The 144179-nt window shown below is 47.3% G+C and overlaps 1 protein-coding gene and 1 pseudogene across 3 annotated transcripts; both read right to left on the reverse strand.

The window, feature by feature from the left end:
* Positions 1–2481: 2481 nt before the first annotated feature.
* Positions 2482–3181, reverse strand: LOC129487456 (putative uncharacterized protein C8orf49; annotated as a pseudogene).
* A 1408-nt stretch (positions 3182–4589) lies between these two features.
* On the reverse strand, positions 4590–88386 carry GATA4 (GATA binding protein 4). Of its 3 annotated transcripts, none has more exons than XM_055288110.2 (7): positions 88259–88386; positions 56233–57305; positions 16075–16244; positions 14919–15044; positions 9439–9526; positions 7489–7637; positions 4590–6298 (listed from the first exon to the last, which is right to left on the reverse strand). In XM_055288110.2, exons 2-7 carry the CDS (start codon positions 56846–56848, stop codon positions 6116–6118), a joined length of 1332 nt encoding a protein of 443 aa, XP_055144085.1. In that variant the 5' UTR covers positions 56849–57305; positions 88259–88386; the 3' UTR covers positions 4590–6115. The 3 variants fall into 3 exon arrangements, with proteins under 3 accessions (XP_055144085.1, XP_055144128.1, XP_055144096.1); XM_055288153.2 differs by lacking the exon at positions 88259–88386 and adding an exon at positions 60849–60959 and having other exon boundaries at positions 16075–16241; XM_055288121.2 differs by lacking the exon at positions 88259–88386 and adding an exon at positions 60849–60959.
* Between the last annotated feature and the right edge of the window lie 55793 nt (positions 88387–144179).

The raw sequence follows: 144179 nt of genomic DNA on the forward strand, positions 1-144179 counted from the left end.
AGAAGACAAGTCTCAGAAGTCCCCATTGTGGGCACTTCCGGTCCCCTCCTTTTTTTTAAGGAGGCAGAAGCGCAGATGTCTATGGATACAGGATCCTTCCAAGTGTGTGTGTGTGGCAGTGGCCCCTCCTGGAGGCCCCAGGACCCAGAGGAACCCACAAGCCATTGAAAAACAGTCAGAAAACATCTAAGTAACCATCCGTTTAGTATCTGTCACAAGGCCACAAAGTAAACTAAATGGAACGTCTTTGCCTTAGACAGGAACCCAGCTTGGTGTATTGACTCTCTGGTACTTATTAGCAAAGATGAACAGTTATGATTTTTGTTTGTTTATTTATTTATTTATTTATTATTTTGAGATGGAGTTTCTTTCTGTCGCCCAGGCTGGAGTGCAGTGGTGGGATCTCGGCTCACTGCAGCCTCCATCTCCCAGGTTGGAAGGATTCTCCTGCCTCACCCTCCCAAGTAGCTGGGATTACAGGTGCCCGCCACCACCCCCAGCTAATTTTTGTTTTTAGTAGAGATGAGGTCTCACCACACTGGCCAGGCTTGTCTCAAACTCCTGACCTCAAATAATCCACCCGCCTCAGCCTCCTAAATTGCTGGGACTATGGGCGTGAGCCACCGTGCCAGGCTTGTTCATTTGTAAATTGAGGTATGATTTTCATACGGTTGTTTTTCATCTCTGAAAAATGAGGAAAACCCCAAATGATTAGTTAAAACTACTTCAAAACATGGGACCTGTGCTGGGTGTGGTGGCTCACACCTCTAATCCCAGCACTTTGGGAGGCCGAGGTGGGCAGATCACTTAAGCCCAGGAATTTGAGGCCAGCCTGGGCAACATAGTGAGACACTGTCTCTACTAAAAATACAAAAAAATTAGCCAAATGTGGTGATGGCACACATCTGTAGTGCCTAGCTGCTCAGGAGGCTGAGGTGGGAGGATCGCTTGAGCCTGGGAGGTGGAGGCTGCACTGAGCTATGATTGTACCACTGCACTCCAGCCTGGAGGACAGAGCAAGACTCTGTCTCAAAAATAAAAACAAAAACAAAAATGGGGCCCATGGCAGGGGTGGGAGTGGGTAAAGGGGACTCTGCCAGTGGGAAGGTTGGAAGCCACTCTGAGCAATCCCCAAGGAAATGTATACAACGGGCGACTGTGGAGGGTATCACAGAGGATTCCAGCCCCAAGTCTCCAGCAGGACCCGGGCCCCTCAGAGGCTATAGCAGCCCCTTCCAATGGAAAAGCATGTCAGGGGCACTCTGGACCCATCGCTTTGGTCAGCAGAGCCCTGGCCCCCTTAGGGTTCTGTGAGTTCAGTGTTTACCGACCACATCTATCCTCCATCCCGGCTTAAGAGTTTGAGATCATCAAGAACCCGAGAAGTAATGGATATTTTCCATTTTTATTAAGTTCTCAAGGAAAAGGAGAGAGGAGGAACGATAAATCTCAATTTATTGTTATTATTATTATTTGAGACGCAATTTCACTCTTGTTGCCCAGGCTGGACTGCAATGGCGTGATCTCGGGTCACTGCAACCTCCACCTCCTGGGTTCAAGAAATTCTTCGGCCTCAGCCTCCCAAGTAGCTGAGATTACAGGTGCCCACCACCGTGCCTGGCTAATTTTTTGTATTCTTAGTAGAGACGGGGTTTCGCTATGTTAGCCAGGCTGGTCTCTAACTCCTGACCTCAGGTGATCCCCCTGTCTCCCCTCCAAAAGTGCTGGGATTACAGGAGTGAGCCACCGCGCCCTGCCAATATTTTTTTTAACGTCTCTAATTACAACTCACTTTCAGCAAATTCGTCTTCAAGAGGCAGCACAAGAGACTATGGTATCTTGGTTGTACGCGCAGTATGCTAATATTGTCCACTAGTATTGTCCATAGTATTCAGCTGCTTCTGAATTAACTCATGTCAGCCGTTCACTTATTAGGAAGCTGCGACTGGTTCATTTGACTTGAAAAGTGATTAGAACTGGTGCATCCTGTTACAAACTGCTTATAGATCCAGTGGGGTGTGTGTGTGTGTGTGTGTGTGTGTGTGTGTGTGTGTGTCAGAGGGAAGGAGAGGGAAAGAAGTTTATCAGGCGAATAACAGCAGCCACAGCTGTAGGACGGAAGACAGTCATCCCAGAGGGAATGGAGTGAGTGTGAGGGTAAGTGCCTCATTTATCACTCATCTTGGGATGGGAGAAGCCCCCTTTTGTGTTCATCTGAAAACTCCCCAACCTGGAGCCTACGACCACGAGCATCAGTATCTCACAGACTTTTTCGATTCTTGTGTTATGGTTAACTTGGAGCACAGCCATGACATCAGTACTTTCTGCAAAACTAACCTCCGCACACACACCCCCTCCGCCCCCGGGTTTTAGCCAGAGAAGTGAGCTGGCAGTGCACAGACCAGAAAAAAGAATGGACTTTGAAAAATGAGGGCTGTTTTGCTATCCTCTTCACTTTGATGATTTTATTCTTATTTGTTCTCAAATAGCCTTTTTGCAAATGCCACTGCCACTGCTATCTGGAGGAGCAATGTAAAAGTCACACAGGAGCCAGAGCTCATAGGGCAGCACCATGTCCCTGGAGGATAAGGGACAGGGCCTCAGTGACTGAAATGAGAGCAACAGTGTGAAGTGGCAGACAGACCACAGAAGGAAATTCCTGGAGATTCCACTTCCCAAGCTAAGCCTCTCAGGGATGGCGCATGCTTGTGTTGTTACAGGTTGACAGGACATTTGTGCTCCAGCTTCAAGCAAGCAAGGCAAGGATGCAAACTGAAGAATAGGCGCCAATGTCACAAAATGATAAAACAAGCAAACTAAAACCAGAACACCCAGTCCCACTCCAAAAGAAAGAGCTTTCCGAATGGCTGTGTCCCATGCACTCGGTCAACGAGTGAGAGCTGGGAGCTCTGCAGTGCGGGGCTTGTCCTAAAACTCCCCACCCCGGCTCCATTTGGTACATATTCAGAGGTTGTAAACTTATTGTTATTATTATTATTTTGAGACAGAGTTTCGCTCTTGTTGCCCAGGCTGGAATGCAACAGCGAGATTTCGGCTCACCACAACCTCTGCCTTCTGGGTTCAAGCGATTCTCCTCCGCTTCCCAAGTAGCTGGGATTACAGGCATGCACAACCACACCCTGCTAATTTTGTATTTTTAGTAGAGATGAGGTTTCTCCATCTTGGTCAGGCTTGTCTCGAACCCCTGACCTCAGGTGATCTGCTTGCCTCAGCCTCCCAAAGCGCTGGGATTACAGGCATGAGCCACCGCATCCAGCCTAAACTTATTTTCATTACTGTTAAGCCAAATGTAATCACAGCATAATCCCAGCTAAAATTAATTTTGTTACTGCTCACCTCTTAGAGGCATGTAAGTCTAATTTTAAAGATAAATGCTCTCCTTAATTGTTAAAAGACTTGATGTGGGCTTCAAAAGGTTTTGTTTGTTGTTTGTTTCGTTGTTTGAGACAGAGTCTCGCTCTGTTACCCAAGCTGAAGTGTAAGTGGCATGAGCTCACTTCACTGCAGTCTTGACCTCCTGGGCTCAAGCGATCCTCCCACAACCTTCTAAGTAGCTGGGATCACAGGGGCGTGCCACCATACCCGGCTAATTTTCTACTTTTTTGTAGAGAAAGAGTCCCCCTGTGTTGCCCAGGCTTGTCCTCACCTCCCAGGCTCAAGCAATCCTCCTGCCTTGGCCTCCCAAAATGCTGGGATTACAGGGGTGAGCCACCGTGCCCGGCCCCACTCCACATACTTTTAAGATGACACCCCGGTGGCCTAAGGAGGTGAAGACAAATGGATAAAGGAGAGGAAGTGCCACCCTTCTCTCTCATTCTTGTGGGACATAATTTGCCCCTTAGCCTGTGTGGATCAAACCATAAAATGGCAAGAGCTCCTTGTCCTGGAGGGACACATTTTTAAGTCAGACGGGGCTAGAGAGAACGTTTTCTTCCAGGTAGATGGAATCTCATGCTCCAGACCCTGATGTCCGGAGGAGAGCTCTAAAAACGCCCTCAGATGCTTGGGAGCGGTGATCCATGCCTGTAATCCCAGCACTTTGGGAGGCCGAGGCGGGAGAATCGCTTGAGGCCAGGAGTTTAAGACCAGCCTCAGCAACAAAGCAAGATCCCATGTCTACAAAATAAAAAATTAGCTGGGCATGGTGCTGTGCACCTGTGGTACCAGCTACTCAAGAGACAGGCAGGTGGATCGCTTGAGCCAGGTAGGTCCATGATGGCACACAGCACTCCAGCCTGAGCATCAGAGCAAGACCCTGTCTCAACAAATCAATAAATACATTGAGCAACTTTTGTTGGACCACAAGGAACTTTGTTTATGGATAGGTACAACCGTCTCCTAGGAAATTAAAGCCCAGCGGTGACCCCCATCTAATGTCTCACGTTAGCAGAGCTGGTATGAGTGTCCTTTTCAGGACCCACTGCTACCTAAAGAGGGAGCCTTGGCCAATGGCCAAAAATAAAGGAAGCAGCTGTGAGTGGGTCAGTGGATCCACGGCCTCAAGATTCCCCGGAAGAGAACAGCAACAACGCTGAACCTCCCAGTGAAGACCACTAAGGGAGGAGGGAAAGAGGAATACAGATAAATTTATTAGTTAAATACTGATTTTACAGCCATTTCACCTTAAGACAATGTTAACAGGTTTGTGGGTTAGGGAAGGTATACGAGGGGGCCTTTGGAAGAAAACAATGTAAATGATGATTAAAACAGAATCTTGGTTCAAAGGTATTCTCTGCTACAGCCAGTAGGATTTTGGAGTGAGGGGCTGGGCATGTGGGGAGGCGTAGTAATGCCACAGTCAGCTACAGCTCTGCTGAGAAAGAGGAAGGAGTCTCCAGGAGCTCCAGCCTCAGGGGCGGAAACTGAGCAATGTGCAGAGGAGAAGGTGGCAGATCCCAGAGCAGCTCAGAGTCGGAGGCTCCCTCCAGGCCCCCGTGCCGTGTCTTAGCAGTTGTCTTCTTTCCATGAATTTTGTTGCGTTGTGTTTGTTTACTTTGAACTCGTGTTGCAGAATCTCTGGCTTTTTGCCTCCTGGACAAAAGACTTCTGCGGGGGCGAGGCTGCAGGTCCAGAGGGACTCTGGCTGCCATCTGACCAAGGGCCAGGAGGAGCAGACAGACAGCAGATGGGCCAGCCCTTGGGATACTCCTGCCCCCTGACCAGGACTCTATCCACTTACACTCTCCCCGGAAGGATCTCGAGGCGCGGCTGAGGGCTTGCCAGACCGGCTTGAGCAGCAGAACGTTTTGTTCTTACTCAGAACCCCTCTATGTGTGACACGGTGAATGAAGGGTCTGCAGTGAACTCGAGGGGGTGCCGTTTGGCTAAACCACCCAGCTCTTGTTTTGCCAGGGGAGAGACATGTACAAGCGGCAGGCAGAGCTGAATCGCTCAGAGCAGGAAGAGGGATTTTTCTTTTGAGAGATGTTGGAAGTGAAGGAGCAAAGGCCCGCAGCAGGGGGAAGGCACCCGGGGGAGAAGTTGCCAGCTGCATTTTGATGAGGCTGCGTCTGTGGTGGGTGAAGTGCCCCTCGAGCTCCCCAGGAAGTGTTCAGTCACTTGTATGCCACACCCCACAGTTTTGGAGTCAGATTTCGTATTGGGGATGCAGGGCGGTGCCATGCCTCAAGCAGATGGATGGGGAAATGGCCTGTCCCCAGGGGTCCATCCCATCCAGGTACATGGCAAACAGATGCCGTTATTCAGGCTGCAGCAGGGTCCCAGGGCCCCGCCCTCCGCTTGTTCTCAGATCCCCAGTGCTGGAAACACAATGCAAAACCCATGGTCTAGGCCACAGTGGTGAACGCAGGGGACAAGGACATCTTGGGAAAGAAGTCTCCAACTCACAGGAGACATGCAGTGTGCTCGTGCGGAAGGGTAGGCTCCCTCCAGTCCCACCACCATGTAAAGGCATCTGAGAAAATCCAACACCCGCTTCCCCTAACAAGATTGTCGACTTCAAGTTTCTTCCCAGTTGTTGTTCTGGAGTCATTACCAGGCAGAGGAGGCCCGCCCCTGGGAGCCCAGGGCCTCCTTCTTTGCTGTCCTCCAAGTCCCAGGTCCGTGCAGGAATTTGAGGAGGGAAGAGGGAAGATTACGCCGTGATTATGTCCCCGTGACTGTCGGCCAAGACCAGGCTGTTCCAAGAGTCCTGCTTGGAGCTGGTCTGCGGAGACTGGCTGACGGGAGATGCATAGCCTTGTGGGGAGAGCTTCAGGGCCGAGAGGACTGGGTGGATGGAGGGCCCATGGCCAGACATCGCGCTGACCGAGAATGTCTGAAAAGCAGAAAGCACACGATGAGGCCCGTGGAGACGCTCCTGAGGGCTTGGGAGGTCTAGGCTGGGGAGGGCGCCCTACTATGCAGATGTCCCCAGGATGGCTCCAGCCCTCAGGAAGGGATCAAGGAGCACTTCTCTCTGTTTCTCCTGATCCCGGTGATCTAGGCATGAAGGGTCTGGGTGATGCATCAGCTCCTTCTGAGCACAGTATACGACCAGGGCTATGACCCGGTGGCCCTGTGGATAGTGTGGTTGCCCAGAAGGCTCTGATGGTTACAGGAGACACTTTCTACCATCTTATCACCATCACATCCACTTTCCAACAGGTAAGCCGTCCACCCGGCCCAGAAGGGGCTCCTGGTGCCCCTGGTTCTGTGGGATCAGGTTTTCTCAGACAGTAAGAAGCTCATTAAGAAACGGCCTCTTTCAGTTAAGAGCAGAGACAAGATCACAGCAGGGGCTGGTCAAAGGAGGCCATGATCAAGCTTGGTGCATCCTGGTCCCGAGAGAGGGAACTGCAGAGGGGAGGAGGCAGGGAAGCCGAGGCACCATCATCCTGCGCCAGAGGGAACCTGGGCTGCCCCCGGGCGTCCCCTGACACACGTGCAGAGCTGGGCCTCATGAAAGTGGCATCTTGCTTGTGACCTCTCCACCAGCTTGCCCTCCCTGCCGTCTGCAGGGTCCAGGCCTTTCCCCATGCCAGCTTCCTCCTCCTTCCCCACCCTCTCCTGTTGAAATCTAACCTCCCTGCACGTAGGAGGCAGATTGCCTAGAGAACCCCCACTCTGCCTCCGACAGCGGAACCACGCCTCCGCTCGGCCCAGCAGGCAGTCTCATTCAGGCTGTACTTGTGTGTTGTTTTCTGCCCCCGCCACCCATGCTGCATGCCAGCCCCGGACTCCCCTCTCTGTTTCCAAAGATGGTGGCATAAAACAGCTATTAAAAAATTGTGAGTCACAGTCACGTCCACATCACCATAGCTTGATAAGATGTCCTGAAATACAGCCCGATGCAGGCCCTGAGGGCACCACGCAGCTCAAAGGCTGGGTCTTCCTAGCCCAGAGGGTAGCTCACTGCTTGCACCTGCAAGTCCTGGCTGCAAGTCCCACCCAATACTAGGCTGGCCTCTGGGACTCTGCAGTTGGCCTCCCCATGAACAGCCCTGGCGCCTCACCCATGGCGCGTACCTGGGACACGGAGCTGCCGTGCCCGTAGTGAGATGACAGGCCAGGCTCTGTCTTGATGGGACGCATCTCCTCACTGCTGCTGGTGGTGGCATTGCTGGAGTTGCTGGAAGCACCGCTGGCGGGAGGAAGGCTCTCACTGCCTGAAGGAGCTGGAATGAAGCAGAGTCAGCACACCCAAATCAGCGGCAGGGACAAATGAACAGCCGGCAGCCTGCGAGACAGCCGGGATGGGTGAGAGAGCCGGGATGGGTCCGTGCTAATGGCTTTATCTACATTTGCCGGGGAGAGCAGCAGGGGTCCTTATTAGCAGAGAGCTACAGTTCTCACAGGGATGGCTTCTTCCCCCTATGTCATCTCAAACCCTTGAGGCCACATGTGTTTCAGGATTCAAAACTTTAAAAAAAATTCTTCCTCATTCAACTTGAAGATTCAAATTTTTAAAAATCCAAATACTGTGGATTATTACAGAATACCTCCAGCAGGGCCTGAGATAATACTCTGTAATTAAATACATTAATATCTCCACAGCAAAACATGCGAATATCATACTGAATGGAGTAAACAGAGACTATCAACAGCCTCGTGTCTGTTCAAAATAGGTTTTGCTGCCAAATCTAGCTTCCTGGATTTGGGATTTTGGACTGGGGATTGTGCACCTGAACCGAATGTCTTTTCTACCTGTGATTGCTATGTGAGAGGAAATAAGGTTACCCAAGGGACATAGGGGACTCATCAGCAGTAGGGAAGCAGGAGGAGAGGTGGGAGACCACTGGTGTGAGACACTGAAAATTCCAGTAGGGAATATGCCTGCCAGAAGGGGTAAGCCATGGTTGAATGTAGAAAAGTAGAACTTTGATCATGTTCTTGGTAGTGGAAAGGGCCAATTTATCTGACTCTGTCATGCCTTAGGTTAGAAGATAAATTTTCCATCAGATCAGCCAATTCATTTTCTCTGTGACTGTAGCATTGGCCAGTAAAATCTTTAACTGGGTAGCAGTACTGTGTGAGGAATGTTTTGGTAGGGAACATAAAAGTGTTAAAGAACAGCCCTTGTTCTTTCAGAAATTTATATATAATTTAATAAATAAATATAATTTAAATTTAATAAAGTTAATAAATTTAAAAAAGAACAGCCCTCGTTCTTTTTAAATGTATTTTTTTTTTTTTTTTTTTTTTTTTTTAGAGATAGGGTCTTGCTCTGCTCTCCAGGCTGGAGTGCAGTGGCATGATCATAGGTCACTGCAGCCTCAAACTTTTGAGCAGCCCTTATTCTTAATCTAGAAATTCAGAAGGCAGAGTGGTATATTGAAGAGAACATTAACCCAGAAGCATAAAAACTTGGGTTTAATTCTCTACGCATTAACAGCTGTATGACCCTCGTTAAATCATTGTCCTCCATGAGCCTCAGTTTGCTTGTTAGTAAAATGGGGTCATAAACTGGTTCTCATGGAGTCTTACTTTCATGGAGAGAATATTTCTGAAGGCGCTTTCTGAAGCACAAAGCACTGCATGATGTTAATTATACATTGGCTTAGAGATCAATCTGTTAGGAACGTGATTAATTAGACCCTGTCCTCCTGGATCCCTGTTAGCCCAAAGAGAATTGAAAGCAACTGAGCTTTTGGGTGGCTGCAGCGCCAAAGATGAAAGGACCGAGTAAAGTTCCTCTTTCCTGCACAACTGGTCCAGCCTGAGCACTGGGTCTTTGCAGTTGGCAGTGATCAGGCCCCAGCTCGAGTTGAGCCTGCTTCGAAAGCTCCCAACACGTTCCACGGCAATTGTTACTTTTTTGCTGGGCTCTTCATCCTGTCCTGAAAGGCCGGGGATGTACGATGCTGTCACCACACCCTGGCGGCCTGGGCTGGCCTGCCTAACCCGGAAGATAGGATTCTTATGCACTCTGAGGGCTCCCGATGTATTCATATAATCACTCACAGATCTTTTCCTCACCTGCTGGCGTCTTAGATTTATTCAGGTTCTTGGGCTTCCGTTTTCTGGTTTGGATCCCCTCTTTCCGCATTGCAAGAGGCCTGGGGACCTGGAGGGTCACAAGTAAATATACAGGGTTTTCCATTTCTACATAATCTGCTACAGCATTGAAAGACGCACACCTGCTGCAAGAAAGCAACACCTAAGCAATCTCTCCACAAAGCCTGGGGCTCAGACGGGCTGCACAGGCCTCTGGAACTCAGTGAGAAAGAAATCAATTCCATTTTTGAAAAACTTATTGAGCACCTGTATGATGTGATGGGTACTTTACTACAGCCTGGAGAATAGGGAACTGAAGACACACAGTTCCTACCCTCAGAAATTCATAGACAAGTAGAAATAACCAGACTCTGGCAGGTGATGTAAAAAGACAGAGAAACACTAAACTCTGTCCTGGGGTGAGGAGTGGGAAGGAGGGGCACGTGAGGATATCAAGGAAGGCTTCAGTGGGGAGGTGACACCTGAGTTTGTAAAAGGTTTTGAGGAGACAGAGGCAGGCATTTCAGGCAGCAGAGACAGAATATTCAAAAGCCTTTATCATCCACACAAGGGCCCTGAAAACAAAAAGTGGGTGCTAGGCCAGGCACAGTGGCTCATGCCTATAATCCCAGCACTTTGGGTGGCAGAGCTGGGAGGACTGCTTGAGCCCAGGAGTTCAACACCATCCTTGGCAACATAGTGAGACCCCACCTCTACAAAAAAGTTTTAAAATTAGCTGGGCATGGTGGCGCATGCCTGTAGTCCCAGCTGCTCAGAAGGCTGAGATAGGAGGATCACTTGAACCCAGGAACTCGAGGCTCCAGCAAGCCGTGATCATGCCACTGCACGCCAGCCTGGGCGATGGAGCAAGGCCTGTCTTAAAAAGGGGCGAGGATGCGGGGGTGCTATCCATAATTGTGCTGGGAAAATTGGCCTCAACAGCAACATTCCCAGTGAGTTGAGATGTAATATCATTCTACTTATAGCAGTTCTGTACTGCACTGGGTCTGGCTGGAGCCATTGGTGCTACGATGAATGGTGGGGAGCGGTAAGAGACTATGCTAGAGACTGCCCTGTGACCAGGTTCTGAGATAAAATGTCCCTGGACAATACTTTGACCACAGTTCTGTTGGGAGGCAGGCCCCAGAGCCATTCACAGATGCCTAAGCCAGTCCTGGGGAGCAGGACTGCAGGGTGCCTTCCCCACATCTGGTTTCTCTTAGGCTGAGCCAAGTCTTTTAGCCCCTGTTCTATGCTATGCTTGTCTACCATGTGGGATTGATAAAGTCCACACCTGCAAATACAGAAAGAAAAGCAATTACTGCTTCAGAGACATGAACATCGACTGGTTAAGCGAGAAATGCACCAGCATATGTGAACTTGAACTTGCCTATTTAACTGTGGGTAGATGGGGCAGCATTTGCACCCTCCGACCCCACCATCTGCACATCTGTCTGTGACTCTACACCCAGACCCCTATTTCCCACCTTGTGGAAGGGTGTCCTCCCCCACCCCATCCCCCTAGCTATGCCTCAAATGTTCAAGCCCATTCTGGCCTCAGAAGAATCTTCCCCTCATGTTAACCTCCATTCACTTAGGTATGCCTTTTTTTTTTTTTTTCAGTTGCAGTAAAATAAAATAAATGTAACTTAAAATTTACCACTTAGCCATTTTTAAGTATATTGTTCTGTAGCGTTAAGCGCATTCACACTGTTCTGCAACCCTCACCACCATCCCCAGAACTCTTCTCATCTTGAAAACTCAAACTCCATACCCATTAAACATCACTCCTCATTCCCCCTTTCCCCAGCCCCTGACAGCCTCCATTCTACTTTCTGTCTCTATAGATTTGACATGTGGTGTCAGGGGCCAGAATTCCCTTCCTTTTCAAGGCTGAATACTATCCTACATGTATATATATCACACTTTGTTTATCCGTTCATTTCTCCAGGGACACTTGGGTTGTTTCCATCTTTCTGCAATTGTGAATCATGCTGCTATAAACAGGACTGTACAAATAGCTCTTTGAGACCCTGCCTTTAATTCTTTTGGGTATATATCCAGAAATGGTATGCTGGATCATGTGGTAACTCTATTTTTTTATTTTCTGAGAATATAATCTTTTTAATACCTATATAATATTTCCCAATAAGTTTCTTGTACCATTCCCATATTGAAGAACAATAGTTTAACCATTTTCCTTCCAAAGGTTTTTTTCCATTTTTGCTATTACAGTGATTAACAAACATCCTTGTATATATGCTTCGTACAAAGAAATATTTTCTTATGAATGTTCATAACTTTAGCCATTTGCTTGTTCATTATAACAAGAAATCATGAAAAGATACATGAGACTAAGTTAACAACAGCCCTCTCACTCCACTACCGTCAATCCTATCCCAATGAGGCAACTGGATTTAACAGCCTGTTATATATTCTTACATTAAAAAAAAATTCTCAAACGCGTGTACACATATATATCTATTGACTTGGTTTGGCTGTGTCCGCACCAAAATCTCATCTTGAATTGAAGCTCCCATAATTCCCACGTGTTGTGGGAGGGACCTGATGGGAGATAATTGAGTCACAGGGGTGGTTTCTCCCATACTGTTCTCACTGTAGTAAGTCTCATGAGAGCTGATGGTTTTATGAGGGGAAACCCCTTTTGCTTGGCTCTCATTCTCTCTTGCCTGCTGCCATGTAAGACGTGCCTTTCACCTTCTGCCATGATCGTGAGGCCTCCCCAGCAATGTGGAACTGTGAGTCCATTACGCCACTTTTTAATTTTGGGTATGTCTTTATCAGCAGTGTGAAAAGAGACTAATACACCTATAAGTGTACATTTGTGTGTGTGTTCACCCATCCACTGGTCTGTCCACCCATCCATATGTATGTGTGTTTAATGCACGTTCAACACTCATAGTATGGGGTCATGCTACATATATTTCTTTGCAATGTGCTTTTTCATTTTCTAGATCAAGACACATGGCTCTAGATTATTATTTTTAGATTTCTCCTCAATATTCCACATTTTGGGATATACCAGAATTTTTTCAACCATTCCTTTATGGGGTTTTAAGGTTGTTTCTAGTTTTTACCACCACAAACAATGCAGCAATAAATGGTTCAAAGGTCATCATGTACCGTTTTTTTTTTTTTTTTATTATTATACTTTAGGTTTTAGGGTACATGTGCACAATGTGCAGGTTTGTTACATATGTATCCATGTGCCACGTTGATTTCCTGCACCCATTAACTCGTCATTTAGCATTAGGTATATCTCCTAATGCTGTCCCTCCCCCCTCCCCCAACCCCACAACAGTCCCCAGAGTGTGATGTTCCCCTTCCTGTGTCCATGAGTTCTCATTGTTCAATTCCCACCTATGAGTGAGAACATGCAGTGTTTGGTTTTTTGTCGTTGCGATAGTTTACTGAGAATAATGTTTTCCAGTTTCATCCATGTCCCTACAAAGGATATGAACTCATCCCTTTTCATGGCTGCATAGTATTCCATGGTGTATATGTGCCACATTTTCATAATCCAGTCTATCGTTGTTGGACATTTGGGTTGGTTCCAACTCTTTGCTATTGTGAATAGTGCCGCAATAAACATACGTGTGCATGTGTCTTTATAGCAGCATGATTTATAGTCCTTTGGGTATATACCCAGTAATGGGATGGCTGGGTCAAATGGTATTTCTAGTTCTAGATCCCTGAGGAATCGCCACACTGACTTCCACAATGGTTGAACTAGGTACCGGTTATTTTTTATAGGCTAGTTTCCCAACAGTAGACCTGCCAGATATAAAGCTGTTCATGGTTTTAACCTTAAAAAACACCACTAAGTTAATAGATGCAGTAATTCAAATACAAATCAATAATATATGAGAGTATCTAATTCCCCAAATCCATAGCATCACACACTTTAATTTTTGCCAAATATATGGGCAAAATAGGGACTTCCGTGGTCATTTTCAGGTCCATTTCCCTAATTTTTAGTGAGATTCAGCATATCTGCACGTGTTTCATGGCTATCTGGGCAGCTTCTGTGAGATGTCAGTCCATATCTTTTGCCCATTTTGGGGAAGTGGGGGAAAGATCACTTGTTCTTTTCTTATTAGGCTATAAGATCTATCTGTTTCTGGTTTGGTGTGGTTTTAATTTAACCTGTATTTGGACAATTAAGACTTGCATATGTACCGTCTAAGGTACCAAGGGGGAACACAGCAAAAAGAGTGTCCTTCCAATCCCTTCTCCCCAGGACCCCACTTTTTCTCCTGGAGAAATCCAATGTACATATATATGCATACATGTGACCAGGTGACCAACCTCTACATATCCTACCAGAGGTGTTCTGTATATGTGGAAGCAACCACCTACAAATTATGTTCTTCCTCATTTATAAAAATAGTGCCATAGTAGGTAGTGTTCTGCACCTTGCCTTTTGGTTAATGGAGAATGTTTCAATAAAAATTAAAGAGCTTTGTAGAAGCTCCTTGTAATTCTGGAAATATTAACCCTTTTCCTGATACTGTGTGTATTGGTCTCTACTTTCCCTAGGTATCATTTCCAGGCACTAATAGTAAATGTTTACAAAATCAAATATCTCTAACTATTCTTATATGGCTAAAAAGTTTTAAAATCTTGTTTAAGAAATTCTCCCATCCCCAAAGTTATAGAAATACTTTCCCTTACATTTTCTTCCAGTGTTTTTATTGTCTGATTTTTTTTGTAGTATTTTATTGTCTAATATTTTTATTTTTTGCAGACAGGGTCTCACTTTGTCACTCAGGCTGGAGTGCAGTGGCACAATCAGAGCTCACTGTAGCCTCAAACTCCTGAGCTCAAGCCATCCTCCTACCCCAGCCTCCTGAGTAGCTGGGACTAGAGGCATGCGCCACCATGCCCAGCTAGTTTTTTCTTTTTTTAGTAGAGACAAAGTTTCACCATGTTGTCCAGGTTGGTCTTGAACTCCTGAGCTCATGCAATCCTCCTGCCTCAGCCTCCCAAAGTGCTGGGATTACAGGCATGAGTCATGATGCCTGGCCTTACTTTTAGTTTATTTCAAAGATGTTTTACATTTAATATCTTTAATTCACCCAAGTTTATTTTTGTTTAAGGTAGGAGGTGGAGGTCATGCTGTCCTTTTGTTTTCCAAATGAACAGCCAATTTTGTCAATACAACTTTCCTTAAGCTTCTTATACACTGAATCAAAATGTCACCTTTGTTACATATCAAGCTGCTATATATAAATACAGCCTGCTCATCTGTAAAATGGAAAATTCACTTATACAATGTGAAGGATGGAAGAAGCCAGCAAAGTAGTTGCAAGTCCCTTCCAAATCTAAGTATCTTTGTTAAGAAGGGAAAATGAATGCTAGTTCAAAGGAAGAAGACAAGGGAGGACAGAGAGTTGGACATCAGAAGGCAAGGATGCCGTGTGGGCGCAGGACCCACGTACCCCGTGGAGCTTCATGTAGAGGCCGCAGGCATTGCACACAGGCTCGCCCTCTGCGTTGCGGCGCCACAGCGTGGTGGTGGTGGTCTGGCAGTTGGCACAGGAGAGGCCCACTCGGCGGGAGGCGGACTGCAAGACAGGAAACAAACCCTTCATGTCCAAGTAAAAAAAGGTGGGCACTGCCCTTCCACCTCACGTGTGGCTGCGGAGCTGGGCCTCCCCAACGGGAGGCAGGGCTGGGCCCTAATGACCCTGCATGAGATCTCCGACCTGTGATGGCACCTAACTCTCCTGTTACCTGGGCCACTGCGAGGAGTAAATCAGAACAACGTTTCTGCTGCACGAGGAGAGCGAACGTGGGCATCAAAGACCTGGTTTCCTGTCCTAACCATCATTCCCCATCAGGCAAATAACCCAGTGAGCGCCGGGCACTGCTGGCAGGAAAGCTTCTCCTGAGAGTAGAATTGACCAGCGCTGCAGGTGCCGGGGGCAGGCGGAGAGTGAGGAATCACGCTGTCCAAATGGTATCAAAGTCTGAATGGCCCTGGGACCTCAAGAAAGGGAGGCACCAGGTTTATCCCCTCTGTTCTTCCCTCCTTAATATAGTGCAAGCTGGTTGGTGTTGATCAGAATCAAATTATATTAAAAAGGAGCAGGAAGCCAGGAGCCAAGGCCCAGGCCCAAACTCTTCCCCAGCCACAGGGCCCAACACAAGCTGCTTGCACTTCCGGGCTTTGGGATTTATCAACTATTAACCGAGGTCAGGGTAGAGAACAGCCTCTGAGGTGACCTTCCTTGCAGGGTTGGTGTGGATGGAGGAGACACTCCAGTCAACACCGGACTGGGAACCAGGAAACCTGGATTCTGGTTCCAGAGCTCCAGATGGGAGACTCAGTATCTGAGTGGCTGTGGGCAAAGCCACTAGCTTTTCTGAGCCTCGCTTTCAGTTTCTGTGTGCCGAAGAGTTTGAACTAGACAGCCTGGATCATTCTGGTGGCTCCAGCTAACTCTAAAGTTGAGAGAATTACTATGGGGCTCTCACCCACGTAATCCCCTGATCCGCACCCTCAAGTTCCAAAATTCAAAACCAGAGGATGTCCCACCAAAGCGAAAGCCCTGCAGCCAGGTGCCCAGAGGAGGCTGCGAGGCACATGCTTACCAGCCGGCGCTGGGGCTTGATGAGCGGCCGGTTGATGCCGTTCATCTTGTGGTAGAGGCCGCAGGCATTGCACAGATAGTGACCCGTCCCATCTCGCCTCCAGAGCGGGGTGGACATAGCCCCACAGTTGACACACTCTCTGCCTTCTGAGAAGTCGTCAAACATATCTACTGAGTTGCGGGGAACAGACAAGAAAAGACACAGAGGATTAATTCTTTGTTTATGCCCAGCTCTTACATTTGAGAATCTAGAGCGCGCAGCAACAGTGCTTGGAAGGAGAAGACCACCTCGGGCTGCTCTTGCTCTTCCTCACTCTGACTTCAGCCCCTGCTCCCTAATCCCAGACACTGCGAGCTCCCCTGAGCATGAGAAGGGGAAAAGTCGCAGCGATCACCCGCGTCCTGGGCTGGGAGGTGGGACACCTGCATTTCAGTCCAGATATCACATTCAGAGCCTCCAGCCCTAGGCCTCTCACCTCACACTGAGGTCCGCGCAAACCTTCTTGCTCTCTCTTTTTCCCTTTCAAAGTTAGTAAGATTACTTTTCCCTTTGCATAAATATATAATAAATATTTACCTTAGGAAAATTAGTGCCAAAATATAAAAGGAAAATCCAGATTGTCACTAATGTTTTGAGCATTTGGTTCTATTGTATCCTTTGTAAGACTGTATTTATTTTATTCTTTTATTAGAGACAGGGTCACTATGTCACCCAGGCTGGAGTACAGTGGTGCAATCATAACTCCAGCCTTGAACCCCTGAGCTCAAGCGATCCTCCAGCCTCAGCCTCCCAAAGTGCTGAGACTACATGCATGAGCCACTGTGCCCAGCCCTTTGTGAGACTTTTCTTTTCTGTCTTTGAGATGGAGTTTCACTCTTGTTGCCCAGGCTAGAGTGCAATGGTGCGATCTCAACTTACTGCTACCTCCGCCTCCCGGGTTCACGCGATTCTCCTGCCTCAGCCTCCCAAGTAGCTAGGATTACAGGCATGCGCCACCACACATGGCTAATTTTGTGCTTTTAGTAGAGACGGGGTTTCTCCATGTTGGTCAGGCTGGTCTCGAACTCCTGACCTCAAATGGTCCACCCGCCTCGGCCTCCCAAAGTACTGGGTGAGTACACCACCCAGTGGGTACTGGGTGATGTACTCACACCGGCCTTGTGAGACTTTCATATGTTGATATATATTTTTGCCAAGCTATGTAATTCTGAGTCTGTGTGGGTCTTTTGCTTAATACCAAAACATTTTCCCAATGACAAATTCTTTATAAACTCATATATCATTATTCCATCATATAAATGTGCCATCATTTAACTAGTATCATTCAGCTATTAATCTTCATCCAGTTTTGGATTCTTGTTTCATAAACACTGCTCCTTACTTAAGTCTGTGCATTTCTAGTTATTCCTTAACATACTCTCTGAGAAGTAGAATTTCTGAGTCAAAGGCACTAAATTTCTTTTTAAGTTCTTGGAATTTTCTAACTGTCCTGCAAAAAACAGCTTCATTCATTCATTTTTTCTGTTTTAATATACCTGTACGGGCTGCCATATCATAGTTGGACATTTTTCTTGCTTATTGATATATAAAATAAAGGTGCATATTATAAGCAATGGCACCTTAGAGCTGCTCATATAAGCGTAGCATCTCCCCAACTACCACAAGGCTGCCGGGGTCTGCTGCTCCCTTCACTCGCTCACCCCTGCCCCCCATCACCTTTATTGTCCATGTCTACAGAATGTTACAATTGACATATTCCACCTGTGTCCATTCTCCTCACCCTTGTGAGACAGGCTGGGCCAGTTTTCTTACTCCCGGTAGTCTATATAAAGCCTGGCTCACAACCTCCAGAAGTCTCTCTGACATCATGTTATCCTAATTTGCTGTCCCTAAACACATCTACCTTGGTCTCCAGATTCTTCCTATGCTGCTGCCAGAGGCAAGGGCAGATTCTTAAGGGGAGCTTTTATTGAGTTGGGAGGACAGGTGGTAAACAGCTCTCTTTCCAACAGGACCCAGCCCAGGAGGGGGTTAAGGTTGCTCATTTTGCTAGTTCTGTGGCCCAGCTACTTGCTCTAAGGGAATGTGGGCCAGAGAAGAGGATGGTGGGGGGCCCTCCCCCCAACTCTGGGTACACAAACAGTCATTTGCACCTGCAAACAGGTAGCTGTGTGTCCACACCAAGTAAACAGTGTGCAGGTGTAAGGGGCTATTTGCTCAGGCCAGGGAGCGGAGCACAGGCGTCACAGCAGAGGCTATTTTTACACCTGGGTCACACTGACAGCCTCCACCAAGGTCGCCTGCCCTCAGAGCCGCCCATGAGATGCGGCCACTCCCGCCCATAGCTTGCTCCCAGCTGAACCACCACAATCGACACTACTGTTGCCACCTCTACAGTCCGTGCCTGCAGGCTGTCAGCCCCGCTTCTTTCATCCAGGCCTGCCCATGAGGGGATTAAAGAGGCCAGGAATTTACAGAAGGACATTAGGCCAAGCCAACTCCACAGCAAGAGGGGGGCGTGGACAATGTTGTCATTTTGTTGGGCGTTCGCAATAAACACTAGGTGGCACTACCATCTCAAAATTGAACAAAGACACGCGGTCTAGCCTGAACTACACTTGGACAAAGAGGCCTTGTAAGATCACCTTTCCAGTTCAAACCTAGCGCAACCCTCTCATTCAGGTTTCCTTTTTTATTATATTTTGCTCTTTAGAGACCAGGCTCACTCTGTCACCCAAGCTGGAGTGCAGTGGTGCAATCATAGCTCACTGCAGCCACCAAATCCTGGCCTCAGGAGATCCTCCTGCCTCAGTCTATTTTTCTATCTTTTTTTTTCTTTTTTTTTTTGAGACAGAGTCTCACTCTGTCACCCAGGCTGGAGTGCAGTGGGCACTGCAACCTCAAGCTTCCTTAGAATCTGGGACCACAGGCACACGCTACCATCCCCAGCTAATTTTTGTAGAGACAAGGTTTCACTATGTTGCCCAGGCTGGTTTCAAATTCCTGGACTCCAGTGATCCTCCTGCCTCAGCCTCCCAAAATGCTGGGATTATAGGCATGAGCCACTGTACCCAGCCCTATTTTTCTTTATTATGAAAAAATTTAAACATATTCAGAAGTGGACAGAATATGAAAACGAACTCTTACTTAACTATCATCCAGCTTCCAATCATTTGTGGTCAATCTTGTTTTATCTATACCTCCATTCACTTTCCCCCATATTGTGTTACTGAAGAAAATCCCAGACTTCTATTATTTTTTTCATAAATATCTCAATATGTTGCTCCAACAGATAGGGTCACACTTTTAAAAATAAGCAAACTGGCTTCTCTCCTACATTCTGGTTCATTTAAGTCAGAAACATCTCATAATGTGTTCCTCTTGTTCGGAGGGGAGATTCTCTTTTCTCCTCACAATTACTGTTTTATGTGCAGGAATGGAGACTTTTTTTTTCTTTTTCCCACAATACACTGATGTAAAGAAAAACTTTTGTTGGGACAGGGTCTCACTCTGTCCCCCAGGCTGGAGTACAGTGCTGCGATCTCGGCTCACTGCAGCCTCAACCTCCTAGGCTCAAGCAATCCTCCCACCTCAGCCTCCCAAGTATCTGGGACTACAGGTGCATGCCACCATGCCTTGCTAAATTTTTTTTTTTTTTTTTTTTTTTGTATTTTTGGTAGAGACAAGCTCTCTCTGTGTTGTACAGACTGGTCTTGAACTCCTAAGCTCAAGTGATCCTCCCACCTCAGCCTTCCAAAGTGCTGGGATTATGGGCGTGAGCCACCGTGTCTACCCCAGAACTGTGCCCACCCCAGAATCTTATTAAAGGACCCAGGAATCCCTGGAGCGTCCTCTCAGCTGCTGACTCACCTCTGGCTGCCTTGAGAACCCAACACACAGGTCTGCCTCAGCAGCTCCTGCAGGCTCACGTCAAAGTTGGTTTATGCATTCAAGCAATTATTTTACTGTCCAGGTGAAGTCACTGGAGGTTGCCAAGTATGTATTTGTCACCACCAAATATTTACTGAGCATATGCTATTTAATCACTCTGATTGATGTCACAGGAGCTAGGAGGAAACCTAGGTCTCAGAATGCTAATGATCTATTTGGACAAATTGGATTTGAATATCAATAATGAGTAATAATATTACTCGGTTCGTTTTTAGAACATACCCTCAGCAGAGTGGGGGACTCATGGCAGACCCTAATTGTCTAGGGCAGAAAGTGTGGAATTCCCACCAGCATAAAAGTCCCATTGCGATAGAAGGGTCAGGGGTTACTAAAACAGCCAAAGTAAAGGCTTTGCTTCCTAAAGACATCCAATAGACAACCCGCGACACCTCCTAATCTGCAGAATTTCCACATTTCCAACCACAAAATCTTGCCATCCAACCTGCTCAGTGAAATGTTACACATATTTTTTAACAATTATTACAAAAACAAGGTAACCATAGAGGAAAATGTTAGCCCTATAATGCTAAATGACAAACACAGCACTAAGTCCCAAACTAGCACTAACATCTGGTATGAACCTCAGTAAGCACCACTTCTCATGCCTTCCTAGGAAAGGCACTGAGAGGAACTTCCCTGGGGGCAAGAGTGATTCTGAAGCCAGGGGCACAGCTGTGGCCTCTGACGCAGCCCCTCCCACCCAGTGCTGGCATCCCGGGAACTGCTCCAGCCACTTGGAAGGCATCACCCACATTTGGAGGAAAGACTTGTAATAATAGTTGTAAAGTACTTTGCAAATGAGAGGAAAAACTTACAACAATGGCTGTAAAGTGCTTTGCAAACATCAAATGAGATAACAATGATGGATTATTGTTAGGAGGCTGAAGTTGGAGGGGTCAGGAGGGAGTGGGAACCTTGGCGCTGGTTATTGGAGGAGGGGAGGACAGATAAAAGAGCTAGGAGATTGGGGAATCTGACCTTTCTTAAACCACTGGGGCTATGCTCAGAATTGTCTGTGCTCTCAGCGGTCAGATTTGAGACTGCAAGCCAGGAACCAACTGACAGCAAGGCTGACCGTGTACACTTATTCAGTCTCCAAGTTGCTTCTCATGGGAAATATTAGTTAATGATTAGTTTAGCAATGAAAAGCACAAAATAAATTATGTCCTAACTCCAAGGATGAGGATCTCACTCCTCACTTCCATCCATATCTTGCTAAAAAAAAGTTTTTTTTAAAGAGGAAACAAAGTCTGATAGTCTGATTTCTCAGACAGCCAGTGCAATATGGATATTCCTATGAGTTAAGCAAGCTACCCCCACCCTAGTGCCTGAAAGAAGAATGCAGGCCAGGAGGTTGAAGCATCCCACCCCGACTTCCCTACAAAGAACGGACGCAACCAGAGGCAAAGACTCCGACCTCTCCTCTCCTCTGACCTGCTCCATATATCTTGGGGAACCCACCCACCCCAACAAGGGGAGGCCAGTCAGGGCGGGGAGAGGGAAGGCACGGGAGGAAGAAAGGGAGAGGAATCGGAGGCCAGGGTCACGGTTCCGCTCTCCACTCCCTCCCCTGGGCACTGCTGGCTGCTGGGGAGACAGCTCAGGCCACTGCTGCCGCCCCGTCGGTGCCACAGAGCCTGGTCTGCTCTCCTGCAGATGCGCCCCTCAGACCTCCACCCGCTGGGGAGAGCTGGTGTTAAGCCCCAGCCTGTGCTGGAAGACCCTCACCCTCATGCCTGGAGGCAGAGTTGATGGGTCTCAGCTCCTTCACTGCAATGTCTGAAGCTCAAACATTTGCCATCTGTTTGTATACGCGCCCCTGTCCAAGTGCTAGACATAACAAACATGTTGGCAAAATGCATGCTAACTCCTTGCCCAAAGTTGTTTTGGTCTAGCTGGGGATGCACAACTCAAAAATAATCACTACCTTTGAGGTGACAAACTGCAGTGGGCCTGGGCCTCACACTGGTGCCCAGCCCACCACCTCCAGCTTCAGATCTTCAGCATCCTGGACGTTCAGGGAGAGACACGTCAACAGTGGAAAGGGCCCGTGCCCGGGGCAGCTGGGCAGTGCTACACAACAGGGGCCAGAGGGGGCCAAGGAGATGCAACCCAGAAGGCTTTCTTGGAAAAGGCCAGACCCCAGCCCAGACTGGGCAGGAGAGGAGGGATCTGCCCAGAAACCATTCCCTGGGAACCAAAGGGGCTTCAGAGCAAAGTCTCAGCCCCACCCAAATGTCCCTTGCTGAACCCCAGGCCCATGTCCCATCCAGAGTTCACCAGAGATGGAGCCTGGATTTCCCGACAGGCCCAGATCTGTCCTTGCGGCTGGCGCCTGGGTGTGGGGCATGAGGCCCAAACAAAGCCTGAGGTTTTCCTGGCAGCTCTTGAGCACTGGGTCTTCTGGGCTTCGTCAGGCTCGGCAGATGCCTGTGACAGGAGGCTGTCACGGGGAGGCCCACACAGCTCCAGCAGCGCTCCGGCCGGGGGATGAAATCACCTATTTTGGAAGCTCCTGCAGCTACTGAACAGAGGCGGTTACCAGTTACCGCCCACCTTGCAGAGTCACCCCACAGAGTCCAAGGCCTCTGCTTCTGACCCTTATAAAGGACAAGAACCCGGGATGCCGGCTGGCTGGAGTGACGGAATGTGACTTAGTTTTGTTTTGTTTTGTTTTTCCTAAATCACAAACAGGCAAGGGCATTGTGAAAGGAAAAAAAAAAAAAACCACCAAAAACAAGAATGGAGGGAGTGGGGAATGTAGAGAGACAGAGGAGGAAGAGGTTGAAGAACAAATGATAGAGGAAAATACAGCAGCTCATATGCAAAGAGGTTTTACAAATGACAAAGAGAAAGACGAGCTTGAAGGCTGTAACGGGCAACCACACCTGTCACTGGAGGAACTGTAGAAAGACTCAAGCCCCCGATACCCTGGGCCCCAGCGGCTCCTCCCTGGAGGTCTAAGAACTCCCAGCACCTCCGCACCTGCCTGGTCTGTGCTCACAGCAGGGTGAGCGTGGGAGGCTGGTCCAGGAGAGGATGGCAACGGAGGAAGGTTCATGCGCTTTAGAGAACAGATCCTGCCCAGGGCCATAGAGCTAATCAACAGCAGAGCTGGGATCAAACCCAGGCTGGCCAGTCAGTCTCTTAACCGCAGGCCAGCGTCCCACCAGCGCTGCCCACAGATGCCTTGGCCATCCCTGACCCCTTCCCCAGCGGCAGTAGCTGGCAGCAGATAGAAAATCAGTCTCGATTTGGCCTGCGAGCAGCAAGGGCTGTAGGAGTTCAGAGCCCAAGCATGCTCTGTTTTCCCGTCTTGTCTGATCTCAGAAACTTCCCAGCATCTCTTTCAATGCTTCTCAGCTCACCCACTTGGGAAATGCTTCCCGGCCTTCATCATTGTCAAGATTAGATTTTGAGACCTTCGAGAACCCCTACACGTGGGCCTATAATTACAGCATAAAAATTTCCCCATAAAATGCAGGATCAGTTGCTGGCTCCAGGAGAAATGTAGGATGCTTCTGAATTCAAATTTGAGCCTCTGCAATGACAATGCCATAGAGCTAGGTCCGTGAACTTGTGGACTGTTGCATTACTCTCACAGGGACTTTTTTTTTTTTTTTTTTTTTGCAATGGGGTCTTGCTCTGTAGCCCAGGCTGGAGTCCAGTAGCTCAGTCATAGCTAATTGCAGCCTCAACTTTCTGGCCCCAAGTGATCCTCCTGCCTGAACCTCCTGAGTAGCTGGGACGACAGGTGCACACCACCACACTCAGCTAATTTTTCTAGCATTTTGTAGAGATGGGGTCTCACTATGTTGCCCAGGCTAATCTTGAACTCCTGAGTTCAAGCAATCCTCCCACCTCACCCTCCCAAAGTATTGGTATTATAGGCATGAGCCACCACTTCTGACCACAGGCACTTTCTTGAAACAAATGAAACAAAAGTATTGTGGTGAATATGGCTTCATCTGCTGCATCTCGACACTAAACATGTAGACTCCCAGAAAATGGTCACCATGGCCCCTTCCCACCAGAGAACCACAGGCTGCGATATCATTTTAAAAATAGGCAAAGGGCCAGGTGTGGTGGCTCATGCCTGTAATCCCAGCACTTTGGGAGGCCAAAGCGGGTGGAACACTTGAGGTGAGGAATTCAAGGCCAGCCTGGCCAACATGGTGAAAGCCCATCTCTACTAAAAATATAAAAAGTAGGTGGGCATGTTGGTGCACGCCTGTAATTTCAGCTCGGGAGGCTGAGGCAGGAGTACTCGGGAGGCTGAGGCAGGAGAAATGCTTGAAACGAGGAGGCAGAGGTTGCAGTGAGCCATGATCATGCCACTGTACTACAGTCTGGGCGACAGAGTGAGACTCTGTCTCCAAAAAAAACAGAAAAGGAACAAAGAAAAGAAGTGAATACTGAAAGACTGCAGTGAGCTCTACATTTCTATTTGAAAACTCTCCCCAATGCCAGCATTTTGCCCCTATACCAATACATTTTTTACAAAGACTGTCTTGCCAGCTGTCACCCATAGGTGAAAGAGCTATGGAGTTTTCCTGGGGGCCTCTGTGTGGGAAGCTACGATCAGTTCCAGAGTGGAGGGACCTGGGCCTCCCAGCTGCTGTGTCTGCAGGGACCCTGCCCAGCAGTCCCCACACAGAAACCTGGGACAAGGTTCTCTTCTTTGTGCTGTCCGCCTCCCCGAGTTCATTTGGGAGCCTTGTGACCCACCATACAAAATGGGACACTTCTGAGGGGAGGGGGCATATTACTAATTATTCTGAAAGCACAGTCTTAACACCAGGGTGTGTGGCCACCGTCTGCGACCTCACTGTGAGACCTGCATCCCTGCTATGCGGATCCCTCCTCTCTGTGTCTCCCTAGTGTCCCCGCTGACAGGTAATACGGCTGACTTAGCCTCTCCCAGACAAGCCACACGCAGCATGCCAGGAAAGAGGCCAGGACACCGCACTGGGCGCTGGGTCCTGCAGCTCCCGGGGCTTCCGGCTTCAGGCTCATATACAGCCAGGGGAGCCCTGGCTGGGGATCAGCACTTGAAAATATTTGCTCCTTCCTGGCCTCTGGGGCCTGCATGCGAAGGGCGCCCCCGCCGCCGCTTCCCTGTCCACTGCCTTGTTGAGTTGGCTCGCTCTGCACATCCCCAGTACTTCTGTGGGAGGGGCTGTGAGGGTCCAGGAGCAAGCAGCAGGTGGCACAGTCTTAAAACCTGCAAGCCGGGTCTGGGCTATTTCGTGAATATTCAGAAGAGGAAACCAAGGAGCAGAGCAGGCCAGGCTAGTGGCTCATCTGAGCTCGCCTTCCACAGCACCACACTGCTCTCCGCTGGACCCCGCCACCTGCAGCACCCTGTACACAGCAGAAGCTCCGCACACGACAGAAGCTCCGCACACGACAGAAGCTCCGCACACAACAGAAGCTCTGCACACAGAGCCATCGAGTTTCAACAAACCCACTGCCTAGAGAGTCCCATGAGGTGGCTGAAATGACGATGGGACAGCATCAGTCCCAGGCAACTGAGATGCCATGTTCCTGGACACACAATATAATTCAGCTGTGAGAATTATCTATGCAGGGCCAGAAGTTTCCGTGTGTGTGTGTACACATACATGTGTGTATATATGTGTGTATGTAAAATCATATATAATGGATGTATACAGAAAATTACACTACGTTGCACTAAAAGCCAGCCCACTCTTGCTAGCAATAAAACTGCTCTAATAATTCACTGGAATAAACTTTTTTAAAAGGAAAATGTCTATTTTTCAGATGTTCCTGCCAAATACTGGAAACAACCAAAATGCCCGATGGTAGAGGAGTGAGTACAAAAACAAAGTCTCAGTAAAGCCATACTGAAATTGGAGTTGGCTTATTAAATGACAACTGGATAGACAATGTTCTTCAGATTTTCTCTTCCTGTAACATGGTTTAAGTTAGTTAAATATGCAGTTAATTAAACAAGCATCTCTGCCTAGGCATTGCAGGATTGGAGATGTTTATTTTCTTCAATTTCCTGGGATCCTCCCGGCCTGAAAGAAAAAATACGAAGTACTTTTTCCACCTTGGTCCCAGCTGCCTCCCCACCACAATGGCAGCCCCATCTGGGCTCAGGCATCACTGCCCCTCCCTTCGGGGTACAGTCCCAGCCAGGGTAGAATGTACATGAAGAGCTTGCCAGTCATGCTGTGGACAAAGTCTGGCACCCGCCCGGCTCCTCCAAGTCACTGTGTTGTGATGATGCCCCTCTCCAGGCTCCTCCCAGCTTGCCTCAGTCATTTTAGTGTGCCCTGGGGTTGGGGGATGTGGGAAAGCAGACACTCTGGGCATTTATGGGAAGTGTGACATGGTACAGCCCCACAGCCAGTGGGGAAAGCAATTTGGCAATATCTTATTAAAAGTATAAATGCATGTGTCACTTGATCCAGAAACTCCACTTCCAGGAATTTATCCTCCAGATAGACTTTTCTGTAAAATGGTTTATGTACAAGGATATTCACTATGGCATGTTTTTCCATAGCAGAGGACTGGAAAAACAACTCTTACGTTCATCAATATGGGACTGGTTAATTCAATTAAGGCATACTATGTAGCAATAAATAATGGTTTTGATGTACCGATATGGAATTCTTGCCAGTATATCCTGTGAAATATTAGAAGGCATGGACAAATACATTGATATTCTCTTACAAAAAGAAGAGGAGAAGAATCTATAAATGGATTTGTTTATATATACAATCAACATCTGTAGGAGGACAGACAAGAAACTGATCATACTGGCTGCTTCCAGGGATGTGTCTTGGTGGCTCACGGAGGTACTTCTCATTGTTTGCTGTTGTGTACCTTTTAAATACTCAACTATGGTAACGTTAATGTATTTCTTATTTGTGATAGTGATTTTTTTTTTTTTTTTGAGACAGAGTCTTGCTCTGTCACCCAGGCTGGAGGGCAGTGGCATGATCTTGGCTCACTGCAACCTCCACCTCCCAGGCTCAAGCAATTCTCCTGCCTCAGCCTCCCCAAAAACTGGGATTACAGGTATATACTACCATGCCTGGCTAATTTTTGTATTTTTAGCAGAGATGGGGTTTCACCATGTTGGTCAGGCTGGTCTTGAACTCCTGACCTTAGGTGATCCGCCAGGCTCGGGCTCCCAAAGTGCTGGGATTACAGGCGTGCGCCATCATACCTGTCCCATGATTATTTCGCATGTTAAATAAAGTACCTAAATATGTCAGGGGCTAGCATCATCACTCTTTCATGCAGTAACATTTTTAATTTAAAGCTGGGCAGGTTCCATTTTCAGATTTTTCCATAAAAGCATCTTTTCTCCCACCTTACTTTCCTACAAAAGCATCTTAATTCCCTAATGGGAAAATGGAACCCATTTCCCAAGTGGGTCCTCAGCTTTGCTGCACCCTTAAAGCTGTTGACCCGCTGTCATCTCTCACAGCACCCTAGCTCCTGTCCCAGGGAGCCACAGCCTCAGCCCCAGGGAACCCTGGACTGGCTTCCAATGCTCAGTGATATGGTCCTGGTTCCTTTTATTTATTAGGAAGATTGCAATGGAGCTTTGGCCAGAGGAGACTTAAGCTGGGCTAGTCTGGGCCGTTTGACTCTGCAACCCCAGTTAGGAGCTGGCAGGACGGAAAAGGAATATTGAATAAATTGCCAGGGCAGCTCCCTCAGGGACCGAGACAATGGGTCTGCAGGGAGAGGCTTTTCCTTCCAGGCCCATGGCCTGCCGTCAGGAGGAAACAACTTCCCCTTTGCCTCTGGAATGGCAGCAGCAGCAGCCAGCTGGGAGATTTATGGAGATATAATGTGACCTCTTTATTGCCCTGAATGCTAGGGAGGCATTTCAGGGGAGATTTACGCCTTTCAGAAGAGGGGGCGAGCAAGGGTGTAGAAATTTATACGTGAGGGCTGTTTTCCCCTCTCGGGGGTTTCTGGGGGATTACTTAATCAAACCAAGGTTAAGCTCCAATCGCCGTCACTTTACATCTTCTTCTCCTGCTAATCCACCCAGTTACCCTGCTTCCCCGAAAGCTTTTTGCATGAAACATGGAGTCTAAGCTAAGTTGCAAGGGATCTGTTTAGTTCTAAGTTTAGTTAACACAAAACAAAACAAAAAATAAAAATGAAGACCACATTACCAGGGCCAGGAAACAGTGCCCTGCAGCCATGGATCTGGGCAGCACACATTTTGCCTATATAGGCCTCAGGTCTTCTTTGTAAAAGGAAGGTGTTAGAGCAGATGACTTAGGTCCTTCCTAGTGTGAAAATAATCTAGATAATATCAGACCAAATGCTAACGCTATACTTTACTCTGCACCAGTGATTTTTCTGTCACTTTTTTTTTTAAGCTGCAGAACTCTTTCTTCAAAGAAAATCTAATCTGAGGAAGCCCAACATTAAAGACAGAGGAATGCAGTTGACTGGGTGAAAGGGTGGCTCCGCCTTCTCCCCAGCACTCCTCCAGGTCCACATCCACACACCCCGGGGTCTTGACGAAGGTCCTCCAGCCTCTAGAGGGCGCCCTGCGCTGCAGAGTTCCTGCCAAGCGCTGTTCAGGGCTCGCCTGATGCAGTGAACGGGGTCCGCCCCTGGCTTCGCTATCAGAAGCTACGAAGACCAGACTTAAAGGCAGAGGCAGGGGCAATTCCAGACGCAAGCAGAGGTGGACGCCTTGGCCAACAGTCATTTCACCTCTCTTGGTCTGGTCTCCACAACTCAAAAGTGCAGTAGTTGGAAAAGATTTCTAAGCTCCTACCTGTGAAAGCATTCAACGTGGCACTGCATTCTAATGCTCATTTATGTTTTCAGTCCCTGTCCCCTTCAATTTATGTTTAAATTATGCGATTTTTAATTGCTATAAAAATTCAAACAGGCCAGGCATGGTGGCTGTGGCCTGTAATCCCAGCCCTTTGTGAGGCCGGAGTATGGCTTGAGCTCAGGAGTTCAATACCAGCCTGGGCAACATAGTAACACCACATCTCTTAAAAAATAATAATAATTAGCTGGGCGTGGTGGCCCTCGCCTGTAGTCCCAGCTACTCCAGAGGCTGAGGTAGGAGGATCACTTGAGCCTGGGACTTCAAGCCTCCAAGCGAGTTATGATCGCACCACCACACTCCAATCTTGGTGACAAAGCAAAACCCTATCTCAAAAAAAAAAAAAAAAAAAAAAAAAAATTGTTTTTTCAAACAGTCAAACGGTACAGAAGAATGTCACATAGAAACAAAAGGTCTCAGCTAGGTGCGGTGGCTCACGCCAGTAATCCCAGCATTTTGGGAGGCCGAGGCAGGCGGATGACTTTAGGTTGGGAGTTCAAGACCAGCCTGACCAACATGGAGAAACCCCATCTCTACTAAAAATACAAAGTTAGCCACCGTGGTGGCACATGCCTGTAATCCCAGCTGCTGGGGAGGCTGAAGCAGAAGAATCGCTCAGACCCGGAAGGAGGAGGTTGCAGTGAGCCGAGACTGCACCATCGCACTCCAGCCTGGGCAATAAGAGCGAAACTCTGTCTCAAAAAAAAAAAAAAAAAGAAAAGAAACAAAAAGTCTCCACTATCACCATTATCCCATCCCCAGGGGCAGAGATGGCTAACAATTTTCCTATTTTTCCAGCTATCTTCTACTTCATTAACATTTTTATTTTTAGAATTTTTAAAATTACATAAAAACACAAAGGACACTGTAACAATTCTGTTTATTCCCCCACCATCTGCTATGCAATCACTATATTGAATTTCGTGTATATCCTTCCAGTTAATCTATATACTTCTACACACAGGGATAAATGCTCCTTTGAAGAACATAAGCATTGCTTTGCAATTTTAAAGATTTACATGAATGCTTTCTTTAAAAAATATGAAATATTTCAGTCACTGAGAAAAAAATATATAGCAAACACTCTTAAACCCACCACCAGCTTTTTCAAATCTTTGTTTTACCATATTTGCTTCAGATGTTTTTAAAGAAATACAACATTGCAGATACAGTAGATGCCTCTGTGTAACCCACAATTCCAGTCTCTTTTTTGCCCATTATGTTTCCCAGTTTTAATTATACATGTGGATGTGCTTTGTGTTGATTTACAGTTTTCCATTATATTAATAAATCACATTTTACTTGTTCATTTCTTTATGGTTATGGACTAAATGTCTGTGAATAACCCAAATTTAGATCTTGCAATCCTAACCCACATGTGATAGTATTTGGAGGTTGGGCATTTGAGAGGTGAACAGGCCATCAGATGGAGCCCTCATGAATGGGATTAGTACCCTTAGAAGAAGAGACAGAGGCTGGGTGTGGTCGCTCACTCCTGTAATCCCAGCACTTTCGGAGGCCGAGGCAGGTGGATCACCTGAGGTCAAGAGTTCGAGACCACCCTGACCAACATGGTGAAACCCCCCCCCCATCTCTACTAAAGATACAGAAATTAGCCGGGCATGGTGGTGCACGCCTGTAATCCCAGGAACTCAGGAGGCTGAGGCAGGAGAATTGCCTGAACCCAGGAGGCAGAGGTTGCAGTGAGCCAAGGTTGCGTCATTGCATTCCAGCCTGGGCAACAAGAGCAAAAGTCTGCCTCAAAAAAAAAAAAAAAGAAAAGAAAAGAAAAGACAGAATAGATATCTCCCTACACCCACCCCATGCGTGGATGCAGTGAGATGATTGTCTTCTGCAAAGCAGGCTTGGGACTCTCACCAGACACCAATCTGCCAGTGCCTTGATCTTGGACTTCCTGGCTTTCAGAACTTTGGGAAATAAGCATTGTTAAAGCCACACATTCTATGGTATTCTGTTACAGCAACCTAAACTGACTAAGACATTGATATATATTCAGATTGTTTTAAATTTTTTGCTGTAATAGCAATGCTTCATCAGGCATCCTTGTACATATCTGTTTATACACATGAGAAAGTGTATCTAGGATATAGGAGATATATTTTAGCCATGTTCAAATGTATATGTATAAAACACTTATGCTTGGTTTGGTGCTGTTTAAGCTGTTATGCTGTAACAAACAAATAGTTATTTGTTTGCTGTTCACATTACATGTCAGCTGCAAGTTGGCTGAAATTCTATATGTGTCCTCAACGGGACATGCAGGCTGAAGGCAAAACCTCTATGTGGTTCATGCCAGCCTCATGGCAGGGGGCAAAAAGTAATGACAGAACCACGTAATGGCTCTTAATACCTCTATGTGGAAGTTGCATAGTGACCTCGACTAACATGTTCTTGATCAAAGCAAGTCTCATAGCCAAGCCTGTGTCATCAGGGTGGTGGAAAAAATCCTCACCAGAAACGGGCTCCCTCAGTACGGGAAAGAACAAAGCAGTGTGCTGAACACACGTGGGATCATACCATGGATACTCCTCTGCAGCTGTTTCTGCAGGGAAGCATATCTGTTTAGACATTTTTCCATATCAGCACAGATCTACTTCTCTCTTCGAAGAGGATTTATTAGTTTTGCATTGTTAAGGCACATAACATTCACATTCTACTCCATAATTCTCACAGCTGTTTAGCTGTACATGATATTTGAAAGGATTCAAGGCTAATGCCAATCTTTTTATGCCACAGCCTCCCCATTCCTAATACCTTGGCTGCATTTCAGCAAGTAATTTTTCATTGCTACACACGACAGGGCTGCAATGAACATCACTGCTTTAGCTTCTGTGCCAGCACGTCTCTAGTTTGTTTTGATTTCTGATAAGGCAAGTTCCCCTTTCTTAAGTCTCCTTTAAAAAATTATCTTGGCTATTCTTGTACAATAACTCTTTCATAAAAATTTTATAATCAGCTGGACATGTCGTATTTAAGAAATCTTGCTGGGATGTTTTCTGAGACTGTGTTAAATTTATAGATTTGTTTGAGGGAGTTTGGAATAAAGAATGCTGCCAACTTTTCCAATCCAAGGATCTAGTATCTTTCTGCATTTATTCATGTCTTCTTTTATGCCCTTCAGTAAAGCTTTATAGCTCCCTCCATAGGGAATTTACATTTGTTTACTGAAGTTGACCAGTATTTTATCTGCAAATAATGAAAACATTGCCGCTTTCTTTCCTATCTCATTTATTTTATTAACAAGGAAATTTACTCCTGGCAACCCTAACCCACATGTGATGGTATGTGGAGGTTGGGCATTTGGGAGGTGAACAGGCAGGAGAGCTGAGAGGTATGGACCAGCTCTCGAAGTCTTTCCCTCAATGTGGTCTGGATTTATATTATATTTGGCAGTTTTCTATAGCTGGGGATATGAGTTGTCTCTTAATTTCACTGCAGATAAAAGTTTTACTTGATTTGGGGGTTCTTTTCATCTGATGTGCTGGTCTTCAGGGAGGAGAGGGAGAAAGCAAACCTTTACTCTGCTAGCCTTCGCAGGAAGTCTCCACCTCTTCTTCAGACCAAACATCCATCCTCCTCAGATTCCGTCAGCTCCTCTTCCTCTAGCCTTCAGACTCGGGTTCACCTGAGTCGACGTGTTCATGAATCTTTATGGCAATCAATCACATCTATCCTGAATTATCTATTTTATCCTTGTTTTGCAACAGCAGTTAGTTTTTTGGCGTTACTTCACTTTTTCTTCCCAACCTCTCTCTTTCTGTTTTGTTTTGTTGCTCTAGCCTCAGAATTCTTTAGCCAAGCAAATCAAACATTTACAAATCAAATATAAAGTAGATGAAAGGGAGCTTCTCTGCCATAGGGGCCCCACAGACCCTGGTCTCACCCTTCCTCCCATCTAAAGCACCTGCGCTGAAATCAGAGCTCCTGGAGCATAGTTCGATGACAAACGTCTAGTAGTTCAATCGGCCTTTTTACAAATACATTTCACTTACCTGGCAGACATCTTAGGTAGAGCATGAAGCTGCTACAAAATCTACAGTCTTTTATTACACATGGTTAATAGTTTTAATCTAATCTGATTTGCATTCCAAATAAATTTTAAAAGTGCATTCACTGCTATATTTTATGAATGTGACTTAAAATTTTAATGCAGATTATAAACATGATAGATTTGCAGATCAAAATTGGGTTAGTTGCCTATAGCACAACATTTAAAAATCACCATTTTCCACCTCCTCACCAAGGATAACCTTCTCCTTAGTGATCAGCCCTGCTGTGACAGCAGGATAACACTGAGGCCTGGGCAAAAAGCAACACTGAAGAGCCAGAAAGGCAATCTTACAGAACAAATTCTGGATGGATAGTTCTACCTAATCTTCCATTAATGCTACTTACACCTTTGGCTAAAGAAGGAAATAGAATGAAGTGTTAGGAAAAAGGTTTTCACAATTTACTTTCTACTTGCTAAGCTTGTACCATTTTTCTCTTCTTTATTTTAAATTGTGATTAAATACATATAAAATTAGCCATCTTAATCATTTTTAAGTGTACAGTTCAGTGATAGTAAATGTGTTCACACTGTTGTGAAACTAATCTCTACAAGTGTTTTCATCTTGCAAAATTGAAACTCTGCACCCATTAAACACTAACTCCCCATCCTCTTGCACCCCCTGCCCGACCCCGCCACCTGGCAACCCTCATTCTACTTTCTGTCTTCATGAATTTGACTGTTCTGGGGGCCCCACAGAAGTGGGATCATACATTATTTGTCCTTTGGTGACTGGCTTGTTTCACTTAGCATAATGTCTTCAGGATTCATCTATGTTGTAGCAGAGGAAGACTTTCTTCCTTTTTCAGGCTGAGTAATACTCCACAGTGCACACAGACTACATTTGTTTATTCATTCATCCATGAATGGACGGACACCTAGACTGCTTCCACCTTTTGGATATTGTGTCTCTCTCTTTTAATAAATAATGCGCTAATTTTTACAAGAATATAAACATTGGGAATAAATGTAACCTCAAAATACATCAATCAAATGTGGATCACTGTGGCTTTGCTGATCCACCCAGGAAACTCCTCAAGACCAGGTCTTCGTAAGACTCAGTCTTCCGGGAAGAAACTCAGAGACAGTGGTATCTGCAATATCATTCTCTTGCTGACCAAGAATGAACAGATTACAGGTAAGGAGATGAAAAACCAAAAAAGTCAGGACCGAAGGAGAAGCCTGCAGGAACAAATTGAGAGGGAAGGAAGACTGCCCGAGAAGCTCGCCCTGACAGAGCTGTCCAGGCACGCGGGCTGCACCTCAGTGAGCACTGGGCCACGTGCCCTGAAATGGGAGCTCCCAAGGCAGATGACACGAGACAAACAGAGAGGGCACTGGCCGGGGAAGTCAGGCTGACCTAGGTCCCGCCAGCTTTGGGCCTTCTGTGGCCTTGGGCAGGTCCCTGTGACCTGGGTTTCTTCTTCTGCCCATGGACATTACAGTTCCTGCCCAAAGGACAGTCGCTGGAATAAATAACAAAACAATGCCAGGACAGCAGGGAACATCCTAAGCGCTCAGTGTTTGCGGGGCCTCAATGCCACCACCAAATATCACACCTTTTCCCACAACTGCTCTGCTGACCGGGCTGGCCATGGCCTGAAGACCCAGGATCCATCCTCCTCTTTGCTGTCTGCACCTCCACCTAGTTCTTGTCCTCAGGCCCCTACATGGAGGCCAGACAAAGCTCCCAGCTCTTGATCAGAACAGTACGAATAATCACCTTTCAGTTCCCCGTTTCACATTCTATTCCGATTTTTAGTAAAATCATTAAAACATCCCCGACAGTGAGTGTTCACCTTCACTGAATCTCACAGATCATCAGAGGTAGAAGGGCCCATAGATCTAAGAGGTGTCAGGTTTCAATTCACTCATCTTCACAAGAATCGAAATCCTAGGCAAGCCCACTTGGCTCCTCTGAGATGGACACCACGTCCATGTCACTCCTGCAGTGAAGACGGCTGGATCCTGACTCCAGCCCACAAAACCACTCAGTGAGGCCAGGCACCGTAGCTTATGCCTGTAATCCCAGCACATTGGGCGGCTGAGGCAGGAGTATCACTTGAGCTCAGGAGTTCAAGACCAGCCTGGGCAACATGGCAAAACCTTATCTCCAAAAAATATAGAAGTTAGCTGGGCATGGTAGTAATTCCAGCTACTCAGGAGGCTGAAGTGTGAGGATTCCTTGAACCCTGGAGGTAAAGACTGCAGTGAGCCATGATCATGCCACTGCACTCCAGCCTGGGCAATGGAGAAAGATCTTGTCTCAAAAACAATAAAAACAACAACAACAACAAATAGTAAGTGGTAGGAATATCCAAGAATTATATATTGGGTTTAAAAACCAAAAATGCTTAACAACTAACTAATAAGTAACTCCTCCTCATTTTCCTTCCTTCTCCAAACTCACTCAGAATTGAGCAGCCACCATGGGTCAGATGCATTTCCACGCAGAAATTCACAAGGCAGCGGACTTAACACCCCTGCTTTTCAGCGAACACAATTTTACATCATGATCATTCAAGCTGGAATGATTCACTTATTTCCAGAGATTACCAGAGACCAACAGTGTGAGGGCTTTCTCAGAACACACCCTACTGAACTACACAGTCCTTCTTCCTTTCTGAGTTCAACCTAAGTAGCTTTTGCATTATTAATATTTTTTTTTGAGACAGAGTCTTGCACTGTTGCCCAGGCTGGAGTGCAGTGGCACAGCAACCTCCGCCTCCTGGGTTCAAGCGATTCTCCCGTCTCAGCCTCCCAAGTAGCTGGGATTATAGGTGCATGTCACCACACCTGGCTTATTTTTGGTATTTTTAATAGAGATGGGGTTTCACTATGTTGGCCAGGCTAGTCTTGAACTCCTGACCTCGTGATCCACCCATCTTGGCCTCCCAAAGTGATGGGATTACAGGCATGAGCCACCGTGCCCAGCTACACTTTTTCTTTTTGTTCAAACATCATTGGAGAGAGTCATCCGGTCCCAACTCCCTCAGCTAGATCTTTTCTTTCTTTTCTTGCTCTGTCGCCCAGGCTGGAGTGCAGTGGTATGATCATGGCTCACTGCAACCGGGTTCAAGTGACTCTCCTGCTTCAGCCTCCTGAGTAGTTGGGATTATAGGCACCTGCCACCACACATGGCTAATTTTTCTATTTTTAGTAGAGACAGGGTTTCACCATGTTGGCCAGGCTGGTCTCAAATTCCTGACCTCAAGTGATCCTCCCACCTCGACCTCCTGAAGTGCTGGGATTACAGGCGTGAGCCACCATGCCTGGCCCTCAGCTAGATCTTTAAACTATTCTAAAGCTATGACTATAACCCCAATTAGTCTGTGCTTGCCTCAATCTGCCCCTCTATGTGAGAGAAATTATAGACAGTAAGTTGGATATGGAGTCTATGACCTAAATGTAGATTAATACTGAGAAGGAAGGCAAATTCTCACTAATATAAAACCCCACTTAATTCAACTTGGCAGCCTCCTGTGCAATTTAACCCTTTGTGGTATTGAATCCAGGGCTGGGCACAGTGGCTCAAACCCATAATCTCAGCATTTTTGGAGGCTGAGGAAGGACGATCGCTTGAGCCCAAGAGTTGAAGGCTACAGTGAGCCATGACCATGCCACTGTACTCCAGCCTGGGCAATAGAGCAAGACCCTGCCTATACAGAAAGTAAAATGATAATTAAAAAAAAAAAATGCACACCTGTAGTCCCAGCTACTTAGAAGGCTGAGGAAGGAGGGGCGCTTGAGCCCAGAAGTTCGAGGCTACAGTGAGCTATGATCACAGCACCGCACTCCAGCCTGAACAACAGAGCAAAACCCTGTTTCGAAAATAAACGTAAAACCAAAAAGATCCTATTTTACATATTTCCTTTAATGATAATAGCTAATATTTATTAATGGTTGGCTTAAAGACTAATATTTGGCTGGGTGCAGTGGCTCACGCCTGTAACCCCAGCACTTTGGGAGGTCAAGGGCGGTGGATCACCTGACATAAGGAGTTTGAGACCCGCTTGGCCAACATGGTGAAACCCCATCTCTACTGAAAATACAAGATTAGCTGGGCGTGGTGGTGGGTGCCTGTAAACCCGGCTGCTCGGGAGGCTGAGGCAGGAGAATCGCTTGAACCTGGGAGGTGGAGGTTGCAGTGAGCTGAGATTGCACCACTGCACTCCAGCCTGGGCAACAAGTGTGAAACTCCACCTCTAAATAAATAAATAAATAAATACAGACAAACATTTATAGATACTTACTACATGCTAAGTACTATGCTTTATGAATATTATTTCTTAGCCTCTATGGAGTAGCTTCCATTCCAATTTTATGGGCATGAAAACTGGGTGACAGTATACGGGGTAAAGCTGGATTTTTTCTACTTTTTTTTTTGAGACAGACTCTCACTCTGTCACCCGGGCTAGATCATGGCTAACCGCAGTCTCCATCTCCCAGGTTCAAGTGAGCCTCCCACTGCAGCCTCCCTAGCTGGGGCCACAGACAGACACTACCATACAGGGTGAATTTTTTGTATTTTTGGTAGAGATGGGGTTTCACCACGTTACCCAGTCTGGTCTCGAACTCCTGAGCTCAAGCGATCTGCCTGCCTTGGCCTCCCAAGGTGCTGGGATTACAGGCGTGAGCCACCGCACCCAGGCTAGCCGGAATTTTAAATCAGGTGTCTGACTCCAGCTTCTTTAACCACTTACTAGACTCTACTGCCTCTCCTTATCAACTGTCAAATAAAAAGTTCGCGGTCCCCATAAGCATTATAAGCAAAATCCCTGAAAACAAAGGAAAGAAGGGTCTGGCTAATGGGCTCCCCGTTCACCAGGAACAGCTGCTTATATGGCTAGCTCTCCCCCCTTCCCAGCAGGCAGGTCCATGCTCCTCTTCCTTCTCCCCCCATCCTCTGCTTTGTCCTGGGGAAAGGGTCCCCATTATTAATGCCACTCCGGGAGATGTGTTTACACAGGGGAGGAAACTCAATATCAACATTCCCCGAAGGAAAGTGTCTTGTCACTTCTGTGAAGGTTTTCAGGCAGGGAGTCACTATCCTCCAAGACTGACAGGCACTTACCGCCTTTAAACAGGGTCTGAAGGGAGCTTGTTTCCCTGTGGCGTTTGTTATGATGAGGCTGAGAGGCATGGATGGCATGCACAGCTCTCCTGGTGCCTCAAGAGGCTCTCCAGAAAGGATCCTGGGGAATCTACTCAGAGTGAGTTGGGGGGAAAAACAGTGGTCTGAGGCACCCAAGATGGGAAAGGACAAACTAGATGAGTGAAAACTCCAGAAGTCTCTGTGAGCTGGCAGTGAAAGACTGTGAGTGATCTGCTCCAGGTCCAGAACACTGATGGAATGTGAAGATGGCGGGGGGCCTTTGGAAGCCAGGAGGGCACCATCAGGGCCCAGCAGAGCATCAAGGGATCAAGTGAGGAGGCCAGGGATGTTTACAGGCAAACACGAGGGCACACGCCTGTCCGCCTCCTCATCTCCCTTGCCTGGCTCTGGGCCTCCCAAGGCCTCCAACTGCATCAGAAGGCAGCTCTGCAGAGTTCCTCCTCCACCCCTCTGCACTGCCCCCACTCCCCTGGGGGCTCTCTCCTGCTCTCAAGGGTTCAGACTGAGGCTGGAGGATCCCACATGTGCACCACCCCTTAGCCCTCAGAGTCCAGCCACCGCCACCTGTCCCCCTGTCCCTGGGACATCTCCACCTGCACCTCTCTCTCTGCCTCAGACCCAGGAGGTCCCCGGTGTTGGCCACACCTCACTGCCCTGTTCCCGTGTTACTACCTTTGAGAACACAATGTTAGAACTTTCTGCACTCTCCTCTCACCCCCTGGCCTTCTAGGTTTGGGGCGCCTTTGCTCTCTCAATCTCCCTGGCGTCTCTCAGGGTCCTTCTCCCTGTAAAACTGGCCAGGGATCCACATGGGCTCATCCCTGGGCTTCTGTTTCTCAGGTTCCTTTTATAAGGATGGCTCCGCTCCCCCCGGGAGATGTCTCAGCAGAGCCATTCACAGAGGTCTGAATATGTGAGCCAAAGTTGCCAAATGCTTCAGGATGGATTCCAGGCTCCATCTTTCCAGTGCAGGAACACATGCATGTGTCCTGTCTGCACCAGGTCATTGTATTCCAGACTCCAAAAGGAAATGTGGCATAATTCTTGCCCTGAAAATAATTCCAGACTAGTGGAACTATAATTCAAATAAAAGGACAGCACCAGAAGGTAGAGTGAGAACAGAGGCCACAGGTTGACGCTCAGGAATTGTGCCTGGAGATGAGTGAAAAGCTGCATGCAGAGACAAGCCACACAGAGATGCAGAGGCCAGAGGCTGCCCCACCCCCGGGCCCAGGCTCCTTTCCCGCCACTGGCTTTCATGCACTTCCAAGATGCACCTTCTGCTTCCCTCTTTGAGGCCACCAGTACCAGATGGATTGCCAAGGTGCCCAGTAATAATGGCTCAGGGTCAGCACTCGCTGTGAGCCAAGGCTGCTGGGTCCACGCTCTTCCCCGCCACAACAGGCAGGCAGCAGCAAGTCTCACCTCCACAGTCAAGAGCGAGGGGCAGGAGCTTCACGAACCTTGGCCATCCCCACTAAGACCAAGACTCACCCCAGCCTGCGCAGTAAAACCCAAGCACTCTCCAGAAATACTGTAGAATTTGCTCTTCTCCCAAAGGGAAAGCAGACAAAAAGAGGCCTTCGGTTCTGCAAGTTTCCTCCCCAGCAGGGGCATCCACTTCCCAGCGTGTGCCCGGAGCTGGAGGCTTCTGAGGGTGGGGGCCAGTGCAGAATCAGATTCCCCAGCCCTTCCGTGATGCAGGGAGCTTCAACGGGACTGGGAGTGAGACAGTCTTTCATAACTTTCACAACCTACTCAAAATCTACTCAACTCCCTATTCAAAAGTTCCTCCAAACTTTCTCAACCCAGCAAATGAAGCTATTGGGAAAACATGGATCTAACTGCCTGATGGAGAGTGCGATGACCTTGGCCTGGGCCACATGACCGGATCCCATTTACTACAGGGTATCCCTCCTCCCTCATCTCTACCCCAGCCCCACAGGGACTGTGTGGACTGCGCACGAGGCTCCAAGGACAAAGCATGACTCCTTCCATGACAACACAGAAGGACAGCAAAGAATGAAAGGCGGTGAAGCAAACGCGAAGGCCACCCCTGAGTGGGCAATGTCAGGATGACCCACCCCCAGCCCGTGTACACTGCGGGCATGAGGGGCACATGGAAGATGTCTTACACGTACAGCTCTTCCCTTCACACTGTGGCTACAGGAGCTCAAGAGAAAGACGATGGCCACTGGCTCCCCCATGGCCTTCCTTCCCTATTTGGCCTGTGCCTTTCCCTCCCTCCATGTCCTCTGCCATCACCCACTCACTCCCAAGGCTGGGTTAGGCCTCTCATCGCCTCCTCTCTCAAGCCTCTGCCTTCAGCCTCCATATGGGCAATGCATTTGATACACACACACTTCAGTGTGCATGTGTCCCTAAGGTACTTACGTAATCATGCCTGCCCATGTGCCACCAGCTCACAAAGGTGATGAGGAGCCCACAGTCAAGAGCTAGAAACACTGGAGGTGAACCCAATGTCAAAAGGGAAGACAAGGCAAGCCACACAGGGCGGGTTTCAGAACTCGTACTGCTGGTGAAGTGTTGCTATTATTACTCAGAGATGTGGATGTTATGACATAAAGAAAATTGGAGATGTTGAGAATGGGATTTTTGGAAAGACTGACAGATGTACAGATGCCATGAAGGATATAAAATGGTGCAGTCTCTGGAAAACGGGATGATGGCCCCTAAAAACCACATAGCATTACCCTAGGATCCAGCAATGCCGCTTTTGGGTATATACCATAAAGAAGTAAAAGCAGGGAGTTGAAAAGATATTTGTTCACCCATGTAAACATGGCAGCATTATTCACAATGGTGAATGGGCAGACGCAACCCAATTGTCTGTGGAGGGATGAATGGATAAACAAAATACAGTATCGACCCATACAACGGAATATTATTCAGCCTTAAAAAAAAAAAGACATGCTGCATTCTGACATGCTACAAAATGGAGAAACCTTGAAGACACCGTGCCAGAGGAAATGAGCCCGGCACAAGAGAATATTGTGTCCTTCCACATAACTAAAGTAGTTACATTCAGAGAGACAGAAAGCAGAATGGGGGCTGCCTGACGCTGGGGAGAAGAGGGTACGAAGACATTATTTGATGGGTACAGAGTTTCACTTGGGAAGATGCAAGAGTTCCGGAGACTGCTGAGGGTGATGGTTGTACAACACTATGGATGTCCTTAATGCCACCCGACTGTACACTTAATAATGGCTAAAGTGGTACATTTTATCTTATGTATAGTTTAAGATAATTTTTTAAAAAGATGAATGAAGCAAGTAAAAGCCTTTTAGCCCTAAATCTGAATTGAAAGCATCAGTATGAAGACATGCTGTATTTTATCTTATCTTTGGGGTACGAGGAGTACGTATTTCCTGACTCTGCATGTTGAATGACTAACCCAATAGCAAAAAGCCCAGCTGGCAGAGCCAGCTCTGAGATTGATCTCCAAACGCCATTCCTCACTAACAGGAGCCAGGTTTCCTGGGGGAAATGGCCAAATCCAGGCCTGGCAAGAGAAAACTCATAAAAAGAGATTAGGACATTTTATAGGATGGAAAGCAAGAAACTATTAAACTAAGATTTTGTCAAAAGAGCTCAGTTTAAGCAAGTTCCCTCTAGCAAAGATAGGACAATCTGAGCATCAATCAGGATATATGGATAGAAACACATCATGCTTCTTTAAACCCATGAGGGTTTTATTTATTTATTTATTTTTACACAGGGTCTTGCTGATTGCAGTGGTTGGACCATGAGTCACTGCAGCCTCGAACTCCCAGGCTCAAGTGATCCTCCCACCTCAGCCGCCCAAGTATCTGGGACTATAGGCACATGCCACCACCCCTGCCTAATTATTATTATTATTATTTTTGTAGAAACAGGCTCTCACTATGTTGTTCATGCTGGCTTCAAACTCCTAGGTTCAAACGATCCTCCAGCCTCAGCCTCCCAAAGTGCTGGGATTACAGGCATAAGCCTCTACATTGAGCTGAACTCCATGAGTTCTTAATTATGCTGAAAACAATTTCATTTCATTGGTAATCGCTGAAGGATGCTAGAGAACTAATTTGTTCTTTTGAACAATGAAAAGTAAAGTGACTGTAGTAGGCATGTATCCTGCCTTTCCTAGACAAACTGTACCTCAAGGTAACCAACTATTCAATAAGCTAAAAATGTGCTTGTTGCTATAGAAGAATTCCAGCTAACAAATGAAGAAGGAATGATGGCATTTGAATATCACCATTAGCAACGCCTAACAAGGCAAAGGGTCTAGGCAATGAGCATCCAGGCTGCTGCCATCACAAACTTGAATCTGAGCATGCCTATTTTTCCCACCACAGACTTACATGAGCAACAGGGAACAGAGGAACATGTTCAATGTCATGAAGAGAATGCAGTCAACAAAATCCAGTCTGCAGAAGTCCTCTGGGAAAAGCCTCATTTCTTTAGCAAACAGAATGCAAGGAGAAGAAAAGGAGATGAAAGAGAAACCCATAGATTAAAAGAAACTTAAGAGGCATAACACAGGCAACGCTTAGACCTCATTTAGATCCTGATTGGAACAAGGCATTAAAGACAATTAGACAAACTGGGAAATTTGAACAGTGATTGCATATTAAATGATATTAAAGAGTGACAATTTGTTTCAGGGTGATAACATGGCACTGGGGCTGTATTTTTTTTAATAAAAGAGTCCTCGTATTTTTCAGAGATATATACAAAAGGATTTGTGGGTGAAACGACATGCTGTTTGGAATATGCTTCAAAATAACACTGTGTGGGGGAAAGTGAGTAATGTATAGATTAAACAGCTGGCCATGAATTGATATTTGTCAAAGCTGAGGGATGAATATTCTACTTTCTATTTTTATTATGTTTGAAATTTTTCACATTAAAAAACTTATTTAGGTGGGGCATGGTGGTTCACACCAGTAATCCTAGCACTTTGGGAGGCTGAGGCAGGAGGATCGCTTAAGCCCAGGAGTTAGACACCCGCGTGGGCAACAAAGTGACAGTCTGTCTCAAAAAAATGTTTTTTAATTTATTTAAAAGGCAGAAATTGAACTTAAAATTAAAGGAAGGGTGATGGATCAAAGTGAGAGAGATTCAAATGACAAAGAAAGACTGGTTAATCTGAGCCCTTCCTCTTCACCTCTACACCTCCTGGGAGGTAGATGGATCCACCCTACAGGGTCTGGCAATCCATCCTTGCATCATAGTATTGTCCCCTGTAATTATCTATATTGTAATCCTATTTGATCCCACCACCTTTAAAGAAAGTACAAGAAGAGGGCAGAATTACAAGATGCTTGACCTCCTGGGTCAGACGAACACTCCTCTTCCTTCCCAGGGCAGGGATCCAGATTTGGGGACTAAAATTGCCTTGCGTTTCGTCCCCTCTTGGCCCTCAACTTGAACTCAAACCACACAGCCGCTGTGCCCTACTGCCGAAGCACATCACATAAATCCTCCCAAACTGGCCTTTAGCGTGTGGCTTCATTTTAACCAGAGTTCCTTCTCCGATGGGAAACGGGTGACTCAGCGGGAGGCGCTTATCACCCTGCATGGGTGCAAAACAAAACCAACAGCCAGGAGCTTGCGCCTTTTTATACCATAACCAAAGCGCTATATCTGAAGTGCTGCTCGAATCCTGCTCACCTTTCCCGCCTTCTAACAGCCCTCAACGCCATGCCTCTGCTTGCATTCCTGCCTCGTGCGCTCCACTCGGGACTGCAGAACAGCCTGATTCAAGCTAAGTCCTGGGCTCAGAATGACCTTCCCATAAGCAGCAAACTCCTACTCATCCTTTAGGATTCCACAAGTCTGCCTTGCCCAGAAAGCCTGGCCTTGACTTCAGGCGCCGAGGCCAGTTTCGGTATCCTAAGGGCTCTGTAGAACCCACTTTCGCCCCCTTGTGCTTCATCCCCTGCCCTAAGAGTACACATCCACGTGTTCCCCCCACTAACAAGCTCTAAGCTGCTGGGATTCGGAGACATTTCCGTTCATTTTGTATCTTTACAGCCTGACCAGCGCCAGGCTCACAGGGAATGGGGGGAAGTATTTATTGGCTGGTGGATGGATGGAGCAAATCACGCATGTGGAGTTGGGGTGTGAAGGGACCTGATCTTCTATGAAATCTCCACCACTGCCTAGACCTGCAGACAACACTGAGTGGGTTTATTAAACGAAAAGCAAAGCCCAAGCAGCAGGAAACTCAGAGCACCTGAGGTCACTTTGCATAAGAAAAACAATGCAGCCGTAAAAAAGAACCAGATCATGTCTCTTGAGGGAACACACATGGAGCTGGAGGCTATTATCCTTAGCAAACTAATGCAGGAAAAGAAACCAACCGCATGTTCTTACATATAAGTGGGAGCTGAATGATGAGAACTTATGAACACAAAGAAGGGAACAGCAGACGCTGGTATCTAATTGAGAGTGGAGGGTGGGAGGAGAGAGATGAGTAGAAAAGATAAGCATTGGGTACTGGAGCTTAATACCTGGGTGATGAAATAAACTGTACAACAAACCCCCGTGACACGAGTTTACCTATGTAACAAACCTTCACATGCACCCCCAAATCTAAAATAAAAGATAAAAAGAAAAGATGAGTCCATCAAACCCAAGATTTCACAGAGTTGCTTAAAACGAGGCAGGCAGCCGTGGAAACCTACCTGACACAGGCAAGCATGAATTCGAGTTTGATGTCCACGCAGGCGCAGGAAGGCTTAATGTTAATGTGGCCTCTGTGGTACCAGGAAAGACGAAGTCAGCCTGAATGACTATCACGGGGCATGCCAGAAGACACTGGATTTTAAACATCTCCAAAGGGCGGTAGAGCAGTCCTTCTGACCATTGCTGTACCTGACCTGATTTCTTCACCTTACAAATGGCCACACAAGCAGAGAGAGGCACAGTGAGTCACACCGCAGGAAGAGAAGGGTCTGGGAGAGGAGCCCAGGGTTTCTCCGCACCAGACCAATGTGCTTTCACCTCCCTGCGGCTACTGGGATCTTGGGTCACCCCTTTTCAAATAGCAGATTTCAGCGCTGCAACTCCCATTCCCCAGTGAGGCCTAGTAAATCACACGTCCTGGGGGCACCTCGCTTGAAGGACCTTAATTTAAAACTTACAAATATGCTCTAGTTTTAAAGTGGCTATAAATTATATACCATAAGATTAAAAAATATGTTTTTACACCCAACTCTTCCATTCAGCTGTTATTGACAGTGCTGATCAATTTCTCACTTCTGCTTTATTTAAAAATGGCAACAGTGTTTAAGGATCCAATCTGGGTCACTAATTTTACAGAAACTGCCATCAGTGCTGAAATGACTTTAAACAGTACCTTGTATGACTACTTAATAATGTAGTTATACACACACCTGTATATGTATGTCAACTAGAAGTCAAGGATTAATGCCTAACAGTGGTTATCTTTGGATGGTAAGATTACCAATTATTTTTACATTGGTTTATGTGAGTTTTCCATTTTTCTGTAATAAATATACATTGAGTTTCATAAAAGAAGTTTCCCTGATACTATTTGAAAAAAAAAAAAATACTACGTGTTTTTCTGAAGCCATTTTTGCCTGGAAAGCATTTTCTTTTTTAAAACAAGCAGTATTTTCCTACATCTGTGCACTCCATGGGAACTACATTCTTTATTTCGGGTCAAGTTAAGTTCTCCCTAAATGCTAGGGAAAGGTTTTATTTGTTGTTTGTTTTCCCCGCCTACTCAATTTTGAGGGGCAACCTGTATTATTGCCTGTCTCTACTGGTTTGATTTATGATCTTGGAAGTCAGGTCATTCTTTTCTAGGTCAAAGAAAGAAAAAAAAAGGACTCCCCCACCTAATACCTGATAAAATATCTGAAAAGGTCATTGCAGACCTTGACGGAGACACCGTTTCAACCCAAGCTGATAAACCAACAACTAGAAAACCTTTATCAGAATAAAATGTAACTTTGCCATGTCCCAGCTCAATTGATGAACTCTTTTTTTATCTAAAATGACAGACATCATAAGATAGGAAAACCTCTAGATAAGAAACCAAATTGAGTTGTTTGAATCAGATCCGATTGTCTGCCCCTGGTTCAAACTCCCACACCTGCTCTGAATGGGTCAATGAGCGCCTCCTGGCATGGTCCCGAGGGGTTTGGAAACATTGCAAAAGTGGTGAACTTTGAGACTTCAGCGTTTATTCTGCGATTATAATTAACCTGCTCACCAGTTGCTATCGATCAGTTCTAAATGGAAGTGATAAGGTTTGACTGGATTTCCAGAAGTAGAAATGGAGATTTAAACTGGGGAGTAGAAAGGAAGATTTAAAAAATAACTTAAGGACTGATTAGAATTTAAGAAGCAAAACTGGATTTGTGATTAAGGGATCCCAAAACCCATGGCTTTGATCTGCCTGGAAGAATCTTGAGGAAGCTTAAGTACAAAGGAAAACTCCAAAATTCGAAATTCCCACCAAATTGTGGTAGTAACTTCTGGATTTTTCCTCCTCCAAAATAAAATACATCTGTAACTATTCAATGTGGGTTACGGACAGCCTCAAATTTTACTTGCAGAGGTTTTTCAATGACTTTAAACACACAGAATGGCCCACCTGTCTGGATTATACTCCTCCTTTGGAGGGAAAATATATTTTAAAACATCAGGTCAATTCTTGGGCTCCTGCAAAATGCAGAAGGCCAGAAAACCAAATTCCCATCATTCAGATAAGAAGCTTGAATATCGTGGCTCAATTCTGATTACAGAGCAGTAATAGATAAAAGCACAGGCCACCTGCCAGAAATAAGAAAACTTCCACTGATGGGCTGCTACGTTCAGTTCAGACCAACTCCACGGGGCTTTTCCTGCCTGGGGTTTAAGTCACTGTCTTGATCCATGCCCCTATTCTTATCTTTACTAAAATCATCATTATTATGCTTTTATTGTGCTTTTCTCCTCTTCCTTCTCTGCTTTTACCCCAAATATATTTGAAATCTTCAAAGAAAAGGGAAGACAGAGAGGTCAGTTACAGATTTCTCTTAGGAATGGGATTTTTGCCTGAGCCATATGGTTCTGCTCTTAAGCAGCCAACAGTTCCCCTAGAGTTAGGAGAATCCTCTCACTGGAAGGGTCTGAATCCTGGGAAGTATCTTTAATTCTCTGCACACCAAAATCCAAGGGCTAAAAAGGAAGTTTGTGCAACACTGGGATTCCTAACATTGTATTCCTCAACTGCAGAGCTTACAGTTGAGGAATGATACGGAAGGTTCCATAGGACGACATTGCTCCCGGAGAGACAATGATTGGTGGGAAGCAAACGGAAACTCAGGCAAGAAGCTACCCTGGGGAGAGGAAGCGGATGGGAGCGACAAGTCATGGAAAATCCTAAGGTTTAATAGAGTCCTTCAATCACACATAGCTTCTGGTTCTGAAGAGCTAAGTGCCCTCATATCAGATTTGGCAAATGGAAAGTGTGGGGAAAGGGGGAAAGTACAATCCTGCAGGTTGGACTTACCTGGGTTCCAAACCGGAGCTGTTTACTACCCATGGGGACCTGAGATTACAGCCTCTTTCTGGGTATCAGCTTCCTTTCCAGCAAAACAGAGATCATCATTATCTACCTCTTGGAGAAAGACTTCGAAGTCCCTGGCATCAGATGATTTCTTCATTGACAGGGATCCACCTTACTGTTCAATGGAATAACATGCAAGATACAGGCTACTCTCGCTAAAAAGTTGTTAGCCAGTATCCAAACACGAATGTACCAAAACTTATAAATGTATTTTGTATAAATTAAAACAGATTCAAGATTATTCCTATTATAACCCCATTTATATTTTCTTCCCTGTCTTCTTTAGAAGGTGACAAAAGAGTAGCTCTGGAGATAGCCATTAAATTAGTCTTAGTAACCGGTTTATGTTGTATGGTACATGGGGCCATGTCATGGTCTACCAGAGGTCAATATAGCAGAGCGATACTCCTTCCCAAGAGAGCCTTATCAGCTGGTTCTGCAGGCAGGCTAGGACAAATAAGTTCCCAAAAGACAAATAGTCTCAGATGTCAGAAAAGTTGCTTCAAGTTCTTAAAGCAGCAGCTCTCGTCGGCAAGAACTGCCCTCTTCTGGAACAAGGAAAGGAAAACTAGCATACTTCCTCTTTCTTATGCAGACACAAGCAGCAACATTTGCAACTGGCTTCAGCTCTAAATTCAGTACAACTAAATTGTCTTAAAATTTGTTTAAAAGAATCACCTTGCCCTGGAGGAAGGTAACTTGTTCTTCACACAATCCCACCACTGCAGCCGGTTAGTGGTTTTCAGGCAGGTTCTAACTCCAATATAACCTGAGGGAAAACTGCCTACCTGGAGAGGTCACCATTGCCTAGTATGTGACTGTTTGTGCCAACAATCGGGGAAGCCACAGTAGTGTGGGGCTGGGATGTCTGCCCATTGCCGATTTAGATCCACTACCAGTACTGAGACCAGGAGTAGAGATTTCCCCCTCTCAGTAAAGCAACCTCCTGTGAGATAAGCAAAATCAAAAGCCAAATACAGGATTGCCACTGAGGATGGTTTTGATCTGCCTTTAAGAATCTTGAGGAAGCTTGAGTACAAAGGAAAACCCCCAAACTTGTAAAAGAATAGGTAAAAGACAAATTTAATAAAAAACAACTTAAGCCTTAAAGCAGTTATCCTGTGCATCCATAAACACTAAATATAGAATCTTCTTAAAAAAAAAAAAAAGATGCTACTTTCAGGAAGTTGATTCATGAATATCATATATCTTTTTTTTTAAACTTAGTTTAATATGTTTTTAAAATTAGGTAATATAGGCACATCCTTCAAAATTCAAAAGGTTTCATTTGCATACCCATGTTCATAGCAGCATTATTCACAATAGCCAAGACTACTGTGAATAATAGTCTTGGCTATTATTCACAATAATTGATTACACAGTTCTCAGGATGGACACCTGAGAAGCAACTCAGGTGTCCATCCATGTATGAATGGATAAACAAAACATGGTCTACACATACAATGGAACATTATTCAGCTTTAAAAAGGAAGGAAATTCTGGCACATGCTACAACATGGATGAATCATGAAGACATTATGTTAAATGAAATTAGCCAGAAACAAAACGACAAATACTGTATGATTCTACTTGTATGAGGTACCTAGAGTGGTCAAATTCTTAAGAAAAAAATAGAATGGGGGTTACCAGGGGCTGGTGTGGAGAGGAATGGGAGTCGTATTTTAATGGGCAGAGTTTAAGTTCTAAAGATCTGATACACAGCAATGCGAATGTACTTAACACTACTGAACTGTATACTTAAAAATGGCTAAGATGATTTGAATTTTTTTTTTTTTTTTCTGAGATGGAGTCTTGCTCTGTCGCCCAGGCTGGAATGCAGTAGTGTGATCTCGGCTCACTGCAACCTCCAACTCCCGGGTTCAAGCAATTCTCCTGCCTCAGCCTCCTGAATAGCTGGGATTACAGGCACGTGCCACCATGCCCAGCTAATTTTTGTATTTTTAGTAAAGACAGGGTTTCACCACATTGGCCAGGCTGGTCTCCTGATCTCACGATCTGCCCGCCTCAGCCTCCCAAAGTGCTGGGATTACAGGTGTGAGTCACTGCACCCAGCCGATGATTTAAATTTTTACAATAAACTTAGCTTTAACTTCCCTGTATGTTAAATGTATTTTCTTGTTATTAAATGGATTAATGAAGCACAGAAATGAGTATAAAAATGATTAAGGTGGTTAAAAAATTCAAAAAGTTCCAAGGCATGCATAGCGAAAGTCCCTTTTCTACCATTATCCCTCAACTACCCGCTTTCCTCCCCACAGGCAAATCTGTGTTACAAATTTCTTGTGAGATTTTGTATTTTCAAGTGAATATAATATTTTTCTTCCTTTTTTTTAACACAAAGAGTAAAGTGCTATATACACTTCCTGCGTTTATAAATGTCTTTGTGAGGATTCCATACATTAGATAATGAACTTCATTATTTTTTGCCTACATAGCTTATGGTTTCTATGTGCCACATGCATACAAACAGTCCCCTAAGGATGCACATTTAGATTATTTCCAATTTTGTTATTACGAGCAATGCTGAAATTAATATGTGCTGGTGTATTTGTGGAACAAATCCCTAAAAGTGAAAATTCCGGAGTCAAGGCTGTCTACTTTGCAATTTTATGGCTACTACACCTAAGACTCTCCATAAAGGTCAGAGCCATTTACACTCCCACCCACAGGTATCAGAGTTCCTGTTTCCCCACACCTCAGTATGTTTGTTTTCTTAGTGCATTTAAGTAAGAAAAGAAAATGGCGAGGCATACAGAATAAAGCGTTATCTAGAACTGTCTCCCGGGCATCATTCCACCTGAGTGCTTAGAAAGTGCCTAGCAAATGTGGCCTGACCTTTTGATGGGACACAATTGGGCAAGTGACAGGGCTCACTAGAGGTAGTGACACACCCCTGGCTACCCCAACACACCTTCCTTATTTAATTCATTCTCAGCTTAGCACCACAGACCAACCCCAGCTTTGACTGACCTGCTCAGGGTGGTAACCGGAAAGTTAAACAACTTTGGTTTTCCTGAAGATCGACAAATCATTCTTCAGTCTCACAAAGTTCCCTGCACAAATGAACCGGCTTTGAAAGCCACTAGCGTACTTGATAAGCAGGTCCCAAAAGATCTAGAAAACACTTCAGGGTTTTTCACTGACCTGCACCATAAACAAACTCTGAGAACACCTTGAATGCCCCCACTCCGTCCCTAATGGGGCAAAACTTCTTTTAAATAAATTGTTTGGATAACACAGTGATATACTGTGCATGTATTTCATTGTGTTGTTATTTTTATCAACTCTAAAAATGATTCAAAATTTTTGAAATCCTTGGAGAATATCATAATTGCTTATTTCTCCATTACACAAAATAATTGTTATTCCATAGTAAAATATATTTTCCTAGCCTTTCCAGTAACACCTACCACCATATATCCGTCAAGGCATATTTACAATCTATTTCCATTTCGGTCTCCTTTTCAGCCTTAAGTACTCACAAGCATTAACTGGTACAAAAATCAGCTTCACTGAGGTGTAATGTACATGCAATAAAAGACTCCCATTTTAAGAGCACAGCTCCACAATTTTGCCATATGGAGATACATGTGTAACCACCGTAACTGGGTTCTTTAAAAGGAAACAGCTACATTCTCCGGCTAAGGCTGTTTCACAGGCACATGCAGATCCTAGCCCCTGCAAGGCAAAAACTGTCCGCAGAGATCCAGAGCTCCACCACAAGTGCTTCCAGCGCCCAGGAGTTTATGATGAAGACAAGCCATATTCCATATTGCATTTCCACACAACCGCAATCATCTAGGAGTGTTCTTGCATCTAATAGCTGCTCACCTTCAGTAACACACAGTTAAAAGGCCATGGACTTTTTTTTCTTTTTTTTTTTCTTTTCAGAAATTTGGACACAGTCATACTCCATCTTGCTTTTATCCACTCAGTGACTTCTCCAGCCTAAAAGCCCTGCTTTCCTCCAGTGGTTCCCTGAATTTTCCAGAACCCTCTTCCATCCTGCCCACCATTCCCCTAGGGCTCTCCAGTTTGCTTCTTAAAGGACTCAGGCAGCCATTCTGGGTGGCTGGACCCAGGCAGGGCAGAGTCCTGGGGCAATTACCAGCAAGATCCCTACGCAAATATTTGCTAAGTGCCCAACATGTGCCAGGCACTTAAAAATGAGTAAGACTCTGTACCTGCCCTCAGTAAGGTCACATAATTCCATTCATGCAGCCTAATTAATGATTTTAACAGTTGTTTTAGGGTCGTAGCTCAAATGGAACTTGGAGTGAATTAAAGTTCACATACATTGCAGTCAGGCCACACATTTCTTTCAACCTAAGTTCAGGGCTTTACAGAGGCCCCTGTTAACTTTTATTATTTATTATTATTCTGATTTTTGCCCTATTCAAATAACCAACATAAGAACTATGGCAAGATATTGTTAAAACTACAGCAGTTACATAGAAAAATAAAAGTGTTCTCTTATTTCTCCTCATTGAAATTAAAAACAGTTTCTGAGTTAAGGGTGAATTAGTCTGTATAGTTTTACCTATTGTGACAAATACATTATTTAAACCAAAGGCCCGGTTGCACTGTATTATTTCATGGTACTACACAACATATTAGTAAAGCAGAGTATATCCTTTCTTTTTCTTTTTCTTTTTCTTTTTCTTTTTTTGAGACAGGGTCTTTGCTCTGTTCTCCAGGTGGGAGTACAGTGGTGCGATCACAGCTCACTGTAGCCTCAACCTCCCTGACTCAAGCGATCCACCTCAGCCTCCTGAGTTGCTGGAGTTACAGGCATGCATTACCATGCCCAGCTAATTTTTTTTTTTTTTTTTTTTTTCAGAAATGCAGTCTCACTGTGTTGTCCAGGCTGCTCTCAAACTCCCGAGCTCAGGCAATCCTCCCACCTCAGCCTCCCAAAGGATGAGATTACAGGTGTGAGCCACTGCACCTGGCCTCTTTTTGTCTTTTTTTTTCCTATAAAATGGCCAATATTTCTTTTTTTAAAAAATTGCTTGTTCTTTTCCTGACAAACTCCTACTCACTCTTCAAGACCAAGTGCAGCTGGCAGCACTTAAGTGACTACTTCCAGAATCTCAGCAGAGGGAAGAACGATGCTGCTTCTCCTTTGCTCTCAGCTGCTTCTCCTCTGCTGTTTCTTCTTTGTTCTCAGCTCATTACCAAACCACAACGATGGGTAAAGCACCCATTTTCACATTGAGCGTCCAACGATCTGTGTTCAGTGGGGACTGTCCCAGGTTTACCACAAACAATCCCACATTCTGGGAAAACCCTCAGTCCTGGGCACACCAGCAAAATTGGTAACTCTACATGATAGTGAGTGGCTATTCAATAAAATAACCATCATTTATGAAGGGCCAAAGCCAAATCCTTCAAAAGTATTACCTTATTTTTCTAATTTAAGGCAACACTAAACATTGTTTTGATGATCCCATTTTACGAAAAAAGAGGTGAGACCAAGACAGGTAAGTAACTTGCCCAAGATAACACGAGCCTCCTGGAACTGAATCTAGGTTTGGCCAACTTTAAAACCCTGTGCTCCTCCCACCACACTGGCCATCTTAGGGCTCAGTGGCAACTCCTCAGAAAGCTGCGGTCAGTTCTCATCTTCCCGCCATCACTCAGGGTCAGCTAGTATGTGATGCTGGTCCTCACTAAAGCTGCCAGGCAGGTAGGAGAGCCCAGGTGATGGGAAGAACATATAAAAGGCATATTCACATGCACTGGCTTTTTCTTTTTTTTTTTTTTTTTGAGACAGGGTCTCACTCTGTCACCCAGGCTGGAGTGCAGTGGCCTCGGGCTCATGTGATCCTCCTACCTCAGCTTCCGAAGCTGGGACTACAGGCATGCCACCCTATGCCTGGCTAATTTTTAAAAATGTTTTGTAGGGATGGGGTCTCACTATGTTGCCCAGGCTGACCTCGAACTCTTGGCCTCAAATGATCCTCCTGCCTCAGCCTCCCAAAGTGCTGGGAATACAGGCATGAGCCTCCGCGCCTGGCCACATGCACTGCTTTTAATTTCAATTGCTTTTATGTAAGTGCCACCTGCATAACACGCTGAAGCTATGAATGCCAACAAGTTCAACATGCCCTGTGTTCCCTCACAGAGAGCTGCACCTCTCCGAAAACACTTGGCTGGGTGCAGAAGAGAAAAGCTACCCTCTAGGCCAGATTCAAAGGCTGTGGACTTCATAAGCTATCCGGGAAGAGCCCAGAGAAGGCAGGTGGCAGTTCTTGGCAGAGAGACGCTCAGGGAGGTCAGCTTGCCATCTGCTGACATGGGAATTTGGGAAACATCACTTCATCAGCAGCCTCTACATGGCATGGCTGACATTTTAAAATCGAATACTGTGTGCACTCAAATGGTATTTCGGTTTTTTGTTTGTTTGTTTTGAGACATACTCCCTCTGTCGCCAGGCCTGGAGTGCAGTGGAGCAATCTCGGCTCACTCCAACCTCTACCTCCCGGGTTCAAGCAATTCTCCTGCCTCAGCCTCCCAAGTAACTGGGACTATAGGCACACACCACCACACCCAGCTAATTTTTGTATTTTTAGTAGAGATGGGGTTTCACCATGTTGGCCAGGAACTCCGGACCTTGTGATCCGCCCGTCTCGGCCTCCCAAAGTGCTGGGATTACAGGCGTGAGCCACCGCGCCCGGCGGGTATTTAGTTTTTACACTGCTGGATGTAACTCATGATTTTGAACTTCTCTCTTTTCCTTAACCAAACACCAAATTCCCTCCAGGATTACCGGGGTTACAAAGCAAACTCTCCCTGTACCGGTCCTCCTTTTTTTTTTTTTTTTTTGAGACGGAGTCTTGCTCTGTCACCAGGCTGGAGTGCAGTGGCGATCTCGGCTCGCTGCAATTTCTGCCTCCCGGGTTCAAGCGATTCTCCTGCCTCAGCTTCCCCAGTAGCTGGGACTACAGGCGCGCGCCACCACGACCGGCTAATTTTTTTTTTTTTTGTATTTTAGTAGAGGCGGGGTTTCAACATGTTGGCCAGGATGGCCTCGATCTCCTGTCCCAGTCCTCCCTATTTTAAGTCAGAGGCCCCAGAGGCCCTGGAGAGGACCCCGTAAGCTCGCAAGGCCAGGGCGCCGCGCCCCGCCCCGCACTCCCGCCTGCGGGCGCCACTGTGTGGCGATGTCGCCGCGCTATCTCGCAAAGGTCGCAGCGAGGCTCGGCCGGGCCCCTCCTCCCCTGGGGGTGGCCGTCTGGCTCCCCAAGAGGGGTGAGGGGGAGGGGAACACTAAGACCTACAGACCGGGCCTCGGCGCCACTTCCAGGGTTAATCAGTTTGCCGGCGATGTGTATTTGGCTGCACCCCCGGGGACCTTCCCTGGCCACCCTGGGCCCGAGGATAATTTAAAAGGGCTTCAAAGCCTAGACCCTTCGCGGAGCCAGCCCAAGACTGGAAACCTGACAGGGGTAGCCTTTACTCTTCAAAGTGAGAACAAATGCAGAAGGATTTAGCACTTAGTAGGTGGTCAATAAACGCGAGCTTTGCTTCTCAAGCCCGGGCTTCCCCTCCCCCACAGTGTGGGCTCAATCCAAACTCACTCCTCCGTCCCTTCCCGAAATTCCAGAGGTCGTTTGCATTTTGAACTAGGGGTTGCCACTTCCCTTTCTCCCCCGGCCCGGGTTCTCAGGCCCCGTCTCAGATCCCGCTGCGTTTATTTGTGAATCAGTGGAGCCTGAGACACGTTTGCCGTCCCTCCCCGTCTGACATCCAATGGAAACACTGCATGGAACCTACCACAATGGTTATTTCCAATCTTGACCCACGCGAGAAGAGGAGGCTCCACGCGTGCAAGCGACTGCAAAGTCTCCATTTAACTCGGGCGTCATAAACAAGCCCGTTTGGGGTCCCTATGTTTCCGGACACTGACCGGGCGTGTCCGCTCCCCGGCGGCCCGCATGATGCGGCCACGCGCCCGGCCCGGTGGCTCCCGCACGGTGCCAGGGCTCCTGTTCCGCGCATCTCCCCGGCGTCTCCTTTGTCCATCCCTCCTTTGTTCTCGGTGTGAGACCCCCGACGGGAAAATCATCAGCTACCCCGAGGGATCCTCCAACTGGGCCGCCAAATGGCCCAGAAGGTCTGAGGTCCAAACCATTGTAATCAGTTCCCTGCGGAGGCCGGAGGGCAGGCGGGGAGGAAAGGGGCGCAGAAACTCAGCAATCGCCAGCAGGGGATCCCAGGCCGCTGCCCCCGGCTCTCCAGGGAGCCCGCTGTCCTCCCGCGTCACCCACATCGCAGCGCGGCCACGGTCGATGTCTGGGATGGCGGGGAGGCCGCACTCCGACCCTGACACCATCTCAGAAGAGGCCCCGGCGGGCAGGCCCGGCCCCTTCCACAGAAGCCGGTCTCCTGGGGCTGTGGTGTCGCCAGTCCCGCACTGGCTTCTGCCTTCCCTAGAACCTCGAGGTAGTCAAGCACCATCCCCAGCCCAACGAAGGCCTTCGTGGAAAAAGAAGAGGCCCTCCACAGGGCTCAAGACGGTCCCTGCCCCGGCCCTCACACGCCCCAGTCCTCGCGCTCCTACTCACCGAGATTGGGGTGTCGGGCGGCCGGGTTGGCCCGGCCGGGCAGGCTGTGCAGGACCGGGCTGTCGAAGGGGCCGGCGGAGGCGGCGGCGGCTGCGGCCCAGGACGCGCCCACGTCGGCCATGTAAGCCGGGTAGGGGCTGGAGTAGGAGCCCGCGAAGCCGGCGCGCCCGTACTGCTCGCGGCCAGCCAGGCCCGCCCCCGCTGCTCCGCCGCCACTGCTGTAGGCCGCAGCTTCCCGGGCCGCGGCAGCTGCGGCGGCGGCCGCCAGGGACCCGGTGGTCCCCGGGAAGGAGAAGCGCGGCGACACCGGCGGCGGGGTGTAGGCGGCTCCGTCGGCTCCCGCCTGGCTCCAGCCCGGGCTGCCCTGCTGGGTCCCGGGCCCCGCACCAGACGCGGCCCCACCGGAGCTGCCGCCCGAGGCGCCTCCGGACGCAGAGCCCGTGCCTCCGCCCTGGAGGTAGGACAGGCCCAGCACGGAGGAGGGCACCCGCGGTGTGGGCACGTAGACTGGCGAGGACGCGGCGCCAGCGCCGTGCATGAAGGCGCCGGGGCCGCCCGCCTCGTAGGCACCGGGGGGCGGCCCGTGGTTGGCGGCCATGGCCAGGCTCTGGTACATCGTCCCTGCGAGCTCCCGGCTTCGGGGTCCTCTCTCTCCCTCGCGGGTCAAGGAGCCACGCGGGGAGAGAAAACGACGGCAACAACAATAATATGCGTGGGAGGAAATGTCACGAAGATCAAAAATCAAAGGGGAAAAAACCAACTCGCTTAAAAATATATAGGTATTAAATCCAGCATTGAGCAAAAGGCTCTAGGCTCTTGTTTACTCCGGAAAATCTCAATTTGAATTTTTGGTGGTTCCGGAAGCTGATGCAGGAGCAGCTGAATTCACCCCAGGGCCTGGAGGTCCGGAGCACCTATTGGGGGCAGAAGACGGAGGGCAGCGTCCAGGCCTGGAGGTGGCGCACGAGCCTTCGGGTCCCCCACTTGTCACACCGAGAGGCCTCCAGGACACCCGCGGCCACGGGTGCAGAAGCTGCTAGGCTGGCTCCTTCCTCCTCGCTGCAGCCAGGGTCCTAAAGGAGGAACGACAGAAAGAGAGAGGGCGGTTCATCCCAGAGCTTTCTGAACCCACTCTCCACTTGCGTGGTTGCTTCTTCCACGCTGCAAACGAAGTCGCCACGGGGATTTTGGGGTGCGGCTCCGGAGGACGCGCGGTGCCGGGAAGCAGGGGCCTTTGTTTTGTCCAGGCGTTGGGTCAGGCGGCCCAGGCAAGCCTCGGGAGAGGCGCCCCGGGGACCAGGGGCTTCCTGGGTCTTGGGTGTGCAGTTATTGGTTGTGATCTTAGTCAATTATTTTTGTATTGCTTGTCAGGAAGGAATTTAATGTTACCTTATTCTGCAAGCATATTTTTCTAAGTCCAAAAGTTTGGGGTTAATGCAGAGTGCCTGGGACCCAAGAAATCTCTCATCTCCTCTGTTCCCCATCGCTCCCCAAGTATTACTGGCCTAGAAAGAACTTTAGATTGTCCCTGGGGGGGGGGGGGGGGGCAAGGACAAACTTTATACAAAACAACAACCTAACAAAGTTTTGTTTGTAATTAAAAAAAAAAAAAAACAGAAGTAGAGTCCAAATGTTTATAAGTTAACAACGGTGTCTGCTAAGCCTCATGAAGAGAGTTGTGAAACCCTCATCCATACACTATACCATGTGGACGTCAAATCGGACAAGTTACAGGTTTCTTGCAAATAGTTATAATTTAGACGTTTTGCAAATTGTATATGAGAACCAGAAAAGTGAGAAGAATATACAATGTCGCTCTACAGAATAACCCACTGGACAATTCTAATTCACTGGATGGGTTCTTCATATAGAATCAGAAGTCCACCCATAAGCAGAATCATAACACCAAGGTGGATGCTTGGGGAAAGAGCAGTTTGTAGAACTTGATTATATACTTCCCAGCATCCTGCGTTTTGTTATTATCAGGCAATTTTTCTGATAAAATAAGAGCTACACTTTTTTAATTACCTGCAGTCTGAATTACCTCCAGGTCCTTTTCTCTACAACTCTACTAAGCACAGGTGTCTCTCCTCATTTTACAAGAGGGAACTGAAGCACTGGAAAGTTTTGAAACTTGTCTAAGATCAAAGTACAATCAGAAGGGGTGGGGGAAGGGGATGGGATCAGTAGGGCTCCAGGGCTCCAGGGGCTTGAAGCTGTCCACCACACTCCATTTCTCTCTTTAAAAAGAGGCAACTACTCCCGACAAAGATTTATTTTTTATTTCAATAGTAGATTTACAAGAATATTAACTATGTATGAATCCAGGCTCTGACACTTATGGAATAAATACCTTTAGACAAATTACTTAGCCTCTTTGTGCCTCAGTTTCCTCATCTGCAAAATGCAAATATTAAAGGTACCTATTTTGTAGAATCATCGTGAAGCTTAGGAGTGAGGATTATAAATTAATATTTGTAAAATATTTGTAACAGGTTTTTATAAAACTGTCCTAACAGGCAAAAAGAAAGTTCTAAATAACAGTTGACTATTACTACAGATTTCTAGTATAATACAAGAAAGTACCTCAAATGTATGTACTATAATAAATGATCATCTTTATTACCGTAAAAATCTGGAAATGGAATCTTTAGTACACACTACGTAACGCTTTTCACCATTTTTGGCAACATCACTAGTAATAATAATGGAATTAATACTACTGTATTGTGTTATATAGTCACATGGTAACTCCTAAAAGCCTATTTGCTTTCAAAATATGCAATAAACTATTGGCTTGGCAAATAGTTCATTCCAGCAAGTTTGGTTAGAGAATGGATTTAAAAAAAAAATTGACCTGAGGTCACCAACTTTTCCTTTTGAAAATAAAGTTAAAGAATTATGGGTTTACCTTAATAAAAGATCCAATATTTGACTTTTAAATCAAGTAGCTGACCTGTTTCATTGCATTTTCTGGAATACTCAACTCCTGCAGTTCTTCAACATAATGTAATATTTTTTTCTCTCATAACTTTAGAAAAGAAAAGAGATTTAGAATTTTATAATTCAACTTCCAGTATACATACAGGTAGTAACTTGCAGACTTTAGAATGTAAATGCAAAAAATGTCATAAATCTAATATTTGTCTTTATCACATTCTCTGCCTTTTCAAATGGCTGATACAGTGCCTGCGCTGGATTACTAGAACAATAGAAGGTGGAGAAAATACCCCTCTATAACTTTCTGGAAAGACAAGGAATTAGCTACTCTTGGAAAACGCCTCTGGCTGGTTGCTGAAATTGAGTCTGGATCCTGCAGTTGGCGGAGAAAGCCCAGCAACTACCGAGGCTCTCCTTCTGATCATTCGTCCCAGTTCACCCCAAATTCGCAGGCCAACAGGAAATGCGCTTTCCTTTCAAGAATCAACCAACAGCCCTCTTCCGATCTATTTTTGAGAATGGGAGAATTGCAAGCGCCCAAATGTCCCCGTCCCTTTATAGGACACTCCTCGCTGGCCTGGGTTTACGCCTCCGCTCTCCGCCTGCAGCGAGGAGGACGGTCACACGAGAGCCGGCATAACCAAGCCGGCCGCAGCAGGGAAGGAGACACAGACGTGTGCGGAGCATCACCTCCACACCGCAGGCTTTCTTTAAAAGCCTGAAACCTGCTCTCGGTTGTCTTCCTTTTCTGAAAACACAGGAAAAACTTTCCCGAGGCGCTTCCCCAACCTCCGCGTTGCGGGCCGCGCTGCCCCAGGGCTTCCACCGGCCGCGGGTCCCCCACCACACTCTTTCCCCAACCAAAAGTCCCCTCCTTTCCTCAACCTGGTAGCAGTCCGCTACCCCGGCACCTCCCTCTGCCCACGGTGACCCCTGAGCCCAAAGCCAAGCGACATATCCCGGCAGATCCGGGCAGCGCCGTGGCCGGCGGAGGGAAGTCACGGCTCCGGTCCGGGCTCGGGCCCTTGGTCAGTTTCAGGTAGAAGCAGCGCGGGTAGGTGGGGTGGTGAGCTTCTAGAGGGGCATTCAGTCCCTGGACCCCAGCCCCGAGGGCGAAGAGACCGGCCAGAAAGGGCATGAACAGTTCCGCCACTCAGCAGCCTCCCAACACCTCGGAGAGCCTCCCGGGGGCCCCCGAGGCCCAGTGGCGCTGCCTGGCACTGCCACCCTGCGTCCCCGGAGTCCCTGGTGGGCGACACACCTCCGTCTACTTCCCTCCATGTGCGAGCTGCCGTGCAGCCTGTCCCGGGCCCGTCAGTCCCGGTAACTTCACACGGCCACCATCACCACCCAGGCCCCGGCCTGCGATATGCAAACAAGGGCTGGAGAATGTGCACACGGGGGCAGGGATTGAAGCGTTCAAGTTCACACGGAATGAATCCAAAGGCGCTTCCAGTATTTCTCTGTTTTGCCCCCAAGTCTTACTTTGACTTAAATAAGTTCCTAAGGCAAAGTCAAAAGCAGAGCAGGGGTTGGCCAATTTCGGTGAAGGGAGTAGCGCATGTCTCTTTTCCTCCCACTAGCTACCTCCCTACCTCCAGACAAGCAAGGGCGGAGAAGCTCCGAGTTTGGGGGACCGCGGGAAGGAGCAAAGATAGGCAAGAAAAAAGCCCTACCTGCTGGGCCTGGAGGTTCCGCGCGCGCTCCCCTGGGCGCCCCCGGAGCTGCAGCGGCGACGAAGCCTCTCGCGGCCCCTGCGCCGGCCGCCTCCGAGTCCCCAGCTCGCGGCTCGGGTCCCCGGCCCTGCGACTCGGCCCGCGGGCGCTGACTGGCCTGTGGGAGTCACGTGCAAGGGCGGGGCGGGGGTGCGCGGCCCCGGCTACACCTCCGCTGGGCGCCGGCTGCGGTGCTGTGCGGAAAGCTCCCCCAGCAGGCAAAGTCCAGCCTCTGGGGTCTCCGCGGAAAACGCCCAAGTGCTACCGCCAGGGCGCGGGGAATCACCCGCAGCCCAGCCGGAGGTAGATTGGGTTCTCTGTGGTGCCCAGGGTCAGCTTTATTAATGAGTTCCCTTTCTCCCTCCCCTCCCCCCTTCCTGTGGTCCTCATCCCGCCGCGGTGGGCGAGGGGCGGGGCCAGTAGAGAAGAAGGTGACCTCTTGGGCTCAACTCTCGATCTTGTGTGGGGCACTGGGTCACCTGGGGTGCCCGGCTTGATGCTAGTTTCTGGGCAGGGGTAGTGGGGATCTTCCCAGCCCCGGATTCCGGGGAGGTTCAGGAGACACCCAGACTGCCTCCTAAAATCAGAGCGTAGAGACCAAAGCCTCCCTTTTGCCTTCCCAAAAGCCCAGGGAGACGATCAGGAACACAGGCCTCAGCCTCAATTTTATGTATTTATGCAGTCTGCATCCCTTCCTGGCGACGCTTCCCATCTCCTGTGGCCTCCTCTCTTCTAATCTTTCCCGGTATTTTTCTGCAGCCTGCGGCCGCCGCTGCACCAATCCAAAGGACGTGGCGAGGACTGGGGAGCCCGGCGGTCCAGGGGAGCTTCTCCGTGGAGGGGGTTCTTCCAGGGAACGGGGGAGGGGAATGTGTCAGGCATGAGTTGGGAGTCGGCGTCGGGGCCTGGAGGCCCCAGCGCAGCGGGGCTGCGAGCCGGAGAGTCCCTCAGACAGGTCTAAAGGTTAATAGAGCAATCACAGGGCCCTATTACCGCGTAAAAATAACCCATCGATTACCGCAGCCTTCAGCCCCAGATAACAGCCGGCGGGTGGCTCTCACGCTTTCGGTTAAACTTTTTTTTCTTTTTTTCTTTTTTTTCCTTTCTTTCTTTCTTTTTTTTTTTTTTTTTTTTTTTTTTTTTTTTTTTTTTTTTTTTTTTTAGGCCGCGTTTTTCTCTCCAGCACAGGCTTCTCAAACTAGATTAGAGGGATGGGGGAAGGGGTCGGGATAACACCCTGCACGAAATCCGCGCTGCTCCAAAAGCAGGCTGGGGACGCCACCCGCTTCCGCAGAAGGAAATCAGTCCTAGATTCCTAGCCTGAGTGAAGGCAACATGGGCGTTAAGGACGAGGCCAGGACGCGGGGCTGGGTAGAAGGAAACCCCCCATGGGATCGTGGCCAACTCCTGGGGATTCTCAGGAAAATCCCAGAGGAAGAAACGAGCGCGGCTGCGCGGGGAATTCTCTTCCCTGAATGAGAGGTGTGGAGGTTCACCGGGTCCAAACAGAGGCGAGGAAACTGAGACTGCGTGGGGCGCCGAGCGGCGAAAGGCCTGCGCACAGGCTGGACGCACTGCAGCCGCCCCTCTAGACCCCGGCCGGCCTGCACCCCAGAAGCTGGGGGCGGCACCCTTAGGATTTCTTCTCCGACTTCCCCCAACTCCTAGCCTGCTACATAGCAGAATTGGCCCCACGGACCCGAAACGTGGGAACTTAAGGCTGAAGGGGTCCTGGGGATCTCGGAGGCCGGCGCTGGGGAAAAGCAGTCTCCGGAGGACGCTCCAATCTGCGATCCTTCGGACGCAGCGGAGAAGGAAGCAGACTCCCTGCTCCCGGTTTGAAACCGGCAATCATCCTCGTGGGGGGTGACCGAGAGAGGCGCGAAGCCAAGTCCCGCAGCAGGGGCCTGCAAGGCCTTTCTGGAGAGTGGAAATTCTGGGCTTGGGCGAGCGGGAAGCTGCCCCGGCCTCTCTTTTCTCCAAGGGAATCTGTGGTTCCAGCGCTGCCCGGGGTCTCAGAGCTGCCTCCCACGCGCGACCCTCAAAGGGCGAAAAGGGCTGAGTCTGGACCAGGCAGTGAATTTTCTTAGCAACAAGCCAGGGGCTCGGGGCTTAGTGTCTGGCGGGGTGCCATCTGAGCGTCCTCCCCACAGCCAAGGACACAGGCGGCGTTCCTACGCCGGCTTCTCCCAGTAGTGCGGGATGGGCTGCAGCGGGAGGTGCGGTGCCTTGCGGCGATCCTTCACCCTCGCACGCCCCATCCTCCCTAAACTTCAATCCCCTTCTCTGTACGCTGGTGGGGCTATAACAGGCTGTGCTGTGGATGGTGGGACTATAACAGGCTGTACTGTGGATGGCTGCTGCCACACTGCTGGGTGGGATCGCCTGCTTTTGCTGGGTGCTTGCTTGCGAGGAACCCCAGATTCCCTCAGCCGCCGCTTTCTGCCAGCCCTGGGCCACCCCTCAAGGCCTCAGCTCAAGGCCTCAGCTCAAGCACAAACCAGGGGTGGTTGGCAAACAGCCTTTTTTGGGGGTGTTTCCTTTTCCCTCCTTTCCTCCTTCGCTCGCCGCTCGCCCCCTCCCTCCCTTGGGCCAAGCAGGAGCCTGCAGGTTGGCTGCGCGTTGCCAGGAGCGGGGAGCATTTCAAGGCCTCGCTGGGCCGCCGGCTGGAGGAGGTTTATCGGCGCCTCTCTAGGTTCCCAGGCTTGTCTCTCGCTCCAGAGGCCGCTGGGAAGGGGGGCAGAGGGTGGGTGCTCTGAGGTCCGGCCTCTTGGCTATTTTTAAGGAAGATATGCCTGGGCTGGCCTGGGTAGAGCGGCCCAATCCCCATTCAAGTCCTCTCTCGGGTTTCCTTTCCCATAGTCTAGGAGGAGAATTTAACACTGTGAACGTCTTTGACTGTTTTTTTTCTAAGTGCCTGGGTCTAATGACCCAGTGTCAGGTCGTCAGATTTTAGACAAATAAGAATTACTTAGGTGTACTGTACTCTTTTAAAAAAGATCTCCAAGGCAAGAATAAATTGCTTTACCCTGTGCCATTAAGGCTCTTGGGACTTGAGCTGGTCCATCCCCTAGAAGAGGCAAATTGTAGGCTGCGTATTGTGTACAGAGGAATCTAAACACTGGTTCCCCCCCAAAATAAAAATAAACGGTGGATGCTGGAATTCACAGTGAAACCACTGACAGTTTCCCAGCGCCGAGTTTCTGAGAGTTTTTGGTGGGACGTGTCAGAGTTTGCTTTAAACCAAGTGCAACGCCTGGGACCATGATCTTGGCAGCTACACCAGGAACAAAAGCAACGTCTGAAAAAATTTGGCGCCACCAAGGTCGCCAGAGTGTTATAATGGAAAACAAGAAACCCCAGAGAAAATCAACCCTCATTCTATGGAACGAATTCCTCCAAGATATGAACCCTCTGCGGACCTGCCGCGAGGGTTCCGGACAGACATTCAAGGTGACCCGCGCAGAACGAATGCCCAGTCCTGCAACACGGCCCTCGGATTCCCCCGCTGGGCCTGGGCGCCGGTCTGCGATACTCCTTCCCTGCGCGGCACTCGGTCCTCACCCGCGCGGCCCGCAGTGCCCTGCACGAGCCTCCGCGGGCGCAGCGCCGAGAACCAGGGTGCGGAGCAGGATGCGTCCCTGCTGAAGGAAAAATGGGGAACGAATTCAGCTGCAAGGCTACGTCGACCTACCTTCCTTCACTTCCTATGGTGGGTGCCTCGGACACTCTTTCCTGGGGATACAGAGTGGACGTAGAGCCCCCGCCCTGTCCCCCGGAACCGTGCTCTGCAGCCAGTTACAGACGAGAGGAGAGGAAGGAGCAACTCTTGTTAATGGTCTTGCTTTCGAAATTACTACTCTGGGTTGCAAAGCGAATACATGTTCTCCCTCGTAGACCTCCGCAAATGCTTCCTGGTGCTTCCAGCCCTGAGGACCAGAGTTTCTGGCACACCCCCTCATACTTTATAGTCACTTCCAGATTACAGAACACTTTCAAATCTCATTTTTCTCTAGGGAACAACATTATCATTAGCAAGAGGAAGGGAGAGACGGTGTTATCGCCCTCACCTTAGAAACCAGCACATGGAGGCTGAGAGAGGTTAAGGTACTTGTCTGAGGTGGCAAAGCAAGGGTGAAACTGCAGGTCTAGAACCTGGATTCCTGAATCTTATTTCTTTTTTTTTTCCATTCTATTTAATATCGACTTTCTATCATGAAAACGTATTTTTAAAAACTGTCTTTTAAAATTTTTTCTGAGTTTCCTTTAATGAGCATATTTAACATTTAAAAAATAAAATCAATGTTTAAAAAGGTTTATATCTCATAATCTAAGAGCCCACAGGAAGAGGAAAAAAAGTGAAAAGGAATCTGTGAACATTTTTGCTGAGTTCAGGACGGACACCATAGCCTTTTTGAACAGGGAGGGGCTCTTCAGGTCCAGCGTAGCTGAGGCTAGGACTGAAGACTGGTCCAGTGCCTGCAAGTCCAGGCAGGTGCTCCAGCAGGTTGAGGAGCATCAGAGCTGGAGGGGCAGTGGCCACACGGGCGCCGCCATGTATGCTGCTTTTCCTGCTGCCAACCTGGCTCCCTCTCTCCCTCTCCATCCAAAGACCTGGAGACAACAGCAGCCTGAAAGAGCTGCTAACACCTACTGCCCAGGCCACCCACCACCCAGATCATAGGGTGTCTTGTTCCCAGACTGCAGGTTCTTTGAGTCTGTAAGGGGCCCTTTCCTTCCAGGATTGCCTCCTCTGAGATCTCTCTTGGTGACACAGGCCCCAATTCTTTCACATGTGGGGCCTCACTACTCCCCAATTAGAGACTTTTGAAGTCACAGTGCTGTTTGTGCTGAGCCCAGAGCAAGACCATGGTTAACATCCTTGGACTAGTAAAACGATCTTGCGCTTTATTCACTTGTCCATGCCCCCTGACGTTATAAAGTAATTTATATGGGGTTGGCTGTCAACACACATGCACCACTCACCTCCCCTCTACACCCCCAAAAGGTATGCTCTGTGAAGGCAGTGACCAAAATCCTGGTCTGCCCAAAGCAAGGATTATAGTAGGTGCTCAACAGGTGTTGGGTGAGTGATTAAAATTTTAAAAAGGGCTGCTAATAGCATCCATGAAAGTTGCTGGGAGATGGAGAATGAAACATTCCCCTCAAGGGACCTGGTGCACTGGTGGGCAGGACTGCCATTTCCGATTAGAACACTGGCCGGAAGTGGAGGGAGTGGCCCACCCTGGGTGGCACAAATCTCCCTGATGGCTTCATCTGCCTGTGGAGCTGCTACCGCCTACACACCACCAGCTCAAATCTAGGCTGCTCCTAAGGACACCGCAGGGTCCCCAGATCCTGAGGACTGCAGGAAGAAGGGACTTCCCTGTGCACAGCCAGGATTTCGGAAGTTGAGCTGGGAACCTGGCTAGATGCTTAGGCTGTTAGACTGGCGAAGGAGTCCCTGGGCCTCCGGGGATGAAGGCTGACCAGGAGCCAGGTGCACCCTGTCTGAGGCATAGGGAGCCCAATCCATAAATCCTGGAAGGATGGAGGGACCAAGTCAGCAGGATAGAGGAAAAAATGCAGGGTGAGGAGTGGAGGAGGAGAAACAAGAGGAGGGAGAGAAAAGCGTGAGAGACAGAGGAGGACAGGCAGAGACCAGGGCAGAGAGAAATGACTGGCCAGCAGCGGAGAGGGAGAGATGCGGATTCATTCACTCACGCATTCACTCACTCACCCACTCGTTCATTTCACATTGACTGAGCACCTACTCTGTGCCAGGAACATTCCAGGCATGAGTACTCAGCACGGAACAAAGTAGAGAAGAATTCTATCCTAAGCAGCTTACATGCTATAAGAGAAAAACGGACAATAAGTAAGTCAAATACAGTGTTGAATGATGAAATATTGTGGAAAAACCAAAGCAGGCAATGGATGGGCAGAGACAGCAGAGACAAAGGAGAGAGACCACAGACCCTGGGAAGTAAGGCGAGCTGGGAGTCAAGAGACTTGGTGACCGAGAGAGAGGCCAGGACCTCCTGGGAGAGGAAGGAGGCCAGAAAGCGGCCGGGCCTGGGTGGGAGGAAAGAGACCCCGAAAGGGACGAGGTCAACCCAGCGTCCAGGGCTCCCCTTGCCCAGCTCCCAGGGAGGACAGTGGTGACGGTAGGGACACCCGCGGCTGGAGGGCCGCCAGGCCCAAGACCTCAACGCGCACATCAGGGGACTGGTGGGTCCCCCAGAGATCTGGCGTTCCCTGAGCCAGCTCGGCCCGTTTCCGCAAAGGCCGCTCCCTCCACCGCCCCTTGGTGGCCGGAACGCCCCACCGGCCCGGCACCCTTGCCCTCGCCCCGAGGTGACCCGGAGTTGAGGAAGACGCCCAGGCAGGCGCCGCGACCTGGCGCGGCGAGCAGAGACAGGAAAGTGTCAAGGAAGCGCGAAGCCCAAGTGCGAAAACAGCCCCTGGTCCGCAGGCGCGGAGACCCGGGGTCCTCTGAAAGAGGGGCTGTGCTGGGGCCGGAGGCCCGGCCGTCCTCGGCGCAAGCGAGGACCCCTTCAGACAGTCCAGGCTTCCCTGGCGGTGGATGGGAAAGTGGCCTCCACGACAACCCCTCCCACCCCAAATGCAGCAGGTGCCCACCGAGAGCGCTGCTCCCCTCCAAACACCGCTTCCCGAGCCGGGAGGTTCCCATTGTTAGAAATCATTGGTTTCTTGTAACAACAGTCTCAAGAAAGGGGAGACACGGAGCTTGGAATAGCTAGATAGTCCTTCTTTTGTCAAACGGTGTTCACTGTGTTCTGAACGGAATGGATTTTGCGGCTGGTTTCCACTGATCCCCCTCGTTAGTCCTGTGCGTGTGTTTGTCAGAAGGACGGGGCTCTCCGGTTAAAGTGGGACTTCTGGTGCTGCCCCCTGGTCTGCAGCAGAGGTGCTAATGAACAGCAAATTGCCAAAGGGCAAGGAAGTGAAGAGAGAAAATCTAAGGTGCAAAGGGGCGCAGTGAAATGGAGCCCTCCGCATCTAGGTGGAGGGCACTGGCAGGATGTCACTCAGGAAGGTACAGAGCTATCCTGACCTCATCGCCTCCTCCCTCCCCTATTTCACACCATCTCCCCGGGGGACCTCCCCCCAGTGAGGGACAAAGTCCACCCCTCCCCAAGGAAGTCTCTGCAGATGCCCAGTTCCAGGGGCCCGCACTCTCCCTGAGCAGGTGGGTGGGTTCAGGGGCTGGTGGGCTCAGAACAGGTAGAGTAAATAAAAGACTTATTTGCCACCTCAGTTTCTCAATCACCCTGTAAGCACTTTGTCTTTACTGCACTCCCGAAGCTCTGAATTCATATCTTTCTTTCCACAAGTAGAATGCACATGCACACACCCCCTCCACACACCACTTTTTGTCAGGGATTGTGACGTCCTCACCCCAGTCTTTGAACATGTCCCAGCAGATACACTATGTGTAATGAGCTTCAGGACAAGAAGAGCTAAATATAAGTTGTGTTTTAAACTTTAAACTCTAAAATAGTATTGTTGTTATCTTCAAAACCTACAGCTGTATTCATAATTGCCCCAAACGGGAAACCACTCAAATGATCCTTAAGCGGGGTAATAGGTAAACCGAGGTACATCCATACAATGGAATACTACTCAGTAACAAAAAGGAATGAACAACAAACACCCAGCAACACTAATGAATCTCGAATGCATTCAGCTAAGTGAAAGAATATTCAAAAGATTATAGACGATATCCATTTTCATGATATTCTGAAGAAGACAGAAAAACAGGGGCCGAAAACAGATCAGAGGTTGCCAGGGGCTGAGGAGGGGGAAGAGTTGACTATAGAGGGGGAGGAAGAAATTTGGAGGGGCGCTGGGACTATTCTCATATCTTGTGATGGTGGTCACACAATTTGTGTGTTTGTCGAGACTCAGAAAACTGTACACTAAAAGGAGAATTTACTGTATAGAAGTTGCACTTCAATAAATCTGGCTTTGCAGAGAGCAGAAGGAAAAAGAACACAGGTGGGGCAGGATAAGACTCTTCGGCTCCCATTCTCTCCAGCCCCGTCCTGTCTTTAGTGCGAGTCCACATCCCTGGTACACATTTGACTCCCACCTAAAATACGTTAGAAGAGTGATTTATACACAAAAGAAAGCCTTGCATTTCATTTTAAAGGATCATCTTTCGAGGTTGGTCCTCCCTATTGCTCATCCTCTTTCCACAGGAATGGCCACAGTGGTCCATCCTGGGTACAGCTCCAGTGCCTATCTTGAGCATGTATGGCACAAACACACGAGCACCGGTGCACTCATGTTTTTGGGCAGGCTGCAGGAAGGGTGATGTCAGAGTGAGGGTTATCCTCCTCTCACATACTGAAGGTCTTGAAGCCAAACAGCAGAAGCTCAGGGATTGCTAAGTCCCTTTCAACAAACTGATGGCTGCCTGGGAGAGGGTGATGGGAAGCGGAGAGAACCAGTCAGTCCTCGGAAGTTGAGCTTGGTCCAGGTAGTCCCCTGAGGCAAGGGTAAGCCAAGGACTGGCCTTGAAGGAGAAACGCTTTGGCCCCTTGAGAGTAGGACTGTATTTCTGAATGGAATAAGGGAAAAGCACTCAGTGAAACATGGCCTTTTCTGTACAAGAGGATATCGTTCTGCAGAACCCATTACTCTCGCTCTTATTTATTTTTATTTTTTGAGACAGAGTTTCACTCTTGGTGCCCAGGCTGGAGTGCAATGGTGCGATCTTGGCTTATCACAACCTCTGCCTCCCGGGTTCAAGTGATTCTCCTGCCTCAGCCTCCCAAGTTGCTGGGATTACAGGCATGTGCCACTATGCCTGGCTAATTTTTGTAATTTTAGTAGAGACGGGGTTTCTCCATGTTGGTCAGGCTGGTCTCCAACTCCCAGCCTCAGGTGATCCACCCATCTCCGCCTCCCAAAGTGCTGGGATTACAGGGGTGAGCCACCTCTGATTCTTAAGTCAATTTCCATTATGCTCAGTTGCAGGTCACGATGTTCACATGGATGGGCTACCATCAGGGCACAAGGTAATAGGATGAAAGTCCTCTGTGCCAGATAAAACCACACTCCAGGCTTGTACACACAGCAATTACAGTCTATATATAGTCTATATATAGCAACTATAGTCTATATATAGCAATTATAGTGGACATCACACAACAGCCCAGAGCCACTGACTACTTGGGCCACAGGATGTCTTTGCTACCTTTGCTCTTCAATAAAAGTGAGATGTGTGTGTGTGTGTGTGTGTGTGTGAGAGAGAGAGAGAGAGAGAGAGAGAGATTGTTTCTACCTCCTCCCAGAGTTCTTGATAATATGATTGTTTCTAACTCCAGTTATACCTCCGTGATCATGGAAGAAAAATGGATGTTAAGATTAGCAGACACCCAGTGGTCACTGATTTTAATTTCGTCATTTGAATTTGAATTTAAAATCCAACACCATCAACACTGAGAAAACAACACCATGAACAAAAACAAAACAATCCCCCACAAAATATTGTCTTTCCTCTTAGGAACAAAGCAGACAGTTTGGCTTCATGATCTTCTCTGTCCCTCATCCTGGGAGAGCTTGTTAATTAAGCAGCAGAGGAACCAAAAGGTGGCAAGGGAAATAAGTGATGAGGATGCAGTCCACAGCTGGGAGAGCTGGTGGCAGGGCAATGTTCTGGGGGGAGAAAAGAAAGGGATCCCTGAGGGCCATGCCAGCTCTGACCTTACAGAGGAAGGCCTTGAGTGAACCAGACAGTGTTTCAATGGGGCAATGCTGGGATCCTCAGTCTCCCTCTTATGAAATGAGATTTGACACCTGATCTGTGAGTTCTTTCAGCCTACATGCCCTTTGATCCAGAATTATTTGAATTCCCTCACAAGAGCTACAATTCACAAAGCAAACATTTATTGAATTTATTATGTGCCAGGCACCATGCAAACTTGTAGACACAAGGATGTACACAAGTTTCTTTTTTTTTTTTTTTTTTTTTTTTTGAGACGGAGTCTCGCTCTGTCGCCCAGGCTGGAATGCAGTGGCGCAATCTGGGCTCACTGCAAGCTCCGCCTCCCGGGTTCATGCCATTCTCCTGCCTCAGCCTCTCCGAGTAGCTGGGACTACAGGCGCCCGCCACCACGCCCGGCTAATTTTTTTGTATTTTTAGTACAGACGGGGTTTCACCGTGATCTCGATCTCCTGACTTCGTGATCCGCCCGCCTCGGCCTCCCAAAGTGCTAGGATTACAAGCGTGAGCCACCGTGCCCGGCCCAGAACACAAGTTTCTATCGGCAAACCAGAGAGCGAAAGCATCCTGCAGACAGGAGCAGGAGTGAGCACTGGCAGACACGAGCAGGAAGGGGGACCCACCGCACCTCCTTGGGGAAAAGGGCAGGTGGGAGACGACCTAAATTAATTCAAGGAATGCATTGCTTTTAACGTAGAGGTGTTTTTCCCTCTCTTTTACCTAGTACTCTTTCTGGACCTCAACACACACACACATGCACACACACACACACACACAGAGGCTGTGGCCTGAGTTGGGTGACAGAATGCCTGCGGACTCTGTGCTGTTCATGCACTGACACCCACACCCATAACCTATGACTTCGTCCTTTTCACACATGCGATGCCAAACACTCATATCTATCCTGGACCTGCGGAGTGCCCATTTGGAGGGCACAAGGGCCGGGAGTGGGGGTAGGGCAAGAGATGCAGGCCCCAGTATAGTTTCCATCACCACCTCCTCGTGTGGCCTCAGGCACGCCAGCCGCCCACTCTGGCCCTTGGTCTCCTCATCTGTGAAATGCACCGGTTGTGCTGAATCAATCCTCTCTCTCTCTCTCTGTGTGTGTGTGTGTGTCTCTGTGTGCTGAATCAATCCTCTTTTTTTTCTCTCTCTCTCTTCTTTCTCTGTTTCTCCACAGGGTCTCACTCTGTCACCAGGCTGGAGTGCAGTGATGCGATCTCAGCTCACTGCAGCCTCTACGACCCCAGGCTCAGGAGATCTTCCCACCTTAGCCTCCCCAGCAGGACCACAGGCACGCGCCACCACGCCCGGCTAATTTTATTTTTTTGCGGAGATGGGGTTTCGCCATGCTGCCCAGGCTGGTCTCGAACTGCGGGGCTTAAGCAATCCTGCCGCCTCTGCCTCACTAAGTGCTGGGATTACAAACATGCGCCACCGCGCCCAAGCTTGCCGAATCATTTCCAAGCTTCCTTACAGCTCTTTAGGAACAAATGAACGCCAACCACATCGTTAACAGACACTGGGACTAAGAAGCGGAATAAAGCGGGTAGAACAACGCCGCCGGCGATCCACGCGAGTGTGTTAGGCCTCACTCCCGGGTGAACGCGGGCCCTGCCCACTCCACGCAGAGGCCCCGCAGGCGCTCGCAGAAGCCTCGCTGCGCGGCCGGGGGTGCAGCCCGGGTGATGGATGGTCTCGGGGCCGGCGCCTGGCAGGCCTTATTGATGAGGTGCGCGCTGACGGCCGCCGCGGAACCCCAGGCGGCGGGAGGCGAGCGCGGGGCGGCGGGCGGCGGGCGGCGCAGACTCGGCGGCGCTCGGGGTCAGCCCCCGGCCGGCCGCCCCCGCCTCTGCCCGGCCTGGCGCCCGATGTGCCGGCCCCGCTTCCTCCCCTCGGCAGCCTCGCTTCCCGTCCCCCGTCCGTCCGCGCCCTCGCGTGGGTCCCGGCGCCTGGTATACCTCCCAGCCTCCCGGCGGGGCAGCCCCGCGCCCCGCACCCCCGCACCCACCCGCAGTGGAGGTCGGCTGAGGCACAGAGGCCGCGCGTCCCCAGAAGCCGGTTCCCGCCCCAGCGCGGGGGCCACGCCCTCCCAGGCGGAGCAGCCGCGGCCCGAAGGATTGGATTCAATCTAGATCCGCATGAGCGTAGTTTCACGGGAATTACTCACGCCGTGCACGGGCGGAGAAAATTCAGGACACCGGTCAATACTCTATTAGGGCTCATTCGAATTATATAGTGATAGATAAGATAGGTAGAGAAATCAACGGAAATACACCTGCGTATAAAGACGGCGAGGTCCTGCGTGAAATTTTTTTGTACGTTTCTAATGTTCTCATGGAGCAAGTGTTCTTTTATAACAGCACACACTGTCACTGCTGTGCTTGAAAAGGTGTGATGGAGCTTGGTTCATTCTCCACCCCTGCGCTCAGTTTCCCCCAGTTCCACCTTCCTCCCTCTGGTGGTTGCCTCGTTTTTCTTCCCTTGCATTTGGGGAAGGAGGAGCGAGGCCGCAGGGCTGCTACCTGAGGCCATTAGGTTGGAGAACAGGTGGCCCGAGCTCCTGCCTGCCTCACCTGTCACCTGACCTTTCTACGGAAAGCCCCCACGGCCACCTCTGTTGGTGACACTAGGGTGAGGATCATGAACAGATCCCCTGCGAAGTGGTCTCCTTGAATGAGAATTTAAAGGAGAAAGTCAACACTGTAAGCAACGTGGAGCGTTTATGGTCTGAAGTGGTTTTTTCTTTTTGTTTTCTTCCCTCTTTGAGTTGAGAGCTAGCCCTGGACTGGGAAAGGTCCTAAATTCTTCCTTAGATGTGCCCTAAGAACTGGGAAACAGGTAGTCTCTTGTTTGGGACGCCATAGAAAGAGGAGGGAAGGGACCCCAGGTTGCTGTGGCCTGAGTGTCAGTGTAGAGCGAAGCTTAGGCCTCGAGGATCTGGGTCTAGTTGAGGCTGGAGGGAGCTCCTTGGTCTGCGAGTCAGGATTCCTGGATTCTAATCCCACTACTACCACCAGAGGAGTGCCATGCCCTCAGGCGAGTCACTTAACTTTCTAAGCCTTAGTTTTCCGTCCGTAAAATGAAGAGACTACTAAATTGTCTGAAGTTCCTTCCTATCCCAACATTTTGTGACTTTAAGCTCCCGAAATCCAGCCTGGACAACATGGAGAAACCTCACCTCTAATAAAAATACAAAAACATAGCAGGGTGTTGTGGCACGTGCCTGTAGTCCCAGCTCCCAGGGGGACTGAGGTGGGAAGATCACTTGAGCCTCAGAGGTTGAGGCTGAAGTGAGCAGAGGCGGCACCACTGCACTCCAGCCTGGGCAACAGAGTGAGGCCTTATCTCTTAGGGTGAGAACACCAAGACCCTAACTCTGAACTCAATCTTAGCCATTCATAATGAATATGTTCAGTGAGGAACTAAAAATGGGAGGCCCATTTGAATATGCAAAATAAAAGGCTTGGATTGCAGATGAAAACTGGGATCCATTTACTAGGCAAACATTTATTGAGTAACACTGGACAATGCCATATGCCAGGCACAGTGCCAAGTGTGCTGCACGGATTGGTTATCCACACAATCGTTTATCCACACAGTCACTCTATTTCCTCCATTTTACAGATGAAGAAACCAAGGCACAAACTATTAAGTAACTTGCCCCGCTTATAAGGTGGTGGAGTCAAGATTTAAATTCAAGTAGGTTGACTGCAGAACTCAGAAACTGCTCCTCTGGGCAAGGCTTTGGTATCGTGCAGGGTATCTTCTTATGTAACCTTTTTTTTTTTTTTTTTTTTTGAGAGAGAGAGAGAGAGAGACACGGTGTTTCTCTTTCACCCAGGTTGGACTGCAATAGTGCGATCATAGTTCACTGGAGTCTCAAATTCCTGTGCTCAAGCAATCCTCCCACCTCAGCCTCCAGAGTAGCAAGGAGTACAGGTGCGCACCACCAGACCTGGCTATTTTGTGTGTTTGTTTGTTTGTAAAGACGGGGTCTCGCTATGTTGACCAGCCTGGTCTGGAATTCCTGGCTGGAGTGACCCTCCCACTGCCCTCTTGCTTAGCATCCTGAAGTGCTGGGATTACAGCCCTGAGCCAGAGCCACCACACCAGGCCAGCCTTTTTTTTTTTTTTTTAAATTTCCATTCTTATTCCAGAATCAGTCTCTTTCCCCTTCTGTTTCTACAGGCTTTATCATATTGTATTTTAGTTTAATCTCTCTACACATCTGCCTCTCTATATACCTCTCTCCCCAAAATTTTAGTCTCCTTGAAGGCAGAAATCTTATATTTGACATCTTTGTATTTTCCAGTTTCTAACATATAGTAGACATTTTTTCTTTTTAAAGTTTGCTGAATTGAATTTTAAAAAATGGAGTTTCCACTTTGTCCTAATACAGTGTAAATCCTCATCCTTGATGACTGAAGATGTGGTATCAGGGCTGTGGCTGAGACACGAGCTCCATGGTCTCTTCCACTGTGTGCAAACACAGAGGCTCACGTTCGGAAGATGCCACGTGGCGCCTCATCACCCCTTCTTCCTCCAATTGTGGGTGATTATGGCACCAGGTACTTTTGGCCCATTTATCAGTCCTGAGACAGCCTCTCTCTGACGCTGATGTGGAGCCGTGGAGTTGCAAGGGACTTCAAGGATTGTGGTCCAATCCACTCATTTTGCAGAAGAGGCAATTAGTATCTAGAAAGGGCTACAGAGCCACACAGCTATTTAGCGGCACAGCCAGGACAAGGTTCCCTGGCACCCTGGTCATACTCTGTTTTCCATTTCAACATGCTGCTATAGGAATTGATACCTCCCCTCTACACATCGACTCCTAAGGCCAGACTTCCCTCACCCTGATGTAATCACTAGGGTGAGAGGATCAGAGATAAGGCAGCCCTGGGCTCTCGGGCAGAGCCTAGAAGTCTGGCAGCCTGGTTAGAGCTGCTGCCCACGCCCTTTGCAGGGCACTGGAAAGAGTGACCCTGGCCCAGCCAAGGGTGGAGGTGAGTGAGGGCTTGAGGATGAGGTAAAGGGAGGTCATAGACATTCAAAGCCACAGTCATTCCATGCCCTACTTAGACTGGGGATAAACCAAGCCAAAATGGGCACCAGGCACATATTGCCCCTCTAGGCTGAATATCTTCCTAATGGTCTGCTGGACTCAGCCTTCAAAATAAAGAAAAGAAGGTAGCCAAGTGTGTGTGGGGCGTGATGGGTGGGTCCTTGTTCTGATTCTCATTGTTTATTGGGGTGATCCAATGTCCTGGATGCCTGAAACAGGCCCGGTGCATGCTGCTGTTCTGGGTGATCATCAGTGACACACACCTTCACCTATAATTTCACATAAATCATGTGGTCACTCTATGTATAAGTCATTTGAATTTGCTGAGCCTCAGTTTCCCAATATCCCAAGTAAAGGATTTTGAGTAAATGTCTTCCCATTTCTTTTTACACTGGAAAATGCTTCGGTTTTATGAATGCAGGGCCCAGAAATAAGTGGTTACTGGACTGAAGAAACAGGCCCCATCCCTGGGGAGGAACAGTGAATTGACCCATGGGAGGTTCCAGAAGTCGTCTTGCAGCTTCTTGTCTGGGCAGCTAAGAGCAAAGTCACTTATTGGATTTGTCGCTGCTTTGTTATTTACATTGAACTTTGGGTCTCAGGTCCACCACTGGAAGACTGGGAGCGATAAAAATATAAGCTAAGCCAACCTTTCCGAATAACACATGAGAATTCATTAGCGCTCACCTCCCAAATAAATCATCTGTTGGTTTTATTCATTTTCTTCAGACATTACAAATATTTTAACTGCTATTGCCCCCATTGGCCCCTCACCTATCTCGCCAGGCGCGGTGGCTCACGCTTGTAATCCCAGCACTTTGGGAGGCCGAGGCGGGCGGATCACGAGATCAGGAGATAGAGACCACGGTGAAACCCCGTCTCTACTAAAAATACAAAAAAATTAACCCTATTCTCATGATAAAGATACGTCACTGGGGAGAAGGTTGAGGCAAGGCCACCTCCTCAATGTGTTCCTAGTTGTGGCTCCCCTAGTCACACCAGGCAATTTTCCCATTCCCTCCTGTCTCCATGCACACACTCCCCTGACACCCGCTGACTCTGGGCATCATATAACGTCCCCACACAAAGATTTATACGGTTGTGATTCGTGTGTGTGTGTGTGTGTGTGTGTGCGCGCATGAATGCCTGTGTGCTTTATTTTGTCACATTAGGTTTAAAAAGCTCTTGATGGCTGGAATATCATTTAGTAATTCTATAATCCCCTACAGTGGTCTGCACAGAGTAGGCACCCAATACATACTCAAAAGAATGAATTAATGATTGAATATGTCTGAAGGTCAAATATAGAGCTCTGTATAAGAAATGTGCCTATTTCTGAAATGCAGAAAATTTTCCCAAATATTGTTCTTTTTCATATTTCAGGAGACTTCAGGCATAGATGCACTATAAATGTATAGCTTTGAAAATCAATTTGTTTTTCACTGTTTTGATCTCACGTGTGTGGGGGGCTCTTGAACTGCTATTTGCTTCACTTTATAACTTGCACCTTGGAGAGGCTGGATGATAAATGAGAGAGGAATAATTCCTTATTGCTACTTATCTGCCAAATCTATAAACTGGTGTCAGCATTTACTCAGTTGGGTTTAAGCTGTGCCTGGTATACTTATTAACCCGCTTAAAATAAGCCATAAAAATGGGCTTGGTAGAAGGTACTTTTAACTAATTTTTAAAAATGACATTGGTCATTTTCCATGAACTCATGGAGTGACTGTCAAATCGCTTAACCTCGTTGGGCCACACCTACAAAATGAATCAGCGGCAGGGTTTGATCAGCTCTAGGAGCCTTGTAGCTGTGTCATTTTTTGATTTTTGGATGAGTAAGGGATCCCAATAAAACCTCTCAGAGCCATTACATATCAGCTTATGCAGACAATCTCCTGTATCCTTGGCTTTTCTCTGGAGGGTGAGGGAGGCAGCACTTGGTAGTTAGAGCAAGGCATTTTGAGTTCAATTCTGTTACTTATTAGTACTGTGACCTTTGGCTTTACAACATCTCGGAGTCTCAGTTTTCTCATCTTTAAAAAGGGGGAAATGCTCTAATAATACAGCAGAGAGTTGCTGTGAGGTTCAAATGTGACATATGTGATAGCACTTTGATAAAGCACACAATTACTCATTGCCCCCAACTCACAGATGAGGGCATAGAGCACTGTTTGGTTCAGCAGTTTGTAGCAGGGCCAAGAGGATGATTGCTCGACCTCCCGCATTCTATTTGGATCACGGGTGGAAATTATTACAAAATCGTACAAAGATGGAACACCTAGGATACTTCCCTGGATAATTCTCTTGGAGGGGGGTGGTCTATGGATGCCTAAAAACACCTGTGCCTTAGGAGCCACTTCTGGGAATGCTAAATGCTACAGCCATAAGAAAAGCAGTCAACAACACAGTGACCCACCCACCCCAGAATGCCTAGCTAGGAGAGAATGAAGCATTTTTCAAAGGCAAGGGAAATCTGTTCCCTCCCAGCTGTGTCCTCCTCGCTTCTCACACCCCTTGCTTTGGGAGGCGTCCTCTCCACATCAAGAACACAGATGTCTGCTTAGGCTGTGGAGTTGATCCCTTTCCTAGAAAAGGGGCAGATAAAACAACTGTGGTTGAGGATTTTTTTTTTTTTTTTTTTTTTGAGACGGATTCTCACTCTGTCACCCAGGCCGGAGCGCAATGGCGCAATCTCGGCTCACTGCAACCTCCGCCTCGTCTCCCGGGTTCAAGTGATTTTCCTGCCTCAGCCTCCTGAGTAGCTGGGATTATAGGCGCACACCACCACGCCCAGGTAATTTTTGTATTTTTAGTAGAGACGGGGTTTCATCATGTTGGTCAGGCTGGTCTCGAACTCCTGACCTCGTGATCTGACCACCTCGGCCTCCCAAAGTTCTGGGATTAGAGGCGTGAGCTACCGCGCCCAGCCTGAAGATTTTGTTTGTAGAGAATTAAGTCAACAAAGGTGTCTGGAACTCACCCTTGCAAGAATTATCCTTCAAGAAAGTCCCTACCACTATGCCTGTGCAGTGTAGGGGGCTGGAAAATTACATGAAGATGGCTATGGTGCCTGTCTGGGCCCTGCTTGCCTGCCTTGTAGATGAAGAAGGGGAGAGATGAGCGTAGGAGGAGCTGCCTCCAGTCTTCAGAAAATTCCGTGGTTTGCAAAAATTCTATTCATACTCCATTATCCACAACCACCCACCCACCCAACCAACAAAGGCTAACCTCAAAATTTTTTTTTTAATGTAGGACTTAGAGAAAGAAAATACCATTATTAAATGGTATTTAAGTTTATATTTAATACTATATTCAGAATGCAATTTATTTGCTAAATATTTATTTGCTAATTAATAAAAGTGAAATTGGTCTTTATCTTGATGTTATTTTTATCTTCGGTCGACTGGGATGTGCTACATTAAGATTTAAAAAAAAAGACCCAGTACAAATCTTTTGAAGGTCTCCTAAGTTTATGGTGGGATCTCATTTCTACTTCGTTTTGTGACCACTCTCCCCTGGCCCCATCCCACACCCTGCTTGTAAAGCGGGCGGAAGGCATCTGCTACGTGTTTCTCTACAAGCGCAAACTATTTCAGTTTCAAAATCGGCACCTGACATTTGTTAAGAGCTGTCTTGTGATTCATTCGGTCTGCAGTCCTGTCCTCTGCTTTGGCTCTCTTGCCTTCACACGGCCTTCCTTTCTGAACACCTGGCTTCTTGGCCACCACCAAAGGTCTGACTTTCCCCCCCAGGGAGTCTCCTCCTTTTCTCCCTCCCTGAGGTCTGAATAATCAGCTTCTATTTGCAGCGCCCCCCATCACTACCCCGCACCTGGCCTCACATCCCACCACATCCTCCTGCCAGAAAAGGGAGTCGTGGAAGAGGGAAAAGTTACAAGAACTTAGATGATTGTTTTCAATCTCAGAAACACTCAAGGTTGCAAGTGAAATTCGGAGACAATTTGGACCTGAAAACATTTTCTAAACAGGGAGGGGAATCTCTTTCTTGTGGAAAAATCACTCCTACCATCTGAGAACATCTCTAGCCTGGAATCAGGAGTCCAGGGCTGTTCTTGGAGTTTTGAGTCCATTGAGTTTTAGGGACCCTAAAACTGAATTCTCTGGAACAAATGCTTTGCTATGAAAACACAACAGTCATAAACATCGTAGGAAGCCTGACGAAGGCTGACATGTCTTGGATCTGGGCAATCTTCCTCACCTCTTTCAAAATATTTGTTTATTCTACTTTCAAATAAACACGAGTTTGTCATAGTCCATTTGGAAATACAGAAAAGTATAACGAGGACAACCAAATCCATCCTTAGCCACATTGGGCAGAAAGAATTGGAAACCTTAGTCTTCTTTCTTCTCTTTCGCGATTGTGGTAGAAGTGTTTCACAATCTACTTTTTATTTTTTAAGAATCGAGACTTCCCATGTCATTGAATATCTTAAGAAAACACAATTTAATGATCATGTAATGGATTTAGTATAGTTCATGTAAGTAAACTCTTATTGTTTAGAGTTTAGGTTATTTTCTGTTTTTCACCTCAATTCGTAATGTTCGGTGCATCCTTCTCAAATCATAAATTTTGCTAAGTAAAGCGTCTTGTAAATCTCTGATTATTTCCTGAGGGTAAATTTCTATTACCAGAAAAAGTGGGTCAAAGAATATGACCACTTTTTGGATTTTGAATGTCTATTGCCAAATTGCCTTTCAGAAAGGTTAACTCACACAATTTCCACAACCATCAGCAGCAGTCAATTTTGGGTAAGCTAAATAAAAAATACATTTATCAATGTGTCAGGTAAATTTCTACCTCCTACTAGATGTATTTAATTTCTGAAGAGTTTTGAAGTAATAGATTAAGAAACAAAACACAAAAAGCCAAACAAAAACAAGGAGAACATTAGCATCCAGCTGAACACATGATTATCTCAGGGATTAGGGCAGTCTTTCCGTCCTCTAAGGTTTATAAGGATTTTAAAATATAACAAACTCAAACACAGAAGTGTTAAGTAATTTGACCAAGAAAACACAGCCAGTGAGTGGCGGAGATAGAATTCAAATCACATCATTCTAACACTGGAGTCTAAACTCTTACACTGACCTAGGGACAATGTACATTTAGGATCTCAACAAATCTAAAAAGTTTCCAGAACATTCTCTGTAATGAGTTTATGGTTCAGAAATTGCCTTTTGTGAGCACAGACTATAAGGAGAAATTTTATCTTTGAAAAAGACGTCATTTTCAACTTTTGAGAAGCACATTCCTGCACCTTATTTTTAGACCATGCTAGAAATAGAAGTGAAATAACTTACTCAAGGTCACCCAGCTTGTAGGTGTTTGTGTGGGAACTAGAATCTAGAATCCAGGCTCTGGCAATTCTTTGGCTACTCCCTATAGTGTTTTCTCTCAGCTGGCAGCAAATATCCACCATAGCAACAGAGGAAGGTTGGCTTGACTAAGGCCCACAGCATCTTCAAGTTTCAGGGGCTTTACTTTCCAGCAGCTCAGGGATCTCCATCACCAGGGCAAGGCTGAAGGGAGCCATGGCACAGCCCAGGTCGAGGCCAGCCAGTTATGGCTGAGGACATGGGTTGCCCTTGGGCATGGGAACCCTTACTCTTGGGGCATAAACCCGGAGACTTGGGAGTCACAGTAGCATTGAGGGCTCAGCAGGCCAAGTTTAGGTGTGGGCAGGCTAAGACCGTTTTCTCCCAGGGAAATTCTTTCCCGCTCACAGGGCCACTTTCAAATGGGAAGCCCACCGGGGAGCTGTAGTTTCCTGAGCTGGCGGACAGTACAGGTAGGGGCCTGGCCCGGGCATTGAGGGGAGGGATTCCTGCACTGAATGGAAGGCTGACTAGATAACCACTGGGGCCCTTCCAACGCCAAATATCTCCGATTTGTGTGTCTCGGGGCAAACAAGTGTGCAGTTGCGGGACTGAAATAGTTGATTTAGGGTCCCGCCACAGTCGCCAGCTTTAGTCCTCATCTTAGGCAAATAATTTAACCTGTCAGTACAAGGCATAATGCCTAGCGCAGAGGAAAGCTTGGTAAATGTTTGCTGAATGAATGAATGAAAGAATGGACGTATGGATTTAGTCTCCCAAGTTTCAAGGAATACGGTGAAAGTTGGAATCGAACCGCGCCTCTTGATGGGTGAGTTTGAATGAAACAATGTAAAGCACATTGAACTTCTTAAAAGAAAAAAAACGATCCCTCCAACCTAAAGGGATTCTGCTACTTCCTAACAGTCACAATGGGTAGAATTACTATTTACCGGCATCAGCAAGCATAATACGCAGTGGTGAGTTTTGATTTAGCACAAAACTCTCTGATTAAGCCCACTGCCACCTGTGGGGCAGCTCTGCGCCTCCCAGGGCCGGGTGGAGCACGCCAGCCCCGTCCCTCCGTCCTCCCCCGCCCCGGATAAATGCTGAGGTTTAATGGATTGTTCCTGCTGCTGTCCAGATTAGATAGCGAGCCCCTCCATTATCTCTGCTGGAGCAAACCCCAGTGGCCACCACACCAAGAGCTTTCCAAGGCAATCCGGCGGGAGGGCTGGGAAAACCTAGGGGGTAAGAGAGACCACAGAGCTGTCGAGAAACCCCCGCGCACTGAGACTGTTTCCACCTCAAGACTCTTCCCAGAACTTTCTCTGAACCCAAAGTCTTGTCCCCACACCCATAGCATTTAACAAAGCAGGTCCCTGGTGTGGAAACTAGCTACTACCTACTGAATTCTCGCGAGTAGTTCTAAGAGGGTAACTGTTATATTCTGCGTCAACCTTTGAGAAGTGAGAAGGACTATTGGACCACACGCCCTCCCCACATGGCCACGACCAAGAGGTGTTTTTGCACAAACGGGGACTACTACGTCTGACCAGTAGGATGGTAACTTTCCGAACTTTTGTTATTCTGCAATCATTGCGGAGGAGACACAGCTGACTTTCATATCTTCCTTCTGAATTTCTCATGGTCAAGTTTTTCCCCGTTAATAATTTTGTTTCTTCAAGGAAAGTTCTGTTAGAATTTTTTTTTAAGAGTTAAAGCTTTCTTTAAGTTTCTTGAAGGGAAAAAAAACTTCTTACAAGCAAAATCTTGTCTCCATTTTGTTGGAAATGAAAAGCATCTACTATCTATCAGCACTATTCCATTAAATAAAATTCTCATGTATGATCTAACAACAAATTCTACATAAAACAAATAATAAGCACTCGAAATCATTATCTACAAAGAAAGACTAATTGTTCTATCATTATTATGATAGAACTACTGTGATCTAACAAAAAGCAAATAAAATCTTAGCTAGTGAACAAGGAAAAGTTATCTATTTCTACCATATCAGTTTCCTGTTCAATCTTTAGAGTTAGTGGAAAGCTACAAATAAACGATGTGGCAGGAGAAGCCATCTGACACCGTTTTTAAAGATTCTACATTTAAGAAATTCTGTATCGTTTTTGAGTGAATCAGTCTTGTCAGACACCACCCAGTGCTTGGAAAATTATTTATAATGTGCCATTAGAGGTAAAAACTTAAGAAATTTATTAAAGGCAAATAAAATAGCTACTGTGCAGTTTAATATCCAGAAATTAAAATAATTCACAGAAAAGAAGCCTTTTGATTCATCATACAAAACATCTTTATCGAGTAACTTCTGTACGCAAATATCAGAATGAATAAAAACGAATTTATTGTGAGAGGCAAGGACCTCAGGTTGTGGTGGGAGAAGACCCAGACAGACGCGGACCACATTTGAAAGCGCGGAGTATGCCAGGGAAAAACTGCGGTCCTTAAATCAGCCGGGTCTGCCCACGGCCAATAACAGCAAGAAAGAAGACAGGTAGGCAAGGAGAAAAGAAGAACGAATGCTGTGGGCAAACAACAAAGTAAGCGCAGAGGATTTTGATTAAGCAAGAAAAGGAAACTTTGCAACAGATTTAAGGAAAAAGAGAGAAATGAAGAGACAACGGGGATGAAGAAAGGCAAGGAGGAGACAAGAAACGTTCACAAGACAATAGTAAACCAATAAATAAAATTAAGAATAGCGAGTGGGGCGGACGAGAGAGAAATTATATTCAGTATCTAAAGAAACAACAGAGCCGTTCCCGAGAGGGACCGACCTCATCGTCCCCCGCGAGCGCCGCACCCCGCGCGGGGACCGAGCCCCAGATTCCGGAGTCTGCGCGGGGATCGTAGCTACGGCCCCCCAGTTGAGCCACGCGTGGCCCTGGAATGGTCTGCCAGGAGTTTTTGTGAGACCTAGGGGGACGAGTGCTGGAAATTTGTTGGATTCGGGCGCAGGTCGAGAAGTGGGGAAGACAGTGCTCTTCTCCGGAACCTCAGCTTGCAGAGGCCTGGGAATCCAGCCGCTCCCAGACAAGCCGTAAGTCCCCAAGCGTCGAGAAATCTCTGCCTCCAGATCCTGCGCGGGCCAGGGCCTGTGACTAACACCCGAAGGTTCTGCAAACAGAACGGAGCTGGAGATTCCCTGGGCTCGGTTTTCGGGACCACAAACCCTGCGAGTCTGGGGTGCCACCCATGCCCCTCAATGTCCCTCCAAACCCGGCCAGAGAAAGTAGGCATTGGATCTGTGCTTTGCAGGCTGGGGTATGGGATTCGGGGGTGCGGGGTCTCTCTGCAGGGGGATATTGAGACACCAGCAGCCTAACCTGGGGGACACAGTGACCATTTTGATGAAACACCTACTGTGATCCTTGGCCTCTTTAGGGGTCTCACACAGGGGGTCGCAACTGAGAAGAAATGGGTCAGGGGCTTCGCTATGTGTCTCGCTGCCCAGAGTGTGGGGACAGCGGCGTCGGGGAGGAGCAGGGCGAGGGGCGGGTGAGCACCTCGCATCCGGAGAGGGGTGCGCAGAAGCCGGGCTCTCCTCGCCGCGCAGGGTATCCGTGCGCAGCGGCTGGAGGACCCCGCGCTCCCCGAGGGTGGGTCTCTGGCGCAAAGGGCGACCCGAGACACGTTCCCAGCAGCGCCAGGCCTGGCAAGAGGTCACGCCACCGACCGCGGCTCGGACCCTGCTGGGCATGGCCTGGGCTTCCTGGCCCACCAGCATGCGACACCGAAGGACGTGGGCGCGACACCCGTCCGAGGTGACCTGGCCCACGTGGCGCCAGATTGGTCGAAATGCATCCAAAGCAATCCGGCTTCGGCCTTGCCAGGAACGGAGAGGCGATGAGAGGGAGCGCCTCTGCCTCGAGGGCCGAGGGCGGGAAAGTAGCAATGAATCCGAGGGGCCTGTTTAGTTACTAGCAAAGTTTCGCGGGCGCCAGGGCGCGTTGTCGCGCCTGTCCGCGGGGATCTTCCGAGCCTCGCGCTGCTGAAGTAGCCCGCTCCACCGGAACCGCCTCGTCTCCCGCCTGCCCACTCAGGCTTTGCACCAAAGATTGAGCCGGGGGTCGGGACGTTCCGGACGTTAAGCGGCCCCAGAGCGGCCTAGGTGGGAGCCGCGTCATTTACAGGCGCGCGGTATGTTTCCCCGCGGGCTGCGCTCTCTGGTTGGGAATCTCTCTTGGGAAGACCTTCTCCAGCGGGAAGTCCCTTAGCAACTGGTCCAAGCCCCCTGGCAGGAGACCCCGGCGACGTGACTTTGAGCCGATTAACTTGCCCCAATCTTTCTTTCTTCTCGTCATGCGGGGAGTGGGAGAAACAAAATCCCAACGCAAAAGAGTTTGTAAACCATTCGGCGACGCACAACAGGGATTAAAATTCATGGCCAATTAACAACACTGTTACCCTCTCCCTCATTTTCCCCGCATAGGGACACTTCTCTGCCTGTTGGTGGTGTCTCTGAGGCTTCTGCGTTTCCATTATTCGGGGGTCTCCATCTCCCTCCCGACCCCAACCTCGCCTCTGTAAAAATGTCACTTTCCGTTCGCTTTTCCAAACTCAGTGCAGGGCTACGACTGTTCGCCCAGGACCCGGCCCGCTCAGGGCTCGCCAGGATACTTTTAAGGCCGCGGGTGCTTGGCTGCCCTCGGGTGGGGCAGGTAGGGGGCCCAGGCCGCGCGCCCAGCTCCTCTCCCCGGCTGCGCGCCCCGCATGCGGCCCAGGGCTCGGACCCCAGCAGTCCGGGTTCCTTTTCATTCCGCCGCCAGCCTGAGCGGGCTCCACTCTCCTCCCCTCCCGGCCCTCCGCCCGAGCCTGACGCCGCCTGGTTTATTGACCTTAGATCGGCTTCGGGGCTTTATCAGACCCGGCTGGGGCGTCCCGCGGCGCACGCCCTCCACCTCCAGTTGTGCGGCGCGAGCCCCCTTTAAGCTTCTTCTAGAAACCTCCCCTTCGTCCCCCATCTCCTAGTCTGAGAACCTGCAGAAACATTGCCCGAATTCGCGCGACCGTGGAGATCCGAGACAGGGCCTTCAGGGCCACTGACATTCTCCTGTGTCGCACTTTTATCTAGATAATTCAGGCGAAAGTGCCCCCCCCCCCAATTATTCGGATAATTGCCTCGAATCTCCACTTCGTGCAGTGTTTAGACAATTGGAGATTGATGGCTTGAATTTAACCCTAAAACCTCTCCTCTCCTCTGCTCCAAGCTCTGAAATATCTCTGAACTTTACACATGCAAACTATAATTTTCTGTCCTATAAATCACTTGGCAAATATAACAAGACATTAGAAAGCTATTTGAAATTGATATTTTTTTAGACTTAAGACTAGAACAGGGAGAAATAGTAATTTATAAACACTTCCTCAATACTAAGCACACAAAATTGTCTTTAAGGCTCCCCCCAGTCGAACTTGTGAGTGCAAAATCACTTTCAGAGACAAATTCTTAGAAAAAAAGGAAATTTGTGGCAATGATTATGTCACTAAAAATGAACTCTGTAAAAAAAAAGTTCATAAAGTGTGACTTTCAAGTATCCTTTATTCTAGACTGATTTATCAAAATGAGACCAGCAGAAACAAAACATTTGCTAGTACTACAAATATTACAACAACTACTGCTACTACTACTTAATAAGCCAATCCAATTTTGTGATGATAAATCACAGGATTCTAGCAACCTTACATAATACGGCTTTCCCTCAACTCAGATTGGCCCGTCCCTGCTTTTCCCACTAAAACGCTTTCAATTTCCCTTATTTTTGGACAGCGTACAGAAGAGCAGGAATATCAGCCCTGGGAAAACATTAGCAAGGGTAAGCAAGCCAGAGAGTTGGGCAGGGGAAAGATAAGCAATGCAGATGAGTGTAAGTTTTGTGACAGCTTTTCAATTCACCCCCTGGAAGCCGGTGGGGCTGCTGGAGATGGAAAGATAGTCAAACGGAACAATTTTCTGTTCTCTGCTTTGCAAAGCTAATATTTGTAATAGGTACACCAGGACTGAGAGGCTTTGCCCTCAATCCTACCCAATTCCAGAAGAGCACTTGCTGGGTCCTCCTGAGGCTACAGGGTGAACAAACGGCATTGTCTGCTTTCAACCTGCAAGCATGTGGAGGAGGCACAGGAAACTTGGTAGGTTTCAAACTCTCAGAGCCTTGGTTATGACACTGACCCGTGCCTTCTCAAAGCTGCACTCCTCCTCAAAGCTGTCACTCCTACTTTTTATTATTATTATTATTATTATTATTTTGACTCAGCCCTTTTCTCAGCTACAAATCAGATTCAAGGCTCATTTGCCCAGACTTTGGCTTTATAGGAAGTAGAGGTAAGTTCGACTTGTATGCAAAAGGGTGTGCAACCAAAAGCATTAGCGACCAAGCTCTGCAAAGCACGCAGTGGGCCTGGGGAAGAAAAATACGATCGCTGTGGTCCACCTGCAAGACCCACCCCCACGCCTCCTTCCCATCACAGGTCTGACTCCAGAATAAACGAAAATTAAACCGTATACCAAGCCTGGCTGACCCTTGATCTGCGAATAGGCAAGGAAAAGTATCCAACCCTGAGGGCTCTGAGACCTAGCTACTAACCGATGAAGCCAACCGAAGGGAAACAGCATAGACTTTCTGACCCCAGAAGCAAACTGGGCTGGGTCTGACATGGGCCAGGAAGGGTTTGCCTAAACTTTCCAAGGGCGTTCTTAAGAGGACACCAACGGCTGCAGGGGACCCCAGGGGATTTGGGTGTGCTAGAGGAAGCAGAGGCCAGATGGTCCTGGGATACCTGGTCAGATGCATTTGATTTCTGGTGTGTATGTATTTATTTAGGTTTTTCCTGAGACACCAGCCACCCCTCTCCATTTCCAGTTGTCGGAGTGGGAAGCTGAATCAGGAAATAGAGAAACTAAAATGCCACCTAATTGTAAGAAGGAGAGACACAGAAAGAAAGTGGGACGGAAGCCCGGCGTCTGCGGCCTTCACAGAGCCTCATCCTTCCTTCCCGTCCGCAAAGGCCTCAAAGCCTCTCCACAGCCTCCGCCTCGGCCCCACGCTGGGGAAGCCTTCCCCTCCCCTCCCCCAGCTCCCTGTCCCCACAGCTGGAGATTTTGGTGAGCAAGGAGAGCTCCCCAAGCCTTCCATTCCCCCAGCATCCCAGCCTCCCCCGGCAGAGAGGTCACCAGGAGGGCCAGGAGGGGACTCACCCGCGGTGGGGAGCGGCGTCCCTGCGGCTGCTCAAGGCCTGGTGTGAGGCAAACTCTGCCCAGGGATTCCAGGCTGTTCTCAGCCGGGTGGGAGGGAGACGTTGTGAGCCATGTCTCCCAGCTCCCTCTGAGCTCCCAGCTTCCTTCTCAGAGTTAGATAACAGGAAAAATAGATAAGAGAAGTGGTTCATTAATTCAGCAAGCCTCTTTTTTTTTTTTTTGGTGTGTGTAAAAGTGGAAGGAAACTCTGCTAGGGAATGAAGTTCTGGCTGGACAGTTTTTAAAAAGTCAGTGTTCACAAGGTTACAGAGATGCTTCTGGAAGGTCACTCAGAAGGACCTGAGGAATCGCCATTCATGGGGAGAAATGCTCAGTTCACCGTATGTGCTTCCTGTACCCCAAGACTCCTCTCAGACTCTAGTCTTGCCTTTAGATTGAGGCAGGGAGGACTGCTTTGTGGCACTTGCTCATGTTGTCCGACTGCCCTCTGGGCATGGGAGAATAGTAACAGCAGCGCAGCTCCTCCTAGCATGCCAATTACAGGTTACAATTTTTCCAATACTGCTATAACAGCATTTCTGAGCCCCGTACAATAGGGTCAAGCAGGCAGATGCTTTATTATTAACTTAGATGAGGTAACCAGCTCAGAGAGGTTAGGAATGTGCCTGTGGTCAAGTCACACAGCAAGAAAAAAATGGAGCCGGTATTGAATTTCAAATTAAAGAAATCCATGTCTTCTTAGAATAGGAAGAGACCTCAGAATTCCAAGCTCCTGCTTAAATCAGGAATCCCCTCCAAGGCGATTTTCCATACTCTACTTGAATACTCTTGGTGATGGGGACCTCATTCTCTGCGTGCCATGGGTGTGCAGCTCTGCTGACCACCATGCTTTGCTGCTTCCCAAATGACCCAGCACTGCAGGGCTGGGAACACAGGCCCAGGGAGCTGTCGCTGTCATGTGATTTGAGGAACACGGCAAACAGATCTCCCTTGACAGGTCTGCTGTGGAATTCCCTGCTCTCCTGCCTGGTTTTACTTAGGGAAGTTGTCTCTGTTGGGAGTTGGTATCTCGCAAAGGCAGTTTGGAGGAAAGGAAGAATATTTCCCAGTTTACAGTCTCCCGGGATCCTTACAACTATCTCTGCAAGGTGGGGAGAAACCAGACAAGTTAATATTTTTTTCCACATGTAGGCCAGGAAGCCGAGCTTGGTGATTCACACCTGTGGTTCCAGCACTTTGGGAGGCTGAGGCAGGCAGATCATTGAGGTCAGGAGTTCGAGACCAGCCTGGCCAACGTGGCAAAACCCTATCTTTACTAAAAATACAAAAATTAGCTGAGTGTGGTGGCGGGTGCCTATAATCCCAGCTACCGAGGGGGCTGAGGCAGGAGAATAGCTTGAACCTGGGAGGCGGAGGTTGCAGTGAGCCGAGATCAAGATCATGCCACTGCGCTTCGGCCTGGGTGGCAGAGCGAGACCCCATCTCAAAACAAACAAACAAACAAACAACAACAACAACAAAAAACAAATGTAGGCCAGGAAACTGAAACAGAAAATGTAAGTGAACTGCCAGAAATCAAAGAGTAAAGGTATGGTCATATGGTGGGAACAGAACTAGAGAGGTGAATCAGGCTGGGAAGAGAGAGGAAAAATATGAAGGAAACACGAATATTTTTTCCCTTCCAAGAATTTTTGGTTTTGAATATTTTTGCAAATGATGAATAAAGCATCCATTATTGTTATCTGTCTTTATACTCTTCCCCTGCCAAATGACTCGTAGAAACTATGCCTCAGGAAGATTTTAGTGTAAAGCTCCCTGTCGTGTCAGATCATTAAAATTCCTGACGCATGAGCCCAACAGTACAAGGCACAGATGCAGAGGCCAGGGCCAGGCCTTGTCTTTCCAGGGGCCCTGTCATTTTCACCAGAGAGGAGCCTTGTTCACTTGTAGCTTTCCCTTATGGAGTTCTTTTTTTTTTTTTTTTTGAGACAGAGTCTTGCACTCTGGCCCAGGCTGGAGTGCAGTGGTGCAATCTTGGCTCACTGCAAGCTCCGCCTCCCGGGTTCATGCCATTCTCCTGCCTCAGCCTGCTGAGTAGGTGGGACCACAGGCGCCCGTCACCAGGCCTGGCTAATTTTTTTGTATTGTTAGCAGAGACGGGGTTTCACCGTGTTAGCCAGGATGGTCTCAATCTCCTGACCTTGTGATGCGCCCGCCTCGGCCTCCCAAAGTGCTGGGATTACAGACGTGAGCCACCGCGCCTGGCCTTATGGAGTTATTTTTATTACTTATGATTATTATGGTAAAATACGCATACTACAAAATTTGCCACTTGAACCTTTTTTATTTTTATTTTTATTTTTATTTTTTGAGTCGGAGTTTCTCTCTTCTCACCCAGGCTGGAGTGCAGTGGCCTGATGTCCACTCACGGCACCCTCTTCTGCCTCCCAATTTCAAGCAGTTCTCAGTTCTCTTGTCTCAGCCTTCTGACACTTTAACCGTGTTTTTTTTGTCGTTGTTGTTGTTGTTTTTTTAAGACTTGCTCTGTAGCCCAGGCTGGAGTGCAGTGGTGTGATCTTGGCTCACTGCAACCTCTGCCTCCCAAGTCCCGGTTCAAGCAGTTCTCCTGCCTCAGCCTCTCGAGCAGCTGGGATTATAGGCACGCACCACTATCTCCAGCTAATTTTTGTATTTTTTGTGTTAGGCAGGATGGTCTCAATCTCCTGACCTTGCGATTCACCCGCCTCGGCCTCCCCAAGTGCTGGGATTACAGGTGTGAGCCACCGCACCCGGCCCCACTTTAACCGTTTTTAAGGGTACACGACCATAGTATTAGGTACATTCACATTGTTGTACAACCACCATCACTTCCATCTCCGGAACATTTTCACCTTTCCAAACAGAAATCCTGCACCTATTAGCACTAATTCTCCATTTCCCTCTTTCCCCTAACCTCTGGCAACCCCCCTTCAACTTTCTGTCTCCATGAATGTGACTCCTCTAGGTACCTCCTGTAAGTGGAATCATACAGTATGTATTCCTTTGTGGCTGGCCTATTTCACTTAGCATCATGTCCTCAAGCTTCATCCATGTTGTAGCAGGGGCCAGAATTTCCCTCCTTTTTAAGACCAAGTGATACTCCATTGCACACAAAGACTGTATTTTGTTTATCCATTCATCTGTTGATGGGTATTTGGGTTGTTTTCACCTTTTGGGAACTGTGAATAATTCTGCCATAAACATAGATGTGCGAATGTCTGTTTTAGTTGCTGCTTTCAATTCTTCTGGGTATATCCTTAGAAGGGGGAAGGGGGATTGCCAGCTCACATGGACCTATCTATGTGCAAGTTTTTTGAGGAATTGCCATACCATTTTCTACCTCTTATGGAGTTTTGATCCAAAATTTAGAGAAGAGGTCTCCATCATCCTGTTTATGTAGCAGGTAACTGGGAGCAGCAGCATCCCCTTATCCCAGTTGGGGTCACATTCAGGGGCAGATTGCCCTGCCTGCTCCAAAGTTCTGCGAGAGAGTGCTGTGCAGTAAGGAAGAAGGTGGAACATGAAGTTCTCTTGAGAATTGCACTGGAGCAGAGAGAACACTCACTTCTTTATTAAAAAATTAGGAAGCATAACTTCCAGCGTTGTGGTACAGTAACAAGAGCACCTGTGTCTGACCTTCACCTCTGACATCCCATTGCCTCCGTCCTCCACATGTGCCTACAAGAATCTGGGGACCTCACAGCATTATCGTTGAGGCCACCAATGTCCAGGAAAAGTATACAAGTCCTAGAGAACACATTTTTATGTTCCAAAATTAAAAAAATAAAAGAAATCATGGGAGTGTTAGTGAACTGTCAGGTATTTTTATTTCTCCCTACATTTCTGAATTGTTTCTTGTGAGGTGAAAGGAAGCCCATTTTTGTCGCCCATGGTTTCAGATTTTCCAGGGGTTTTACATATTTTGAAGAACCTAAAACTCCACTGTCGTGAGGCCTACCTCAGGGCGTTACGCCAGCCCAGGCCAGCCTGAATCTTTCCCTGGGAAAATCTAACGAAGCCCAGTGGCCCCTACTGCCCAGGATGGTGGAGAATGGGGCCAGGAGACAGGGCCCAGGGAATCCAGGCATCATGAGCGAAGCTACCTGCCATGACTCTTGAGTGTCCTTGTCCTGGGCAGAGGCTGGTGTGCCTCTGTGCTCCCACACTTGTCCTGTTGAGTCAGAGGGGCCACAGAGATGATGAGGATGATGTGACTGCTGATAACACCAGCCCAAACTCCAAAAATCACTTGGAATCCAGACCAGGGAGAGGGCCAGAGAGAGACTTTCTGGGGAACACCTCGGAGTGTTTCTGAGGCCTGCTGTCCCTATTCTTTAAACATACACACACACATGCATGCATGCAGGTGCACAAAATTTTTATTAGTTTTTCTTATCAAAGTATTATATATTTATTGCTGAACTTAAAAGTACTGCATTTTATTTTTCATTTTTAGAGACAGTCCCTTTCTGTTGCCCAGGCTGGAGTGCAGTGGCATGATCATAGCTCACTGAAGCCTTGAACTCCTGGCCTCAAGCAGTCCTCCCCCTCGTCCTCCCAAACACCTGGGATTATAGGCATGAGCCATTGCGTCCTGCCCAAAAGTACTGCAGAAGGTAGAAAACAATAGTCTTCTGACCATCTGCCATTTCCCCGCCCCCAGCCAGCTCTTCTATTCCGACATCCCATCTGAGGACTGTCCTTTTTCTGGGCTGTTTGACATTAAGCATGTGATTAAGAGACAGTCTCCAGAAATTACATTTCTTCCTCTAGTGTAGCAAATGAATGAACATCTTTAATCCTCAGTTTTCAAATCTGTAAAGTGAGTGCAATAATAATACTTATCTCATAGGGTCCTTGCCAAGGTTAAAATGAGATAACCATATGAGAATCACTTAGTGTGATGCCTGGTACTAAAAACAATTAGCTATTACTACCACTGCTAATATTATTAGTAGCTGTGCGCAAAAGGAATCTTGCATTCAGCCTGGTGACGCTGCTCGAGCCACCTAGAATGACCCGTGTTTAGGGCAGAATACCAAAACCTGTGGACAGCTGCCGGCTGAGTGTTAGCCAGCTGTGGCTGCTCCAGGAGCTGAGGGCTATGGAGTGCTCAACAGGCAGCTTCTCCCATGGTGGCGACAGAACTGCTGGAAAGAGTGTCCCCTTGGGACTAGGAAGCCCTAAGTGATGAACTGCTGGTGAGTGGCACTTTATTTGCACCTGAGTCTCCAGAAGAGCTAAGGGACCCTGGAGTTACCTGAAGTCCCCAGAGCATGGGCAGAAATGAGAACAATTTGAAATCAAGTGGCCTGATGGACCAGGTTCCGACTGAGCCTCCACATTTCCATCCTGCAACGAGCGATGCTCTCTGTTCCAGCCTGTGAGGCTTCCACCGTTACAAAATGAGATAGAATTCACATACCATCAATTTACCCTTTAAAAATGTATGAGTCAGTGGTTTTTAGTATCTCACAAGGTTATGCAACCATCACCAGTATTGAAATCTTAACATTTTCATCCCCCAAGGCTGCAATTTCATTGAATTCAGTAAATGTTTACTGGAAGTTTCTTGTGTAAAATCCCACGTATTGTAGTTAGGTTGCTCCTTGGAGTTTGGCTGCCCCAGCTCCATGCTGGCTCTTTTCTGGGTCCACATCTGGAACTGAGCCACACTCCCTCCCTCTGGCTTCTACACATTGACATTCAACTGGAACATCGGTGAACCGGGACTGTCTTGATGAATGACCACCATTTCTTGGGCTCTCCCAGTACCAGGCACTGTGCTAAGCTCTGTGTGTGCATTCTCTCTTATTATCTAATTTTACAAGAAAGCCTAGAACTGAGGTCTTCTGGTTTCCCTCTCATATTCTTGTGGCTGGGCACAGTGACTCAAGCCTGTAATCCCAGCATTTTGGGAGGCTGGAGTAGAAGGATCACTTAAGCCCAGGACTTCAAGACCAGCCTGGGCAACATAGTGAGATCCTGTCTCTACAAAAAATAAAAATTAGCTGGGCATGATGGCACACACCTATATTCCTAGCTACTGAGAAGGCTGAGGCAGGAGGATCACTTGAGCCCAAGAGTTTGAGGTTACAGTGAGCTATGATCACACCACTGCACAACATCCTGGGTGGCAGAGCAAGACCTTGTCTCAAAAAAAATTATTTCATTCTTGCGGTGCCAGGCTGACTCTGACCTACTCATTATAGCTGCCCTCAAGCTCACCCTCCTTGCTAAGTAATACCAACAATAATTTGTGTAGCAGCTTGCAGTTTACAAAGCATTCCCTCCTGTTGCTTCATTTGATCCTCCCATCCACTTTGTGTGTGTGAGGGGAGAATGTTTTCATACTTTCCCTCCTTTGACCCTGCTCCTCAGAGTCTGTCTGCACCAGGTTCGTCTGATCCCAGACCCTCCAGTCACTTGGGAGACCAGCTCAACATTTCATTATTCAGCCTTTAACGTCCTAGTCAGATCAATGTCTTTTCATAAGTTGAGTGTGTGCATATTTGCAATCTCCCATCTCTGGTGTTTATGTATTAATTATGTATTTGGATTCATCTTGTTGCTCATCTTGGGACATAAGGACATAAGGTCTACAGGGTCAAGGATAATCTGGTAATTTCATTTTTAAGGGCCAAGAGGGTTTTTTGGAGGGCTGGTCCCATCATGTGGCCTCTCTCATCCCTTCTTCAAGGGACAGATCCTCTTTCCTGTGGGACATCCACTTCCTGTGGCTGAGGTGCAACAGGTGTCCCAACTTTGGCCAATTTGAAGATCCACTAAGAATTTTCCGGGGACTTTTTAGCCAGGGCTAATGATGAGAAAGCTATCTGTCCAAATATAATTCTAAAATTTGTATAGAACAACAACAACAACAAAACCCTGAAAAACCAATGCAATCTTAAGCAAAAAGAACAAAGGTAAAGGCATCACAATACTTGACTTCCAAATACACTACAACGCTATAGTAACCAAAACAGCATGATACTGCTATAAAAACAGACACATAGACCTATGGAACAGAATAGAAAGCCCAGAAATGAATTCACACATCTGCAGCCAACTGATTTTTGACAAAGGGACCAAGAAAACACATGGGGAAAAGGATATTTTATTCAATAAGTGGTGCTGGAAGAATTGGATAGCTACATGAAGAAGAATGACACTAGACCTCTGTCTCTTACCAAATACAAAAATCAACTCAAAACGGATTACAGACTTGAAGATTAGGCTCAAAACTATGAAACTACTAGAATAAATCATAGGGAAAATGTTTCATGATGTTGGTCTGGGCAAGGATTTTTTGGATAAGATCTCAAAAGCACAGGCAACAAAAGCAAAAAATAGACACATGGAATTACATCAAACTAAGAAGAGTCTGCACAGCAAAGGAAACAATCAACACAGTGAAGAGACAACCCACGGAATGGGAGAAGATATTTGCAAACTATACATCTGACAAAGGGTTAATATCCAGACTACATCAGGAATTCAAATAATTCAATAGCAAAAAAAAATCTGATTTAAAACTGAGTGAAATAACTGAATAGATGGAATAAATATTTCTCAAAAGAAGGCATACAAATAGCAAACAGGTATGTGAAAAAAAGCTCAACATCAGTAATCATCAGAGAAATGCAACTCAAAATGACAATGAGATATCACTTCACTCCATTTAGAATGGCTATGGTCAGACAGACAGAAGATAGCAAGTGTTGGCAAGGATGTGGAGAAAGGGAAACCCTTATACACTGTTGATGGGAATGTAAATTAGTACAGCCACTAACAAAACAGTACAGAGGTTTCGAAAAAAATTTAAAACTGGAATTACCTGTGTAATCCGGTAATCTCACTACTGAGTGGTGGGAAAGAAAAGGAAATCAGTATGTAGAAATGACATCTGCACTACCATGTTTATGGCCACACTCTTCACAATAGCGAAGACATGGAATCAACCCAAGTGTCCATTAACAGATGAATAAAGAAAATATAGCACATATACACAATGGAAGACTATTCAGCCATAAAAAGAAGGAAATTCTCTCCTTTGATGAAAGGATTTACAACAAAGGACGTAAATCCTTTGATGAAAAGACATTCTCCTCATGTCTTCTGCCCGTTGTCTGGGTAGTTAGGTTTTACTATTGTCATTATAATTATTATTTTACTATTGAGCTTTGGGGGTTCTCTACATCCTTCATTTGCTGTGAATCTTTGGTTTGCAAATATTTTCTCCCCATCTGTAACTTATCTTTTCAGTTTCTTAAAAAGGTCTTTCACAAAGCAGACATTTTCAGTTTGAAGAAGTTGAATTTTTTAATGAATTGTACTTTTCATGTCATGTCTAAGCAGTTTTCATCAAACCCTAAGTTATGAAGATTTTCTCCTATGTTTTCTTCTAAAAGTTTTATACTTACACATTTTATATTTAAATCTATGCTCCATTTTGAGTTATTTTTGTATAAAGTACGAGTTGAGTTCAAGGTTTGTTTATTTATTTAGTTTCAAGATATCCAGTTGTTCCAGCATCATTTGTTGAAAGGACTATCTATTCTCCACTGAATTGCTTTTGCATCTTTGTCAAAAATCAGTTGGCCATACTTGTATGGGTCTATTTCTGGGTTCTCTACTCTGTTCTACTGATGTAGTGCCTATTTCTCTATCAATGCTACATAATCTTAATTACTATAACTATATAATCCCAGTTTGTTCTTCTTTTCCAAAATTGTTTCAGCTCTTCTAGTCGGGTGGGATTTTTTAGGATTTCTACATAATTTTTTCGCCTTTCTACATAAATTTTAGAATAATCTGGTCTCTATATGAAAAGCTTGCTGAGATTTTTCACAGTAATTGCATTAAAACTATATATGAATTTTGAAAGAATTGACATATTTACTATGTTGAATCTTCCAATCCATGAATGTGGTATGTCTCTCCATTTATTTAAATCTTAATTTCTTTCACCAGTGTTTTGTAACATTCACTATACAAGTCCTATGCATGTTTTGTTGGATTTACACTTAAGAATCTAATTACTTGAGCAATTGCAAGTAATATTATATGGTTAATTTCATTTTCCACATGTTCATTGCTAGTATATGGAATTATAGTTTGTTTTTGTATGTTGATTTTGTTTTCTGCAGCCTTGCTGAACTCATTTGTTAGTTGTAGGAGGTTTTTTTTTTCTTTTCTGGTATATTTCTTGGAGGTTTTCTATGGAGATAATCATGTTATCTCCAAACAGACATACTTTAATTTCTTCATTTCTGACCTGTATTCATTGTATTGTTATTTTTGTTACTATCTTTTAAAAAGACGGGGTCTTGCTGTGTTGCCCAGGCTGCAGGTCAGTGGCTATTCACAGGTGCAATTATGGTGTACTACAGCCTGAGCTCCTGGGCTCAAGTGATCCTGTTGCCTCAGCCTCCCTAGTAGATTGGACTACTACTGGTACATACCACTGCACCCAGCCCTTTTATTATTATTTTCTTTACTTGCCTTATTATCTGGCTAAAACTTCCATTACTATGTTGAGTAGAAGTAGTGAGAGTGGAAATTCTTGTCTTATTCTCAGCCTTTGTGGAAAGGCTTTAGTCTTTTACCATTAATTATGTTAGCTGTTGGTCTTTTGTAAGTGCTCTTTATCAAGTTGAGTAAGTTCTGTCTATTCCTAATTTCCAGAGTTTTTATCATGAATGGGTATCAAATTTCATTGAAAGCTTTTTTCTGTACCAGTTGGTATGATCATTTGATTTGTTTTCCTTAGCGTGTTAATGTGGTGGATTGCAATGATTTTAAATTAGTAACTCAGTTCTGCATCTCTGAAATAAATCTCACTAGTCATTATGTGCAATTCTTGCCTATTGCTGCATTCTATTTGCTGATATTTTGTGATTTGCATCTATGTCAATGAGGGATATTGGGCTGTAGTGTTTTCTTTGTATATTAGTCTGGTTTTAGTGTTAGAGTAATACTGGCCTTACAAAATGCATTGGAAAATGTTTTTTTTTCTAGAAAAAATGTGTTGAATTGGTGTGTTTTTGGAGTTTTAATTACAATTTCAATTTTAAAAAGAGTTATAGGGCTATTCAAATGGCCTATTTCATATTAAGTAAGTGGTTGTACTTTATACTTTTTGAAGAATTGGTATTTTTAGTAGAGATGGGGTTTCACTCACCATGTTGGTCAGGCTGGTCTCGAACTCCTGACCTCAGGTGATCCACCTGCCTCGGCCTCCCAAAGTGCTAGGATTACAGGCATGAGCTACCACGCCCAGCCTTTTCAGCTTTTTGTTTTATTGTTTGTTTTTTCTGTTATTTTTCTATTTTCTATTTCATTGATATCTGCTCCTGTCTTTATTACTTCCTTCCTTTTATTTGCTTTGGACTTATATTGCTCTTATTTTTCCAGTTTCTTGATGTGAGAGCTTAGATAGCTGATTTGAAACTTTTCCTCTTGTTATTATTTTTTTTTTAAATTGAGACAGGGTCTCACTCTGTCACCCAGCCTGGAGTGCAGTGGTGTGATCATGGCTTACTGCAGCCTCAACTTCCCTGGCTCAAGTGATCCTCCCACCTCAACCTCCCTTCCTGAGTAGCTGGGACTACAGATGTGTGCCACCATGCCTGGCTAATTCTTTAAAATTTTTGTAGAGACAGAGTCTCACTGTTTTGCCCAGGTTGGTCTCAAACTTCTGGTCTCAGGTGATCCTCCTGCCTTGGCCTCCTAAAATGATGGGATTATAGGCATGAGCCGCTCCACCCAGACTGATTTTTTTAGGATAAATGAAAGATAAAACTGGTATAAATTTGGAGTCATTTTAATGAAATGATTCTTCTTAATATTGATGTGACTATTCTAAATGAATAAAATATTAGCAAGCTGAATCCAGCAGAATATTTAAAGAAAATATCAATGTTCAATAGGGTTTTCCCTTAGGGAGCCACGTCATTAATATTAGGAAACAGGCAGGCACTGTGGCTCATGCCTGTAATCCCAGCTACTTGGGAGGCTGAGGCAGGAGGACTTCTTGAACCCAGCAGTTCAAGGCTGCAGTGAGCTATGATTGTACCAGAGCACCCTAGCCTGGGTGATAGAGTAAGACTCTCATCTCTAAAAAATAAAACAAAATATTAGGAAACAATATAATTTATTACAGTATTCAGTCAAAGGAAGAAAAACTATACAATTATACCAATAGGAGTGAAAAGGCATTTAACCCAATGCAGCATCCTTTCTTGATTAAAACAAATGAAACTCTCACTAAAAATTAGAACAGAAGGATTTTCCCATTACATAATAAAAATATCTGACTCAAACAAAATAAAGAAATGGGACCTTATTAAACTAAAAGATTCTGCACAGCAAAAAAAATAATCGTCAGAGTAAACAGACAACCCACAGAGTGGGAGAAAATATTTGCAAACTATTCATTTGACAAAGGACTAATATCCAGAATCTACAGGGAATTCAAAGAAATCAGCAAGAAAGAAACAAATAATCCCATCAAAAAGTGGGCAAATGACATGAGTAGACATTCTCGAAAGAAGATATACAAATGGCCAACCAACATATGAAAAAATGCTCAACATCACTAATTATCAGGGAAATGCAAATTAAAACCACAATGAGATACCACCATACCCCTGCAAGAATGGCCACTATTTAACAAATTAAAAAACAATAGATGTTGACTGCATGTGGTGAAAAGGGACCATTATAAATTGCTGGTGAAAATGTAAATGAGTACAACCTCTATGGAAAACAGTGTGGAGATTTCTCAAAGAAGTAAAAGTAGATCTATCATTTGATCCAGCAATCTCACTACCAGGTAACTACCCAAAGGAAAAGAAGTAATATCAAAAAGACACCCACATGCATATGTTTATTACAATACAATTCGCAATTGCAAAGATGTAGAACCAGTCTAAGTGCCCACTGACCAATGAGTAGAGACAGCAAATATATACGTCATAGAATACTACTCAGCCATAAAAAAGGAAATGATATCTTTTGCAGCAACTTGACTGAAGCTGGAGGCCATTATTCTAAGTGAAATAACTCAAGGGTGGAAAACCAAACACCATTATGTTCTCACTTATAAGTGAGAGCTAAGCTATGGGTATGCAAAGGCAGACAGACTGGTATAATGGACTTTAGAGACTCAGAAGAAAGAGAGAGGTAGGGAGGGAAGTGAGGGATAAAAAATTACTTATTGGGTACAATGTATACTACTTGGGTGAGAGGTGCATAAAGATCGGAATTCACCATTGTACAATTCATCCATGTAACCAAAAAACCACTTGCACCCAAAAAACTATTGAAATAAAAAAAAGTTTGAAATCTGACTCAAGCCAACCACTAGCACTATTTAATTGTGAAAAACCGGAAGAGATATTCTCATTCTTGTTAGGAACAAAAGCAAGATGCCCAACATCAGTATTCTGGAAATGCTAGCCAATGCAATAATATAAGAAAAATATGAGACAAAAGAATTGGAAGGGAAGAAGCAAAATCCTTTTTACCTACACACTGCAGAAGTCTAAGCTGTTGTCCCTACCTCAAACCCACCTTTCTGTTTTCTGTCTTGTGCTTGTGGCGTTGAGATTCTGTAAACCACCTTTCTGTCTTTCTGACTAGCTCTGTATCAGGTTCTGCCCACAGAGAACAATGGAGGGAGACTACAAGGCTTGTGGAGGTGAAGGAAATACACATTTCGTTTGCTTCCTAGTCATCAATGCTTTTCTCTAGCCTATCATGGCAGCAACAGTTCATTCTTGTAGCAGCAGCTGAATCCAGTTTTCAGTTTGTTGTTGTTGTTGTTGTTGTTGTTGTTGCTGTTTTGAGATGGAATCTCACTCTGTTGCCCAGGCTAGAGTGCAGTGGTACGATACTTGCTCACTGTAACCTCAGCCTCCTAGGTTCAAGTGATTTTCCTGCCTCAGCCTCCTGAGTAGCTGGGATTACAGGCATGTGCCACCACACCCAGCTAATTTTTGCATTTTTGGTAAAGATGGGGTTTTGCCATTTTGGCCAGGCTGGTCTGGAGCTCCTGATCTCAAGTGATCCATCCGTCTCGGCATCCCAAAGTGCTAGAATTACAGGTATGAGCCACCACGCCCAGCCCAGTTTTTCTTTTTCTTGCAGAAACAAACTCATCAAGACCCTGTCAGAGATGTCAGTACTGTCTGTCACTCACCCCCTCCTCAGACATATGTTTCTAGCCCCATGGGCCTCTCCTCCAAGTGTCTACATGTTAATAATTTCAACCTTTTTCTTCTGATTGTCCAACTTTACAAGTAATATCTGCCTCTGCAGTCTCTACCTTCATGATACGTTAGCATTATCTTTCTGCTTTATTGGTTTTTCCATGCCTAGTTAACAATTCCTTTTATTAAATTATCTGTTAAAAATACTGATGTAGTTTCGTCTCCTCACTGGTCCCTGGCTGGTACCCCAGCTCATAAGACAGTTTTATATGGTAGCTGGTTATAAAAGAAGTATATGAAAAAATTAACTTTCATACAACACTAACTAGTTAAGAAACATAATTGGGTGATAATCTGAAATTCACTTGTGACTGGGTATCCTGCATTTTTATTTGCTAAAGCTAGAAACTCTGAATATGGAGAGCCTACTCCAAGTGTTTTGGGATCAAGCAATGGGGTAAGTGTCGATGGGGATGCAGTGTCAATGGTGGGATTCTATACAGGGCTACTGGCATCATGATAGTGTCCTGTTCCAAAGCTGGGATTAGCACACTAGGACAACCCAGGGTTGAAGATAAGAGAATGCTTTACAAAGATGGTGTCTGAAGGGTGGTAGATTTCCCAGGAATATTATCCACACACATTATAATATATTGGACATAATGTCAGCTCTACCTACTCTCTCCAGAATTCTTATTATTCATTTTTGTCAAGTCACTCAAATACACCAATTCACTGCTGTCTCAGAACCACCTCCCATTAAACTGACCTCTGACTACAATGGTACTAGTTGAGTCCATGAGGCCAATAAACTTGGGGGCCTTGTGGGTTGAGGGGGAAGGAACCAGGCCACGCGGAGCTGGCCTGAGTCAGTCTTTCTGGGAGTAAAGTCTCTCCTGAGGGAGGTGAATGAACTCTGTTCTCACCCAGCTCACAAGCCACGTTTTCCTGGTGGCTCTAAGACTGCATTTGCTTGAATGGCTTGGGTCACAGAACGGTTTGTTCTTGTTTGTTGAATAATAGTACCAGGGAACTTCCACTACCATCACCACCACCATCCCCTTTACATTACAAAACACAGAAATTCAAACATTTAGGTTCAAATTTGTATCCAAGAAAGGTCTGGAAACACCCTGCAAATGTAAAAATAGTTACTCTGGGAGAATAAGATTGGGGGTTGGGTAGTGGGAGTAAGGCAGTGCTTTTAATTAATTAATTATGTATGTATTTTAAAACGTTTTATTCACTTCTGCATTGCTTGAAAACAAAAGGTTTACAAAGAGAATGTCATATTAATAATTTGTAACAGACCAGTAACAAAGCAATAACAATAGAAACAGAACTTGAAAATAAAACCCACTTCCAAACACAACTGTTTTCATGTTTTGAAATACTGTTTCCCCCCACACACACAATTATTGCAGTTCATAGGATGTGAGCTATTTTTTTTTTATTCTGCTATGTTCCTTAACATTTTACTACAATTTTTCTTTGCATTGCTAAAAATTCTTTCTGAGCACACCCTTTTCAGGGCTAGAAGGGTGGCTTTGAGGACAGCTTGTAGCACAAGCTTGTCTTTCCTGAGCCCTGCCTTAGCCAGCTAAGGAAGGTGGAGGTGGGGAAGGGGTTAGTTTATCTTGGGCAAGTTCCTTCTTTTCTCTGGGCCTCAAGTTTGGTGTTTTTTTTTTTTTTTTTTTTTTTTTTTTTTTTTTTTTTTTGGAGAAAGAGGCACTGGAAGCAGGTTCTCCTAGGGTCTCTTCGAGTTCTCATCTATTACCCTCACCAAGCACATCATAAATAAGGATCATTTGGACATAATTCTTTGTAAATCTTTATTTAATCCACCAGCCTTCCTGTTTCAAGATCACTTGGCGCAATGCAGTTCATTTATCCTCATGATAAATACCTGGCAGTGGACAGAATTTTCCCTTTCATAGATGGAGAAACTGAGTCCAGAGGTGTGGGATGGAGGTGTGAGATGATTTACCACAGTTTTGGCCTCTTATCACGGCAGCCCTGGGGTTCGGCTGCCCGTGCTATGGGTGATGCATAGCAGACGGGGTCTCCGTGGTGTGGACGTCATGGCGGCTTACGTATGACTATTGCACAGATCCATCATGTGCCTGCCGCCTCCCTTTTTTTCCTCTTTGGACTTCAAGTCACTATTTCTCTGTGACATTTCTTTGGGATCTATTCGTGAATAAACCTTTGGAGCCAACACACACACACACACACACACACACACACACACACACACACACACGACAATTTGGTCACACCTAAGAGGCAGATAAAGCTGGAGCGAGCCTGCAAAAGGAGCTGCAGATAAAAAGTCCAGTATCGGGGCAGGTAACACCCAATTACAACAGAGCAGTGTTGACTTACACTTTTCCTTATCGGGGGAATCAGGTATTTGTGTAAATCAGAGAAGGATTTGATGGATACCAGTGCATTGGAGTCTCTAGCCAACGGACAGGTTTGGTTAAACAAAATATATATTCTGCTTATCTGCAGTGGCGACTATCACTGCAACTCACCGTCTCCCCTTTACTCCTCCTAGCTCTATAAAAACGAGGGCCTTATCTAGCGTTTGTAATAGGCTCATGTCTAGCAGGGTCTGTGCTAAAATTACTCTGACAATGTCACAGCTCAGGCCCAGCGCAAGCCATTTTGGCAGACAGATGATTTTCCCTTATCTCCAATTGTCTTGGAAATAAATGTCTTTTTCTTAAGATGCTTGTTTAGACTACCCAGGGGAAAAGAACAGGTACCGTCTCTCTCGATGGAAGAAGCCTTTAAGACGCGGAGTCTCACAAACTGATGCACTTGTTTCATGCAGTTTGAGGGCCGTGGTGCAGAGAGAGCACAGACTCCAAAAGGCGGTTGTTCCTGCATCAGGTCGGCTGCAAACACCTACAGAAAAAAATAATGCCAGTGACAATTGTGTGACACGGGGAGCTTTGGATAAGGCAGGAAGTCTTCAGTTGGAAAGTAAAGAAATAAGGATGGGGATGAAAGCAGAAAGGTCATGAAGGTCAAAGGAGGGAGAGTAGTTTACATGAGACCTGAGGAAGTTGCTGATATTTGGGAGCCACTTGTTGAAAAATCTCTGAGATGGTTGGTGTCAGGCTGAAGGTCATGAGGGGATGCAGTGCGGTGGAGTGAGAGGCCTGTGCCAGGCTCTGCCCCTAACCTGCTGAGAGACCGTGACAAAGCCCCTCCAACTCCCAGGCTTCAGAGCTGGTCTTCCATGAGTGTGGTCCACACTGCGTGGTCCCAGAGGTGCAGGAAGGCAGCAACATACTCCTTCTCTGCTACTGCTGGAGCTGCGCCTCCCTGGGACCCACCCTGGGCAACCACAAGGTGCTAGTCGGCCTTGAATTTGCCTTTTCTCTCACTCCTAGGTGCTCTTCGTTGAATAACAAGATGGTCAGAGTGAAAATCCTGGCAGTGGCCTTTCAGTTACCCAGTGGAACATCCTGTGTGAACTGGCATGTCACTTCTATCCACCCAGAGGAGTGTCTGATCTTATGCTTCAACCCCCCGCCCCCCAATGAAATGGACGCCTCACTCTCCCTGGGTAACTTCTTCAGAACTGCATGGGCCTGTCTGCGTCTTCCCACCGACTATGTAGTCTAAACTCCTCTTTCTTAGTTTGATTTGCATTTCCCTAATGATTAGTGACGTTGAGCATCTTTTCACGAGGGCTGGCCATCTGTACGTCTTCTTTGGAGAAATGTCTGTTCAAGTCCTTTGCCCGTTTTTAAAAATTGGGTTTTTTTTTTGTGGTTGAGTTGTTGGAATTCTTTATATATTATGAATATTGATCCCTTATATGTTATATGGTTTGCAAATCTTTTCTCCCATTTCATAAGGTACATTTTTCACTCAGAGAGATGGTGAGGTGGAGTCACATGGGTCTTTTGGAGCAGACCAAGTTTGCTGGGGTGGGGACCACAGGTCTGGAAGGCTCCTCAGGGAACCAAGGAGCAGGCTGACCCTGCCACTTCCCCGAAGGTGCCCTGGGGAGAAAGTCCACCGTGCTTGCCACTGGGCAGCAGCAGGGGCAGGCGGCCTGTGATGCCAGCTGGTGCTTCTGGGGAGATGAGGAAGGTGTTCTGGGAGGTGGCAAAGGGCTCTTAGTTTCATTCTCTTTCACTTACGAAGAAGATGAGAGGTTCTCCATAGAGGGGAATTCTCGGGAAAGGAGGAAAAGGGTTTTGGTGGAGGGAGAAGGACTTCACCAGTCTGGGATCACACGGAAGGAAAACAGAGAGGTGCAGGGGATGGTAGCGTTCTGGGGATCTAGGGCAGCTCTGCATAGAGACAAGTCACGAAGAGGCAGGGAGTCAGAGGGTGGAGATGGATGAGTGGGGGTTGTAGAGGGCCCTGAAGATGACTTCCCTCGGGTGGCCACCCTCTGGAAGCAGGCATGACAGGGCTCAGAGCCCTGTGAGATTGGCAAGATATCTTGGCAACCACTTCTTACGTGGGTGAAAGGTGATATTTCCACTTCTGAACTTGGAAGGTAGGGTCCTGCCCAACCTCTCTCTTGAAAAGGGAGTGCCAACGGCCACTTGGTTATTTATTTCTTTCGAGTCCTGTCATTTTATGGGGCTGTAAATGAGGATGGCAGGGAATTAATTAAGAAGGTGGAGCCCAGGCGAATAGCAGAGTCCTTGCCCATGTGGCACTTGCAGTCTAAAGGTGCAGTCAGGACAGTCCAGGGTTGTGGGAGGGACCATGGCTCTTCCCTCAAGGAATGACCAAGAGAGAGATCTTCTCCGACAGCCGCCAGGGGACAGGCAGCAGAGTGACGCAGGTGGCCACAGTTCATTGAAGCAGCCAGAGTGAAGCAGGGGAGGGAGGATCCAGATTCCGTCTCCTTCGTTTAGGAGACGTGGGAGTGGCCATGTTTGAGTGGCTGGAGCAAGTGGGCAGAAGCCTCTGTTTTCTCATCTGGAGAATGGTAGCTGTAGGACATCATTCTCTCCATTATCCCTATGACACAAGTCCTCTGTCTTCCTGTCTTTTGGCATGTGGCTCCACCCCCTGGCTCGATAATCCTCAGGGGGACTTGATGGGATGCAATTGGATGTGTCCCGCTCTCCGAGGCTTATGTTCCCATCAGTGGATCCAGATTTTCTCTGCGTTTCCCATAAATCCCCACTCACCCCTCACCTGCCCACTCCATGAGGTGCCTCTGCAGCCCATATGGCTGCCACCCTCTTCTGCCCTCCTTTGCCGATGCCATTCCTCTTCCTTCACACCCCAAAGCATCAGGGACATCCCAGCTTTGTATGAGGGCGGCTTTACTAAGGTCTAGGGAGGTAACGGAAAGGGAAGCTCACCTCTCAGGACCACACAGCACATGGATCTAAATCGAATATTGGACACGATTGTCGTGGGGTTCATTGGCCACCCCCCGGGGCAGATTTTGCTCTGAGAACGTTTCCTCTCAGGCCCCCACTGGCTGCTGTGCTGCCCTCCCTCTCCCCACTCTCCTCCTGTTCTCACCTTTTCTCCTCCCTGGTTGAGGCTACCTGGAAGCCTGGCATTCCTTCCACTTTATCACGCATGACAAGGCAGCTCTGAGTCAGGCTGCCAGGCCTCTGCAGGCCAGGGCTGGGGAGGGAGGGAGGCACCACTCACCTTTCTCTTCCCAGAAGACCCAGGCAGGCGTCTTCTAAGAAGGAAAGAAGGTCATGTGGTGAAGACTGGAGAGCGCAGAGCACTGCTTGGACACAGGAGCCATCCTCATGTTTACCTGCCTGTGGGCTGCTCCCAGGGCTGTGTGGGCCTGAAGCTGTAGCCGGACAGCTGTAAGTGGTAACCAGATGTCCCAGGGCATTCTCCTGTCTGTCCTCGGCTCTGCTACCAGACAAGAACTGGACTCCTTCTCAAAACCTTGGGTATGGTGCTTCCAGTGCCCAGGCTGAAGTCATGGACTGAGAGCTCCACAGCCAAACGTGCAGACAGACATGGATTTTCCATTTGTCACACTCTGGTTCTGGTGCCAGAATGCTGCTGGGGTGAAGGACCCAGACTCAGCAGGCAAGCTGTCAGCACATGGCTCCTGGCTCTGCCTCATATTAGCTGGGTGACTTGGGGGAATTAGCCCCTCTATGCCTCCTGTGAAGAGTAACAGTAATAATGGCCCACCTTATGGGGTTGTTGCGAAGATTAAATGAGATACTCTATGCAAATGAATTCCCTATATAGTGAGTGCTCAACAAAACTTAGCTACTATTATACTGATGGTCCCTGGCTTGGAGAACTCATAGCCAGTGCACACCTAAATATGTAATGTCATTAAGCAAGAAAAACTCATTGGTCTTCACTGTGCTCCACTTCTGTCCTCTTCCAGAGAATGCTCAGAAAATAGGTCTGACTCCATGACTCCATTCTACTCAATCCTGCCTCCCTTATCTCCCCTGCACCCTCTCCCTACTGGTAGCTGAGGGAGGTGTAGTGTGCTGAAGGGCTGCTGGCCTGGCTTCAACAGCACTATGATCAGGAGTTGGGGGAAGTGGGACCAGCTGGAAGGACTGTAGCAAATGACTGGCTGTAGTGGACAAGGAGGTGGGCCTAACTGAGGAGGCTGTTAGGCACTGCCGTGGGCATTTATGACTCTTTCTTGGAAGGTTTAAAGAAAAGAAGAGAGACATCTGTCTTTTGGTGGCAGGTTTAGAAATCACAGTTTCTGGGAGGTGGCTGGGAGGATGTCCCAAGTCCTCTGATTTTGTTTAATGCTTGGCAGAAAATGCCCCCCACCACTGGATACCACCTTGGACAAGGCTGTTGGTGGCATATGGACCAAGGAAGGCTTCCTAGAGGAAGAAGTGAGTTATAAAGGGTGAATAGGAGTTTGAAAATTGGATGATGCCAAAGGAAGGCATTCTCGGCACAGAGACCAGCACCTGCTCATGCAGGTGATCTGTCCCATCCTTTCTGTTTCTGGTACCACTGCACTATGTTTGCTGCAGTCCAAGTTTCTCTAGGGCCTGCTTAGTTTATTCCCACTGGCTGATACCTGGTCTATTCTAGGCAGTGTCACCAGGGTTGTTTTGGTGGTGGTGCTCACTGGGAAAAGATATAGCCATATAATCCACAAATTCAAATACTGAAGATCTTGGGGGAAGGGTGGAGAGTGCATGGGTAAAGGGAATGGCAGGAAGGCACAAGATACAAGCATCTCTACAGAGGGACAGGTTGAAAGGTTTAGGGTATTTAATATATTTACCCTTGTGATTGTGGTGATGGTTTCATGCGTTTCTATATGTGTCACAACTTATCAAATTGTACATTTAAATAGGTGCAGTTTATTGTATATCAGCTTTACTTCCATAAAGCTGTTAAAAAGAATATAGATCCCTCAAAAATTTAGTTGCTTTAAAAATGTATGTTTCTAAAGTATAAAACTAATACAGGAGAATCAGGAATTTAAAAATTTGTGAAAGCAGGAAAAAGAAGATAAATCACTCATTTCATTTTTGTGTATGTTGCGGGGATTGTTTTTACCATAAAAAAGACATCCAGGGCTCACCAATGAACAAAGCTTTAGTCCCAGCTCCGGTGGGTCAAGATGCTTCATCGAACTGAGGAGAGTCCTCTGAGGGCTTGTGTCCTGCAAATGTCCAGCTGCTCCCACTCAGCGATTGCAGTGCAGCAGGTCTGAGAAGGAGACCCAGAATCTGATTTAAATCCAGTGACTCATGTTATTCTGTTCCAGCCAGTCCACAGCCCACTCTTTGAGAAATGCTGAAATAGGGAATGAATCACAAATCCCTGGATCTATTTTCCTTTGGCCATAACCATGCTAAAAATCCCCCTGTTTACAGATGTGGGGTTGCCACTGTGTCTTGAGATAGAACTATCTAACTCTAGTCTTGGGAAGTCTTCTAGTAACAGCAGCAGAACTGGTAGAATTATTAATAGTAGTAACGGTGGTAGTGATATTAATTGTTGTAATAGTAGCAGTAATTTTTAAAAATTTTTAATTTTTGTGGGTATATAGTAGGTGTATATATTTATGGGGTACATGAGATATTTTGATACAGGAATGTAAGGCATAATAATCACATCAGGGTAAATGGGGTATCCATCACCTCAAGCATTTAACCTTTCTTTGTGTTACAAGCAATCCAATTATACTGTTTTAGTTATTTTTATATGTTCAATAAGTTATTGTTGACTGTAGTTACCCTGTTGTTGACTGCAGTCACCCTAGCTCTTATTCATTCTAATTATATTGTTGTCCCTGCACTGCCCCCCACCACACCCAGCCTCTGCTCTCTATCTCATCTCATCATTCTACCTCTATCTCTATGAGTTCAATTGTTTTCATTTTTAGCTCCCACAAATAAATAAGAACATGTGAAGTTTGTCTTTATGTGCCTGGCTTATTTCACTTAACATAGTGACCTCCAGTTTCATCCAGTTGTTGCAAATGACAGTATCTCACTCTTTTTTAGGGCTGAATAGTACTCCACTGTTTCTATGTACCCATTTGGTCTATTCATTTGTCTGTTGATGAACAGTTAGGTTGTTTCCAAATCTTGGCTATTGTGAGTAGTGCTGCAATAAACATGAAAGTGCAGATATTTCTTCAATGTATTGATTTCCATTCTCTTGAGTATATACCTAGCAGTAGGATTGCTGGATCATATGGTAGTCCTATTTTTTAGTTTTTTGAGGAACCTCAAAACTGTTCTCCACAGAGACTGTACTAATTTACATTACCACCAACAGTGTACAAACGTTCCCTTTTCTTCACATTTTTGCCAGCACTTGTTATTGCCTGTCTTTTGAATAAAAGCCATTTTAACTGGAGTGAGATGATACCCCACTGCAGTTTTGATTTGCATTTCTCTGATGATCAGTAATGTTGAGCACCTTTTTATATACTTCTTTCCTATTTGTATGTCTTCTTTTGAGAAATACCTATTCACATCTTTTGCCCATTTTTAATTGCATTATTATATTTTTTCCTGTAGAGTTGTTTGAGATTATTATATTTTTTCCTGTAAAGTTGTTTGAGCTCCTTATATATTCTGGTTATTAATCCTTTGTCAGAAAAATAGTTTGCAAACATTTTCTCCCACTCTGCAGGTTGTCTCTTCACTTTGTTGGCTGCTTGTTTTGCCGTGCAGAAGCTTTTTAACTTGATATGATCCCATTTGTCTGTTTTTGCTTTGGCTGCCTGTGCTTGTAGGGTATTTCTCGAGAAATCTTTGCCCAGTCCAATGTCCTGGAGAGTTTCTCAAAGGCTTTCTTGTAGTAGTTTCATAGTTTGAGGTCTTAGATTTAAGTTTTTAATTAATTTTGATTTGATTTTTGTAAATGCAAGAGATAGGGGTCTAATTTCATTATCGCGCATATGAATATTCAGTTTTCCCAGCACTGTTTATTGAAGACTCTCCTTTCCCCAATGTATTGGTACCTTTGTTGAAAATGAGTTCACTGTAGATGTATGAATTTGTTTCTGGGTGCTATATTCGGTTTCATTGGTCTATAAGTCTGTTTTTATGCCAGTACCATGCTGTTTTTGTTACTGTATCTCTGTAGTATAATTTGAAGTCAGGTAATGTGATTCCTCCAGTTTTGTTCTTTTTGCTCAGGATGGCTTTGGCTATTCTGGGTCTTTTGTGGTTCCATACAAATTTTAGGATTGTTTTTTCTATTTCTGTGAAGAATGTCATCGGTGTTTTGATAGGGATTGCATTGAATCTGTAGATTGCTTCTGGTAATATGTACATTTTAACAATATTGATTCTTCCAATCAATGAACGTGGAATATCTTTCCATATTTTGTGTCCTCTTCAATTTCTTTCGTTAATGTTTTATAATTTTCATTGCAGAGCTCTTACACTTCTTTGGTTAAGTTTTGTTGTTGTTGTTTCAACTACTCTGTCTCTATGATATCTTTGGTTAATTCCTAGGTATTTAATTTTATTTGTAGCTATTGCAAATGGAATTACTTTCTTGTTGTCTTTTTCAGAGTATTTGCTGTTGCCATATAGAAATGCTACTGATTTGTGTATGTTGACTTTGTATCCTGCAACTTTACTGTATTTGTTGATCAGTTCTAATAGTTTTTTTGCTCGAGTCTTTAGGTTTTTCTAAATATAAGATCATATCGTCTGTAATCAAAGATAATTTGACTTCTTCCTTTCTAATTTGGATGCCTTTTATTTCTTTCTCTTGCCTGATTGCTCTACTAGGACTTCCATAGCAGTAACGTTAGTGGTAGTTGATATGGTTTGGCTCTGTGTTCCCACTCAAATCTCAGGTTGAATTGTAATCCCCAGTGTTGGGTGTGGAACCTGGTGGAAGGTGATTGGATTGTGGGGGTATATTTCCCCCTTGCTGTTCTCGTGATAGTGAGTGAGTTCTCTTGAGATCTGGTTGTTTAACAATGTGTAGCACTTCCCTTTCCACTCTGTCTGTCCTGCTCCACCATGGTAAGATGTGCTTGCTTCCCCTTTGCCTTCTGCCATAATTGTAAGTTTCCTGAGGCCTCCCAGCCATGCTTCCTATTCAGCTTGTAGAACTGTGAGCTGAATTAAACCTCTTTTCTTTATAAATTACCCAGTCTCAGGTAGTTCCTTATAGCAGTGTGAGAACAAACTAATAGAGTAGTAATAGCTCACATTTATTGGACATTTACTAATAAATACATTCATGGCACTGTTTCAAGAGATCTACATGTGTCATCTCAGTGCTAGTTGTGAGGAGCAAGTTCCTGCAGGTAAATGTTTAGGTATGAATTTAGTCCTGCCACTGCTAGTTCAATAGCCTCAGGCAAGTACTTAAAAGCCCTAAGTTTCGTATTTCTCCAGAGAAGATACACAAATGTTCAGCTAGCACATGAAAAGATGCTCAAAATCACAAATCATTAGGGAAATGTAAATCACAACCACAATGAGATACTACCTTATGTCCATCTTTGGCTACTATCAGCAGAAAATATGTGTTGGTGAGGATGTGGAAAAATCAGAGTCCTTGTGCATTTGGTGGGAGTGCAGAATGGTGTAGCCACTGTGACAAACAGCATGGAGTTTCCTCCAAAAATTAAACATAGCATTACCATATGATTCAGCAATCCCACTTCTGGGTATATACCAATAAGAATTGAAAGCAGGGTCTTGAAGAGATATTTGGATACCAGGCTCACAGCTGCATTATTCACAATGGCCAAAAGGTGCAGACAACCAAAGTGTCCATTATGGGTGAATAGATAAAGAAAATGTACATAAATGGAATATTATTCAGCCTTAAAAAGGAAGGAAAATTTGACACATCTACCACATGGATGAAACTTGAGGATGTTATGCTGAGTGAAGTAAGCAAGATATAAAAGACAAATACTGCATGAGGCACCTGGAGTAGTCAAATTCATAGAGACAAAGTAGAATGGGGACTTCCAGGGGCTGGGAGGAGGAGACATGGGAGTTAGTGTTTAATGGGTGCAGAGTTTCAGTTTGGAAACATTGGTTGTATAACAATCAGAAGGCATGTGATGCCACTGAGCTGCACACTTAAAATAGTTAATGTTCTGTGAATTTTACAACAATTTTTAAAAAGTTCCAACTTCCTTATCTCTAAAATTGGGTGAAAAAGCCTTCCCTGCCTCTGAGAGTGATGAGGGTTGAATTTGTGATATGTCTAACACTCTCAGTAAATGATCCAGCCCAAAGTCAGTGATCAGTGACACCAATGAAGAGTGTGATGGTCTTTCCTATCCTTCTGCTGGTTCGTGCTCAGGGATGGTCAGCCCTTGGCACAGTCCTTCACCTCTCTAGGCCTCAGTTTCCCCACACAGAACAGATATGGCAGGACCATGGCCAAGGCCCCTCTGCTTCCCAGCAGTGGTTCTCCCCATTGGTTACATGCTGGGAAGGGCATCACCCTTCCCAGGATCTGGAAGGAAGATTACTGGGGGCGGGGCCTGTGGATTTTATTCTGCTGCTCCGGAAGATGAGGGGTAAAAGACAGGGGTGACCTGTGCTCCCCCTACTGGAGAAGCCTAACTCTGGCATTTGATGGTCCTGGCGGGTATGCACATATGTGCATATATGACCAAGTGTGTGTCTGTCCACACGTGAGTGTATCCATCTACGTGGCGGTGTGTGGAGGTGGGAAGTCCTTGTGGTGTGTGCACAGAGGGAGGGGCTGCTGTGCTGAAGGTCACAGCCCTCATTTTGGTCCTCAGATGACGAATATTGAAGAGTCTTTCCATATTTGTCGATATCAGTGTTTTGTTAATCTTTTCTGCACATTGGAAAACTTTATAAGAATGTGGGTGCCTGAGGTCCACCCCAGAGGCCCTGATTTAATTGTTCTGGAGGTGGCCTGGGCCCAGGCTTTCAAAGCTCCCTTGGGGTTTGAATGTTCAGCCAGTTGGGAGCTACTGCTCCTTGGGGCAGACAAAGAAGGTTCCAGCCCAGACTTGCTGGGGCTGTTCCCAGTCTGAGGGCTGAGGAAGCCAGTGTGTGTGTGAGGGAGGCTACCTGTAAGCTGTTTATTACCTGCTTGAATTACTGGGTAAATATTGACCAGAGGCTACGGTGTCCCAGGAGCTACCTGTGGTTACCACAGGCACGTCCCTGGCTCAGTGGGATAGATATTTCTGGCTGGGGCTCTGGACGGGCCACACAGAGGGAAAGGGTACCCTTGAGGGACGCAGTGGCAGGACCCTCCAGGGGAGAGCTGGGCTTTTCAGACAGGCATGTCCATGTGCAGCAGAAGCCCCGCAGGTGAGGTTGGGCTGAATTTTGCTCATCTGAGCTTTGAGAGTTTTGGCAGGATTTCTGATCTGTCTGAATCTCAGTCTCAATCTGTACAAAGATAGCAGCAGCTGCCTGCAGTGTTACCATGCGGATGAAATGACAGCATGGTGACAAAGCACTGTCACACAGCAGTCACTCAATAAACAGGTGTTTCTTTTTTCTGGATGAGAGATCCGGCGGGCTGCCTGGTCTGTGGGAAGGTGCCTTGGTCCTCCTGCCATGAGTCGTGGCAGTCCCATGGCTCCGGGGGAATGTGGAGAAGAGACTGAACTCCTTTCCTTCTCGGTAGGGGCTGAATTGTGTCCGCCCAAAATTCATATGTTGAAGTTCTAACTCCCTGTGTATTTGGAGGGTCTTTAAAGAGGTAATTAAAGTTAAACGAGGTCATTGGGGGGGCCCTAATCCAACACGACCGGCATCCTTATAAGAGATTAGGGACATAGTCACGCACAGGGGGAAGACCCAGTGAAAACACAGGGAGGGGGCAACGGTATCTACAAGTCACAGAGAGAGGCCTCAGAAGAAACTGATCCTGCCACCCTTGACTTTGGACTTCCAGCCTCCAGGCCATGTGGAATACTTTTTGTCGTTAAAGCTCTTGCGTCTATGGCAATTTAGGCAGCCCTAACTGACAGATACACTTCCCCACCTCAACCCTGCTCCAGCCCTAGACCACGTCAGCCACATCAACACTCACCCTCCTCCTGCAATGTCTAAATCCTTCATCTCTCCCTTCTCCTTTCCCCCAAGTAACACCAGTCACGAAATCCTAAAGTCTCCCAGCTTTTCCTCCATTGTAACCCTCGGCCTCCCAGGCCTCCTTCTGTGTCATTGCCAGAGCCTGCTCCACACCACCCTCCACCACAGGCATGTTTGTTAGCTTTGCACACGAGCACACGATGGGGTGGTGTTCAGATCCTGATGCATTAGACTCCAGGAGAGCCCAGATCGCTGGGCTGTACGGCCAGCTCTCCATGACCGGCCATGTGTCTCCTCCACCACAGGCTGCATGGACATCTGAACAGGACCCGCATAGTTTCCAGAACATGCCATGTTACTCTCACACCTCCGGGCCTCCGGGCTCCACTGCCTGAGACCTTCCTCCCTTTCCTGCCCATCAAACTCCTATTCATTCTTCAAAGGCCTCTTTCAGTGTTTCTCTCCTGGAAGCTCTTCCCTCTTTCCTTCCAGCGCTGTGCACTGGCCTGTGCCACAAGCACGCAGTGTGGCAACACGTCATCGGTGTGTCCTCCTCCGTGCCAGAGTGTGAGCTGATGACACCAGGAGCCGTGCTTTATTTATCCTTACATCCCAAGCATCTAGCCCAGCAACTGGGGGCATAGTTGGTGCTCAATAGATGCTTCTCAAATGAAGGTTATAAATGAGTAGTTTAGGCCAGATTTTTTGGCCAGAGGATTCTTTGCTGGGGAGATGCAAATAAGGGATTCTTTGCTGCTGTGCGGGGTAGGCTGCTTAGCAGCATCTCTGGCCTCTGTCCATTAGACGTGGGTAGCACTCCTGCCCCCACCTCCAAGTTGTAACAACCCAAAACATCTCCAGAGACTGTCAAATGTTCCCTGGGACAAAATCCCCTGGTTGAGAACCACTGATGTAGGCCTGCGAAGAGTGCAGAATCTTTTCAAATTCACTGTCAGTAGATCCAAGTTTAGTAGGACACAGATACTGATTTTATTAGAGCACGAATAAGAGATAAACAGCAATTCTGGAGGCTTTGTCCTGAAGTGGGTTCTATTACAAATGGTGGGAGGGAGGGGTCTTCTTCTAGTAATAAGGCTAGGAGGCTTTTTTTTCCCCCTGAGATTTCTACTTGAATTTCCTGTTAAATGGTGTGCAAAGCCAGTGGGAGAAGATACACTTTCCGTACCAGGCAGTGACTCTGAGAGTAGTCGGGATTACAATTTTCAGAAATCAAGTTGGCACCTCTTCTGCCTCCCTCCAATTAAATCCCCTCTTTAAAAATCTTTAATTGATTTTCTCCAAAATTACCTTGTCCCTGAAGCTTCCCGGATGCATAAGCATCATAAAACACTTTGCACAAACCTCCTTTCGCTGGGACCATCCACAAAGTGTCGGGGACACCAAGCATCCCTCTGCATCCTTGCCGTCCATCTGTGTCTCTCCACGCCCAGGGCAGCAGCTTAAGGAAGCGCTCCCTCCCTCCCACATTGGTCCTGAACGGCTCAGGTAACCACTTCCCGTGGGGTGAACTGGACACGTTTCTAACCTCCCTGCACTTAGTTTCCCCTTTTGTAAAGGTGGGTGATAATATCCCCCTCATCATGACTGTAAACCAGTGGGCACCCAGCAATGCCACCATCCTCACAGACCACAGCACAGAGCTTGTTTAGGGACTGGATGGCCGGATAAGCTGCCCCTTCTGACACGAAGCAAATTCTTAGGTGAGGAAGCTCCTCTCATCTGGGGAACTCTTCCAGGCCTATAAGCCCTCCTTCCTAATCACAACGTTGACAATTATTGTCTCCTGTTAGACATCAAGTTCCTTTAAAGGGTAGCACATTGGGCCTTAGCAGTATGGCTGCCAGATAATACATAAGATGACCAATGAAATTTGAACTTCAGATAAACAACAAGCAATAAATTAGCTTATGTATGTTTCAAATGTTGCACAGGACATAACTATACTTAAAATTATTCATCATCTGTCTGAAATACAAATTCAACTGAGGCGTTTGTATTTTATGTGCGAAATCTGGCAACTCTATTCACCAACCATTTACACCGCAGGTAAGTATGCCCATTGGATCCATTTCAGAGAGGGAGTTTAGATAGAAAGAGAATAAATATGAAGTTCATGGAACTACCTCTTGGGTGGTGACAAGTACAGTGGCCCTGATGGGTCATTTGGTACGGATTGACTTACCAGCTGAGTTTTATCTGTCATGACACAGCTTAAAAAAAAATGAGGAAGTCTAGTTTCCATTGACCCTGTGGCTTCTACATGACACATGCATGTAAGGCTTCTGTACTGGACTCCTTCCTCAAGATTTTTGGCAAAAAGGACCAAAAAATAGCTTCTGTGGATATTATTTATTTAGTATTAATGTGGCAAAGCTAGGTCTTAGCTAGACATTTCAAATAAACAGGATCACGCCACATACAGTTGTTTGAAACCAGAGATTTCCTGTGACCCCCAGAGCTTTAACAAGAACCAGAGAAGTGATTATTTATAGAAACCCGTTAATTTTCCCTCCTCCCCCGTTTAATCCCAAATACAACAAATCCCGGAATGTCTGCAGACAGTGGCTTGTTTGATAGACGAAGCCGGGAGGCCATCCCCTGATGCAGTTGTGCTGATGAGTGGAGGCTGAGGCGGCTGCCAGTCCATATACAATAATTTCAAGAAGCTACAAACACAACTAATGAAGAAAAACATTAACCCCCAGCACACGATGTCTTTTGGTCAAGTCTCTTGGAGGGCTTTGCAAATCTCTTCTGACCTCAGCAGCTTAAAAGAGTTCCCAGGCAGAGATGGAAGCACGGTGGCTCCTTCATATTTCTCCTGGAGCAATCTACTGTCTCCACACCCCGAACATTTGCTCGTGCTTTGTGGAGCAGACTTTGGCTGAATTCCCTATTGGAGGGGCAATGATTGTTGTAAGATGACTATAAGAAACTTTCCCTCTTTTAAACAAGAAAATTACTTCAGTTATTTTGCTAGGTTGAGCATTTTCTCTTTTCCTTTTCTTTTCTTTCTTTCTTTCTTTTTTTTTTTTTTTTGAGACAGAGTCTCCTCAGCCTCCCAAGTGCCTGGGATTATAGGTGTCCACCACCACGCCCGGCAATTTTTTTTTTTTTTTTTGGTATTTTCAGTAGAGACAGGATTTCGTCATGTTTGCCAGGCTGGTCTCGAACTCCTGACCTCAGGTGACTCACCTGCCTCCGCCTCCCAAAGTGTTCGGATTACAGGTGTGAGCCACGATGCTTGGCCTAATTTTTGTATTTTCAGTAGAGACGGGGGTTTCACCATGTTGGCCAGGCTGGTCTAGAACTCCTGGCCTGAAGTGATTTCTCCCACATTGGCCTCCCAAAGTGCTGAGATTACTGGCATGAGCCACTGTGCCTGGCCATTCTGAGCATTTTCTATTGGGATAATATACGCAAGTAAAGTATAAATCATTGTTGCTGTAGTCAAAAGCTGTAAGAGTATCTCAGTTAAGGCATGTCCCTTGGACTTAGAATACGAGTGTTTTAGTGGAGTGGACTGACCCATGGTCTACAGGGTCCACATAATTCCATATAACCTCACTAATGACCTGCTACCTCTTTAGGGGAATCTGCGGAGGCCACCAAGTGCCCCTGGGTCACCACAGTTGTGATGTTTCAGCTAGTGCTTGCCCAATTACAAGCGCACTTTTCTTTTTAAGAATGACAGGGAAAGGACAAGAAGAGACGGGAAACGAAAATACTAGATGCATAGCAAATCTTCACGGTGAGTATTGTCTTGTGACACTTTTGTTTCAGGTACTTGATACACACATGTGTGTACTGGACCGCAGGTAAAGATATATTTGCTACTGTGAGTTATGCTGAAAAAAATTTAAAAGAGCTGTCTTAAGCAAAGAGAAATCTGATGTCATCACTTGGGCAGCTTTGAGTCCAAAATCCAGCCAAGGAAGTGAGTGCTGAGAGAGTCATCAGGCGAGTTCAGGAATGCCTTCTTGATTAGAGGCACAGGACGGAGTCAGCGCACCAACGTGGTGCCCTCAGGCAGTTCTAACCCCAGCTCTTTACTTAGTGGCTTTCAGCCTCTCCAAGCCCCATTTCTTAATCCTCAGCAAATGGACCGGGTACCGAAAGGGCCAGGCTTTGCTCAGTGCTCACCTCCAGGGCTCTTTACCTCCTTGACTGTTTTAAGGGAGACTTTGGGTTCCTCAGCGTAAGGAGGGGCTGAGGCCAGTGCCGAGCCTGTCTTCCTTGCCCTCCTCAGGACCCCTGCTCTTACTGATCTGGGGTCCCTCCTCCTGGGGCTCCCACACAATAAATGTCTCAAACATCCTTTGCGTGAGAGAAGATAGGAATGTTTTCCAAATGTTTCCCTCTCCTCCTCTGAGAAATAAGATTCCCCCTCCACATTTTTACCCATCAGGATGACGTGGGGCATATCTTGGTCACTTCAGGCTGCGACTTTTGTCAGTAGCAGGGTTGGCAAACCCGTACATCTCCCTGCTTCGTCCTCCGAAGGGGATCTCTAGCCACAGAGCCAATGATCCTTCCCTTTCCCAAATGCGCGTCATTTGAATTTGCCAACTCACAGACAGAGAGGACACTCTTCCCTCATTCTTCCCTTCTGTGTTTCCTTCCCGGCTCTTTCCTTTATTTTTTATTTCCCCCTTTCCTTCTACATCATGCTGTTTCTGATGCAGCTTCCTAGTTTGTAAATAGGCACACCTATACATATATTTTTATGTTGGAGAAAGCATTTGCAGAAATTAGGTAAAGCCAATGAAAAACTGTATGGCTTTTACAATTGCATGTTGTAAATATGCATTATGTGACTCTTGTTGAAAGAGAGGTTCAGTCAATCTAATGATGTTCCACTGTGCTTTCTGCCTTCATCCCTAATTCTGAGGCTTCTTCATCTGAAATAGTTTCTCACTTTTTGGGGGGCAGAGGTGGAGGATCATGTTTTTCCTTATAAATTGCCTTCAGTAATTGTTCAACAAAACATTTAAAGACATTGGCACTAAGTAGTACAAAAGTGATATCACTGCAACTGGTAGGAATGTATCTAACTAGAAATCAACAGTTTAAGGTTTTTTTTCCCCCAGGGTGTATACTTTACCACCTCTTCTTATAATCATAGTAAAGGTTGTATAGCTGGAATTTAACTATTTAGAAATCACTATGAAAATATCTTCCTCCCAAAGCCTTGCTGCACCTCGAGGGTGACCTTTGAGGAGGGAAGCATCTTGGGAAGAGCACACATGAAGCAGACCAGCCTCTTCCAAAACCGCCTGGATCAGTCTTGATCCTCCCAGAAACAGATGCTAAGCTGGTATTAAAAGTGCAAAGATTTTATTAGGGGAAATGCATATGTGAGAGAAAATGAGGAAGGAGCAAGAGAATCTGGAACTGTCAGTCTGCAAATCAAGTTTAAATTGGGTGAAGGAAAGAGGGAGAGAAAGTTGGGTGGAAATTTCTTGACCAAGATGCCATCAAAGGCAAGTCTGGCAAAGCAGTCAAGGCGTCATTGCGCTCACGCTGGCCACTAGAGGAGCCCACCCGCTCTCCCTGCTGTACTCAGTTGTTGCTGGGAACAGCCTGTGCATGGTGGGAAGGGAGGCCTTCCTAGAAAAGCTACCCTGGATTTCAGAGTAGCAGCGTGGCCTGGTCAGTTAACGCTGCCCTAGTGGGCGGGTGGGGTGGGAGGGTGTCTGTAAGGCTCATTCTTAAGGCCACGCTGCCTAACCTGGCCATTTTCCTACCTACCTGATAGGGATCTTCTGTCCTCTTTATATCCATGCTTGCTTAAAGATACTTTTGCAGTGTGCAAGACTTCTCTGTTTTGTGACTAGTTACTATTCATGGGTAATCCCCAGATCGATCATGCTGCTTACAGCACAGCAAATGTGCCTCCTACAGAGTTTGGTTAGCAGGTTCTACAGCTGGAGAAAGCAAACAGCTCAGGGACTGCATTGAGTTCTGAAGGAGTGACTGCTGGTGCCCAGCTTAGGCCCCATATCAGCCTGGGCTGTGTGTTCTCAAGGGAGAAGAGGGGGCAAGCTCCCTTGCGAGAAGTAATGCTCGTTGTGTGTTCCGTAGTGCATGAGAGGTTAGCTCTGCAGTTGGAGCCTCTCTGCCCCTTGGCAATTGAGATACACTTTGCTCTGATCCTGTGGCACAGTTTAGGGAAGCCCTGGGGCCTCCTGGGACTGCTCTGAAGGGCCAGCCTCTCTTTCTTATGGCCCTTGCCTTGGCCCCTACATCCAGATCGGTTAGCTCCAGTCAGCCTCCTGCCAGCTGGCACGACGTTGGACCCTTCACCTCTTCAAGCAGAAATCTTGCCACTCTTGTATGTCATCTGGTTAGTGAATTCACTGCAGCTTTAAGGATCACTTCAGGTACGTCCTTCTGCCACCTTGCCTCGCCTCTCTTCTCCCTCCATGTCCTTTCCAAAAGCCCATGTTCCCTGGAGCCCTGGGTTCCCCCCAACTCCACTCTCTGGGATTAACTGCAGCTGCTCTAAGAAATTCTTTCCCAGACTCCTCCCCACCAAACCCACCTTTCCCAGGCTCCAAGAATTCTGGGGAGTAAGAGTCTCCTCTCCTTATGATCATTTTTTAAAGATTTCTTTTCTGAAATAATTTCAAACTTAACAAAAAAGTTGCAAAAATAGTACAAAAAATCACCACATACCCAGATTTCCCAAAGGTTAGCAGCTCACAAAACCACAGTAAAATGAGTGAAATCAAGAAACTGACCTTGAGGCACTCTATTGTCTAATCTGCAGGTTCCTTTCAAATTGTGCCAGTTTCCCCTCAAATGTCCTTTTTCTGGTCTAGGATCCAATTCCAGACAGGCTCACACATTGCATTTCATTGTCACGTCGCTTTACTCTCTTTTAATCCAAATTCTGGCAGCTGGGAGGGCGGGGGGTTAGCCACATTTTTCTGTAAAAGAGCAGATACGAAATGTTTTAGGCTCTGCAGGCCATGTAGTCGCCCTTACAGTTATTTGTATTGTTTCTAAATGAATGTCTGGCAAATCTTGGCCAATAGATTCTGTAGATTAAAAAAACACAGTCTCTGAAATAATATTTCCTCATTAAAAGCGTCTGACAGCCATCCGCATTTACCCCGTGTGTTTTAAGCAATGCTCGCGTGGAGTGAGACAGTGCCCATGAGCACAAGCTCGAGGGGCCCCATCCTCGTTAGGACCAGGAGGAGTGGACGTGTCCTGAGGTTGAGCCCTGAGCTGGGCAGATGGGCTTGCAGAGCAGCTGTGTCTGGGTTGCCAGCTCTTCCACATCATTTAGAATGGAGGCTGCTCACGTCTCAGGGGGCTGGGACCCACCCAGCCGTCCCCTCAGTGCCCTCCTTCCCTCCCCCAGTCGGAATGCCTGGGGAACTGGCTTCACTTCAGATTCCTTCCCAACCCGGACTCTTCTTCCCCAGTGTGAGATGCCTGGAATCCCAGACAAGCAGAGTCAGCTGAGGACGGTGGGAGAAGAGGCAGGAGCGGGCGGGGGGCGGTGCGGTGGGGAATAAGCCTCCTCAGCAATCAAAGCTGGCATTGTTCTCAAAGAGTTAACCTACATACCAGGCTTGCAATTAGCAGGGAATAATGGGGTGTGATGGCTGCAGAACAGCGGCTGGAACTGATTTTCAGCCTCACGGTGAGAAACTGCCCTGCTGACTTCCCTGCCGTATTTCCTGGTAACTTGCTGTGGGCAAGCTCAGTAGAGCAGAAATCCTCGGGGTAGGGGGAGGGAGCAATCTGTCTTCGAATAATTTAAACAATGCAGCTCAGCCAAGCTAAATGGAGCTTATCAAATGTTACACCTCTTAAAGCTGCAATCAGAGGCGGCAGGATATTAACTGTAAAGCTCTGGGTTCTGCTCAGAGAGAAGCAAGGACCAGACTTGCTACTTAACAGAAAAGAAGGAGGAGTTTGAGAGGTGACGGGAGAGAGAATGGGATCAGCTTTGAAGCCCAGATCAAGAAGCAGATATTTGACGGGATAGGGAGACAGCCTTCACTGATCTCCTACTGTGTACGGGCCTGGCAGCTCTTTTACATAGATCACTTTCTCTAACCTTTGCCTCAGCTCTGTAGAGACATGCTGTTATTCATACGCATTTTTAAATTTCTCTAACCTCTGCCCCAGCTCGGTACACACATGCCGTCATCATATGCATTTTTAAACAGTAGAGCGAATCACTTGAGACTTGTTCGCTTGCAAAAATGTTAGAAAACCCTGACTCCAATTGGCCTGAGCAAAGGAATTTTGTTTTCCTCTCTGTCTCTTGTAGTTAAGAATCTAGTGAACAAGCTTGATTCAGGGCTGCAAGGATGTCACCAGCAGCTGATCTCTCTTCACCTTTTGGGTCTGCCTTTTGCTGTGTTGGCTTTAGATTCAGGCTCCTTGAAGAGGTAAAATGGCAACAGCCACTTGGATCCCTGGCGTCCTCTGAGGTCCAGGCCCAGGGAAGAAGAAGAGCTCTCTGCTCTAAAAGTTTAAGCAGGACTGACTTTCAGCTCCAGCCAAGATAGAGTGAAAGACCATGTTCACTCTCACCTTAAACATTCAAAACCAGTATATGAAGCAATGGCTTTTAGACAAGAAATAGCAGTTAGCTGGGGACAGGGACCGTCAAGGGAAGCAAACGAACGAGTTGAAACCCCCATTGCCCCTTGCCCCTGCTCTCTGCCTGGGGAGTTTCTTTTCTTTTCTTTTTTTTGAGATGGAGTCTCACTCTGTCGCCCAGGCTGGAGTGCAGCTGGGCGATCTCGGCTCACTGCAAGCTCCGCCTCCTGGGTTCACGCCATTCTCCTGCCTCAGCCTCCTGAATAGCTGTGACTACAGGCACCTGCCACCACACCCGGCTAATTTTTTTGTACTTTTAGTAGAGACGGGGTTTCACCACATTAGCCAGGATGGTCTCGATCTCCTGACCTCTTGATCTGCCTGCCTCGACCTCCCAAAGTGCTCAGATTACAGGCATGAGCCACCCCACCCGGCCTGCCTGGGGAGTTTCTAGGCTGCAGCACTGGGACCACAGAGTCAGGGGGAGCCTGGTGGTCTCCACGAGCAGAGGCGGACCCGGGAATCTGGGGAGGACAGGCAGCTGCAGGTCCCTGAAGAGAGCTGCACAGAGAGAGAACTCTGGAGACCTGCAGAAGGTCCCCGCCAAACATTCAGCGGACAATGGACTGGACCAGACCGTGGCATTCACACAAGGAAACTACTGGAGCCTGGGGTAAGAGCCCCTTGAAGGAACGGGCATACCAATTCGCAGAGCTCACACGTATCAGGAACCTGGTCCTACCAGCCAGAGTGGAGAAAGCTTGTAAGACACAGAGCATCAGGAGGAGCACTTAGAAAGCTGCCGCCTCAGTAGTGGCAATTAGTCCAATTAGCCCTTGACTTAAGGCTGTTCTGGTCCTAACAGATCTCATGCAAGTCTTGAAAGGAATAAACTATTTCCAAGGGACTGAACGAGATCCCAGAATAAAAACTCGAGAACATGTGAAGAACATGTAAAAATATCCATCACCCAAGAAGGTAAAATTCACAGTGTCTGTCAGCCAAGTAGAAATTACCAAGAACACAAAGAATACAACCCTTCATGAAGAGAACTAGCAATCAATAGAAATAGAGCTAGAAGTGATACTGATGATAGTAAACAGACAGCAAATCTGTCATTATAATTATTTTTTATATGTTCAAAAAGGTCGAGAAAAACATGAACACTTAAAATAGAGACATGAAAGATAGAAAAAGACCCAAATATAATTTCTAGAGATGGAAAAACAAACCTAGTTGCTATCCCAATGTCTGAGGTAACAACTAGACAGGATGGGACAGTTTTGACATTGTAGAAGAAAACATTACTTGGCCGGGCGCAGTGGCTCATGCCTGTAATCCCAGCACTTTGGGAGGCTGAGGTGGGCAGATCATCTGAGGTCAGGAGTTCAAGGCCAGTCTGGCCCACATGGTGAAACCCCGTCTCTATTAAAAATACAAAATTAGCCGGGCGTGATGGTGCATGCCTGTAATCCCAGATACTCGGGAGGTTGAGGCAGGAGAATCGCTTGAACCCGGGAGGCAGAGGTTGCAGTGAGTTGAGATCGAGCCATTGCACTCCAGCCTGGGCAACAAGAGTAAAACTCTGTCTCAAAAAATAAAATAAAAAATAAAGAAAAAGAAAACATTACTTGAAGAAATAGCAGGATGGTGCAAAAGTAATTTGCAAAAACCGCAATTACTTTCACACCAACCTAATAGCAATAGCAACTATTCAAAATGAGAGTCCAGACAGGCCAGGCATGATGGCTCACGTCTGTAATCCTAGCACTCTGGAAGGCTGAGGCGGGCAGATCACCTGAGGTCAGGAGTTTGAGACCAGCGTGACCAACATGGAGAAACCCCGTCTCTACTAAAAATACAAAAATTAGCTGGACGTGGTGGCGCATGCCTGTAATCCCAGCTACTTGGGAGGCTGAGGCTGGAGAATCGCTTGAACCTGAGGCAGAGGTTGCAGTGAGCTGTGATCGCACCACTGCACTCTAGCCTGGGCAACAGAGTAAGGCTCCATCTCAAAAAAAAAAGAAACAAGAAAATGAGAGTCTAGGTGAAGGTGGCTGATGCCTGTCATTCCAGCACTTTGGGCAGCCAAGACAGGTGGATTGCTTGAGCCCAGGAGTTTGAGACCAGCCGGGGCAACATGGTGAAACCTTGTCTCTACAAAAAGTTAAAAAATTAACCGGGTGTGGCAGCATGTGCCTGTAGTCCCAGCTACCTGGGAGGCTTGAAGTGGAAGGATCACTTGAGCCCAGGAGGTTGAGGCTGGAGTCAACCACGATTGTCCAGCCTGGGTGATAGGGTGAGACCCTATGAAAGAAAGAGAGAAAGAGAGAGAAAAAGACAAAAGGAAGGAAGGAAGGAAGGAAGGAAGGAAGGAAGGAAGGAAGGAAGGAAGGCAGGCAGGCAGGCAGGCAGGCAGGCAGGCAGGCAGGCAGGCAGGCAAAATGAAACACAGAGAAAAAAATGGAAAATAAAAGCCCAAATGGAATATTAGTGAGCTGTGAGACTGTATGCTGGAGTCCCTGAAGAAGAACAGATGGGCAGGATCTCTGATTTGCATCCTGCCACCCGTGGGGACGTGTGTATTGGGGTGCTCTGTTGTTAAAGAAATGAATGGTGCTGTTGCCTTGTGACCTTGAGCTCTTCCGCTCTATGGAGTTGGTCTAATAATGAGAGTGATAGTAACGATGGTGATGATGACAGCCCTTCAGTCACTGATCACAGTACATGTGAGAATACATAGAATCCTTTCTTTTCCCCTTGCAACAGTCCTGTGAAATCAGGGTCATTATGCTCACATTACAGATGAGGAAATAAGCATATGAGGCTTGTTTGTCCCATGAAGGTGTAGCCAGGACAAGTATCTTGGGGAATCCAATTTGATTGTATAAAATCACATAGTTTTGTGAGAAGTTGAGCCCCTGGATGTGATTTGAGCTAGAGGAGAGGGGAGTGGGGAACAGCCTTGGTTTAATCTTACATTTAACTCATGTACATGGCAAGTCTTTTTCCATCTCCGGTCCTCATGTTTTCTTCCTATAATAGGAGAATGTTTGAATAAATTGGTCTCTAAGAGCCCTTCCACTGTGAGTATTGGTTTCCATCACTTGTGTGTCGGGAATAAATTTGCCCAGGCTACTTAATGCAGTCACTTTCAGTCATGTGGCATTTGTACATGAGACATTGGTAGCATTGTCTCATAAATGACAGTGAAAACGAAACTGTAAAGAATGTTAATAATGTTTGATGACTCAAAAACTGGCACATAGTTCCCTGTTTCCCTAAATAAAGGCTATTATTATGTATTCTTTATTTTTTATTTATTTATTTTTTTTTGAGATGGAGTCTCGCTCTGATGCCCAAGCTGGAGTGGAGTAGCACAATCTCAGCTCACTGCAAACTCTACCTCCTGGGTTCAAGTGATTCTCCTACCTCAGCCTCCCGAGTAGCTGGGATCACAGGTGCGTGCTGCCATACCTGGCTAATTTTTGTATTTTTAGTAGAGACGGGGGATCTCATCATGTTGGCCATGTTGGTCTTGAGCTCCTGATCTCAAATAATCCGCCCGCCTCAGCCTCCCAAAGTGCTTGGATTACAGGCGTGAGCCACGCCTATAGGTGCCCGGCCTATTTTAATCTATTCTTGATGACAAAGAGTAACACAGTGATGCCTCCATGACCACTGAGATGTAGAACACCCTGAAACGATATGTCCACATTGGTCTGCTTTAAGTAAGTTAAGTTTACTATCCCATCTTTAGGTTGTCAGCTCTCAGTTTTCACTAATATGAGCATTCCTTTCTCTTCAGGGTTTCCCTCCAGTGTGCCGTGGGCCAGACCCTGTGGCAAACACACACCCTCACATACACACACACTCACTGCTTTACTGCAGTGTGACCACCCTTAAGCTGCAGAGTCGGTTTTTATAAGTGTGATACTAACTGGACGGATGTCACACAGGCCGTGAGAAAGGAGGAGCACAGCATGCCTGCAGCATGGTTTTGTGTGGAGCCTGTCCTAGACATCTCCCTCTGGGCCCCTCATCTTTGCAGAGTCCTCCCTCTGGACTCGTCTTGCCAGCTTTCCCTTGGTTCTGGCTTCTAAATTTCTAGCATAGCCTGGAGTCTGGTTTTGGTCTTTGAGTTGGTCTTCATAGAAGTGAGCTTTGCAAGTACGTGGTCTTGGTCATTGCCAAGCACTGTTTGCATATCATCCTACAGTCCCTCCTCAGGCATTTGAACCCCCTCCCCCCTCGGATAACTCTCAGACTCCCCAATAATTGCACATGCATGGCCTCAGACATCCAAGGGGCTCCCCTTGTCATGAACACCATTTTGACTGAATACACTGATTTTGCTCACACCTCTACAGCTCTTTGTATGACAAAGTTATGAACAATTTGACCTGTTACACATAACGTAGATAACATGACATGAAGTTATTAGCAGCATGAACTCAGGCAGTTATAATTACTTTCATTAGATAATTGCTTAAACTCACAGTATTTCTAACTTGCAGTTTCTCACAATTGCATCTTCCCCTGTAAATTGACTATATATTTTAAGCTGAAATATTTTAAAGTGAATTGCAGGTACATCCCCCCAAATATTTCCAAATGTATCTCTAAAACATAGACCATTTTCTCACACAGTCTCATATAGTTTGGGTATGTGTCCCTGCCCGAATCTCTTGTTGATTTGTAATCCCCAAGGATGGAGGTGGAGCCTGGTGGGAGGTGTTTAAATCTCTCATGGTTTAGTGCTGTCTTCGTGATAGTGAATTCTTGTGAAATCTGGTTATTTAAAGATGCATGCTCTCTCTCTCTCTCTCTCTCTCTGTCTCTCTCTCTGTCTCCTTTCCTTCTGCTTTCACCATGTGATGAGGCTGCTCCCCATCACGTTCCGCCATGATCAGAAGCTTCCTGAGCCCTCCCTAGAAGCTGAGTAGATGCCAGCATCATGCTTCCTTTAAAGCCGGCAAAACTGTGAGCCAATTTGATCTCTTTTCTTTATAAATTACCCAATCTTAGGTATTTCTTGTTTTTTGTTTGTTTTTGAGACAGAGTCTCGCTCTGTTGCCCAGGCTGGAGTGCCATGGCACAATATCGGCTCACCACAACCTCCGCCTCCCAGGATCAAATGATTCTCCTGCCTCAGCCTCCTGCATAGCTGGAATTACAGGTGCTCACCACCACGCCTGGCTAATTTTTTTGTATTTTTAGTAGATACAGGGTTTCACTACATTGATCAGGCTAGTCTCGAACTCCTGACCTCAGGTAATCCACTTGCAGCTGTCTCCCAAAGTGCTGGGATTACAGGGGTGAGCCACAGCCCCAGGCCAGGTATTTCTTTATAGCAATACAAGAACGACCTAATATACAGTCAAAATAATAGTATAATATCAAGAAACTAATAATAATGTATTAGTATTCTCTAAACTCTATTTTGTGTTCAGTTTCTCCTGACGTCCCCACCAGAATCCAATCTGTGATAGTGCATTGCACCTGGCTGTCACTTCCCTTATGTCTCTTTTAATTGGTGGAGCTCTATGTGCTGTCTCCCCTGCTGGATTCTTCTGGTCACTTCCCTGACAGTGTCTCCTGGCTTGCCGCTGTGTCTCCTGTTTCTTCCATAGCTGGCAGGTCCTGCAGCCCAAGGCTCCAGATGCCTCCACCCTTCCCCATGTCCCAGGCTATTCTGACCTATGGCTCAACACCTCCTTGAAGGGCAAGAGGACACTGGTGAGGAGCACCCCAGGGAGAAGAGGGAAATCTCTCCATCCCCAACCTGCTAAGTCGCCTACAGAAGTGATTCTTCCGAATTTCAGAAGAAAAAAGGAAAGTGCTCATGATTGAACTTTATCACCTATGGCTTGGCTCCTATACCAGGCCCCCACCCCGTCCTCCCTGCTCCCGGGCCAATCCCTTCCAAAGCATCCTGTAGTTTGTTTAGTTCCGTTGGACAGACTGTATTGAGCTCCCACAATGTGCCAGGCATGGAGCTAGGGGACAGGGTTGCAATGTTGTATAGGAATGAGTTCTGAGTCCCAGTCCTTCAGCCCACAGGCTAGTGGGGAAGGTGTGGCTGTCATCAGGTAACAGTATCGCAGTGCAGTGTATGGGTCTTTATATGGGGTGCACTGAGGACACCTACGATGGACGCTTAGTCCAGTCTGGGGCCAGAAACCTTTCCAGAGAAGATGCTCCCTGAGATTGTCTTGAGGGGCAGATGAGACTCACGCAGCCATAGTGGAGGGAGGGAAGGGCATTCCAGGCAGGGGGAACAGCCCAGCTGCAGGCATCGGGGCAGGGAGCAACATGGGTCTCAGGGCTCTACAAGCAGCTATGGGTTCCCCTAGAGTGTGACTCAGAATGAGGCTGTGCCATGGAGGAGCAGATACGTTCCACTGTGGAACTGGGACTTTACCTTGTGAGTGATGGGGGCTCACTGAGAGGTGTCAAGAAAGGGCATGGCACAGTCAGGTCTGTATGTCAGGAGCTCATGCGAGTGCAGTGCCCCTGGGCAGGTGGGGTGAAGGAAGATGGGCACCCAAGTGGGAGCTAGTGCACGGCTGGGGAGGGGTGCCAAGGCCTTGGTCCAGGTGGGGGCAGTGGGAGAGGAGGGGCAGAGATGGACGGGGTAGATCTGAGGGCACCTGCGATTGGTAGGGGTGGGGATGAGGGAGGGAGAAAAGGCCGCTGCCAGGTTTCTGGCCTGATTGCCACTGCCCATTAACACAGGGAGGGGAAACTGTCTAAGGAAGAACTGCGGTGCTGGAGGATCCAGAAAGATGACTTGGTTCTGGAAAGTGTTGGAGTTAAGGTGCCTGGAGTGCCTGGATCGTGTTCCACTTATTAGGAGGTGGTCCGACCCAGGCGGCGATGCTAAGCAGGTGCTCTGGCGTGCTCTTCTAAGCCCTGAGGATACTCCTGGGTGGTGGACATGGTGTTGTTAGCAGATCCACAGCAGCTGGCATGGTGAGAATGGATGATACCACCCAGGTCATAGACAGAAAATTGCAGTGGGCTGAGGTGGCCGAATGGTCGGAGAAGGGGGAGGAGCAACGAGGAGAGTGTGGATGATGCCACAGGAGGGTTCAAAGAACAAAAAAAAATGTATAGCGTTCCATACTCCAGGTCCAGAGAGACAACCCTGGAAAGAGTGCCGTGAACTGGGAAACAGGGCGGACACGGTGTCCCTCGCCAGTGCAGTTTCAGTAGAGTAGGAGGAGAAGAGGAACAACACAGTGGCTTAACCTTCCATTAATGGGTACAGGGCATTTGGACCCCAGGAGGCAGGAGGAGAGGGGATGAGATAAAAATAACAGAGTCGAAATATTGGAGTCAAACCGGTGAGGTCTGCATCGCCTCTGTTCAAACCCAGCCACATGTTCATCCTGGACTGAAACCCAAGCTCCTCAATCCAGGCCTCGGTGGTCCCAGGAACTGGTCCAAGCCTGCAGTTGGAACTTTCTGGAGAGAGATTGTCCTCTACTTCGCCAGATCCCGGCAGATCTGCCTGAGCACGGACCACTCCCCTGCCTCTGCACTTCTGCTGTTCCTCATCCTGGAACCCCCTTCCCAGACTTCTTTGTCCCGCCAAGTCCTGTGTACCTTTCAAGACTGAGACCCTGCCTCGCTTCCTTTGGGAGGTCCTCTCTGTCTAGTCCAGCAAAAACCATCGCACCTTCAGTAATGCTGAGCCCAGCCCACTTTTTTCTTCCCCACACAATTGAGATGTCTCCACAGTCAGACCAGCCTCTTCAGCGCTGGATACTGAATCTTGTATTTGCTTTTTTTTTTTTTTTTTTTTTTTACAGTCCCCAGACTGCCTAGCCTCTGTCCCAGGGTGGGACTTTATTGGCCATGGAGGGGAATCTCTTTTTTTTTTTTTTTTTTTTTGAGATGGAGTCTTGCTCTGTCACCCAGGCTGGAGTGCAGTGGCTCAATCTCGGCTCACTGCAAGCTCCGCCTCCCGGGTTCACGCCATTCTCCTGCCTCAGCCTCTCCGAGTAGCTGGGACTACAGGCGCCCGCCACCACGCCCGGCTAATTTTTTTTGTATTTTTTAGTAGAGACGGGGTTTCACCGTGGTCTCGATCTCCTGACCTCGTGATCTGCCCGCCTCGGCCTCCCAAAGTGCTGAGATTACAAGCGTGAGCCACCGCGCCCGGCTGAGGGGAATCTCAAAGTTAGGCAGTAAGGCCCTGGGGCTGCTTTCCAGGGCCTCGTACACAAAGTTCAGTCTCCTGAACTCACCACATCTCCGCTGTCTTCCCAACACCGAGTTCAGACAGCAGGAGAGATCGGCAGGTCCAGGCCTTGCCCCCAGTGGCTGGAGAGCCTGACACACACAGCCCAGGCTTTGCTGCAGCAGAGGAAAGGGCAGCTGCTTCCCAGGGAGCCTAGTTCTCTTTCAAGGGATGACGCCAGAGTCTGTTTGTGGGGAGCAGCCGACACCACGCTGGCTGTTTTGTGCACATAATCTCATTTAACCTTCACAATCTGAATTCTTCTTATTCTCAAATGTCTGCTGTGAGAGTGAATTCTCAGGGCTTGACCAGCTTAGTTGCAGACCGCAGAAGCAGCATTAGCTGATAGCGAAGACAGGAAAGACTTTATGAGAGACGTGAGTGAGCTCCAGGCTCACTGAACAGTGGGGGCACAGGCTCTGGGGTGATCTTGCAGGAACGACATTCTGAGCCTTATGGAACTGGCCTGGTCAGGAGCCGGGCTGCGAGACCCTGGCCCCACGTGGCCTCTGCTACAATCCAAGTCCCGTGCCTGTGTGCCCTGTAGCCTCAGAGGCTGGGAAACAGCTTTTTTGTGTGTGTTTTGCTTTTGTTTCATTTTGTTTTGTGTTGTTTTAAATTCTACATTGAGAAAGTGGATTTACAATAAGGAAACCATAAAACCGTGGAGAGAATATTCCTAGGGGTTTGGGCAGCCTTGCACGACTGTCCTATCTGTGCTGTACCTCAGGCAGACTCAGAACGTTTTCAGATTTGCCAGCGAAGGAAACTAAAGCTCAGAGAGGCAAACTTACAGCTGGTTTTGGGGCAGCTGGGATCCAGGACTGTGATGTGAAGGTTCCACTCTTTCCACGTGGCTTGGAGGATTAGGCTCTGAAAGCGGAAAAGTGACGGTGGCTTTGACAGAAACAGGCAAGAAGGGGGCAGCTCCTGTGGGGATGGAGATGGCTCGCATTTAAAGATATCAAAGGCGCTGTTGGGGCTCAGGTGGCCACATCCGACAAGCAGTTGGAGGTTGAGATTTGGAGCCATTTAGCCTGTCTTCCTGGCCTTGGAGAGAAGTTCTGAACAAAACACTTCTATGAATTTAGTCTCAAGATTTCTACATGTTTCTCAACACACATGCACACACATGGACACACGCAGGCACACACATTAGCACACAGACATACACAGACACAGTGACACATGCATACGCAGGGACACACACACAGACACGTGCACATATGTGCACATACATTGACATGCTCTGACACACACTTGACACACGTGTGCCCACACACGCACGCACACACACGCACACACACACAGGTAACATTGACAGCCCGTGGCTGTAGAAGTGCTTCCAAGGGCCTTTCTTTCTTGTCCTTGTCTGGAGTTTACAGCACTTGGAAAATGTCAGGCGTGGGAGACCTTTTGGTCTTGGGTTAGGGTAAACTCCCTCCACATATTTGGAGAGCCTCCAGGCCCTGCAAGCCGCTCACGAAGCAGATAACAGTGACCTTGCTGCTGAGGGAGGACGGCCCCGCCGAGGCCAAGGAGCTGCGCTGGCAGAGCTGAGGTTACCTCTCCTCCCCGCTGCACCTGGGTCGCCTCTGATGTCAAAGACCTCCCCCCACTCCATCCCCGGTTGGGCTCCCGGCCTTCTTTGCGCCGGAAACACAAGGCCCAGCTCTCAGGGAGGAGGTGAGGGCAGAGCATTGCTCTGCAGGCCCAGGGGGAGAGCAGCCCAGCTCTCATCTAGGGGCTGCAGGCTGAGGGTCCGACTCCAACCCCCTTGCCTTTTTGCAGGCCCAAAGCAGCTTCTCCAGGATGGTGACAGATTTTCCAAGACTCCTCCCAGGCTGGAGGGGGCCCAGCTGCAACGTGACTGCTGTGTGTATGTGTGGGTGTCCACAGGTTGAGCTGACCCTGAGAGTCCTGCTGCTAGAGGGCTGTGGAGGTCATGTCACCCCAACAGAACCCCCTCTGCTGGCATTCCCTTCAAGGGCTCATCCTGACCCATCCAGGGAGCTCACTGCTACAGGGGCAGCCTGTGGATGGGGGAGCCTCTCCAGGTTTCTGCCTCTCTGTCACTTCCACTTGGTGGCCCTAATTGCACCTCTTGAGCTACTCAGATAGGACTAACCCTTCTTCCACATATGTGAAAACAGCTGCATTCATACATTCAGCTACATATAGCTTTGAAGACCTCCCCAGTCAGCCAGCTCCCTCATTTGCAAGTTAGGGAAAGTTCAAGTCTGACTGGGTGCCAGGCCTGGTGCTGGGAGCTGGAGACAGACACATGGTTTGCTACAAGTAGTTGGTGGCCTAGTGGAGGAGGCAGACAGCAGGCCCTGGTCAGCGTGCTGAGCGTGGGGGAGGGGACAGCAAGCCTGCAGGAGGACATTTAGGAGTTACTCAGCTGGGGAGCTGGGGGCCTTAAGGTGCTCCAGACAGAGGGGACAGGATATGCAAAGGCTGGAGGTGCAGCACAGTGCCCTGACCTGCAGGTGGTTCAGAATGTGTGGCTCTCAAGAAAGCCTACCGGGTATACACCCAAAGGAAAATATATCATTCTACCAAAAAGACACCTGCACTTGCATGTTCATTGCAGCATGAGTCACAATTGCAAAGACATGGAATCAACTTAGGTGCTTATTAGCAGTGGACTGAATAAAGAAAAGTGGTATATATACACCATGGAATACTATGCAGCCATATAAAGGAAGGAAATCACGTCCTTTGCAGCAACATGGGGACGCAGTTGGAGGCCATTATCCTAAGCCAATTAATGCAGGAACAGAAAACCAAACACTACATGTTCTCACTTGTAAGTGAGATAAACCCTGGGTACACATGGACATAAAGATGGGAACAACAGACACCAGAGACTTCAAAAGAAATGGTAGGGTGAGAGGGGCAAGGGCTGAAAATCTTTCTATATGCTACTATGTTCACTGTCTGGGTGATGGGATCCATAGAGGCCCAAACCTCAGCATCATCCAATATACTCTTGTAACAAACTTGCCCATGTATCCCCAAACATAAAATTAAAATTAAGCGAAAAAGAAAATATGGGTTGCAAATAGCTGCAGGGAGTGCAGGGCATTAGGGCATTGCCTTATCCTGAGGACCATGGTGGGGATGCGAGGGTGGCAGCGTTCTGAAGTGTTTTCAGCAGGACGTGCAGAACTAGGTGTGAATTTAGGTGGAGAAGGGGTTTCAGGGGCTATCCAGTGGTGCGGGCAGAGAGTCCGGCATGGGGGGCTGCAGCGGCTCTGGCGAGAGGTGGTGGTGCCTAAGTGCGAGTTGTGGCAGTGGCCACGGGGCTTCGGAGCTGTAGGTGGAGTTGGGCAGACCAAGCCCTCTCTCCTCTGGCCATGGAGCTCCAGAGTCCGCACAGATGTCTACAGATCTAGCTCGAAGCCCTCCCTGGTCAGCCAGCTCCCTCTCTTTGGCCCCCATTTGCAAGGTCGAGAAAGTTCAAGTACGGTGCTCGGGATGGAAGCAGACTTCTAGGTGATGTCTGACAGTGTGGGCTATTTCGGCACTTTGTTATCCTCCTTCTCACCTCTATCTTCTCTGCCACCAAGGCTGACACTAGTGGCCTGGTAGCCACAGAGCACAGTCGGCTACTACAGAACTCACAGCGTTTCCTGAAGACCCCACACCTCCTCCATGCTGTCTGTTTCAAGCCCACACTCCCTCTGCCCTCATTGTGGAACTCGGCAGTTGGTGTCTAGTGCTTAATAACAGGAACACACATTTATGATTATTCTTTGCATTATCCCAGTGAGATTCAATGTTCTTCGATTCAAATCCTCCCACCTGCACCGCTTTCTCCTTTAAAGCAGGAGCCCTGGCTCAGCAGCCTCGAGGCTTGGCCTCCGGATTGATTTGTGACTTTCAACCTTAGTTCCATCTGCTTATAAAAACGTAAGTCATGCCCTTTTTCACTCCAAAAAGTTTGAAAAAAGAATTTTATATTTTGCAAAAGTTTTCCCTAGAAGTTGCTGCCTGGGATATTTTTCATTCCATCTTGAGGGGATAACACTGCTAGCTGTGTGGAGCAGTGAGGCAGCTGGGGCCAGCTCTGTCCACCTTCTGGCAGCCCCCAGAGGGACCTCGGGCTGCCTCTTGGGGCCCCCTGGGCAAACTCAGGGAAAGACAGAGGCTGCCTGGCCCGCTTTGCTGAAGTACCTCCACCTGGGCCTGCGCAGATGCCAGCTGGCTTGAGGCATGGTGGACCCGCTCTTTTCTGGGACCTCTGAAAGACCACGTGACTGCGATAGGAGTGTGTGTGTGAAGTGGGGGTTAGGTTATTAGGGGTGGAGGGAAGGGAGCTGTTTGATTAATGGGTGTCCTGTGAACCTGCACATTTGCCCAAGGCTGCATTCCTGGGCTTTCAAACCCGGGAAGTTTGATAAGCTGGGACCAAAGTCCTCTTTCCTCCCAGCAAGAAGAGCAAACAGGGCCACTCACTAATCCCAGCCCTGGCCTCTGGGGCCGTCTCTCAGCAACCAGCTAGCCAAGTGGCCTTTCAGAAGCTAATCAATGAGCATCCCTGGGACCTCTGGGAGGCCTGGCCAGCTTGCCTCAGAGGGACAAGAGGGAGGCCAGGCTCACCCAACCTCCAGCATGCAGTCTGAAGGCCTGTGCTTAGCCAACTAGGCCCTCTATGACAGCAGCAACTGCAGTCTCTCCTGCTCCTTCCTGCAACCATTCCCACCAGGGCAGTTTATCAGCTCGGCCTTCTCTATTCCTCCAGTGCCCGCCTAGAATGCTCTTCCCAACTTCCATAGCTCCTTCCCTAATCTCCCTCCCTCAGGAAGCTTTCCCTGACCAGCCTCCATGGGACGCCCCCTTCCCTGCATCCCTGCTACCCGAGAGCCCTGGATTATGGTTTAGCACCAGACCCTTCTTCAGTTTGTTCCTGTGTGTTGGTTTGGTATCGCCAATTACATTGTAAGCACCTTGAGGGTAGGGCTTCAATTTTAGGATCGTCCCTAGTGCAGGGCACACTGGTAACTTTGGGAGGGTAATATTGGTGAGGGGTGGGCTTGTGGGAACAGGGGACAGATCCAGGGGTAGAGGCAGGCAGCTCTGAGGCCGGAGACCTCAATCCCAGTAAGATGTGGAGCGGAGGCTCTGGGAGATAAAAGGCAGCCGTGGAGTCAGGACTGGGGAAATGTTTATTTCTGGGAAGTCGCAGTAGTTACCTGTGGGGCATGGGGGTGTGGACCCAGCCTATCTCTATCCTCCACTCTAGCCTCTGAGAACTGCTTCTCTCCTTGGTGGGGCCCAAGCGATGGAACTGCATCTGTGTCTGCACCACTGGCTCCTTGTTCTTGACTACAGATGGTTTGGATTGGGATGGACCCTGGAGGGCCCTCCAGATTCTCTTCTCTGGACACTTGGGCTTAGGACTGAGAGAGACACATCTCCATCTCTGGGTGTTTGCCTCTGACAAGATGCAACCAGCTATGGGCTGTCTGCAAGGGGGAGCAGTGGGAACCAGACTGCGAGACAGAAGGAGGACGCAGAAGTGCACAGAGGAGCTGAGACCAGGAACTCATAGCCCAGCTTGCAGATGATTTTGCTTCATATATCATCTAAACCAACCCTCACTGCCCTCCTAAGATACAGGTACTGTTAAGATCCTTTTTTATACATGGGGAGAATCAGGCTTAGAGAAGTTAAGTAATTCACCAAAACACACACAGCCAATAAGAGGGAGACTTGAACCCCATCCTGCTGAGTTACAGAGCCCAAGTGTAACATTTCTCCTACCTTTGTTCCCAGCAGCTTTGTAGATCCAGGCCCTGGTCTCTCATGAAAACTTTCTGTACATCTCACACTTCAGTTCCACGAGATACCAGAAGAACTGTGACCAACTCTACTGTAACAAGGTTTTACTCTATCTATCTATCTATCTATCTATCTATCTATCTATCTATCATCTATCCATTCATTTATCCACCCACTCATCCATCTATCCATCTAATAATCTATTTATCCATCCATCCATCCACCTGTCCATTTATCCATCCATCCAGATATCCATCCATCCATCCATCATTCTCCATCCATCCATCCATCCATCCATTTATCCATCCATTTGTCATCTATCAATCCACGTATCCATCCATCTATCTATCCTTCCATCCATCCATCATCCATCCTTCCATCCTTCCATCCATCCATCCATCGATCCATCCATCCATCCATCCATCCATCCATCCATCCATCCATATCTAACTATATAGCTAGGTAACCAGCAGCAATCACTTATTGAACCCTGCTGTGGACAAAACACTGCAACAGGTGCTGTGATTTTTCAATCCTGCTTACCGGCACAGATGATGAGGGATGGCAGGTGACTACTCGTCTAAGTATGTGGTACAGACAGACAAGCCAGTGTATCTATTAAAGTTCCCATGTAGAAATTACTGCATTTGCAGATTCCTTGACCCTTCCCAGGGATTCTAATTCAGAACAGGAGAGGAGCTCAGGAATCCACTTTTCCAACAAATTATTCAAGGGAATCTGATGTAGGTTATCCATAGAGCACACCTTGTAAAACGGCTGCCTGGAGAGTGTTGTTTAAAGGGATAGAGGGTCAGTGAGACCTGAGACAGTCAGGGAAGGCCACCTAGGGTCGAGGCCAGGCAGTCTCATGTCCCCTAGCAGGGCCTGGAAAACCTGGGAAAGAGTGGCAGGGTGAAGGGAGAGAGACCCAGGTCAGTGGGCAGCCTGGGCAAGGGCCTCAAGGTCTTCCTGTGGTGAGGGGCAGCCACCAGGGCAGAGGGCAATCTGTAGGAAGCTAGGTGAGCAGAAAAAGGCCATGGTCAGCTTTTGCTCAGTAACCACGATGTCACAAATGCAACAGCCAAAAAGTGTTGGGCCCACCTAGCCTCCGTGGAATTGGGTGCCCTTCCACGCACATTTCTAGGGACTAAATGGACCTTCCATGGTGTAGAGGAAGGAACTTGTGTCTAATGCCTGGTCCAGGACTAAAAAATAAAAAACTTAGTGCAATTAGGGTTTCAGTGGGGATGAGAATGGTTGGGAACCCTGGAGATCTTGGGCTGAATGAGGACTGATAGATCATCTCATCATCATCACCGTCATCATCATCATCATCATTATCAATGTCATCATCATTGTCAATGATTATTAATGTCATTATCATTGTCAATGATTATCAATGTCATCATCCTTATCAATGATTATCAATGTCATCATTATCATTGAGGTCATCATTGTCAGTAATGATCAATGGCATCATCATTTGCTGTGGCCCACATGCCACGTGCTTCCCAGGCATGCTCTCTTGCCTCCCCACAGCAGCGCCATTCTGCAGGCAGGAAGCTAAACAGCAAGGCATCCCACAACTGTTTTAGGAATGAGTGTCACCTGCTCTCAGGCTGTCTCTTGGCATAGCCTCCAAACCACCCCAAGGGATAGAGATTTATCTGCTTATTACCAAGGAAATCCCTCAGCGTCCTCACAACATATTGCTCTGTTCAACTCACCCCAGGACTCTCTAAGCCTGGACGTGACGCCAGGGGGTGCCCAGTGTGAGGGCACCCATGCTCGGATGGTTCTGGGGTCACTTTTCCTGCAGAGCAGCCCCTACCCAGCGACGTCTCTGAATCAAACCCCACCTCACCTCGGCCAGCCCCACCTCATCTGGCCTTCCTCAGCCTCTCTCACCGTCGTCAGCAAAATCCTACCCCCTTCCTTACCTCCCCAGCCTGCCCTGGGGGGCCGCTCTCTCCCACTCCTTCTTTATTAGCGTGCATGAAAAGAAAAGGAATTTCTTTTGCAGTTTATCCTCTGAACAGCCTCTGAAAAGAGTTGAAGGACAGGCTGCAATGTGTGAAAAAACAGGGCCTGAGCTTGCCAAGAGGGCCCAAGTGGTTACTTTAATCATGTGGAACAGCCCCCTTTTCATGGAAAATTTTCTACTCCAACACCTGTGGCCATTAAAGGCGCCCTCGGCTCTTTTCTACCCTGGGTCCCAGGGGTCACTCTCCAGCCAAGGCTGGCTGCCAGCTCTGGTCATTACTCCTGTGCCCCTCCTCTCTGCCTTCCTCAGCCCTTCCCAGCCCAGCCCTGCCTTGCCCCAGGCCTGCTGGGTGCAGGTATGCAGTCCTGCCTGGCTTCCCTCGCCTCTCTGCAGTTTCTGAAATGAACAATTCAGCTACACCAGGTTCCCCCTCTCCTGCACTGGTTGCTCTCTGAGGCTTCTTGGGACAGGTCTGTCCTATCCCTCTGCCACCTCTGACTCTCTGCTTCCTCCAGAATCTTCCTTAGGCAGGCTCACTTCCCTGGACCCTGGAGATGCTCCAGTGCCTTCTGTCCCCAGGCTGAAGTGCCCTGTGCCTCCTCTCAACTCAGAGACAGGGAAGCCCTGGAGAAACAGCTCCACCAGCTCTCTTTTGATCCGCTGTTCTTCTGCATGCCAGTTTTTGTTTTCAGATTGTGTATGCTGATTTGGGTTTGTAATTGATCATCTATGTGCTTGGGATAGCGTACAGCCCCCTCCCCACCATTCTTTGGTGAATAACTGGGATGCAGAGGGGTGAAGAGATTTCCCTAAAGTTCCACAGTGTCTGCCAAGACAGGGAAGGACTGGGAATAGATTGTGGAAGCTAGACCTCCCGAACAACTTGCCCCAGCTTTCTCTCCCCATCTCCTTACTTGCTCCATGGTCCACCCAACCTTGCCTCCCCCATCACGCTGCAGACACAGCTCTTACTCAGGCCACTGGTGACCTCAGTGTCTCTAAATCCTATAGACATTTTCTCTCCTCATCTTGCCTTCCTGGTAGCATTGGACATTGTCGCTTCCCTCCACTGCTCACGATATTCTCTTCCTCTGCTTCTGTGCGTCCTCCTGCTCCTTGTTTTCCTGACCACACAGCCCAGTTCTTCTTTGTGGGAAGCCTTTTCTCCAGCACTTGCAAGCCGGCATTCCTCTGGGCTCAGGTCTGGGTTCTCTTCCCATACTCAACTTTCTTCCTTTGCAAGCTCATCGTGACCCACGGCTTCTACCACCATCCACGTGTCTCCAGCCCTGCGCTCTCCTGTGTTCTTCATCCACCTCCTTTCTGATGTCATTGGGATGCCACAAAGACGCCTCAAACATAACTTGCCTAGAACTGAATCCATGATATTCCTCAAGACTCCAGTGTTGCACAAGTCCACAGGTGTCGTTGAGCAAAGTGGGGCCCCGCTCTTCACCCTAAACCTGGTCCCCTTGGTACTTCTGAACCCACTGAAAAGGACCAACCAAACAGGGCTTCAGGGTGGAAATCTCAGAGTCATTCTCAATGCCTCCTTCTCTCTGTCCCCCTGCCAGATGCAATCTGTCCCCTGGTCCCCCATCCTGTGTGAGCCGCCATCACCTCCACACTCTAATGTTACCACGTGATATAGCAGGTGAAGAAAGTGGAAATGAGGACCAACAAAAAAAAAAAAAAAAAAAAAAAGGAAGAGGTGGTTTGCAACAGACACCTAGCGAGTTAGCAGTAAAGCCAGAACTGGAACCCTGGTCTGTAGGTTCCTCCCCCAAGGACCCTTGCTCTATAACAAGTTGTCTCCTGGGATGGCAAGGGTGAATCTCCCCAATCACAGAGACCCTCCTGCAATAAAAGCTGCATTAATTTACCAAAATAATATTAACACAGCAGAATAGAGTTGGAGGATTCACATTTCTCAGTTTTAAAACTTACTCCAACCCTGCTGTCATTACAGCACCGCAGCAGTGGTATAAGGATAAGCATATAAGGATAAGCATATAGACCAGTGGAACAGAACTAAACCAGAATAAGCCAGACATAAACCCATAAACCCATGGCCAATTGATTTTCAACAAAGCAGAGTAATAAAACACATGTACTGTGTAAATGGAAATTATGAACTGGCTGAACCCCAGAGGCCAGTCTAGCTGGCTGAGATTTTCCTCCTAACCAGATACATCCCTGCCTCCAAGGGACATGGTGGCTCATGCCTGTAATCCCAGCACTTTGGGAGGCCAAGGCAGGTGGATCACCTGAACTTAGGAGTTCAAGACCAGCCTGGCCAACATGGTGAAACCCCATCTCTACTTAAAATAGAGATTTCTAGTAGCTTCGCCACTGCTGGGGTCACAGGCTGGGGTGTGGTGGGATGAGAAGGAGACTGTCCCAAGACACTGAGCCTCTGGAACTGCAGACAAAGTGCCTGTCAGCTGGCAGAGGACAGTTAGGAGGACAGGGCTGAAAGGCTGCAGCGTTTGGTTAGGAGGCTGTGAGAACAAAGCCTGGGCCCAAATTGGACACGAGGAGCTTCACCACCCAGGTCCCTTGTGGGGGTCAGGCATTGGTAGTATTCATAGAAATGTCTCTGATGATGGAGGCAGGAAGTAGGTGGCACTGGATGGACCAGACAGGTGGATTATGAAAGGAAGAATCAGGGCCCTGGTGTGGGCCGGGTGTGAATGGAAGGATGGGAGGTTGGACTTGAGAGCAAACAGCATCATGGATGTCTAGAAGAACCTTGGAAAGTCATGTCCATGCATCTAGCCAGCTTGGATAGACAGTGCTGGTGCCTCACCCTGAACCACCAGCCACGTAATCACCAAGTTCACTGGATTATTCTTCTGCACTGTGTCCCAAGGTTGACCCCCCGATCCCTCCTCACCGTGTCCTTTAAAACTGTGTTTTTAGGGTCCACTGCATCCTACTATAGACATCTTGTGTTTGTGTCTAAATTTCCTGCTGAGTCTAAGCCCCTTTTGGCCGGAATGAGTCTGACTCATCATTGTTTTCTGCCACTAAGCCTGGTACAGTGCATTAATCTGAGAAGGAGCTCGTGAGTTGTCCATTGCATGCATGACTGTAGGGGACATGTTTTGTCTGCCAACAAGCTTTCACTGGGGGAAACACAGTCCAACCTCATGCAGTTCCCATGGAGGCATTGAGCACGGAAGCCTCAGGGATGACATCCAACCTAGACTGGCCCAATTCCAGTTGTTTATACCCCCAACCCCAATTCACAGTGATTGGTTCAGATGTGGGCAGGTGACCTGAGCAGAGCCAATCAGAGTCCTCCCACAAGATTTGGCTCATGGAGTCTGGAAGAGCCTGCCTTCCTTTTGGATCTTGAGCTGTGAAGACATGGCCCAGAGGCTCCCATGGTCCTATTTCTTATTATGTTTGCGAGCCTTTTATGAGAGTCAAGATAGCCACATAAGGTAAGCAAGGGCTGGGTCTGGAAAAAGAAGCAAACACTTGATGACGCTGTTGGACATTTCAGCCTTGCCCAGAGTCCTTATAGCCCAGACCGCTCAGTTTTAGGACCAGGGATTTTTCTCTTTTCCCACTCAGGTTGGCTTGAATTGGGTTTTTGATCCTCATACCCAAGAGTCTTGGGTCATCAGTGATAGCACCCTACTTTGAACCCCACCTGGTGGTAGAGGAAATCTGGCAGATCTTGGGGAGAACAGGAAGAACTTGGTGTGATGCAGCCCTTGTGGTGTGCCATAATCTCAGGTTAATTCAAAAACAGGGCACCTGGAGGAAGCCAAGAAATGCTTAGGAGCTTGGAGTCAACAATAGGCAAAATGGCTGGAGAAGAGTGATGAAATTAGCCTCAGCTGTTGACAGTGGGGGTGGCAGGGTAGAGATGGGGAGCATAAGAGGGCTGAAAGGGGCAGGGAGACAGCCTTGACATGCATGGAAAGTCTAAAAATCCAAAATTTAGCTGGGTGTGGTGGTGGGCGCCTGTAATCCCAGCTACTCAGGAGGCTGAGGTATAAGAATCGCTTGAACCTGGGAGGTGGAGGTTGCAGTGGGCCAAGATCATGCCATTGCACTCCAGCCTGGGTGACAGAGTGACACTCCATGTCAAAAAAAAAAAAAAAAAAAAGAAGAAGAAGTGAGAAGAGGCTACTATAACCACAGTGTGTGGTCATTGTTAGATATTAGATTAGATATGAATTATTAGATGCGTCTGGCATGCAGAAGATACTTAGGAAACCATAGCTATTGCTACTACCCTTAATTTCTGTATTACACAGAGAAGGGATGCTAATTCCCACCCCTTCCCAAGCCGATAATTTTGTCTCCTGTTCTGATTGAGAAGGTTGAGGTGTCTGCAATGTAGATTAGCAGATGGTCCCATAAAGAGGGTGTCCTCTGTTTATGGGAGAGTCCCTCCAGTTCTGCATATGTTTGGTGAACACGCATTGATTGGGTGGCACTCCGCCTTGGTGCCGATACATTATTTTAAAAGCAAACTCTTTGTCTTGGTATTTAGAAGCATATCTTTGATTCTATGTAAACAGTTCTGTAACCACTTTTTTGACAGTAA

The sequence above is a fragment of the Symphalangus syndactylus genome, chromosome 1 (genome assembly GCF_028878055.3).
Source record: "Symphalangus syndactylus isolate Jambi chromosome 1, NHGRI_mSymSyn1-v2.1_pri, whole genome shotgun sequence".
Lineage (NCBI taxonomy): Eukaryota > Metazoa > Chordata > Mammalia > Primates > Hylobatidae > Symphalangus > Symphalangus syndactylus.

Excerpts from the sequence above, each read along its gene's own strand:
- GATA4 (XM_055288110.2), bottom strand. The coding sequence starts at position 56,848 with ATGTACCAGAGCCTGGCCATGGCCGCCAACCACGGGCCGCCCCCCGGT. Across the intron at positions 16,245-56,232 it reads CGCCCGACACCCCAATCTCG|TAGATATGTTTGACGACTTC; the intron begins GTGAGTAGGAGC and ends CCCGCAACTCAG. Across the intron at positions 15,045-16,074 it reads TCAAGCCCCAGCGCCGGCTG|TCCGCCTCCCGCCGAGTGGG; the intron begins GTAAGCATGTGC and ends CCTGTCTTGCAG.